General features: G+C 46.2%; 14 protein-coding genes and 3 long non-coding RNA genes across 30 annotated transcripts; 7 read left to right on the top strand and 10 right to left on the bottom strand.

The window, feature by feature from the left end:
- Window positions 1–3,330: 3,330 nt before the first annotated feature.
- Window positions 3,331–9,474, bottom strand: LOC120687987 (BTB/POZ domain-containing protein NPY4-like). Of its 3 annotated transcripts, none has more exons than XM_039970102.1 (5): window positions 9,113–9,474; window positions 7,399–7,909; window positions 5,850–5,919; window positions 4,126–5,316; window positions 3,331–4,049 (listed from the first exon to the last, which is right to left on the bottom strand). In XM_039970102.1, exons 2-5 carry the CDS (start codon window positions 7,458–7,460, stop codon window positions 3,471–3,473), a joined length of 1,902 nt encoding a protein of 633 aa, XP_039826036.1. In that variant the 5' UTR covers window positions 7,461–7,909; window positions 9,113–9,474; the 3' UTR covers window positions 3,331–3,470. The 3 variants fall into 3 exon arrangements, with proteins under 3 accessions (XP_039826036.1, XP_039826037.1, XP_039826038.1); XM_039970103.1 differs by having other exon boundaries at window positions 9,108–9,362; XM_039970104.1 differs by having other exon boundaries at window positions 8,670–9,359.
- A 6,807-nt stretch (window positions 9,475–16,281) lies between these two features.
- On the bottom strand, window positions 16,282–17,543 carry LOC120691634. 2 transcript variants are annotated; one of them, XM_039974776.1, is made up of 3 exons: window positions 16,927–17,543; window positions 16,745–16,804; window positions 16,282–16,556 (listed from the first exon to the last, which is right to left on the bottom strand). In XM_039974776.1, the coding sequence occupies exons 1-3, from the start codon at window positions 17,300–17,302 to the stop codon at window positions 16,534–16,536; spliced, it is 459 nt and encodes a 152-aa protein (XP_039830710.1). In that variant the 5' UTR covers window positions 17,303–17,543; the 3' UTR covers window positions 16,282–16,533. The 2 variants fall into 2 exon arrangements, with proteins under 2 accessions (XP_039830710.1, XP_039830711.1); XM_039974777.1 differs by having other exon boundaries at window positions 16,745–16,786.
- A 2,793-nt stretch (window positions 17,544–20,336) lies between these two features.
- LOC120691512 (zinc finger protein 1-like) lies at window positions 20,337–21,738 on the bottom strand. Its single transcript, XM_039974587.1, has one exon. The coding sequence runs from the start codon at window positions 21,366–21,368 to the stop codon at window positions 20,652–20,654; it is 717 nt and encodes a 238-aa protein (XP_039830521.1). The 5' UTR covers window positions 21,369–21,738; the 3' UTR covers window positions 20,337–20,651.
- A 9,254-nt stretch (window positions 21,739–30,992) lies between these two features.
- LOC120693361 (protein SNOWY COTYLEDON 3-like) lies at window positions 30,993–34,753 on the bottom strand. The gene is made up of 6 exons (XM_039976776.1): window positions 33,753–34,753; window positions 33,205–33,324; window positions 32,215–32,331; window positions 31,984–32,073; window positions 31,298–31,402; window positions 30,993–31,152 (listed from the first exon to the last, which is right to left on the bottom strand). The coding sequence occupies exons 1-6, from the start codon at window positions 33,804–33,806 to the stop codon at window positions 31,087–31,089; spliced, it is 552 nt and encodes a 183-aa protein (XP_039832710.1). The 5' UTR covers window positions 33,807–34,753; the 3' UTR covers window positions 30,993–31,086.
- Window positions 34,139–34,771, bottom strand: LOC120688783 (lysine-rich arabinogalactan protein 19-like). The gene has a single exon (XM_039971157.1). It carries the CDS (start codon window positions 34,769–34,771, stop codon window positions 34,139–34,141), a length of 633 nt encoding a protein of 210 aa, XP_039827091.1.
- Window positions 34,772–37,023: 2,252 nt separating this feature from the next.
- On the top strand, window positions 37,024–38,538 carry LOC120688782. Its single transcript, XM_039971156.1, has 2 exons — window positions 37,024–37,174; window positions 37,262–38,538. The coding sequence occupies exons 1-2, from the start codon at window positions 37,024–37,026 to the stop codon at window positions 38,536–38,538; spliced, it is 1,428 nt and encodes a 475-aa protein (XP_039827090.1).
- Window positions 38,539–40,091: 1,553 nt separating this feature from the next.
- On the bottom strand, window positions 40,092–48,360 carry LOC120691403. 4 transcript variants are annotated; one of them, XR_005682218.1, is made up of 7 exons: window positions 48,201–48,360; window positions 43,217–43,362; window positions 43,014–43,068; window positions 42,052–42,599; window positions 41,841–41,919; window positions 41,515–41,543; window positions 40,092–40,841 (listed from the first exon to the last, which is right to left on the bottom strand). It is a non-coding gene; the product is annotated as an uncharacterized LOC120691403 (long non-coding RNA). The 4 variants fall into 4 exon arrangements; XR_005682216.1 differs by lacking the exon at window positions 43,014–43,068 and having other exon boundaries at window positions 48,201–48,355; XR_005682217.1 differs by lacking the exon at window positions 48,201–48,360 and having other exon boundaries at window positions 43,217–43,922.
- Window positions 44,454–46,972, top strand: LOC120691400 (serpin-ZXA-like). The gene is made up of 2 exons (XM_039974455.1): window positions 44,454–44,971; window positions 45,964–46,972. Exons 1-2 carry the CDS (start codon window positions 44,552–44,554, stop codon window positions 46,741–46,743), a joined length of 1,200 nt encoding a protein of 399 aa, XP_039830389.1. The 5' UTR covers window positions 44,454–44,551; the 3' UTR covers window positions 46,744–46,972.
- A 350-nt stretch (window positions 48,361–48,710) lies between the features above and the next one.
- LOC120691401 (serpin-ZXA-like) lies at window positions 48,711–50,968 on the top strand. The gene is made up of 2 exons (XM_039974456.1): window positions 48,711–49,301; window positions 49,951–50,968. The coding sequence occupies exons 1-2, from the start codon at window positions 48,894–48,896 to the stop codon at window positions 50,728–50,730; spliced, it is 1,188 nt and encodes a 395-aa protein (XP_039830390.1). The 5' UTR covers window positions 48,711–48,893; the 3' UTR covers window positions 50,731–50,968.
- A 547-nt stretch (window positions 50,969–51,515) lies between these two features.
- On the bottom strand, window positions 51,516–54,947 carry LOC120691402 (serine/threonine-protein kinase SAPK10). The gene is made up of 9 exons (XM_039974457.1): window positions 54,845–54,947; window positions 54,064–54,600; window positions 53,814–53,990; window positions 53,657–53,710; window positions 53,414–53,506; window positions 52,769–52,861; window positions 52,474–52,578; window positions 52,291–52,389; window positions 51,516–52,207 (listed from the first exon to the last, which is right to left on the bottom strand). The coding sequence occupies exons 2-9, from the start codon at window positions 54,238–54,240 to the stop codon at window positions 51,917–51,919; spliced, it is 1,089 nt and encodes a 362-aa protein (XP_039830391.1). The 5' UTR covers window positions 54,241–54,600; window positions 54,845–54,947; the 3' UTR covers window positions 51,516–51,916.
- Window positions 54,948–65,077: 10,130 nt separating this feature from the next.
- LOC120687626 (protein tas-like) lies at window positions 65,078–69,187 on the top strand. 2 transcript variants are annotated; one of them, XM_039969653.1, is made up of 10 exons: window positions 65,078–65,363; window positions 65,590–65,800; window positions 65,883–65,978; window positions 66,093–66,176; window positions 66,528–66,688; window positions 67,256–67,373; window positions 67,656–67,791; window positions 68,293–68,468; window positions 68,567–68,806; window positions 68,947–69,162. In XM_039969653.1, exons 2-9 carry the CDS (start codon window positions 65,600–65,602, stop codon window positions 68,804–68,806), a joined length of 1,212 nt encoding a protein of 403 aa, XP_039825587.1. In that variant the 5' UTR covers window positions 65,078–65,363; window positions 65,590–65,599; the 3' UTR covers window positions 68,947–69,162. The 2 variants fall into 2 exon arrangements, with proteins under 2 accessions (XP_039825587.1, XP_039825586.1); XM_039969652.1 differs by having other exon boundaries at window positions 68,567–69,187.
- A 610-nt stretch (window positions 69,188–69,797) lies between these two features.
- LOC120687627 (protein OSB1, mitochondrial-like) lies at window positions 69,798–72,758 on the bottom strand. Of its 3 annotated transcripts, none has more exons than XR_005680790.1 (4): window positions 72,297–72,528; window positions 71,113–71,238; window positions 70,514–70,610; window positions 69,798–70,414 (listed from the first exon to the last, which is right to left on the bottom strand). XR_005680790.1 is itself a non-coding variant. In XM_039969656.1 (4 exons), exons 1-4 carry the CDS (start codon window positions 72,629–72,631, stop codon window positions 69,984–69,986), a joined length of 993 nt encoding a protein of 330 aa, XP_039825590.1. In that variant the 5' UTR covers window positions 72,632–72,758; the 3' UTR covers window positions 69,798–69,983. The 3 variants fall into 3 exon arrangements, 2 of the variants coding, with proteins under 2 accessions (XP_039825590.1, XP_039825589.1); XM_039969656.1 differs by having other exon boundaries at window positions 70,523–70,610; window positions 71,113–71,251; window positions 72,297–72,758; XM_039969655.1 differs by having other exon boundaries at window positions 71,113–71,251; window positions 72,297–72,755.
- An 8,969-nt stretch (window positions 72,759–81,727) lies between these two features.
- LOC120688781 (probable leucine-rich repeat receptor-like protein kinase At1g35710) lies at window positions 81,728–85,259 on the top strand. The gene is made up of 3 exons (XM_039971155.1): window positions 81,728–82,979; window positions 84,584–84,654; window positions 85,194–85,259. Exons 1-3 carry the CDS (start codon window positions 81,728–81,730, stop codon window positions 85,257–85,259), a joined length of 1,389 nt encoding a protein of 462 aa, XP_039827089.1.
- A 5,970-nt stretch (window positions 85,260–91,229) lies between these two features.
- On the top strand, window positions 91,230–94,724 carry LOC120693419 (protein ASYMMETRIC LEAVES 2-like). The gene is made up of 3 exons (XM_039976842.1): window positions 91,230–91,489; window positions 91,659–92,754; window positions 94,154–94,724. Exon 2 carries the CDS (start codon window positions 91,709–91,711, stop codon window positions 92,579–92,581), a length of 873 nt encoding a protein of 290 aa, XP_039832776.1. The 5' UTR covers window positions 91,230–91,489; window positions 91,659–91,708; the 3' UTR covers window positions 92,582–92,754; window positions 94,154–94,724.
- A 4,127-nt stretch (window positions 94,725–98,851) lies between these two features.
- LOC120691609 (50S ribosomal protein L25-like) lies at window positions 98,852–119,269 on the bottom strand. Its single transcript, XM_039974746.1, has 3 exons — window positions 118,873–119,269; window positions 118,326–118,455; window positions 98,852–99,392 (listed from the first exon to the last, which is right to left on the bottom strand). Exons 1-3 carry the CDS (start codon window positions 119,230–119,232, stop codon window positions 99,157–99,159), a joined length of 726 nt encoding a protein of 241 aa, XP_039830680.1. The 5' UTR covers window positions 119,233–119,269; the 3' UTR covers window positions 98,852–99,156.
- LOC120691610 lies at window positions 102,983–104,186 on the top strand. The gene is made up of 3 exons (XR_005682313.1): window positions 102,983–103,217; window positions 103,450–103,822; window positions 104,100–104,186. It is a non-coding gene; the product is annotated as an uncharacterized LOC120691610 (long non-coding RNA).
- A 4,870-nt stretch (window positions 119,270–124,139) lies between the features above and the next one.
- Window positions 124,140–127,248, bottom strand: LOC120692200. 5 transcript variants are annotated; one of them, XR_005682516.1, is made up of 5 exons: window positions 126,263–127,248; window positions 125,662–125,745; window positions 124,837–125,243; window positions 124,489–124,733; window positions 124,140–124,378 (listed from the first exon to the last, which is right to left on the bottom strand). It is a non-coding gene; the product is annotated as an uncharacterized LOC120692200 (long non-coding RNA). The 5 variants fall into 5 exon arrangements; XR_005682514.1 differs by having other exon boundaries at window positions 124,837–125,251; window positions 126,263–127,246; XR_005682515.1 differs by having other exon boundaries at window positions 125,077–125,251; window positions 126,263–127,238.
- Between the last annotated feature and the right edge of the window lie 10,691 nt (window positions 127,249–137,939).

Raw genomic sequence — 137,939 nt, 5'->3', positions numbered from 1 at the left:
AAATGATTTAATGGATTATAAATTCTATAAATAAATAAAAAGATCAAATTTGGCTCAAATTTGACCCTTCCTAAGAAACTTAAAATTCTACAATGGAACTTAAAATTCTACAATGGAATCTATACTCACAAAAATTCCTTAATAATGCACCTCTAATATGTATTGTATTTTAAATTTTATCAATGATGGTGTTTATCTTAATACTTTAAAAATTCAATGAAGTTTGAATTCTTTCTTTCTTCAAAATTTCAAATTTTAATTTTGTTTAAGTTTCAACTTTAAAAAGTTGCAAAATTGAGTTCTCTATACTATCCTCTACCACTATGCTAATTTTTATGATTTTTTATCCATGTTTGCTATCTCAATTGAGTGATAAAAGAGGGAAGGAAGAAAAATCTATGAAAAAATGTAAAAATTGCTTGTAAAACTGCCGAGAGAGATAATGCAAATGGTTTTGATAGTTGGGGAAGTTGTATACCCGGTTTTATAGTCGAGGGACGGAATCAGGCTTTTGCAATATTTGAGGGAGGAAAAGTAAAACTTTTTCCATAAAAAAATGTTTGACTCCTGGGTCGTTGCTTTTGGTGCCCATTTGCAGCCCATTGCACACCCGCAAATTGGGCCGGGCAAGATAAAGGCCCTCATGGATTCCAGCTATGAAGACTGAAAAGGCCAGCATATCACTGACTCTTTAAGAGTGCGAACTAATTGACCCAGCGACGGCTACCTGGGATCAGCAGAAGCTTGAAGCTTTCTTTGTTCCTTTGGACAGAGAGGTAATTAACAACATTCCTCTGAGCACTAGGAGGCAACATGATTTTTGGGCCTGGCACTATCCCAGGTTGGATTCCTCCTCCAGAAGGTGTGACAAAAATCAATGTTGCCGCTGCAGCCTCCAAAGTCTCTGGCAGAGGGGCAGTGGCGGCCGTGGGACAAGATGTGGCAGGGAAGTTCATAGGGGCTTCTGCACTTGTCACAGATTCACAGTAGGCATCTCAGAGCCAGAGACGCTAGAAAGCGCTCGCATGTAGGGAAGGACTGTTCCTGGCCAGCGATCTTCTGCCACGCCACACAGGGTCAGAAGTGGCGAGCGACTGTGCATGTCGTTCGGAGCACCCGAGAGAAAGCAATGGGATCCTACGGCCGTGTGGTTCGGGAGATCAGAGCACGAATGACCGATTTCCAGGAGGTCGAGATCGTCCATGAAGGTCGGAGGGCATGTCGATGCACAGGGTGGCGAGAGGCGCCCTCGGGAAAGAGACTGGTAGGCATGTTTGGTTCCTAAATCCGCCTGATGGCGTTTGTAATCTTGTATAAGGTTCGGTCCGGCTTACTCTAATCCGGCAATCTAAAAAAACTCTCAAAATTGTATTTTCCTTTTTTTAAAAAAAAGATGTTGCTCTTTCGGAATCAACAAATAGAAAGGTCGTTATATGCTTTTAGCCTTGAATTATTGATATAAAACCCTCAAATATTTTAATAATAAAGAACATATCAACTCTTTCGGTCATTCTGTGTATAAGCAGTACTGTTCGTATTAAAACCACCACCAGCTTATGTTCTGCTTTACGTCAAACCTTTTCCGCTAAAGTGTGATGCTACGAGTGTAACGGATGTTATAGCAATAAGCAAACTATTTATAAACTCTCTGATCCCACCTTCAAAAACAAGTTATAAAGAGCTGTACTTTCTTCGTGTTCCTACTGGGGAAAAGATCACATGAATACCCCCTGAAACTTTGCTGAAAACATCGCCCGTGATCAAACCTACTCCAATTACAATGTAAGGAACATGGCACTATTTATACCATTTCGAGTGATTTTGGTGATCGAATGACAACACAACACTTGGACTAATATGATTGTTAAGATGACCATTCTCAAGCTTTTAGGTTCAAGTGATGACAAAGAGAAAGAAAAGATAGGCGTAGCAAGGCCCGAGGGGGAGCCGCCCCTCGCGGGTCTCAGGGCAGCGCCCTAAAAACTCTTCAGTCTGAAGCACCGGAAGAACCGACGCATGAAGCATCGGTGCATCCGATGGTTGTCGGAAGAACCGACGCCATGCCAGAAGGGAATCAAAGCCAAGTCAGCTTATGGGCACCGGATGAACCGACGGGTCAAAAAGGAGCATCGGTGCATTGGGCGTCCTATGTTCCAGAGACGATGTCAAGAGCCCAGGAGAAGATTCTTCAGCACCGGTTCAACAGACGGAGCATCGGAGTATTACGTCGGTGCAATGACGTCAGCGCGCAGGAGAAGATTCTGAAGCACCGGTTCAACCGACGGAGCATCGGAGTATTGCGTCGGTGCAATGACGTCAGCGCCCAGGAGAAGATTCTTCAGCACCGGATGAACCGGTGATGCATCGGTACAAAGCATCGGTTCAACCGGTGATCACTGCATCAGCTGTCAGGAGTTCAACGGCTATTTCGGGTTATGAGTGACCGGAAGAACCGACGCTACCTCAGCCAGAGGCATCGGTTCTTCCGGTGATACGCAGATTTTTAGCTGACCGTTGGAGCAATGGCTACAAGACTTGGTGGCCTATATATACGCCTCACCCCGGCCATTTGAAGATTACTGGAGTTGCTGGACATCCCACACACACCCAAGAACATCTCCAAGCCATACAAAAGCATCAAGATCATATCCTTAGCTCTCAGCACACTTTGAGAGTGTTGTGTAAAGGATTAGCTCTTAGTGAGTGAGATTGCAAGGCTTCAAGCCTTTGTGCTGTGGTTCATTAGCAAACCAAAATAAGAGCTTGATGCGCCGGCATCTTGGAGCGTGAAGCTCGCCGGCAACGTCATCGACCCTCCGACTTGGTGTGGAGCGGCGACGACATCTTTGTGCGGGGGACGTGGAGACCCCATCCTTTGTGGAGAAGCTCCTTAGTGGAATCCGGGGCCAAGGTGACCGTGATTGTGTTCACGGAAGAGACTTGGTGGCCGAGTAGCAATACTCTTAGTGAGTGCTACAACAACGTGGATGTAGGTGTGCCTTTGTGGCTAACCGAGCCACGGGATAAACACCCGCGTCAAGTGTTTGCTATCTCCTATCCCGCTCTTTAAGCTTCCGCATTTCATACTAGCATTTTGGGTGCCTTTACTTTCATAGAATAGTTTCTTGATAGGAAAGGCTATAGGTTGCTAAATTCTTTTGGGATAGGAGTTTCACACTAGAACAACCTAGTTGCACTTCTAGATAGCATGTTTTAGTTTAAGTTTTGTGCAAACTAGTTGTTGCCATAGGTCTAAGTTTTTATTAGTGCCTAATTCACCCTCTCCCCTCTTAGACTAGAGCACCCGATCACTTTCATACAAGCATTCCATACTAAAAGAAAAATCATTGGCGATATCACGTGAGGCCAGTAGTAGTACTCCACATTTTGAGATTGCTACTACTCTTAAGTGAAGGCAAATCAAGAGCAAGAACAAAACTATGGCTGTGACCCCCCCTTAACCCTGGCGACTAGGACACCGAGTGCCTTGTGATCCGCGACTGGGAGGACTTCGCCTCCTCCGGGTTCACCGACCCAGGGCTCTCCGACGTGTCTGAGCTGCTGTTCTCACCGGCGTTCGTTTTGCCGGACCAGAGCTTGCTCAGTATCTTCTTCGGCATCAGCATCCCCTTTGCCTTTCCTACTCCGCTCTTGTCATGGCCATTCTTGTTCGTGTCACTGCTGCCACTGCTCCTCTCACTGCCCCCGCTGGCCAGCCTCATCGACCTTAAAGAGTTGATGTCACTCGATGTCGGGACCCCACACTCCTCCTCTGTTGTCGTTGTGGCCGCTGACCTGGAGCTGCCATTGGAGTTGCCATTCTCTCTGGGAAGAAGCGAGCGAACAGCAGATGGTAGCTCAGCTGAAGGGTCGCTCCTTGCAGAAGCAACTGATGCCCTGACTTGCTCAAAGAAGAGAACTTGCACAACCACACGCAGGGGGAGGCGCTCATTCTGCACAGCATGCATGCATGCATCCTGTGACAGCTGCTTGCAGTCCATCAGTCCGCATAATTTCTTCTTTTCACTCTTCGATAGGCTTGGGTGCTCCTGTAAGCATGCAAAGCAGTGTTAAGTTTTCTGACTCCCAGCAATGCAAATAATCAGTTGAAACAGAAAGAGGTACCTTCAGATACATGTCAATGGCACGATAGAGCCCGTCATGTGTTGGTCGGGGTAGAGAAGACGCCATTTCAGCAAGCGCCATCAACTTTGGAAGAGGAAGGTTGGGATCTTTGGCGATCTCAGCAAGATACCCATCGATCAGCTTCGCAACTACCAGTTTTGACGTGCTGGAAACAGTCGTCACACTCACATTCTCAGCCTCTACAATTTCTTCATCATCTTGAAGTTTCGCCTTACCATTATCACTATTCTGCGACATGAACTCCTCCAGTATTGCCATGACCAAATCTATGTTATATACACTGTTTTCATCTGTATTTACCGGTATAAGAAGGTCCACAACTGAAGCGCCATCCAATTGTGCCCCTATTCTCTTGATCAAGTTATTGCGACGGGACTCCCCAGATTCCAACAAGCATGCAGCTTTTAGCAGCTTAAGAAGAAAACCACATGACACTGAACCTTCCTCAGTGGGCAAGAGAAATACAATAGCATCAAGAGCTGCACGACGCTTCGTGCAGTCAACTCCATTACTCACAGCATCTTCAAGGGAACCAAGAAGTCGTCGGTATGCATAGGCCCTCAGTGCTTCTCCAATTACAACAGGCGGTGTTCTTCCCTTTGCCTTGATGGCCATGATCACCCGTTTGTACAAATCCACCTCGAGCTCACAAAGGTCCTCAACCCACCAGTCGTTAGGGACCATTGGTTGCTTCCTGACACCATTCCAATGAGAATCAAGACCATTCTCAGATGGAAGTTTCTTTCTGTTGTAAGTGTATGACCACTCAACCTCTGATGGATCAATTGAAGCCTTCGATCCAATAGAGTCAACGCAGTGGTTGATTACCTTCAAATCCTCACACCAAGGTAGCAGTGACTTCGTGCTCTGTAAAACTATGATTGAGTCCTTCCAGGTGCGAAACACGCTTGATGTCAGGAACACATCAATTTTGTATATGAGGTTTCCTTTATCAATTGTCTCAAACATCTCTAGATACTCAGCCGCACAACGGGCAGCAAGGACATTGTATGCATTGAGTGTTACAATCATGCCATAGCAAAACTTGGCACAAATTTCGAATGCTGAATGTCCACCCGGGATGTCAGAGATATCCAATTCATCATTTTTTTCCTCGTTGCCTGAAGCCACTAATCTTTGCAATCGCGAACTCTTTGATAGAAGAGGGAACTGAAAATAATTTGCAGAAACTGTGATTTTTTTCCTTGCTACATTAAAAAAAATTAAACTAGTTTTTTGACATATAAGAAAGCTGCATTATGAACCAGCTGCTAATCAAATGAACATAGCCAGAAATAAAGCACAGTTGGCAGAAGGTGTACATCCACCACCTGGGTCTAGTCTCTTTGGCTGAAACTTTTCCTTATTTGTAAGAAAGATAACTAGTTATTCCAAGGTACAATTTAAGGAAGAGGCATATGTTGTAAAACACATGTATAACATTTCCTTCTGTTGTAATGCAAGACTACATGTTAAACAAAGATGACAGAAACTATGAAAGCTTATGTGCATCTGAAGATGGATATCCAAACAAAAGGAGTAGGATGTGATGCACTAGCAGATAAGAAACAAAAAAGGTATCATTATCTACACATTCACACAGCTAAGATTTCAGGTGGCACAAAATATGATTCTTTCACAATAAGGGCTACTTTCAATGCAATCTGAAGCTAATAATGTGTGAAGCATTTAGAAATTGATACCTTGTGAAGATAAAACTTGACGTCCCCAATGGAGATAACAATGTCAGTAGCCAGCTCTGTTGCAACAAACCTGAAAAGCATGATTGCAGTTAACATCAGCATGGAAACAAAGTAACGGAAGTGATGGAAAGGCACATTCTTACAAAAGCGAATAGCAATAGGGCAAATATGTCAAAAATATTGCATGATAAACAGAATTACGCAATGTGTCAAAGCAGCATAGTTCATAAAGTGTGTGTGTATTATTTATTATATAAAGGTATGGTTAGATACATTAGAGGACAAAAAACTTTTCACATGGATGCAAAGATGGTTAGGTGCATCCTGATATTCTAAATGGTGCAATAATGCAGAGCTGAAATGACATGATGTAACAGAATCACCACTGGAATCAGCTAAGGTGAGATAACAGTGACAGAGCATTTGTGATTTGCCCCCAAGTACATGAAGCAAAATTAGAAAAAGGAAAAGGCAACATTACATATAGCAGTGTGCATGAAAGATATAACTAATTGAACTGATATGTGGTCCAACAAAAATGAATAAACAATAAATAGGTTTATCAAAGCAAAGAGAACTTATTGAGCTCCGGGATCTAAATTTACATGATGGACCACAATGTCACCAACCAAGCCACTAGTAATAAAAAAGGTCAAGAATAAGCAATGCAGAGAAAGGAATTATTGAGTAAATCGTCATGAGCAACAAAAGTACAGAAGAACTTTAAGAACATATGCCACTGAAAAGAATCAAGGACAGCTTAGCCCGTAAACAAGCTCAGTAAGACAGTTAGCCATCTGCATGCAATCATAAGATCTGTTACTTAACATGACAGGCCATTAGTTTCATGCCGATTGTTAAATGAGGGCAATGCACAGTCCCATAACTGGCACACATGCCACATAATATAGTGCATGCTATGAAACACAGAGTAGTTATATAGCATCAAGAAGATGAAACTGATCCAATGAATGCTTGTTTAAGGAGTAAACTTAAAACCTTACTTGGCTTAGTGGCGTTCTAATATCATAACACTAGTTTTCCATACGTCAAAATTGATGGATGCTCCATGCTGAATTCTAAACTCAGCAAGTATAAAAGTAATAGCACTAGCATCTATGGGTACCATGCTTCCTCTTCTTTTTGTTTAAGACACAGAGCACAGAAAACTACAGAATTAGGCCCCCTTTAGAGCTGATCTTACATTTGACCAGTCACATGTATGATTAGCCCATTGAGGAACTGCATTAGTACAAATTTTCTTTTTTGAAAAATAGTCCAAAGTAAATCCACTAAAACTTGGCCAATTAGCAGATTCAAGATGCATACTAAGCCACGCATTCATCAGGAAAATGGAGCCAATTCCGCTGAGGCTTCTTTCCACAAAGAGAAATGGATCCCAAAGTTCATGCCATAAGATCCCTAAAACAATTCATTGGACTAACACTCAGGGCAACATGGCCGGTAGTGGTGAAGCAGACTAAAACAATGAGACTAAAGTTATAATCTGAAAGAACTGTGGAGCCAAGATAGGAAGAAATCAACTAACCTGATATTACTGCCCTCTGTCTGAAAGGCATCGGGCTTTGATCCAAGCTTCATATACTTCATTGTGCCACGCCGAGAAATGACCCGAAAACAAGAGAGAAAATCTTCCTCTTTCCTTTTGTTCTCCCAAGCTCTTCTCCTTCCCCCCACCAATCACCACCAAATGAGAAGCAAGGTGGAGGAGCACAACAACCCCACAGACAGCACTTAACCAATCCGTCAAGAAAGTACCAAACCGGTGGCCACCGGCATGTGAATGCTTCCCAGGCCAACGGAAAGGACAGGACCAACAACTGGTGATAAAGATCCAGCAGGCCTAACTGTCCCCCTATCCCAGTGGCAAAGCCCCCACCAAATCGGGTCAAAAACCCAACTTCTCCTCTAGATCAGTAAACTACCACCAGCAGATGCATCAAGATCTGGGTCGCAACGCCTAGAAGCCAAGACCTCTTCCTCCTCCTCCAAGCTGGATGGATCTCACACCACACGGGCGGCAGAGGGAGCAGCAGCACCTGCAGAGCACAAGGGCAGCATCTCGTGGTGAGGGGACAGTGGGAATAATCGGCGACTCGATGTTGGGAGACCATGGGAACAAGCACCAGTGGGGGGAGGAATCTTATCTCGTTAATTTTGCAAGCAAGCACATGAATGAATGGCAAAACGGGTTGCAACAGGGAAATTTTTTTAAGGATCTAGCACATGTAGGCAGTCAAAACGGTGACTAAAGAATTGCAATCCACAGACCACAGGTTTTGGAATTTATTTCCCCCGTAGACAATAGGATTGGAATGCGCACAAGGAAATTGACATCCTGTGGGTTGATCCCCATTAATCATCCCGACACCACACAAACACACGCTGATCTCCTGCCTCCTCAACCGTGGAAGAAAAGGAAGAACACGCGTGGCTCCCAGAAAAATTTGTGAATTTCTTTCATTAACCTGAAGCGCAAGTTTCAGCGAGAAATTTGCAAAAATGAGACTGCAAACATTGGCCTTTGCAGTTTTGCCATTGACCCCACATTTCATAGGCACAGATGTCCCACCGTGTCATTCACTGGGAGTGGCAAATTCACGAGTGGTCAGTGTTTGCAGTCCTAATATTGCAATTTTTTCAGTTTCAGCAATGCAAAGCCGGAGAAACCTTTTCTCAACTAGAAGAATTAGTGACAATTAGTGCAAAAAAAACCCATCGTGGTGCACGAGACCGAAGTGATCCCCAAGAACATGAACATGAGGAGCGGATGGGGGCGACGGCAATGGCGCGACCTACCTGCGCCGGGAACGCGACGAGCCCCCCAGCGGCGCCAAGGAGGCAGCTTGTGGGAGGATTTGCGGCGAGAAACGGGGGGTTTTCTTGGCACGGAGCTTTTGCCCCCACAAAGATGACACCAGAAAAACTGCGGTACTCTTTTTTCAGAGGGGGGAAGTGGACAGAGCAAAAGAAGAGGCAGCTTTTCAGGACGAGGAAATGACCGAACCAACATCATCAAGAAACATTCCTAACCAACTCCAGTACTACCAGAAAACAGCGGCTGATCCCAGACAATTTTTTTCTTTTAAAAAATAAAGCTTTCTATAGAGAAAAAAATGTGCTGCAGATTTGAGAGAAGTCTTGCTGGACGCCCGAAATAAATGAATCCCAATTTGTTCTCTTCAAAACTGTACCGGGAAAAAGAGAGGGAGGGCAAATCAACAGAAGCACCGGTACCTCACCTCCCTCGTCCGCCTCCGGCAGTGCCGCCGCCCTACGCGAGCTGCTCCGGCGAAGAGCGCAGTGGCAGCGGAGCCGCCGGGAGGCCAGGGCGCGGCGCGGCGGCGGGCGGGCGGCCGACGCCGAGGAGGCGGGGAGGCTAGTGGAGGCGGAAGCGATCAAATCGCGCTTTCTCTTTTGGCCGCTGCTCATCAGCCGCGTCTTCCTTCCAGAGCAAGTTGCAGCTGCTCTGCTCCGGCGACGCGGCGGGGGCCATGGATTTGGTTTATCTTTAAAAGCTGGTGCGGTGGGGGTTGTGGTGGGGCGGGGTGGCGATGCATGGCCATGGTCCATGGCCCATGTGGGGTGGGCTTGTGAATGGACGGCTTTGCCCCTCCCGCCAAACTGTTTCATGCTGGTCTTTTTTTTCCTCCCTCCCCTCTACACTTCGGGTGTGTTTAGTTCGCGAAAAGTTTGCGAAAAAGTTGCTGTAGCACGTTTCGGTTTTATTTGGCAACTATTGTTCAACCATGGAGTAATTAGTATCAAAAGATTCGTCTTGTCATTTACAACAAAAATGTGCAATTAGTTATATTTTTTAACTACATTTAATTCTCCATGCATGTATCGTAAGATTTGATGTGATGTGCGTCAGTGAAAAATTTTGGAAACTTTTCGCGGAACTAAACACAACCTTCATAGATCATGTAGCCCAATTTATATGTTCCTGCTTTTCCTCACGCTTTCCCATGCTTAACTAGTTTTTTTTTTATGATTTTTCTTACTGGAGGATTTAATTTGTGTAGGAGAAGAAAGTAGGCACACTTTTGGTATATATTCAGCTTCCTTTTCTCTCCCTTGCAAAAAAAAATAATTAGCTTCAAATGGGACCTGATGAGGCCCAGGTGAATATAATTGAGTTGTTGGACAAAAGTACTAATGTTCCTTTGGAATTTTATCAGCATTGGCTGAACAGTGGTTAGAGTTTATCCTTTTGATGAAGTGTACAGTGATTAGACTTGAAATCAGTCCTATGGAGCCCTGCTTAGGGGACCAAGGAAAAATATCAGCATGAAAATGGCCACAATTCATTAAGCTGCCGCAAAGGCAATCAATTGCATGCAACAAAAGCGCCCATCAGAAGATCGTCCCCTATGGGATTTTTCGGTGCAACGGTAGTGTGGTTCGTGTGTGAAATGCCCCAACTAGCAGCTTGTTAACAATAACCACACAGTAGCAAGCGGATTTTCCAGCAATATATATGTGCTGTGGCTAGGCTTACATACTGCAGCACCAATTCAAACAAAATATGTATTCGATCCAAATACGTACATACAGAACAGTATTTGTGCCTCGTATTGGATTTTTTCCCCTTTGTCGAAGGAACTGAATTGAATACAGTTCCGAGCGTACACTCCAACACCTCTAGGTGATACAATTTTGTGTAGAGCTGCTCTCAGCACATAAATGTTGGCCTTCTTGTTTTTCTTCTTTTTTTTTGAAAAAGGAAGGTAGGATGTACTCTGTACTCATGCACTCATGACAACACCCAATAACACCACAGGTCTGACAAGATTGAAGCCTTGCCTCAGTTAGCATTCGGCATCCACATAGATCACTTCTAACCGGCTAATAGCGGAGCAAAAAAAGACTACAGCGAAATTATAAGTAGAGAAAGAAATAGATGTACCATGCCTAGCTGTAGCTGGAGATATAGATCCTGTTATGAAAGTGCTAAACTTTAGCAATAGCGATCCAAACAAAAGTGCTAATGGAGTGGGCTAAACTTTAGTCAAGACTAAAAAACTTTAGCATGTGTATCTTACTTTTACGTACTAATTGGAGTCTTTTTTGGAGCCTCCATCACATGAAGCCACTTAGGATTCTAGGTGGACACTCTAAAAATAAAGAAATCCTATAAATTCTCACAAAAAACAGAAACATCTAGCCATCAATCGAACAACTCTAATTACAATAATCATCAGATCTATTATCTTTTCTAATAAATTACTCACCTCTGTCATTATGAAAATAGACTAAAGTAACCCCCTAAAAATTTATATAAATTACCCACTTCTGTCATCATAAGTGCTAATATGTGCTAAAATTTAGCACTCAACTTTAACTCCTCTAATCTAAAATTAAATCTCTATTTTCTTTTCTGCATGCTCCCTTTCATTCAGGTACATCTGTCAATCCCAGCACATCCATATCTATCTAGATCTAGTGGCTCACATTGGTTCCGTGTGCTACCTTTGTTCAGCAACTAGTAATAGTAACATCGATATCGCTATATTATATACATATATATCTCTACCACTCATCATCAGTACTTCACTCCAATATTCATAACTAACCCTAATTCCACGACCAATCAATCAGTCCTCCTTGAGATAATCCCCATCACGCACGCTGATCGTTTCCACCAATTGCTTTCGACGAAAGCCACACTGCCATGGATGGCGTGCACACGCTGTCCACCGATCGATGGTGTCGTCTTGACGTTTTCCCCGCGCCCATCCCGTGTGCGTCGGCGCAGTACAGCATACACGCCACAAAAAAAAATAACTATAGTTATCCGCGTATGCTAAAATGAAACCTGGATTTTTTTTTTCTTCTCCTCTCCCGTGCAAGATGACAAGAGGGCGCACGTAGCCTTCAGGGGGCAGACACGATCCTCCCCGTCGCTGCCAGCAGGGGACACAGGGTTTCCTTGACAATTGACGCTGCTGGTCAAAAATTGTCCCTACTAGACTACTGGAGGAATTTTTTTCATTTTCATTTTTTATTTTTGTCCCGGAGAGATTTTTAGAATGGGTATCTATGGACATAATAATATTCGAGCTATGTTTTTATGTTTCATTTCTTTTTTGCGAGTTTTTATATTTCATTTCTAGCGGTGTTTATTTGGCTAAATTAAAATTCGAAGCCACAGCAGTTGTCATGGATCATTGCCCTACTAGTACTCTTTTCATAATCCAACTTGACCCTTATATGTTTTTAGCTCCGGATTATATAAGATGAGAGCCTGTCTATTTTTAAGGCAAGTTTTTAGATTATCTAGCTTAAAATTTGAGGCACTTCGTGTACCACCTCTGGCCACAGCTGGATCGACAAGGGTGTCAGAGATAGATCTCCGAGTAGCTACAAAAAGGCTACCCGTAAGGACAGAAGAAGTTGGCAAGAAGAGCATAGATTTATAGTAGGCGATATGGATGAAAGATTGTTGTCGTGTCCGATAGATATATGTGTGGCAGACAAGGTATATATCTCGATCGATCACCTCCGAGTGGCATGGAAGGCATGGGTGACGGCGACGTCTGAGGGCCAGCGCCGCCGCACCGGATTTCTACTAACGTCGTCGTGCAGCTATAGCTGGGGTGCCACCGGCCTTTCTTAGCTGTCTGACCGTTTTTGTTACCGGTCTCTGCTCTCCGGCTCAAGTGACCGGTAATCGATCAGGACAAGTGGCAGGAAGCAACATAACCTAGTGGAAGGCATATCAGACACGAGAGTGACCCGGCCCCAGGTAACTTGGTGACATGACTCTGCTGTGTGGTTCACTTATTTAGTGCTGCCTGCACCGGCTATTGGTGTTAAAATATGCGAAGTCAATTTACTATTTACTGCTTACTGTATGCATCATTTGTTAAGTGCATCTTTACGGGCCAGCATTTCCAGGATTTGAAACGAATTAAACATCTCGTTCCTACCAGGGTATTGTATATATATGTATATATTTTGACGGACTCACAACATAGAACACATTAGTTCAAAGCCAGAGGTTCTTTTGAAGGACCATTAGCTAAAAGATGCTACCGTGACCCTTCAAAAAAAAACAGACCCTTCAAAAAAAAACAGACCCTTCAAAAAAAATGCTACCACAGTTCTATATGCTATCTTCAAAAAATGACACATCAACAACAAAAACAGTGTGTACTTGTTGTAACAACTTTGATGGATGCTAAACTATAGATCTCCTATATTCGTATGTCGAACGGAGGTGATTATCAATGTAGGTTGCCCCCTAAGCCTAACTAGCTACTCCCTCAGTTTTTATTTACATATCGTATTAGATTTATCCTAAGTTAAACTTGCAAATATTGACCAAATTTCTAGAAATAAATAGTAACATTTACACAACCAAATGTGTTCAATGAATCCACCATAAAGTATATATGTGTTGATAGTGCTTATGTTGGATAGTATAGTTGTTGCTATATTTCTATAAGAATTGGTCAAAGTCAGATAAATTTAATTTAGGATAAATCTCATACGACATGTGAATAAAAATGGATGGAGTATCAGATAATACAGGAGACGAGTTCGAGCGCACACTAGCAGCACTAAAATTGTGCAGTAGTGACCTGACTAGTACTGAAGATCGAACACGTCTCGTTAGTTGGTTCTTAGTTTTTTTTTTGTTAGGGAACCACCAGTTGGTTCCTAATTTAATCGTAGGTAAACAAACTAGGCATAGCGATACCACGCCGATCATCCGTCATTGCAAGATCCGACAGTGAGACTCATAATATCACTACCGGCTATACATGTAGTACATCTAGATTTCAAATTTCAAAATAAATTAATTTTCATTTGCAAAACTAACACTATTAAAAATAAAAAAATGCCGGTGTCCCATCTCAAAGTTGGCGCAGGACGCATGCCAATATATACGCCATGCATACAGACAACTCGACAAGCATTATTTTAATCATTGGAATAACATAATATGGATAAAATGACACATGTATCCTAATGCATGAAGAACTGAAGAGGGCTGGGGCCACAGTTCAGTCTTTTGTAGGGCATGCTTGCCCCCCTTTTTTTTTTCTGAAACAGGGCTTGTATGCATGCATGCAAGATTGATCCTGAAGAAACGCCACCTGTTTTGGGAGGGAAGGATACCAACAGCATACGGCCTGCACGTGTACAGTGCCTCCAGCTCCGGCATTGACAAGTACTCTCAGCATGCGTGTGGGGTTCCACTTGCTTCAAGATATTGCATTATTGCCACTTCTATCACACGGACGAATTATATTCTTCATTTCCTTACATTTTAACTTGTCAAGATCTATCGATGTCGCTCGCCTTGTAATAACAAGCTACATATGGTTCAACGAAGAGAAGACAACGTGCATGTGTTCATCGATCATGTCCTCATCCTCATCAGTTCATTGACAAATTAAATCGGAAAAGATCAATCACTTTAATTTGACTCCATCTACGCACAGCATGTATGAAACTAAATGATCCATTTAGCTAGATGATGTGCATAATAAAGCATTAGGCCCTGTTTAGTTCTTTACATGTAAACGCAAAAACGCCGTAAACGCATTATTTTGTAATGAAATCTTACTAATTTGAAGTACTAAATGAAGTCTATTTACAAATTTTTTTGCATGGATGGGCTGTAAATCGCGAGACGAATCTAATGAACCTACTTAATCCATGATTTGCAACAGTGATGCTACAGTAACCATCCGCTAATTATTAATTAAACATAGATTAATTAGCATCATTAGATTCGTCTCGCGATTTACAACTCATCTATACAAAAAATTTTACAAATAGACTTCATTTAGTACTTCAAATGACCAAAATTCCTTTGCAAATTTTTTTTACAAAATGAACTAAACAGACCCTTAGTTTTGTGCTGGAATAATTGAGGCGCATCGGATTTTGAATTCCATCATCATATTGGCATCACTTGCATGCCGTGGTTTGGTAGGGTGGCTCATGTGTATTGAAGTAACATTGATGGATGCAAGCAGGGCTGACACTAACAGGCCCGGTCGGCCGGATGCATTGCATTCGACATTCGTGCGTGTGCAGCGCATATAGCAGCTTGACGGCTAGGGATGGCAATGTGAATATATATCTGAAATATCTGATATTCGTATCCACTTAAACATCAATATGGATATTTGTATCCATATTCGAATTTAATAGGTAGTAAAATCGATACATTTGAATCCGATTTTCATTGATTTTCTTTATCCGATTCCATATTCGTATTCGACAACATCCATATCCTTTTTACTAAAACTATTTAAAAAATTATATTAATTTCCCATAACCCATGTTATTATTTTTTATAATAAATATATAATAAGATAAATTTATTTTTAAATATCTTTTATCTATTTATCGGTGAAATTAATTTTATAATCATTATTTGTATACAAAAATTGTCTATATATTTATAAAAATATATTATTTCTATTTATATAATTTTTTTATTTATTAAAATATTTTTTGATAAATATACTTTAGTTTGTACATGTACTTTTTGATAACTAAAATATTTATTATATTGTTATACTTTAGTTTGTACATCTATAACGTTTTTGTATTCTAAAACTACTACAAAATAGCTAAATATTATCTTATGTATCGACTAAATATACAAATTCGAATCCGAGGTATCCATTTTGCATTCGTATTCGATAACATCCGAATTCATATCTATATTCGATTTAAAATATGATAACAGTTACTATCCATTCCAAATAGTACTTACGAATCCGTTCCATTTCCTGCTCGTTGACGGCCGAGCGGCGAGTGCCATCTAAGATCCTATCACATCGAACCTTTGGACACATATATGCAGCATTAAATGTCGTAGTTCAAAAAATAACTAAATACACAGTTTAACTATTTCATACGAGACGATTCTTTTAAGCCTAATTAGTCCATGATTATATATTAATTGTCAAATAATAACAAAATATGCTACAATATTAAAATTTAAACTTTTTTGCGAACTAAACACAGTCTAACTTTGGACCTGTTTAGATTCAAAAACCCAAAATGCAAAAATTTTGTAAATCGTCTGCATGGTGTATTAAATATAGTCAAAATATAAATCGCATTACACAAATGGACTGTAAATCGCGAGACGAATCTAATGAGTCTAATTAGGGAGTGATTAGACATTAAATTGTTACAGTAAATCTACAGTAAACATGTGCTAATGATGGATTAATTAGGTCATTAGATTCGTCTCGTAGTTTACAGACGAGATCAATAATTAATTTTGTGATTAGTCTACATTTAATACTTCAAATGTTAAAGATTCTATTCCAAAAATTCCAAAATCCAAAATTCAAAGTGATAAACAGACCCTTTGCGTACAGGGTCGGCCAGGCTGGGTTTCTTGTCGGTCTAAAAACTGTTAAAAATCACATACTCAACAAAATGAGGTGGCTTAGAATTCTACAATAGCCTATACAAAATGAAGATTTTGTTTTAATTTACATCAACTAAGGCTCCAATTCGCATCAGCTAAGAAATTAGTTATAAGTAACATAGCACTAGTCACTAGAGAATAGTACTCGCTATCTCCATGGCAAAATTAAATTGGCAGCTAGCAGGGATATCATTATTCTCACGAAAGAACAACAGTTAGAAATACACATGGATCCATCCAGCAACATGGCATCTAGGCAGCATACACATGGAACTCTGAAAATGACAGAAGGCAGATCAAATTATATACATGGACAACCAGATCAATATACTCTGAGCTACCCGTCCATTCCAGTGAATAGATTTTTGCAGTTATATGACAAGAGGCCAATGCTACTGCAAACTGTGCAGAGGGCCTTCAGGTCCTTCAATACTGCATCAATCAATTCAGTAAAGAGAACTACCTGAATCTTCAGATCCTTGCCCAAAGTCTTCGCTTCCGTCACCTATGCACAGTGGAGTACCTAAATATTCAAGAACAGATAACCACCTATGCATCAATCAAATCAGTAAAGCTTGGGCACATGCCATGTGGAAGGATGGCATCGAGCTTGGGCCGCTAGAGACGTTCATGCCACAGGCGGACCTTGGGGTGGTGGCCGAGAAGTTTGGACCGCTGATGGACCTTGGGGCGGCAGCGAAGCTAGGGCCGCCGGTGGATTTTGGGGGCGCGGATAAGCTTGGTGGCCGGTGAAGAAGGAAGGCGTGGCGCTCATAGGGAGGTCTTCACCATCTGCAGCTCCGCTCACCTCCTGCACCGTCGCGGCCTTCCTACCCCGCGCCGCTGTCGTGGTCGCTGTTGCGAGCTTCCGCACCCGCAGCCGCATTTTTTCGGCTGATGCGCCGCCGACGCAGCAAGGAACTCCCGCGCCGCCACCGCCGCCGACTGCTGCTCCATCCCCATCCCCATCTGTTCTGCTCTGCCGCCGCTGCAGTGTGGGATTTGGTGGTGAGGAGGGCATGGAAAGAGGGGAGAGAAGAACGCGCGAGCAGAAATATTTTCGCCAAGGATGGATTTTGGTGCGCGCGGCTAGGGAACCGGAGGCTGGAGCATGGGATCGCAAGCACCGTCGGCAAGTGGAGGCGGCGCCGTACAACGCGAGACGAGCGGACGGCAAGCCATCGGAGCACGAGCCGGGGCCGTCGTCTCGCGAGGCGACGGGAGCGCCGTCGCCTCGCTGCGCCGGGGAGTTTTCTGCAAAATTTCCCTCTTGCAGACGGCATACAGACCCGTGCTGTACATGCCTAATAATTTAACTCGCGGCCCATTTTTGTGTATCGGAGGAGGACCGTACCTGTCCCAATTTATTGATGACACATCAACGTTTGTTTATTCTCGTCTCCAAGTACCGTCTCTCAGTAATAACTCAGTTTAGCCCTTTTGACAACATTGATTATGATTTCTGCTACAGTAGTGGGGCACTAACCCTAAGAGAGAGAAAAAATACCAAATCACACTGATAATAACGCCCCCGTAACTGAAGACAACTACCCAATCTTTTTCTTGCATAGCATAGCAAATGAAAAGGAATACCACTACTCTACTAGTTGACATTTTATTTCCCGAGACAGTTACAATTAGGCCCGCCCAACGAACTAACCGTACCTACCCACTCCGGCCATCGCACAGTACAACACACTAAAGAATTCAGATAAAGAACGTCTAAAAAACATCCAAAGAAACAGTACATCAGGAAGCACGAGCATCCAAAAGGAGGAGAAAGAGATAGATGCGTTCACATGCATGCACGCAGGGGACGATTCCACATAGGATGCCACTGGCTAACCTTGCTAATAAGCTAAACAATTTCTCGAGGAACAGAAAAGAAATAAAGCATTTGGTACCATGCATTATATTAGCAGCATCGAATAATCATCACTTGACTTGTGGTTCGGTCGATCATCGGTTCCTGGATTAATTCTAAACAAAACCCAGATCGATCGATCGGTTGACATCACGTGGCGGGAGCCGGGGGGGGGGGGGGGGGGGGGGTTAAACTAGCAGAGCCTTGTCCCCCGCGGCGGGCGACCTGGCCGGAAATGGCGCCTCGCCGAACGTGGCTGCCGGCTGGAGAGGAGGGCCGCCGTCCCTGTTACCAATAGGAGTACAGGTACAGGACTGACTTCACTGAATACGCTTCTGTCCATGCATACAAGGGCGAGCGGGGCTTCTACTCCCTCCTTCGTGAAATGTGTAGGGTATTTTAGAGTTCAAATTTTGTACTCAAATATACTCCCTCCGTATTGGTAAAGAAATTCGTTTAGGACAGCGACACGGTCTTCAAAACACAACTTTGATCTCTTACTTTTTTTAAAAAATATTTATAGAAGAGTGATGTATGTAAACTTTTATGAAAGTATTTTTCAAGACAAATCTATTCATATAATTTTCACATTTGTAAACTCAACAACTTAAAAGTTATTGATGATTTATATTCCCAATGTTTGACCCAAAGCTTGTCCAAAACTACTTTCTTTACTAATACGGAGGGAGTAAGTCATTCTATATTGAGAGTGGATCAAACACCTTAATTGTACATCGTTTTTCGATTTTTTCCAATAGAAAGACGTGCATGCAGCCATATAGGGGGAGATGCACATGTGGAGAAGGTGTATAGGAAAGAGCATGGTACTTTAATTAACACATATTTAATTACTCAAATAGAGTCCCAATGCTTAATAATTAGAGGTAGAGAGTTTTTTTTCCATCTCCATAATCTGTTGAAAAAATCCTAGAATGACCTACATTTCAGAACGGAGGGAGTAAGTTCTAAGGCCTCCTCCAAAGGAGTGATGACGTGGATGGCGGACGTGGAGGAGAGAGGACGGAGAAAAGTGACGAGGAACTGACATGGAGAGCTTCGTGAAGGCCTGTGAGAGGGGAAGGCATATGAGATAGACGACTGATTCATCGCTAGCGAGATCCTTTTTACACGGTTCATCGAATAAAAAAATATTTCACCGGGCGATGTCGCCCCTTGTTGGATGTTGGAGGGGCCTAAAGGATTGACCCACAAGCTAGTGATTTTATATAGCTAGGAAACGTCGAAAATCTTGTGATGTTGCACTGTACTAAATTGCCTCCAGCTTCATGCAGACAATGCATGGAACCACTCCGTATATAAACGTAGCTGGAAGAAGTATGCATGGCTTGTATACACATGACATGAAACGGTGGAAGTAGCCTTTTTTGCTGTCTATACCTGTTGTTAAACTCACGTGATCAATAATTGTGTTTGCTTGAACTTGTCAGTCAACCAGCCAGCACTATTGTTCTCTCATACTAAATCAGCACTAGACACCAGGTACTAGCCAGTCAGTTCTCTCATAACAAATCAGTCCTAGCCATCAGCCACAGCCAAACGAATCCAGCGCAGCGCATGTATATGCCAGGCTTGGATTGAAAAATATAGAAGCCACGATTCTTAATCATCCTTGGGCTAAGGCTAATATTTCAAACCCAGACCAGATGCAGCGCCAAACCTGGCCTGCGATGCTGCAATGTGTACGTGGGCAGGCCTGCTACTTGTGATTGGGCCCATAATGCCAGTTCGGCCCATATATAGGAAGAAAACAAACGAAAAGATCGACCACTTCACTTGGGCTCCAGCAGCGAGAAAGCTCGCCATGGCCCATCATGTGAATGGTTTTTCGGCCTGAAACACATCAAAGCTTTTGTTCGTTTAGCCCGTTCGGTCTGTGCAGATTCTGGGAAACAAGGAAAGATTTAGATTTCCCATTCGAGGTCCATGTCCTCCCATAAAAAAAAAACGGTCCATGTCCTCATGTCAAAACTTTCTAGAATTTTGCATTGCCTTGACATATATTTACTCCGGTCAGCAGAAACTGTCATTGAAAAGGCGAGCTATGAGAGTCTCCGATTGGTTGGATGCCAATTTCTGCCAAACCACAATCTTGACATGCCAATAAACCGTCAAAACTTTCAAGGATTTTCTACTGCCCTGACATGTTCTCTGGTCGGCAAAAACCGTCAACTTGAAATGGCGAGCAATATGCAAGCCAATTTGTCTTCTTCAGTTCTTCAATATGAAACACTAACTAAACGATTCAGTAAAAGATAGTATCACATGCCCCATCTAATTCTTTTCCACATACACATAAGCTTACGGGCTTACAGCAATCAATGAAAAGAATCATTCTACGGAATTAGAATTTAAATACATAAGTTTACAGCAATCAGAGACCTACAACTGACCCGTGCAAGAGTACAGCTGCTGCTCACCCAAACGTCCCAACCCAACACAGCAGAGCCAATCGAGGAGGAGATCGCGACTTGCAGTAACCAACTACCTATGCCGGGATCATTAGCCTCGGCTTCTTGAAGGCCAAGGGGCTGAGCACCTCCTCCTCTTCCTCGGCCGCCGGCACGCACCGATCGCCGGTGGCGATGATGTCCGGCAGGGCGGGTACGTTGAGGTCGAACCCGCGGCAGCTCATCAAGCCTGCGCTGGTGGACGCGACGTTGGTGGTGGTGGCACCGGCGGCGCCCGCGTAGTGGCAGCGCTTGTGGCCGCCCAGCGCCTGCCCCGTCGGGAACGTCTTCCTGCACACGGAGCACTCGTGCACCCTGCCGCCGCTGCCGCTGCTGCCAGCCGCGCCGGACGTGGACGAGGACGCGGCGGGCGAGGCCGAGGGCGCCGCCGCGGCCGGCTCCTCGGCGGCCGGGGTCGGGGCTGCCGCCGGCGGCCTGGCGCGGTGGCTGGACTTGTGGCCGCCGAGGGCCTGGTGGGACGGGAACGCCTTGCCGCAGACGGAGCACCTGTGCTCCTGCTGCGGAGCGGGAGCGCGGGCGTCGCGCTGGCCGCGCGCCAGCATGAGGAGGCAGAGCGCGAGGTGCTCCTCCTCGGTGGGCGCCGCGCCCACGCGGCGGAGGTGGCGCCTGGAGCGCGAGCGCTTCCGCCTGGCCCACCCGTCGGCGGCCCCCTCCCGCGCCGAGACCGCACCCTCCTCCGGCAGCGTCCACGGCGTCGCCGGCGCGTCGAGAGCCACCCCCACCATGGCCGCCATTCCTAAGCACACGATGTGTCGATCGTAGTGGTCTAGCGGGCCGCAAAGGTGTGGTTATTAGGAAGGGGGATCGAAGAGCTTCCTTTATGCTACTTGCCGATGGAGAGAGGGCAGAGCGAGTGGCTCGTCTTATAGTAGACGAAGGCTAGAAGGTTGGAGAGGGAGGTGAGTGGCAGCAGGGAAGTTGGTGGCTTGCTGGTGTGAGCTGCGACTGGAGTGCTGGACTGATCCACTACTGGTGGTTGGTTGATTGGTTCCAGTTCCAAAGGATGTGGTCATATGCATGGTTGGAAGAGTAGTGGATGGAGTACTTGCAGTGTCCGGTCAACCAGGGAGGAGAGGAATGGAAAGAGACGGAGGGCTTGGCCATTTGGAGGCCCAGTCAAGAGGGAGCTAGTGTAATGTAATCTGGACAGGACAGCCAATGCAAGACCCGTGGTGAGTGAAAGGGAGTGACCTTTTTTGGCTTAGCTTCGAGAGAACTGTGGACTGATTCTCTAGTCCAAGTTGGAGCACGTCTCAGTGGGCCAGGGCATGCATTGACATGGCCGGGGTTGCGCTGGTACCTGCCAAATGGGCATGCGCGATGCGAGCACAGGCGCCCTGCTCCGTGTGGCGTGTGTGAGGAGTAGTTGAGGTCGGCTGCGATCGAGCAAAGGCACGCTTGTCCTGTCCCCGGGCGGCAGGCTGTTGTGCGACGCCGCGTGGAATCGACGAGCGCGCCCCGGCCGGCACCGCTAGGGACGACGGACCCGCGCCAGACTCGGCGGCGCTGGCTCCCTTGCCTTGCCCTTTCCACTCGGGAGCTGGACTTGGACAGGTGTGGCTGATGATGGCGAGCGTAGGATAGGAGGCCGGGGCTTTCTGGAACCTCCAGGCCAGCAAGCAGGTGCTGCTACTGTAGCCCTGCTAATGGGTTGGAACCCGCACCATACCCAACCCCACCCAAAATTAACATATTTAGATACTCAACCCCACTCAACCCAATTAGTTAATTTCTCAACTCTAACCAACCCGCCCCATTATAAGCGGGTAACCCATAAAAACCCATGGGTTCTACTATACAGAGGAATTTAGTGGTTCTACACTTAATATGGAGACCACATATATGTCTAGCAACACTACTTTGCACAGAGTATCTGTCAGTCATATTGACTCATCTCTAAAAATTTCAGTCAATTTCGATAAAATTTTATAGTGTGAACGCGAGGTTTTAATTCTAGGGTCCGAGTCTTGATGTGGAGCCCACGTGTAGTTCTAGCCACGCTACTTTGCACAGAGTAGCTGCCAGTCGTACTGAGTCATCTCCAACAAATTTCAGTCAATTTCGATAAAATTTTATAGTGTGAACGCGAGATTTTAATTCTAGGGTCCGGCACTTGATGTGGAGCCCACGTGTAGTTCTAGCCACGCAGCTTTGCACAGAGTAGCTGCCAGTCGTACTGAGTCATCTCCAACAAATTTCAGTCAATTTCGATAAAATTTTATAGTGTGAACGCGAGGTTTTAATTACAGGGTCCGGCTCTTCATGTGGGGCCCACAGGTAGTTCTAGCCACACTGCTTTGCATAAAATAGCTGCCAGTCGTACTGAGTCATTTCCAACAAAATTCAGTAAATTTCGATAAAATTTTCTGATATAAACACGTGGTTTTAATTTCAGAGTCCAGCTCTCACGTGGGACCCACATTTATATATAGTTATACTATTTTGTAAAAAGTATCCATTTCAACACACCCCAACCCGTCTCAACCCGCATTTATATAGAACCCGCCCCGACCCACCCTATTAACTAATACAACCCATTTTAAATCATCCAAACACACTCCATTTCAAAACCCACCCCATAAAATCTATTTCAACCCAACTCATTAGCAGGCCTATCCTACTGGGTGGCTGGGTCACGGATTAACACATAGGCTGGCGTCTGGCGAGACCAACGCGTCGGTGGTTGGCACAAGCAAAGCAAACCAAACCAAGCTGGCGCCGAGATCGCGGCCGCCGTCGCCGACAGCCCGGCCGCGCGCGCGCGCGTCAACGACGACGCGCCCAACCCAATCACCTCCGGGTTTGCAGCGAAGTGCAGGGTTACGCGGCGGGATGGCGTAGCCTAGCTCTAGCTGGGGAGTGGGGAGGCACATGCGCGAGCGATCCCTCCACCGAATCCCGCCGTGGAACTCCACCGCCGAATCCTGCACGCCGCGCCGGGCGGTGGCAACGTGCACCGAACTCGACGCCGCGTCTGGGGCCGGGGTCCCTGTATAACTTGCTGAAGATGGATAACCTATGCATCTATAAAGTTTATTAGGTCCAAATTAGATTTAACATTTTTTGAAAATTAGTTTAACATTTTAACATAACAAATTCAACATATTTTACAGATTATTTCAACTTTTTGATATAATACATTCAACATTTATCAAACCTACATTAACATTTTTTGAGCGGGCGCCTCCTTCCTCTTCGGTGCTGGCGGGTGGAGGCGGCGCTAGCAGACCACGGCGGCCAGCAGCGGGCGCGCGGAGCAGCGGGCCGCAGCACCAGGGGCGCGCACAGACATGACGGCAGCGCAGGGGCAGGCGCGGCGGTGGGGCAGTGGAAGGCCGGCGGCGGCGCAGCCCCGCGTGGGGTGGCGGCAGGGGCTTTGAGAGCTCGCGCGAGTGAGAGAGATGTGAGCAACCCAGTATCTCCCCAATCGTTTGCGGACGCCTGCATTATCGTCTGACTACTAACGTTTCAAGATTCCTGCTGGTCAAACTTGTCCCCTGCGCCATTTCTTTCCCGAGTCTCCAGTTGTAGCCCTCCAGTCAGAATGAAGCAATGATAGGAATGGAGAAGTAGAGAACCAGAATGGTCTTTCTCTCTCCTCCCTTCTATTCCTCCGAACCATCCTCTCTCTCTGCTATCTCTCCCCACCTCTCTTCCTACATCCTGCTCGCCTACTCCGCCGCCGCTCTTGCCCTGCTCCTCGATATAATACAAATTATATCGAAAAATAGTTTAACTTTTGACATAACAGATTCAACATCTTTTACAAACTATTTTCAACATTTTGATATAATACATTCAACATTTATCAAACCTACATCAACATTTTTTGAGCGGGCGCCTCCTTCCTCTCTAGCAAGCGTGTCGGAGTGGCGGCCGCGTGGCATCGGCAGACCACGGCGGCCGACGACGATGCAGGGACCGGTGCCAGGCGCGCGAAGCAGCAGTTGCACAGGGCCGCGGCACCAGGGGCGCGCGTAGGCTCGACGGCAATGCAGGGGCGGCGGCGCGCGCGAGCAGCAGTGGCGGGCACGACGGCGGGGCAGGAAAGGCCAGTGGTGGTGCGTGCGCGGTGGCGGCACAACCCTGCATGGGTTGGTGGCGGGCAGGGAGGACGCGCACGAATGAGAGAGGCGTGAGAGTTAGAGTGTGTTGATCCAATGGTACTGGATGATTGCACGAATCTCAAATACTGAATGATGAGAAAGGAAAAATCTTCGAAAAATATATAGGATGGGCACCAGGGCTGGCGCAAGAGAGAAGGGAGCGAACGAGTGTAATTTATGGGCCTCAGGCCCGCGAGCTACGAACGCGTCGCGGTCCGCTTTAGATTTTTCAGTTTTCTCAACCCATATACTTAGAACGCAGGCCTGTTGGGCCGACAAACGGTTCAGACCTTCAGGCCATGCCATTCCGTCAGTCCAGAGAAAGGCGAACCACCACCCTACAACCGCGCGCCCCGCGCCGCGGGGTAGCAACGGAACAGAGGAGGAAACCAAACCACCCACGCCGGCGTCTTTTTTATTTTTGTATTTTTCAAAAAAAAATTTATAGAAATATATTTTTGGTTTTAGATTTTACAGTTCTATACCCCTACGGGCGGCAGGGGGCCTACCGCCCGGCAGGGGGGCGGTAGGGACCTATATGTAAATAAAAATATTTTTTTGCGCAGGGGTCCTTGGCGGGAGCCTGCCGCCCCCCTGCTGGGCGGCATGCCCCATGCCGCCCCACCAGTTGGCAGCAGGGGGCCTGCCACCCGGCAGGGGGGCGGCAGGCTCCCAGCCCAAATATAAAACTCCGTCCCTTCCCTCTGCGTCCTCATTTTCTGCCCACGAGATCCAAGAGAGGGGAGAGGGGGAGAGGAGGGGTGAGGGAGGTAGTTCCATCGGCGAAGCCCTGCCGGATTTTGAATCCAAACAGCAGGTAACCAATATTTCTCAACTTTGTCATTCCAGATTTTTTGTATGTTTAATTTTATGATTAGTATTTTTTATTATTGTAAGCACTTAGGGTTCGGATTACTGGTTATAATTGAAGCCATAGTATATTTGTAGATAATAGATTAATTAAAATGAAGTCTTTGCATGGCCAGATATGTCGAGCAAAGTGGCATTTCAAGTTCATTACGGTGACTTCTATAAAATTACTCATGATTCCTATGGAGTAAATCTATCAGCATTGGAAAGAAGACAGTGCAGTCTAGATAAACCCCTAGAGAGGAGTTTTGAGTCCAAACGGAAATGTCTTCACAGGATGTTCAATGTGAATCCAAAGACTCATTTGCTTACGGTTCATACCTCGGCTTTCTGGGAAACTAATGGGGATTTCTGGGAGTTGACGCATATAAATAGTACGGAAAATGGCAACATTACATGCACGCAGCTCTTGAAAGTGGGTGGCCTCTCGCAATGGTAATTCAGATTCACCAGAAGACCGGTGATTTAGGTGAAGGGTCAACACACATAACATCTGACTGCAATGAAAAGATGGAAGAGGATAAAGAAGAAGAGAACATGCAAGCTCCAGAACCAGAACCAGAACCACAAGGTTTAGCAGATGAAGGCGAGCGGATACCTAGAATTGTGGAGGACATGGAGAAAAAAGACCATAATGCACAAATAATAGAGCAATGTGGGGACTCATCGGACGATGAGGACGATGAGCGCTTCCCAGTGCTAGGTGAATGGCGTAAAGAGGGTTTTGGTAATCCAGTGGGTTGTTCTGTATCTGGATTAGATGCTGCGTCCTATATTTTTCAATATTTCACAAAAGAAGCCGCAGCACAGACTTGATGTCATGAGATATACTGCATCGGCATTCTAGGCCCATTCACTCAAAAAAATCCCCATCCAATTCTCATCCCTGATGCAGCTACGAAGCGGGGCATAGGCCGACAGCAGACACGTCGGATCCGGAACGGAATGGACGAGTCCGAGGCTGGAAAGAAGAAAAAACGTTGCAATTTGTGTGGAACGGACGGTCACACTTACAAGAAGTGCCCACAGTTTTCAGTACCCACTGCTGCTGCCGAGGCTGGACCTTCCGGGAATCCGACGGATGGATCGTCTCCACCTACAAGAATTCGCTGCATCTAGTTGTGCACGTAACAGCTTGCAATGTATTTGTGTGTACGAAACTAAATATATTATGTATTTGTCTCGAATTTGGTTGTAACGAATGAAACCTTCAATGTAATATGTTATGTGGTATTTTGTTTAATGTTCTATTTATATTTCGTTCATTGTATCTTATGTGGTATTGTATCATAAATATAATCATTACAATCAAACATAGCAAACATATAAGTATTGCAATTAAAGGTACAGGCGTCCCGTCACAATTTACATCACAATCTAAAACTGATGTCCATCATATGTTACATATCATGTCATGAAATCATCTAAATCGTCATCCCAGTTGACAGATGGTGGTGCTGTAGGTGGTGCAGCATTACTTGACGAACCTCTCGACTTTCCTTTTCTCTCTTTTCTGGTTCTAGGTTCATGTACAGGTGGAGGAACATCAGGTGTTCGAGGCCATGATTTGGGGGGCATGAAGTCATCCATATCGTCATCCCAGTTAACACAACTAGGTGCTCGAGGTGATGCAGCATGACTTGACGAACCTTCGGTCATCTGTTCTTGCGGAGGCCGAGAACTATCACCCGAAGATCTTTTCCGCCTCCTTCGTCTAGTTTGCGGCATAACTCCACCGAAGATACATACCAATTTACGAAAATTTGGTATCGATTTGTTAATCAACTCCGTGTCCTCGGGGTAATCCTAGCATATAATTACACAAAAATTTTACTATTTCATAAATATAGATTACAAATAACGGACGTGATTAGAACTGAATAAGAGTTACCTTAATGTGCATCTCATACACCTGTGGCCGCATCCATATCTTACGAGTAGTTTGTAAGAATCCAATAACATAAGGATGATTCGCTAGTTCACATACCCTCATGTATATCTTCCGACGTTCTAGCAGGTGTTCCTTTAAATCTTGCATTGTAATACCTCGAAACAATGTCAAATCTTTAAATTCAACTAATTTGGACAACACCATCTCTATCGTACCATCCGCTAATGGATCCAACTTCTTACTGATTACAAGACGTGTCATGATCTCAAGAAATATACTAGATTTTTCTTCGGTCCATGAAAATCCAAAAGAATTGGAGGCAGCCATTGCCTTATGCTGCAATAACAATAAGATACTGTCATTCTAAGTTTACTATTCTATATTTCACTATCCAAAAACTAAATCTATTCTAATTCATAATTATTTTAGAAACAAGTCTATAATAGTTGAGAAATATTGGTTACTTGCGGTTTGGATCCAAAATCCGGCAGGGCTTCGCCGGTGGAATGACCTCCCTCACCCCTCCTCTCTCCCTCTCCTCTCTCTGGATCTTGTGGGTAGAAAATGAGGGCGCAGCAGGAAGGGGCGGAGTTTTATATTTGGGCCGGGAGCCTGCCGCCCCCCTGCCGGGCGGCAGGCCCCCTGCCACCAACTGGTGGGGCGGCAGGCTCCCGCCAAGGACCTCTGCGCAAAAAAAAATTCCCCTTGTCGCCCCCCGGCTGGGCGGTAGGGGTATAGAACTGTAAAATCTAAAACCAAAAATATATTTCTGTAATTTTTTTGAAAAATACAAAAATAAAAAGAGTAAAATGCACCGTGGGTCCTTAAACTAGTGAGGGTGTGTCAAGTAGGTCCACGAACTTCGAAAGTGCAGATTTGGCCCCATAATCTAATTAAGTGTGTCACTGGAGGTCCAAAACCCCTTTGACCGGGTCTGACCGCCTACATGGCATGCTGACTGGGCAATGACATGGACCTGACATGTGGGACCTGTCAGCAGGGTCAACGACCCCACCTGTCATAAGGACAGAAGGGGGCGGCGCTTTGACTGGAGAGAAGCTCGCCGTCGCCGTCGGCGCGGCGCTTGGCGGCGCAGCCTCCTGGACCTCGCCTGCGCGCGGCGGCCCTGCTCGAGGGCGGCGCTCGCTAGCCGCGCCGCTGGAACGAGCGAGGCAGGGCCTCGGCGCGGCCGTCCCGGCTGGCCCGTCGCGACGCCGCAGCCCCTCACCCATGTGCGTGTAGTCGCAGCCTCGCCGGCCTTGCGCGCCGCCGCTTTCGCTGCCCCTGCACACCGTCAATCCGGGGAGGCGCGGACATCACCTTCGACGTCGGCGGGCGAGCGTTCCATCATTGGCTGGGCGCTTCCTTGTCGTCCTCGGCGCCCCTGCTCGCCGCCGCGGCGCGAACCCGAGCACCGCTACTGCCGGCGCAGGCGCGGAAAAAGGCGCTGCTTCGCTCCTGCTCCGGCTCGTGCGGCGGGAAGGAGCATCGTCGTGTGGCGGCCACAGCGGAATAGGGCTACGGCCAGGTGCGACGACGCCCCGCATCGGCTGTAGTGGCGCTCGGCGGTCCAATCGGTCCGGCGATGATTTCCATGGGGAAAGGGGCGAAAACGCAAGAGGGGGTCACCTGGATTCAATCCCGCGTGTTGGTTGGGGCGGAGGGTGGCTGGAGCGGGCTGGCCACGTGAGCTCGAGCTCGAGCTCGGCTCGGTGGCGGCAACAATGGCGGGAGGTGGGCGGCACGATTCCGGTCGGGTGGTAGCCGGAGCTCGGTGAGGAGAGGTTGGGGAGGGAGTTGGGGCAGTGAGGGAGGCCTGGGCGCGGCGGATTTGGAAGGAGGTGGTGCGAGGCGGTGTGGAACGCCCGGCGGAGCAGTGACTGCGCTCGGCTCTGTTCTTGCCTAGCGCAAGGAAGAAGGGGGCAGCAGAGAAATAGCGGGCCCCACATGTCAGGTCCATGTCATTGCCCAGTCAGCATGCCACGTAGGCGGTCAGACCTAGTTAAAGGGGTTTTGGACCTCCAATGACACACTTAATTAGATTAGGGGTCAAATCTGCACTTTCGGAGTTCGTGGACCTACTTGACACACCCTCGCTAGTTTAAGGACTCACAGTATATTTTACTCAAATAAAAAAGATGCCGCGCCGGCGGTAGCCTCCATGCCGAGGCCGTGCGCAACCGGGGTCCACCCTATTTTTTCCCCCATGTACAAGAAATCCAACTAATCCGATCGACACGGGAGGGCAACAAACCCAAGTCCGAAACGAAGCTGGCGGCTGCGTCACGCGCACCCGCATTCACGCGGCGGCCTACCATCTTCCACGCCCATAAATGCAGGCGCGGCCTGCGCCGACGCCGATCCCGCGCCGCACAAGGGCAAGGACACGGCCATGGCGGCGGCCGCCGACCGCACCCCCAGCGACCACGACCTCATCACATTCGTCCTGCGACCGATGGCGGCCGCCGGGACCGCGCAGCAGGGCAGCGGCTTCGTCCACATGGCTGACGTCTACTCCGTCGCGCCCGAGAAGCTCGCCGAGCGGTACGCGCCCGCGCCGGGCGCCGGCGGGATCTGGTACTTCGTCTGCCCCGCGCGCTGCCGGGACCGGGCCGCCAAGGCCGGCGCGCTAGGCGAAATGGGTGCTGGACCTCGGAGGCCGGCGGCGCGGCCGGGCCCGTCAGGGGGCCGGACGGCCGCCGCGTCGGGCAGTCGCGCGCGCTGTCCTACGGGACAGCGGCGCCGTGGGCCGCGGTCACCAGGCACGGCTGGTGCATGGTGGAGCTCGCGCTCGACGACCAAGACGGCGGCGGTGGGGGAGGGGGAGATCTCGTCCTGTGCAAGATGTTCAGATCGCCTCGCAACGTGGAGGCGGCGTCCGCGGCCGTGCCGGCGCTCGTGTCCAGCTGCAAGAGGAAGGCGGCTGGCGACAGTCACCCGGAGGCTCCACCATGCGTGCGGCAGCAACTGATGCAGGGTTCATTCTGATGATCCATGTGTGCTTAGCACCAAGTAGTGTTGTCCCTGTTGGGAGAGGATTGACTATAGTGGTAATAACAGGCACGAAAAGCTTTGATCCATGTACGGAGCTCGGCAAACTCTGCAAGCCACAGCAACTGGAAGCCGAATCAAAACACACAATCTGATGCTCCACCAGCTGCTCCAGCATCCAATTTTGTACTTGAAGATTTTTTTTATTCACATACGCTTCAAAGAGTGTTTTGGTTTCTAACACAAACATCTCTGAGCTCTTTATACTTCTATACTTCTATATATAGATATAGCAGACTTGCTAGGACAAAAGCTGTACTACAATCAAATCGATATTTCTTAATCGGTATCCTTTCCTGAATCTTCTATCAATATGATTTGCGCCCCTGTATATATATATCATCTAAACCTGACTATAATAACTACAATCAACGACAATTTTGTTCATTATGTACTACGATTGCCCAGAACAGCTATACAAGATTGTGTTAGCAACATATAGTCTGCTAACACAATCTTGTATAGCTGTTCGACATTAACAGCGGCCAAAATTTGCTCCACTAACCAATCTACAAGATTATCGGTTTATCGCCTTCATGTTTTTTTTTTGGCTTGACTTCTCAGGTGTAAAAGTTGTACCCTCAGGCTGTCTTCCATCACCTACACAATTGGGAATGTCTAATACCGTCAGTACAGCGTAGCATCATGTAAAAAGCCTAAGCATATTGCCACATACGAATGATTGAATAGAACTGAGTTTATGCTGATCAAGCAGGTATTCATTTTGTTTTTGATGAAACCGCACCTGCGTATTGAGTGCTTGATGTAAGAGGTCAGCACACTCTTCAAGCAACATCTGCTCGCTTCCCACTTCTAACAGGCTGGGGGCCACATCCTCAACTTCTTGAACCTTAATTGCAAGATTGTCAATTAGTTCCAGTAAAGAACTCGAAAGGAAAATGATCAGAGACGACAGTTTTTTAGTAGGAGTGGGAGGAAATCAGGAATCCATGTGCCAGGACGTGACATAGGTTATCGATTCCCATTTACTAATAACATTAGTATCTATCATCAATAACTTTTTTAAAAGCTTTTATATCCTCTTTGTTGGTGGTTCTTGTTTGTTTCATCTCTACCCTACCCTAACTTGGTTGGTACCAAAAGGCTTCTTTGTCGTTGCATATAGTCATAGACCACATTAATCATTACGATCTGGTGGATTACTTCTAGCAAAGAACTCCTAAAAGAAAACAACTATAGTCATAGACCACGTCAGTTTGCTCCACAAGGTATATTCTAGATATTTCTATTGCAATGTATGAAGCAGCAGCGATACTGGCAACAATTTTAGCTCATGTTGATTTATGGTTAGATTATCCACAAAAGCTGCATTGAGGGTATTCACTTTTATAAAAAGGAATGGTGTATGAGGTCGCCCATCCAAATGCAAGATGTGAATCATGGCTACATCAAAGTTTTACATTCTCTTACCTTTTCATATAGTTTTTCAACAGAAGGAAGCAGTTCTTCCAGAATTTTCGTTGCAGATTCAAGAGTTTCATCGATGCCTCCAATATTGATCTGAAAGATTATCAAAAGCATAAGTGTATAAACCATGTACACAGTATACCATAAGAAATTAAAGAAATTGATGTGTAGCAAAATGAATAAACTGGATCAAATTTAAATAGCATGTGCTTACTTTAAACATTTAAAGCTTACCGTAATGTTTCCTCTAGTCGGTACACATGATGAAGCAGCACGGAGGGCTGCTGTTCCTCTTCCAAGGCAACTATAATGTTCTGTCTCAAGTTCACTCCATTGTTCCAAGAAAGGCACCTGATGTTCACAAATAATGATGTCCGTAAGTCAAGAATTTGGTACAGACGTCTTCAATCCATAACCTTTCAGCAGGCATTGGATGTCAGTTTTTAAATTTAAGTTGCGAGAATCCAATATGCTTCACTGATGAGTGCATAAAGATTTATGAAATGGCTCTATTTTGAGCACTGTTATGATGAGGCAAGTGAGAGAAGCAGAGGATTGTGACAGAAAACACAGGTAAAAAAATTTCCACAAAACTGTCAGATGTCTTTTAAACAGTGAAGGAAACATCATGCTAAACAATAATTTGTTTTGAAATGGTGAACTTATGCATTGTGCATGCATAGTTAGAAGAACAGCCGAGAGCTCATATCAACCAATATTCTAAGGTTGGTTGGAGACTAAGCAAACTACTTCAACATGAAACTCAAGTAAACCAGAACTTATCCAACTAACGAGAAATTATTGGCATATATCCTAGGCAAACCTTCTAGCTACCTTCCTAGTGCGCAAGGCACCACAGTGCTGCCTCATGCACAACTACTGCCCTCGGACCCTAGCCATAAAAGTATTCTGTGCTATACCTATACTTGAGGAAGCTGTGATTAACTAGGGATGAGTGCATGCTCTCCCACAAGAACTGTGCAAAATTTTTCAAGAAAAATGCACCCAATTGTTGTGTCGTTTCTAAGATTAGTGTTTTGTGATCAGTTAAGCTAAGTATGGATAAAACCATTTGGGCAAGCCCATAACATGTGTGTAACTAATTCCATATTCTGAAAACCAAAAGGCAATCTCATAGTATTCAGCTATTTTCTTCTCCACGATGAGGTACCTAAAACTAGGTGTACATTTTTTTAGAAACAGCATAATACTACTTTGCCGTACCTGAGCACCAACAACACAATGCACCCTCTCCCCCATCTTGAGAAACTCCAATTCTGCCTTCTTTTCTGCAACAGATACCTGCAGAGCAGCCATCCTCACCGAGAGCCCATAGAATGATGTCTGTAGACCCAACAGACAAATAACAACATGATCACCACAATCAAGATTCAATCATAAAATAGTGGTGACACAAGGGCTACAACTTAGGCCTTCTTTAGATCACTTTGCATTTTAGTTTTTTGGATTTTTGGAAAGGAATCTTTAACATTTGAAGTATTAAATGTAGACTAATTACAGATCTCGTATGTAAACTACGAGACGAATCTAATGAGCCTAATTAATCCATCATTGGAGCATGTTTACTGTAACATTACTGTAGTAATTTAGTGTCTAGTCACGTCCTAATTAGGCTCATTAAATTCGTCTCGCGATTTACGGTCCATTTGTGTAATGCGATTTATTTTTCGACTACATTTAGTACACCATGCAAGCGATTTACAAAAATTTTGCATTTTGGAATCTAAACAGAGCCTTATATTATTCATCACCTCAGCTGCTGGCTGCTGCATTCTTGGCCATCGCCACCGCCTCCGCTCGGGCATTCAAAACCTGTACTGCATGCAGCTATTTTCCAGAATCCGCAGCTGGTGCATCCTCCTACTTCCCCGCACCCTTGTTGCCTCCGATTACTGCGCCCTTCTTGACCACTACTACCATACGTGCAGGTGGCTGCGGCGGCTTCACCGGAGGTTTTGGAAGTGTTGGTTTGCATTCTGATAGCGCCGCGTCGAGTGGGCGGAAGCAGAATGGGTTTTGTGGCCGTCGGGACCCCTCTGTCATTTGCAGTGATGACCCAACCTCAGAGCTCGGGGCGCGGCGAGGGCAGGACACTGGTGCGCAGAAGTCGACGGCCGCCGCCGGTACGTGCGAGGGCTCAGGCGAGGCGCCGCGGAAGCTGAAGTTGGCGCGCTGGCATCGACGGCCGTGCGCAGCCCCTGCGGTCCTGGAGCGCCGCCGCGGCCACGTTAGCAGAGGTTTTCGACGGGCGGAGGATCCTCCTTGTGCTGGGAGTGACGGTGGCGCGGGAGGCACCAGCGGCGAGACGATAGGGCGTGTTCAGGCCCTCCGGCCCCGGGAGCGGGCGGTGCATTGCGTTGAACAGGTCCGGGGCCGCGCCGCGCTTGCGCTTGCGCTTGCGCGAGCCCAGCGTGGGCGGCGGGCGGTTCTCGTCGACAAGGCCGAATACGAAGGGGGAGGGGGCGGGGCCGTGTGCATCGTGGTGGTGGTGCTGCGCGCCGTGCGCGGGAGGCGGCACGAACGCGGAGTGGGGCGACGAGGTGGAGAGGCGACGGGCCTGGGCGGGAAGCGGCGAGGTGGAGAGGCGACGAGGCGGAGTGGGGCGACGAGGTGGACGAGGTAGCGCGAGCTCACCTCGCGGACGCGGCAGCGCGGGCGGGGGCGCGCCGCGGACGGGAGCGGGTCCGGAGGCGGCTTGCCGGGGGGCGGACGAGGTCGGGGCGGGCGTATCGCCCGGCGGCAGCGCGGTGGAGGCCGAGGCCGCGGCCATTGATTGTTATAGGATCCCAAACAACTAAAACAAAGGCTGAAAGCCGAGAACGAACATGTAATCTATGAACTTCTTTCACAAACACATCGTAGTTATCTCATAGAAATTCAACCTATCGTTTTGCTTACATGAAAAAAAAAGAGAGAAAAGAGAATATATCTCCTCCTCAAAAGCTCATAGAGAAAAAAATGAACAACCCACTTTATTAACTAGTAAGGTGCCTGCTAACGCCACGGATAACTTATAGATTAAAAAAAACACAGGTTTCAAATATCCAACTGTCACAACCCAAGAGTTCACGACTGACAGAAATGTGTTGAAAGCTATACGACAAACAAAACTGCAATGTAAGTCAATTAGTCTAGTCCCTTTCTATAAGTGAAACACACATACCATGATCAACGTCACCTATCCATAACTGGAGTTTTTACAAGAATTATCAAACCAGATCATACAGGGGAGTTTAGGATATGATAGGCATGTTGGACATGTTGAAACTATTCAACATTTGAATCAAGGAACTGAAGAGCAAATTAAATGGCCTACACCAAAAATGAAAAAAAGAGAACACTATTGCATTCCTGACCATGCCACATATGCATTTTCATTTTCATAGCCTTCATGCCATCTACTTTTCATCTAAAATATTACATCTCTTGTTTCTCCAACAAAAGAAATGCAGACTGTAAATTGAAAGAAAATTTGTTCATATAGATACATCTATATTTTTTTTCCATTTAAGCATTCAAGCATCATGTTCATGGCAGTACCAATATATAAATAAAGCACATGTGTAATAAACTGCCCTTCAAATTGTAGGGCACAATTTCAGCAGTATTTGTTTGTCTTCAACTCATGTATGCATAAGCTTCAGGTCTATTTAGATACCACATTGTTTCTTGTAAACTAAAATCAACTAAATTATTTTTCCAACTCCATTACAGATAATAAAATCCATTGGTACCTGCTTCACTGGCAGCCATAGCAAACCATATACAAGAAAATACCAGCATGTGAGTTCTGAAGATTCCTTCAATCTCTAAGCTGCATGCTTCTCCTTCTTAAATGACATAGCGGTGCTCCCGCAAACCCTTCAAAAAAAAGATTAAACAAATCCTCAAGAAATGCAATCACCTGACTTCCCCTTTTCCCATATGTACTCATCCACCAATCCATGTTATCCTAAACAGGATTAAACGCCTGTCTAAACGCGTTTAGACGGTAGACGGCACCCTGCTGTGGAGTTTAGGCCCTAGGCGGGCAACTAGACGGGTTTCCTATCTAGACGGTCAAACACGACAGTACACGTTGAAAACGGGAGAAACGGGACGGCGGGGAAACGTTCCTGAATGCCGACTTGCCCGTTTCGCGGCGCGTTTAGGTGATGGCCGCCTCCAAATTGATGAGGCGGGAGCAGCCGGCGGGAAGGGAATGGAGGAGCAGGACATTTGGCGGGTGATTGAGAGGGATTTGGGCTGCAGTATAAGTACCGGAGGCGGCTAGGGTTCCAGTTACTGGTCCAGTTGCGCTCAGCCTCTTCGCATGCCGCCGCTAGCACCTGCAGTGCGCCGGCGTCGACCTGCAGCGCGCCGGCGACCTGGCCCAGATCCAGCTTCTACGCTCGTGTGTTGCCGTCATCGAGGCGTCGCGACCGTCCAGGCAAGTGCGCGGACGTCGAGCTCCCCTGCTCCTGCGTTCGTCCCCTGCTCCCGTGCGCCTCCAGCTCTCCTGCACCCGTGCGTGCGTCCAGGTACTGCTCTCCCATATAAATTCGCTCTGTTCTGCTGTACGCCTTCACCTTCACCCTTACGCCTCTAGCTCTCCTGCACCCGTGCGCTTGCAGGATGTCATCTGCTGCATCTCGTCCATCCGTGGACCAGCTAGAGCCAGCTCGTGCCCTTACCCTTTAGAGAAATTCTGATGATGTGGGGTGGGAGTATGGAGTTTTAATTGATCCAAATGATCTGAATGTAATCAAGTGCAAGCTGTGCCCAAAGGTTGTGAAGGCAGGAATCTATAGGCTCAAATTGCATATTGCCGGCAAGAAAGGAGAAGTTCGTGCATGCCCCAATGCCACCAAAGAGGACAAAGCAAAATGCAGGAAAGCTATTGAAGAGTCTGGGAGAGCTAAAAGGGCTAGAAGGGAGAAAGAACAAGAGGTCAGAGATGCTGTTACGATTGATGTTGAGTCAGACGTGGAACCGGAAGAAAATACTAGGCTTGATGAGATTGGAGGCTCAGGATCACGCGTGATGGGTCCTATGGACAACTTCACACAGCCTATGGACTCTAATTCGTTGGCCAAGGGGAAGAAGCTCCATCAGCAAAAAATCAGTGAGCATGTCATGAAAGAAAGACTTCATATGTTTAAGAGATATGTGGCAAAATGGTTGTACGTTCGCAGTAAGTTTGTTTCAGGATTTGCAGCAAGTATTTGATTTTTGTTGCCTAACTTCCAAGTTTATAACCATAAATTGCACTAATGTTCAGGAGTACCTTTCAATGCAATCAATAATATAGAGTTTGATCAATTGATTGAAGCTGCTGGTCGCTTTGGGCCGGGTGCAAAGAAGCCTTATCAGCATGGGTTGAGAGAGAAGCTGCTGCAAGAGGAAGTTCAAGATACAAATGAGATGTTGAAGGCACATGAGAAAGAATGGCACAAGAATGGCTGCTCCATTATGACAGATGCCTGGACAGATCAGAAACAAAGAAGCATTATGAATATGTGTGTCAATTGTAGCATTGGTACTAGCTTTCTTGAGTCAAAAGAAGTTTCAACCGAGTCCCACACTAGAGAACTCATTTTTCAGTATGTGAACAGCTGCATTGACAAAGTTGGGGCTAATAATGTAGTTCAAGTAGTCACAGATAATGCTTCAAACAACATGGCAGCAAAGGATTTGTTGTCTGTAGAGAGGCCTAAAATAATTTGGACTTCATGTGCAACTCACACGATCAATTTGATGCTTGAAGGAATGGGAAAGATGAAGAAGTTCAAGACCACAATTGATCAAGCAAAGTCATTGACAATCTTCATTTATGCACACCATAGGACCTTGGCATTGATGAGGAAGTTTACAAAGAAAAGAGAGATTGTTCGGCCAGGCGTGACCAGATTTGCATCCAACTTTCTCACCTTGCAGAGTTTGTATGAGAAGAAGGAGCAGCTAAGGAAGATGTCTCAAAGTAATGAGTGGGAGAAGATAAGCCATGTCAAGAGTGCAAAAGGAGTGCAAGCCACAGCCACCTTGGTGAGACCAAATTTTTGGAGTTCTGTTGTACTTTGCTTGAGGGTATTTGAGCCATTGGTGAAAGTACTTCGGATGGTTGATGGGGATGTGAAGCCATCAATGGCATTTCTTTATGGAGAAATCCTTAAGGCCAAGAAAGACATCAAGGTGGCTATTGGAAACATTCCTGGGGTAGTAGGGTTGTATAGTTCTATCATGGAAATCATTGATGTGAAGATGAAAAATAGGATGGACTGTCCTCTTCACAAGGCTGCTTACTTCTTGAACCCCTATTACAGCTACAATAATGACTCCATCTTTGAATCTGAGGAAATCATGGATGGGTTCTTAACAGCTGTAGAAACATTCTACCATGGTGATTATGATAACCAAGCCCAAGTACTGAATGAGGAGGTGCACAAGTTCAAAGACCGTGTTGGTCATTTTGCAAAACAAGTGGCTGCTGCTAGCTGTAAGGACTTTGACATGAATCCTGATATGCAAGTTAAAATTTTTATCAGTTCTGCAAGTTAGTATTTCAGTTATCTAAGTTTCAGAAATTTTTTTGTTTCTATTTTTTGCAGCCAAATGGTGGGGAAACTATGGAACACAAGTACCAGTACTACAAAAGATGGCTATCAGAATTCTATCCTTGACTTCAAGTGCATCAGGTTGTGAAAGAAATTAGAGTTGCCATGAAGGGGTAAGCATCCTAAAGAAAGAGCTTGAAATTCTCAAATTCTGTGTTGTATACACTCCTTTCACAATCTAATTTTTGTAGATTCATACTAAAAGAAGGAACAAGCTCACTTGTGAGAGGCTTGAGCAACTTGTGTTCGTTCAATTCAATGCTCTTCATGGACATTAGAAAGATAGGGCTAAGAAGAATAAAAAGGTGGATCCCTTTCTAGCTACTGAAGCAACATGTGCTCAAGGATGGATTGTGGAAGGTGGAGAAAAGGATGAAATCAGTGATGTTGATCTTGTTACGGGGCTGACATGACAGCTAATTGTAACAGAACAGCCCACAGGCTAAGATGGGCCGGGCCAGGTTGGGGTTACTGTAGCAAAAATTCTGTAGCTCGGCGAGTACTGTAACTCTGTCACAGTGTTCCCAGAGATAGTCCCATACTGCCGATCGGTAGCGAATCAGACCAGCTTAAAAGAGCCTGGTCGTGGGAAGCTGGTAACTCCGGCTGCAGCTATTTGCGCGAAGCGAGGACGAAAGCACAAGAGAGTTATTTAGCAGGTGTGGTTTACTCAATGTGCAGAGTAAATCTTAGCCATTATCCCGGGCCGGGTCGTTACAGTGGTATCAGAGCCGACTCTCGCGGTTTCACGAGTAGGTGTGGGTCACGGGCGCGTGGCGGGTTAGTGCGCGGGCATCTGGGATGCGCTGTTGGCACTGAACGCACAGACGTGTACATGTGTTGATTGGCACTAGGACATACAGTCGTAGCCAAAAGAGGAGATCCTGGTCCTTTGTCCCTAATGGGTAAGCTGGTTCGATGATTCGACGAGGACGTCGAATCCTAAAGGGTGGGTGATTGTAACAGAACAGCCCACAGGCTAAGATGGGCCGGGCCAGTTTCGGGGTTACTGTAGCAAAATACTATAGCTCGGGTACTGTAGCTCGGCACAGTGTTCCCAGAGATAGTCCCATACTTCCGATCGGTAGTGAATCAGACCAGCTTAAAAAGCCTGGTCGTGGGAAGCTGGTAACTCTGGCTGCAGCTTTTTGCGCGAAGCGAGGACGAAAGCGCAAGAGAGTTATTTAGCAGGTGTGGTTTACTCAACGTGCAGAGTAAATCTTAGCCATTATACCGGACCGGGTCGTTACACTAATTGCTGAAATTTGTGGTGCTGAGGAAGTCACTAGACTTCGGAGAAGTGCAAGACTGAATCAGCCAAGAGAGATTGAAGAAGACATGTACTCTGAACCTGAGGATGATCCTCTTGACGAGGAAGAAATTGAGTTTGAATCTGACCAAGAAGATGTGGTCACAGCAAGCTATGAGGCAGAGGAGGGGGTTGGGACTAGTGATGATTGAGCTGCTCCAAGTCATATGATATGATCAGAGCCTTGGTTTTTTATTATGTGTGTGAACTATTTGTGTAATGTTGTCCTATTTGTGCCTTGTGAGAATTATGTTGTGTGTTGGTTGTTTGTGAACCATTTGTGATTTGCCTAATGTTTGCCACTTCTTCTAATTCTGAACTGATTTGTGAACTTTCATATTACTGCATGTGGCTTTAATTTGCAAACAGCCAAATACTTATAGCTTTGTCTAATAGTATTTATTTTCTCCTATATGTGCATAGATTATATGGAGTCAAAGGAGTGGACATGGAGTTATGCAAGTTTAGAAACTCAAATTATGCAAGGTATATGCAGTTCTGTGACTCATGTTCTGTGACTCATGGAATTATGCAAGGTATCTTACATGTAAAATTGACATCTATATATAATTATATAAACAAAACTGTTGAAACCTTGCTACAGTAACAAAACCGCTTAATCCGTTTAGACGTCGTCTAAACTGCGTCTACACACTCTAACGCTAAACGGAGGGTCTGTGTACCGTTTAGAGTTTAGGAAAACATTGCCACCAATAGAGTAAGGGGACTGAGCCTCTTGCAGTATGATACAGGAAGAAGTTTCTTTGTGGTGGTCAAGCTGAAACCTTTTCTTTCTACACACTCCCATTAGTACACACGCTGACATACGCTCCGAACTTGGACAATCTGCTCATCAAGTGCTTGTGCTTCCTAGCTAGTAGGACACAACTTGAATCATCATCATACAGCAGGCCGGCTGATTAAGTTGATCTCGAAACCTGCAAAGGAAAATAAATTTTAATCAGGTAGTGTTACAAATGTCATAACTGACAGCAGAATTCTCATCTGAACGTTGGGCAATAACCTTCACTAAAAATGTCTTATACAAGGAAACAGACAAGGACATGCAATCCTCAAACTCAACTGGAAGTAAATATTCACGCAGCAGTTAATGGAAAGCTCAGAGGAATATAAATAGGCAAGCAACAACAACATAGCCTTTTTTTCCCAAGCAAGTTGGGGTAGGCTAGAGATGAAACCCGAAAGAAATAAGTTCAAGGTTCAGGCACATTGATAGCTAGTCTCCAAGCGCTCCTATCCAAAGCTATCTTTTTAGAGATATTCCAATCCTTAAGGTCTCTCTTAACCGACTCACCCCACGTCAGTTTAGGTCATAAATAGCCGGTCCCAAGCCCGGATAAAGGAGGAGGGTTGCGTTAGGTTTTGGCAAACCAGCATAAAAAAATAGCCACTCTAATGGATTTGAATAAATAGGCAAGTATATGGAACAAAAAATGCATATGGCCAAGCAATCGATATAACCCGATTAGAATATCCTGAGTTCCTTGACATGACCACACCCCAGCGATTTCCAGCGGTGCCCATAGATGTTACATGAAAACCTTCTTTACACTTTTTAATGATCCACTTGTAAGGGAATGATTCACTAACCTTGTATGATTGCTGAGTGTAAGGAGTTCCTGCAATAGTGTAAGTAGTGCAGATCTTGAGAGCCCCATCAATTCTAATTGGTCTCGAGGCATAGGATTCAATCAAACCATAAAAAAGTGAAATAAGCTTGGCATAATTTGGCTCTTCGTCAAATTTCATAGTTGTGACAATCTCAAGAAACTGTTTGAATGGAGCTGGATAGAAACAGCAAAGAATCTCTGGAGAAGTAGAATTTTTTTTTCTTGCAAACATTGTTACTTCGTTACATGCTGAAGTATGCCCCAGAAGAATACCAATATGTTGAATTAAAATTATAAAAAGCATACCTGATAACCCTGCCAAGGCCATCTTCCTTTTATTAGGAAAATAAGGGTGTACGCCAGTGACTCCAAATCGTCTCTCCTACTAAGAAACACCCATATATTAATGCAATTTAAATTCATATTCTCAAACACATATACGTGAAAGATAATTTACACATGACAAGCATTTGAATTCACCAAACAAGAAAGATAATTTGTACGGTTATCACTTTACCATGAATTGCATGACATCTTCCCAAATGCATCATTAAGAAATGCAACCTAACCTAACACGACGCCTTCATGTTATACAATCACACCCGCGACCGGTGCCCACTGCAAATCAAATAAACAGCAAAAAGAACTTAGATTGTATGCCATCAACAGTAATAAGAGAGAAAAGTAGAAATGAAGAGAGGCAAAACTGAAACTTCTGCCATGTACTTTGTGCTAGTAATTGTACAGAGCAGTTCACCGCAAAGCAAAATAAAAGGACATACATGGCAAGCAGGAAACCAGCTTGAATTTGAGAACTCCAATTTATAAACAAAGTATGAGAAAGCTAGCAATTGAATGATTAATAGGGTGTCATACACAGAAAAAAGAACTTACCTGGCACTATCAGTAAAAAAAATGGACATATATATTTACCCCACTACTACCGGTGCAACCTCAAGCACCTGCATTTAGTGGTGGCCTCTCAGGGCAAGCGGTAGACTTGATCATTTGAATGTTTATTTGCTGAGAAGCACATAGCCAAACTTTGTGGACCATCATACATCCCTGGTACTTGAAATAGTTAGATATCTAACTGTTGCAATACTGCATTGCCAGCACAAATGTTAGATTAAAATCAAATCAATGCTTGATTAAATACACAACATTAGCTAAACTACAATGTTGTTTGCCATGCCTACTACTCAGTTAACATATCAGAAATATTTTCTTTTCATGGATTCCTAAAAGGTTCATGATCTGGCATATAGGTGAATAAAATAAGTTATTACTCTAGCAAGTAGTAGCAGAAGTTTTCGTCCAAAAGCAAAGAGTAGCAGAAGTTATTACATGATGAAGGAAGAAGTATGCTACTATCTAGACTTTTTTTTTGAACGACATGGCAAACAATTATTAAGAAATCTAAGCCAGCCATCAAAGATAAATTAACTAAACATGCTGTCACTTAAGCTGATAAAATACCTTATAAGAAGACCACAACTTGCTGTTGGCCTCTCCCTCAAACACAAGTTTATCCCTAGGTAACAATCAAGTTGTTCAGATAGACAAATACATGACTATCTAAATCCTATCGAATTTGTTCACAGAAGTTGTAAAATAGCTGCTTCATTGTTTTCCCATTCTTTTTAAGTAAAATGTTCGGTACTAACACATAGGTAGCATACCTTGCCACACTGAGCAAAAAACGATTATTCAACATCTCCCTGCCTTACATTGTAAGGAAGAGGTGATGCAGCAACTGTCGTAGAGTCAACTTGCTCTAGAATCTCATCTGGCTTCAGCAACTCCTTAGCTCTACCAACTTTTTTCCCTGCGTTAAAAATAAGGTTGAACGCTAGTACAAGATGCAAGCACCAAATAATTGGTGTCATACTATAACTCATGTTAAAGTGAGCCACTTCAATTTTGTTTCATTTGAACCATGCAAAAATGTCAGTATAACGATTTGAAGTTTGGTCTAACATCAATCAGATTCGATAAAATCATACAAATGATAAATGCATTTCTTTTTGGTGAAATGCCACAATGCAATGCTGTGACTACGAGTACTAACAAAGTGGATTGAATTTCCGACCCACTCTGTTCGGCTGGCTGTGGCTAGTTTCCGGTATTGATTTGTTGTGAGAGAAAAATATCACTGGCTGGTTGGTAGGTGGTACTGATTTGGTGTGAGAGAAAAATATTGCTGGCTAATCGGCTGACAAACCAGCTGAACATAGTAAGTATTTATGGCGGAACTTCGATTATAGGAGGAGAGATGCAGAAAATTCAAATTATATGAATTTGTTGTCAACTCATTTAGTTGAAGTACTTTGTTAGTAAGTACTCGTAGTCACTAATTAGTTATCTGATCCAACACCTTAACGAGCAAGGGTTAAGGTTACTTACGTCCTATGAACTACTCCTTCTAAGATATTTTGGTTTGTATAAAATACATTTTTATAATTTACTTATTTGATGTGTTAGGTGCTAATATTTCTCTATAAATTTAGTTAAACTTAAACTATTTTAACTTAGAATAAAATAAAATGCTTTATGATTCAAGACGGAGGGATTACTAGATTAGAGGGAGGATCTAAGTAATTGCTACGTATATCTCGTACTGGAAAGACACTGCTTCGGCCTATCATAAATAGTTTATCCATAAATTTTAACTTAAAATATCTTTTAAATACTTAGATTAGATACATTAAGAATTTGAAGATAACACATAGTTTCCGGAGCATTATCTTCAAAAGTACTTTCATAGTATCTTAGATTTGTTTAGTATATTCTATTATGTGCAGGATCAAACGCCTTGAAGACCATCGGTTTTCAAAACAGTGCTAGAAACGTATGGGCCCTGTTGCATTTGCATTCTCCGAGCGTCGCGCTGTCCAACAAAAATAACCCGAAACACCCTGCAAGACTTGGAAATCGCACGACCCCGATCAGTCCTCCACTTTCCTCTCCGGCGAGCCGCGAGTGTCAACCAAGTGGACCCAACCGACCGACCGACCATGGCCACCGCCGACGTCCGCCTCTCCATCGCGCACCAGACCCGCTTCGCGCTCCGCCTCGCCGCCGCGCTCTCCTCCCCCTCCGCCGCCGCCGCACCACCCGCCGCCAACGCCGCCTTCTCCCCGCTCTCCCTCCACGTCGCGCTCAGCCTCCTCGCCGCCGGCGCCGGGGGCGCCACCCGAGACCAGCTCGCCGCCACCCTGGGAGGCGACGGGCCCGGCGCCGCCGAGGGCCTCCACGCGCTCGCCGAGCAGGTGGTGCAGCTCGTGCTCGCCGACGGGTCCGCCGCCGGCGGCCCGCGCGTCGCCTTCGCCGACGGCGTCTTCGTCGACGCCTCGCTGAAGCTCAAGCCGGCCTTCGGGGAGGTCGCCGTGGGCAAGTACAGGGCCGAGACCCACTCCGTCGACTTCCAGACAAAGGTTTGATCCCCGTCCCGGCGTGCTGCTTTTAGACCTGCGAACTGCTACCGTAGTTACTAAAGAAGTACAGATTGTTTGGCTGTGAAGTGAACAAATCTTGCTATGTCCGCAATGGGGCAGATTTGCTAGATTTGCTGATTTCTGCTTAACTGATTATGAAATGAGACTGTACAGGTTACTTAATTGGCATTGGGAACAATATTTGAAGGTTCCCTCATTAGCATTGGCAAAAATATTTGAAGGTTACTTAAGTGGCATTGGGAGCAACATTTGAAGTATCATGATACTCAGCTCTGTGTTATACTGAGGTTATATGCTTCATAGATCTAGATGTTTTTAGAGCTTTACTTCCCTAATCTTTGTAGCCTTGAATCTTGCACTGAAATTTGATAAATTCTGTTCGATTTTTGATGGGTGCTGGCCTGTGAATGAGTAGAATATATGGATGTTATTTTTGCAGTCTAATTGGCAAATTCAGGATTTAGGACCCTTCTTTAGGATTCGTGGTACGCGCTGGGTGCATCCTTGAGATTTTGAAGGCTCTAGAGCTAAAATGTAATTTAGACCATTAGGAATGTTTATAAGTTGAAACTTTTAGAAAATGTGGATATGCAGTTGAATGTATCACCATTTTCTCCAGTAGGGTTCTGCCGTGGTTTATTTTACTATGCATGTGCTGTTGTATCTTGACCAATTATTAGATAGTAATGTGAACTGTTTCATGTTGCATATCCTTGTCATAAGACTGCCCTGTGATGATGGTATTACATTGATGTTCGGATCACTTCCCACTTTCTAAAGTCTGTTTGATTAGAAATGGTTTCTGTTTTGTCTATCTTGGTGGCACATTTAATATATAATGGCTACCTCGGTTTATTCTATGTACTTGTATTGTTGCACTGTTTCAATTGTTTTGGGAACTTCAGGATGATTTTTTTTTTATGCTTTTCACATCATTATGAAACACTGATATATTCATTCTTGTTGCTCAGGCTGCTGAAGCTGCTGGTCAAGTGAACACATGGGTGGAAAAAATCACATCTGGTCTGATCAAAGAGATCCTCCCCCCAGGTTCAGTTGACCACACCACCAGGCTTGTTCTTGGTAATGCGCTCTATTTCAAAGGAGCTTGGACTCAGAAGTTTGATGCATCTAAAACAAAAGATAGCGAGTTCCACCTTCTTGATGGGAGCTCAGTTCAAGCACCATTCATGTCCAGCACAGACAAGCAATATATTGCGTCTTACAATAACTTGAAGGTGCTTAAGCTTCCATACCAGCAAGGTGGGGACAAGAGGCAGTTCTCCATGTACATTCTTCTTCCAGAAGCACAAGATGGCATCTGGAGCTTGGCTGAAAAGTTGAGCTCTGAACCAGAGTTCCTGGAGAAGCATATACCAATGCAGAAGGTTCCAGTGACGCAGTTCAAGGTTCCCAAGTTCAAGATATCCTTTGGATTTGAAGCATCCAAATTGCTCAAAGGTCTAGGCCTCCAGCTGCCTTTCAGCCCAGAAGCAGATTTAGCAGAGCTTGTTGATTCACCTGAGGGACGGAACTTGTGTGTTTCGTCCATTTTCCACAAATCATTTGTCGAAGTGAATGAGGAAGGAACGGAGGCTGCCGCTGCATCTGCTGCAACAGTTGTGCTCAGGTCATTCACGATGCCCATGGATTTCGTCGCAGATCACCCTTTCCTGTTCCTGATCCGAGAAGACATGACTGGTGTGGTGCTGTTTGTCGGTCACGTGGTGAATCCCTTACTTGCTCCATAGTGCATCTGTGTGTGTGTTCAAAGTCACCGCCCTGGTGCGATTCCATCCTGTCGTGTGTGCAGGGTCGTGACAATTGATCATGCCTCCTGTGCAATCTGACTTTTGTTTTGTTTCTGAATAAATAGATGGCATGATCAATGTATGTAAGGTTGTGGGATGATGTAGTTCAGAATTGCTATACATGTCCGGCCTCCATGGTCTTCCTGTTTTCTGCTTCCGCTTTTTCTTAGTTTAGTGATCTTTTCCAGTGATATGCCCTTTTATCTACTCAGCCACAACAGTGTTTTCTGAAAGCAACTGTCAGTTTTGATTGGCACTCCGAGACAACATGCTTGGATATCAATCTTGGTCCCATCATCGAGCTATAACTGCTTTTAGTATATTTGTTTTATTGTGATGCTTACATCAAGTGCTAGTTTACTCGGGCAACCAAATCAGAGAGTGCAATGGACATGTGTCATGGGTTGTTCTTGTTTCCAATTCTTTTTTGGGCGTTCCATGTTTTTTTTTGGCTTGATTTCAACACATTAATAGAGTGACTAGTCACTTAGTTTAAATTTTTAATTTTGTAGGCAGAGCCGAAGGGAGATAGACCGTCACGACCACTCCACCTCACTACTTATATCCTTATAAATAATTGTTGTGAATTTGCGATACAATTATATAGAGCATCTCTAGCAGATTTGTTATAATGGATATTTATTCCTAAAAACTGTCAGGATACCTAAAATCCACCAAAAAAACTCTAGTAAATTTGGTATATGGATATTTATCCCTAAATTTTTTAGTAAATTACTTAAATTTCTCTTTCCTTGACCCAAATATACCAAACCAAAAAATGGATTGCTAAAACTTCTTTGCACGCGCGGGAGAAGGAAACTGCCAGGCCGGGGGACATTTCTCGTCACTCTGCCCATCCTTCGCCGTCGCATCCCCCCCCCCCCCACCCCGCCGCCGACGCCGCCACTGGCCGCCGTCTGGGTGCCGCCGTGCCTCACCGGCCGCCATTTGGGCGCCGCCGTGCCTCACTGGCCGCCGCCGTCCTCCGCCCACACCTGCCCGCCTCGACCCGCCCTGTGCCTCGCCATAGCTCATGCGCCCCAGCTCCGCTCCCACGACGCAGGCGCCGCCCTCCCCATCTCTGACGGGCGCCAAGGTGGAGCCAGGCCTCGGAGGCGGCGCGGGACAATGGAGGCGGCCCAGGACGCCGAAGAAGAGGGGAGGAGGGTGGTGCTAAATGCGGATTCCTATTTAATTTCTCGAGCAAGGCCCACGGCCGACTGTCGTCTCCGCCGCACAGTACAGCTCGATATTAAGGTTATTAATTAATGATACAAGTCTCACACTTACAGCGTACATGAGTGTGAGCCCACACGGACACAACAAGGTAAGGTGATTTAACCTAAAAACATAAGTTTAAGAATTAGATTGGTCGCTATAAAAGTTGAGGGATGAACCTTAATCCTCGGGGCAAAGTATTTTGCTCCCTGCTCTGGCGGACGGGAGCTGGGGGTCCCTGCTCTGGCTGCCGCTTTGGCTCTCCCTTGCCATCTTTGGCAATAGTATTTTGTGCAGGTCTAGCTTTTTTGGTGGCTTTTGTTTGGGTGGTTTGTTTGGAGAGTCCTTCCTCTCCGTGTTTCTTCTCTTGTCCTTCTGTTGTGTTAGTAGCTACGGTTGTTTCTGTGTTTGTATGTACTTTTTTCGATATTTCTTTATCTTTAGTCATTTGTTTTTTTGTGTTGGCCAAGTCATATTTATTTTGTGCAGACCACCCAGACCATTCGTCGTTTAGTTTTCTTTTCCCAAAGAACGTTATATCTTTCAACATTTCCTAATGAAAAGGATCGTGGCTCATTTTATTTTACTAGTAACTTGTTGATGGTGTGGCTTGTTTTCTTTTTGATAAGCACTGATCGTGAACCGAAGGGCGAGACTGAGATGAATTATTCTTCTCTTTGTGTGATTCCTATCAACACAGCCAATTGGACGCTTGCATCTCTCCTCTCCGCCGAGTGCAAGGAAGTGAGGAAACCCCGTGTACAAAGCGGAGAGAACACCCCTGGGGCAGTCCGAAATTTCCCCATTTCCATCTCTCCTCTCCGCCGAGTGCAAGGAAGTGAGGAAACCACCACCCCGGAGCCGCACCGACCATGGCCACCGGCGACATGCGCCTCTCCGTCGCGCATCAGACCCGCTTCGCGCTCCGCCTCGCCTCTGCACTCTCCTCCCCTTCCTCTTCCAGCAACACCGTCTTCTCTCCGCTCTCCCTCCACGTCGCGCTCAGCCTCCTCGCCGCCGGCGCGGGCGGCGCCACGCGCGACCAGCTGCTCGCCGCACTCGGCGGAGGAGGTGGGATGGGCGCGGCCGATAGTCTGCACGCGCTCGCCGAGAAGGTAGCGAAGCTCGTGCTTGCCGACGGGTCCGAGGCGGGCGGCCCGCGTGTCGCCTTCGGCAACGCCGTCTTTGTTGACGCGTCGTTGAAGCTGAAGCCGGCCTTTGAGAAGGCCGCCGTGGGAAAATATAGGGCTGAGGCCCAGTCCGTCGACTTCCAGAAAAAGGTTCGTCCCCTTGCTTGCAAATAACTAGCATGGTTAGTAACGATTGCTATATATACTTTTGCTGAAATATTAAGCAGCTGCTGCTAATTCTAAAATTTTGACATCGACGGTAGTACCACTATAGTTTATACTCGTGATCCTGTTTTCGCGTGTATTTATACACCAGTAACAATCATAGCATGAACTGTTTGATTTTCTGCTTAACTGATGCAATCTAGGCTGCAGAAATTTCGTAGTTTACATTTGGAGTACTATTTTCATGTCTTTGTAGTTTGTATCGAAGAATTTATGTTTGTCCCCTCGAACAGTCCTTGAGCTTGTGACATACCATTTGATTTTTCATTTAAGAAATTATTTAAGTTTGTACCTTTTGTCATTTTTTTTGGTGGGGGAGGGGGGGGGATCTGCTGTTTTTGTGAGCACATCTGGCAAATTATGATTTTGGCCTTATTTAAGATTTGAGATTGTCATGGTGCGCAAGCTTCAAATTTTTAGGACTAGTGGTTCAAGCATTGCTCTATGCTCTTTTAGAAAAATGATTTTTTATTCCAGCCTCAATTATGCAGTTTGTTAGTATTGAGTTCAATTAGATTTGTATTATGACTATTGCACAGGAGGAGCCAGATATATTATTCTTTTTTTTGGTCAGGCTGCACAAGTTGCTGGTCAAGTGAACTCATGGGTAGAGAAGGTCACCTCAGGTCTAATCAAAGAGCTTCTGCCACCAGGCTCTGTTGATGGAACCACCAGGCTGGTTCTTGGCAATGCACTCTATTTCAAAGGAGCTTGGACTGAGAAGTTCGATGCATCCAAAACGACAGATAGTGAGTTCCACCTTCTTGATGGGAGCTCAGTTCAAGCACCATTCATGTCCAGCACAGACGACCAATATATTGCATCTTACGGCGACTTTAAGGTGCTTAAGCTTCCATACCAGCAAGGTGGGGACACGAGGCAGTTCTCCATGTACATAATTCTTCCAGAATTACAAGATGGTCTCTGGAGCTTGGCTGAAAAGTTGAGCTCTGAACCTGAGTTCCTGGAGAAGCATATCCCAATGAGAGCAATTCCTGTTAGGCAGTTCAAAGTCCCCAAGTTCAAGATATCCTTTGGATTTGAAGCATCCGATTTGCTAAGAGGTTTGGGACTCCATCTGCCACTGAGTGCAGAAGCAGATCTGTCAGAGTTGGTTGATTTGCCAGTGGGACAGAACTTGTGTGTTTCATCCATTTTTCACAAGTCGTTTGTGGAAGTTAACGAGGAAGGAACAGAGGCTGCAGCCGCATCTGCTGTACGGATTATGTTCTGTTCGTATAGAATGCCTGTGGATTTTGTCGCAGATCACCCATTCCTGTTCTTGATCCGAGAAGATACCGCTGGTGTCATGCTGTTTGTTGGCCATGTGGTCAATCCCCTATTTGCTCCGTAGTGTGTTTGTTCTGAAGTCTGAGGCGCTGCCTTGCGGTGATTCCTTCCATCGCCTCGTGTGTGATCTACTATATATTTTGTATCTGAATAAATAAGCGGCTTGATCGATGTATGTAAGGTTGTGGGATGATATATTCGATAATTTCTAGTATATATCTGGTGCTTGGTCATGAGATGTGACATGCTGCACCGTGCTTCTGGATGCAGAGAAAATGCTGATATGCAATCTTGATGATGAATCATTTTTGGGAACTGGTTGACGAACCATTTCACTTTATTTGTTTCGATCTTGATGGCTTAGTTAACGAGGTGCTGAGCGCAGATTTGTCACTTTCTCTTGAAATATCTTTAACATATTTGAAGTTCCAGGTAAGTTGAAGCTCGCTTCAAAAAAGAAAAGATATATTGAAGCCAGATACTAATGTGCACTGTAAATTTCTGAAACATCGTAGTGTGAGCCTGTTGAAATTGTGAACATTTTAACAATATGATCATCTGGTGCAATTATCATCTGTTTCCTTTTATGTTTCATATGCAAATGTTCTTTTAGTGGCAGTTACAGATGTTGCTCAGCAAAATCTCTCCTGTTCAGATGTGGAGGTTTTTTCAAACCCAACAGAGGGGTAATGGTTACTGACGGCATAAGTTTATTCTTTTTTCAGAACTCATGTCTTCACTTTTTTTTTTAACGCTGTGCCTTCTATAACTGAACACTTAAGGCAGCTCCGGCCTGATATCCCGCGGGTTCTCAAAAACTTGCAAGATGGATATGACACCAAGACGCCATAGAGAACGGCAAATTGTAGCATCTCTTTATTTGCCTACAGCAAAATACATACTATGATACAAACACAATCGAATAACACAAGTACATCACCGTCCCTTAGTTGGGGTGTGTAGAGACCAGGGTTCTTCTCAGATGGATGAGACTCAGAACAGCAGCAGCAACACAGGCACATCCAAAAGGCTAAACTGTTGTACAACACTGGAGGTGCACAAAACAACAGCCAAAACAACAGGATGGTGAAAGGGGCATCACCGGATCAGGCATGAGCAGCACCGGTAACAGAACCTGCACTGTAATACTACCCTCAGTTCACATCCCCTCTCAATAATCTACAAAGCAACATGCCAATCTGAGCCCAGGGGATGATACGCATTGCTTAGTTGAAGAGTATTTGGTGACATCACATAGCATAAACGATCTCCCCACTGCTTTCTAGGTCGAGATCGGCGTCTGAGTCAAGGTCCTCCATGTCATCATCGAGGTCAAGACCGTCATTCAAGAACTGGTTGATTCCACTAGAACCAGCTGCTGGTATAGTCGCCTCAGCCAGTATCTGCATGATCTCATCCATGCTCTGCATTGGCTGCTCTGGCTCCTCGTACTGGTTGCTCATCGTGCTGTCATCCATTAGGTCGGCTGGGAGGTTCTTCAAGAACCATGGATGGTTTCTTATCTCAGGGATGGTGATTCTCTATATGTACAATGTCAGTGATTGGCTCAAAGGAAACATTGTGCAAAACCTAGGGATCCCATAACAAAGCTGAAAGTACTCACAGTGGCTGGGTTGGCAACAAAAATCCTAGAAATAAGATCTTGGCACTCTGGAGATATATGGACATAATCTGGAATTGAGTACTGCACACCCAATATTCTCTGCCAAATAAATCACATTAGTATCTGAATTCAAAATATTCAGCTGATTCAGAAACACTGATGGAAATATGGCTGCAATAAGACCTGAATTGTCTTTCTGAAATTCTTGGGCTCATCTGGGTCCTCAAATGGATATGCACCAACCAGCATCACATAAAGGGTTACTCCGCAAGACCACACGTCAGCAACCTTGGTTTAGTAACAAAATGTTATTGACTGGACTAATACTCCAATGTAGTTCCCTATCACACATAGCTACACTCTATGCATGCAAAAAATTGTAAATGCTTTGTAAGGAAAATATCTTGCTCAAGTGGAGAGCAAACACATGTGCATTGCTAAAAACAGTATGGATAATCAATAGAAACACAAACAATACCTTTCCATCGTACTCTTTCTTCAGAAGAACCTCAGGAGCAATGTATGCAGGAGTTCCCACTGTAGATTTTGGCTGAGAATGTAGAACTGAGGACTGCAAGGAAAAAGAAGTTATAACAGAGCAACAGTTCAGGGAAACATTCCCTCATGGTAACAATAATGTTTAAAGGCACACGATAGCAGGTTTTTTTAAAAGGAACACAATAACAGCAGTTAGTAATAGAGTTCAAACTAAAAGTCTACAACTGCCTTCATCTTCGCATCATATAAGCAGATGATTACAGTTATTTTTTTTTGTCCATTATATCAAATCTTGCTAATTGCAGTTACCATTCAATCCTTTTTTTTCTCGAACGTGCAGGAGAACTGCGCATCAATATATTAAGAAGAAAAGGGGAGAAGATCCCCAAAGTGTTATAGATATGAAGGGTCTGCAACCCACCCTAAAAACAAGTTAAAAGACTCTTACAAAAAGGGACACTCATGACCGGAAAACACCAGAAAAACAGTTACCATTCAATCCTACTCCTCATTTGGTATAGTAGCAGAGTAAAGGTGTGCCCTGTTAACTGCAACTACAGTTCATTTTCACCAAATTTTGTATGTAAACAACGTAATTTTGTACATCTGGTGCGTATGGCAGTACCTTTGAGTAGCCAAAGTCGCATATCTTGAGGCGAGGAGCCGTACTCCCATCCAGCAAGGTGTTCTCCAGCTTCAAGTCTCGATGACATACTTGCTTGACGAAAAAGGTAGGCACAAAACAGAGCATTTTTAGCCAAACAGACTAGACCAGAACAGCACAGAACTAAACATGGATGATCAACATGCCATATCTGGTAATAATACAGGAATAATAACGCAACAAGAAAAAAGGTTAGAACAGTACCATGGAATGGCAGTAGCTGACCCCTGATATGAGTTGCTGGAAAAAGAAACGCGCCTAAAAGGTGGAAAAACTTTGACAGGTGATTAGTCAACCATGTACAGGAACGGCAACAGGAGACAGAAAGCAGGGGTGATCAGAACGGAATAAAGCAATGGACCTCGTCCTCGCTGAATCTGCCGGCGTTGCAGATGCGCTCGAAGAGCTCCCCGCCGGAGGCGTACTCCATGACGATGGCGAGGTGCGTCGGGGTGAGGATGACCTCCTTGAAGCGGATGATGTTGGGGTGGCGCAGCGAGCGGTGGTTGATGATCTCGCGCTGCACGTTCTCGTCAATCTGCAGGGGAGCAAGAAGCCTCTGAAACATGGCCTAAAAGGCAGGCGAGCAGCAACCAAGCAAGCGGCGGCACCTTCTCGCCTCGCTCGATGTACTTGACGGCGACGAGCTGGCCGTCGGCGCGGTTGCGCATGAGGCGCGCGACGCCGAAGTTGCCGGAGCCGATGTCGCGGACGAGCTCGTAGCGGTCGCCGTCGTGCATTATGGGCATGTCCATCCCGGGCCCCACGGTCACCGCCGCCCGGTCCATTATCGGTTGGCCTCCCTCCCTCCCTGCGCGGCTCCGCCTCTAGTCTCCCCCGCCGGCGCCACCCAGAGGTTTTATCGATCAGTCCTCCCACCAGCAGCCCCAGCACCCGGCCGCGGCGCGCGTCTCGTGACCCCGCGATCCAGGAACCGAGCCTGACACTCCCTTTTAGCTCCGGGGCAGAGGTAAAGGCTGCGGCGCTGGCGGGGATTTGGTTGGGGTCCGGATTGGGCGGAGGAGGAAGCACGCTGCACGCCTCGTGATCCCTCTCCCTTCTCTCTCTATCACCTCGCCCTTTCCCCCACCTCGCTAGCTGCCTTTTTATTTATTATTTATTATCGCCCTCTTGCGCTCTCTCTCTCCCTCCCTCCCCCACCAGGGTTAACCATTTCGTTTTCCGGTCAAATCCCGGTGTTTACCGGAAACGAAATTTCGTTCCGAAATTTCGGTAAATTTCGGCGAATTTCGGTGAATTTCGGTCGAAATTTGTTGAATTTTGAATTTGAAAACGAAATTTTTCGAAAAATACCGAAATTTCGAATCCCGGTAACTAGCGGAAACGGAAAATTTTCCGAAATTTCGGCGAAATTTCGCCGAAATTGTTAACCCTCTCCCCCACTGGTCTCTGCTGTTTCGCTAAGCATGAAAAAATGGTTTTTTTTCTCTGTCCTCTCGCTCTGTCTGTCGCGGGTCGCGGCGAGCCGAACTCTCCAGTGGGGAAGAAGACGATGGGCTGGGATCCTCCTCGCCTTCCGCGCTCGAACCTAACTCACGCCGCCATGTGGGTCCGGATACCCCTCTTGTCCCACCTGTCACTCACCCATCAATGAAGGCATTGGGGGCTATGGCCAGCGCGTCGGTGCCGGAGGTGGGACCAGGTCGTCAGTCAGAGTACAGGGAGGCGGAGAAATATCTTGGAGGCAGTCAAAAAGTGCACGTGCGGAGTTACCGGGGCCGTGTTTGATTTTCCATAGCATAGCACAGCACACAATTTTCGAGAAAGAAATCTCATATGTGCATGGAGTATTAAATGAAGTTTATTTTTAAAATTTTTTCACGGATGAGTGTAATTTTTCACGATGAATCTAATGACAGTAATTAATTGATGATTGGCTACAGTGATGCTACAGTAACCATCCTCTAATCGTGCGGTCAAAGACCTCATTAAATTGTCTCGCGAAGTAGAACAAGGTTGTGGAGTTAGTTTTATAAATTGACTTTATTTAGTATCCTAATTGTTGGTCAAAATTTTTATGCTACTTGTGCTAGTGCTAGACGCAACCAAACAGGACCCGGAATGGGCTCACGATGGGATCGGACGGCTGTCGCGTGGTCCGTGTTGGCCCTGTACGGCTGAGAACGGATTGCCGGCTGACCGCGCACAGGGCGGTCTCGTCATTTCGCGATGCCGACGAGCTGGGCCGGTAAGCCTCTCTCGTGATGATTAATTAGGTCGGTTGGGTTTGCTTAGAGGAGTTCCAACCCTTCAAGTTATCTAGTTACCATAGCATTAAACAGACTGTCATCTATACTATAAAGAATGAAAGAGTTGAGAACATTTCTCACCTGTATTAACCCAGTCATCCCTCTCACAAATTCCCTATTGAAGGCCCACATGGAAAGGCTAGGTGCTTAACAGGATTTGGTGGGAGACAAAAACTACATCAAAGAAATTGTTTCTACCAAAAATCAAATAGTTTTGACATCGCGCCTGCGTTTACCCGCACTCCTGTACCCGCCCGCGGATTGGTTTGGTTGGATGGCAATCACCGTCGTCTTCTATTTTTCCGGTGCCTGAGATCACGCACACCGGTCGCCTCCGCACCCGCCGCGTTCGTCCTGGCCTGCACCCGTGTCAAGCTGTCAATCTCGAGTCCAGTGGCGGAGCTGGGATTCAAATTGAGGGGGGCTCATTTCCCTTTCTTCTTCCCCCTCCTTCCTTTTTTTTTCTTCTTCCTCCTCCTTTCTTCTTCCTCTTCTTCACTCATGCTTGAAAAATGTGGGGGGGGGGGGGGCTCCATGGGTTCCATGGGAGTAGGGGGGCTGGAGCACCCCCTGGCTCCGCCGCTGCTCGGATCCTATCTCTCCCCACCTTTCCTTCTTTGCGCCCCTCGCCTACTCTACCGACGCCATCTCCATCTGCCTCCCCGCATGGCCACGGCCACAACTTCCATTCCCCCTGCAACAACGCACCTTCCACCCCCTGCCGAATCCCCCTTGCGAGGCCTCTCCGCGGCGCGCGGCTCCCCGCGGGGCACCACGAGCATGCGGCCGAGCGCCGCACCCTCGCGCGGCCTCTCGGCGGTGGCGGACCTTGGCGCGGCGCGGCCCTCTGAGCCGGCGGCGGCGGCCCCTCAAGGGGCGCCACGAGCATGCGGCCGAGCGCCGATGCAGGGCACGGCGCTGAGCGCGCAAGGCCGAGGTAGGAGCGCTTCCCGACGGTGGGTCTCCTCCGACATGGAAGTAGGGAACGCTGAGCGCCCACGCGGCCACGCCGGCGGTGCCTTTCCTATTTTCTTGGTGGCGTAGGCGCTGGCCGCCACTGCCGGCACTTGCTCTAGGGAGGGGGAGGATGCAAGCTGCGGGATTTAGTGTCTGGTGGCATGCTCGTGGAGTTAAGATCGTGCTCCAAGCTCGGGTTTAAAAAAGCTGCGGGACGTAGGTGAGAAAGTTTCTCAATTCTTTCATCCTTTATAGTATAGATATGTAAAACAGATATTTTGTTTGTAGCAGTAGTGTATCTTCGATTTGGAGGAACGGTGGAGGGTCTCTTATGTTCATCCTACGAAATCTAACTGGATGTTTTAGTTATCCACATTAATCTACATCATCAATTTAGTTTATTAATGTCTGCTTCAGAGATACACAAATTGATGGTAGGGTAATTTGGTTCAAGGCATTCTGATTAATAATTAGTTCCGTCAGGTTTCATATGGTTGGGTAATAAGTAGCAACGTACGAGCAGGGATTAAATTGTTTAATACGTTCTGGTATGGGTTTCATCGGCGTCGGTGTCGCCGCCGCCGCCGCCGGTGTCGGGTGCTTCTATCTTGGGCACTTCGCACCAGGACGCCAAGGGGAATAGGAGATTTGTGCTCTGGGCTCGGCTCATGGCATCTATGGCGCATGTCGAGGTAAAGATCTCCTTTTCCTTTGTTTCCCCACTTGATTCTTGCGTATCGGTGTTGAAGACTTCGCCCGTGTATAGATTTTTCCCATGCCCATCGAGTATCAGATTTCTTTTGTAAATGTTTCCATGTAGATTGTTGGTCAACATTAGCATGCGTATATGGAGAGTTCTAAAACGAGGTGGGCAATACTAGCTGTATGGATTGATTTGGGAATTTGGGGGAGGGCGGCACATTGGAGGCTTCTCCGGACTCGGTGTTGAAAACGAGATCATCAAGATTGTCACATTGGAGGGTTTCGCCCGGGCGCAATGCGGAGGGCAGCGACACTGTCATGCCATAGGACGCCACTGTTGGAGTCACAGGCAGGCTATCCACTACCTCCTCCAGGAGGATCTTAACACCATCCCCAAGGTCAGGTGTGTGTTCCTCTCTCAGTTGACGTTAATAGTGCTAAAATTTGTATCTGTTGAATATTGATTGATGATAGGTTTGCAGCATAGATTTATCTCTCCAAATGGCTAAATTGGATTCTGATTAGCAGCATTTTTTGTGCTTGATGAAATTTTACCTGTGAATACCACCACATGTTTTTTTTGCCAAACTTCCATGAATGCTCTTGCAGTCCTGCAGTTCTCCCGTTTGTTCAAGATGGGAAACACCAGGGTAATTGTTGCTGCCTATAGTCTTCGAGAAGTGGATTCCCCTCTGATTGGTGTGGTTTTGTATATATGTCTGATACATCATTGGTAGACTGGTCATGGGCGACAATCTGTTTGAGGAAATCCTTTTGAGAGAGGATTTATCATTTGCAGTAGGATGTGTTGTCTATACCTGACTTCTATAAATTGACCTTATTTAGATTTAATCTTCAGCACCCCTATTAAATAAATTGGGAATTATATGAGAAAACTGGTTTGCTTTTCCTATATGCACGAAACATGTTTGAACATCATTAGGATCAATAATGGATGGACAGTAGGATAATGTTTGTCTATGGCGAGATATACTGTACAACTTAGATCTATGGGAAATTTTGAATTGCTTGCATTTTGTTGCTCTGGAGAATCATATTTCTTCACCCCTTCCATTGTTGTCGTACCTCCCTAATTTTCCTTTTTCTGCTTCCAGAAAGAGTTGTTGCACTTTTCAGTGAAATTGAATGTTGTCTAAAAATTCATGCAAAGTTCTTGCTAATGAAAGAAAATTAGTATGATGAATAGATTTGTAAAATAATATGAGAATTTAAAAAGGTCGACAATTGCTCACTATTAAATCTACATGTTAGCATTAGAGAACTTGTACAGGTTAGTGTCTGCGATTTGAGCAGTTTCACATGATGCAATCATATTATATCTGCCTTCTGATTCTTATGTTGATTCAATGATGCCCTATTTTTCTCATTATGTGGAGCAAGGTATATCTTAGCATACCAACAAGCTAAAGCTAATTTCCTAATATTGTGACTGAGTAAAGATGTCTGAGAAATTGGTATTCAATGGTCAGTACTCTTTTTAACATCATTGCTGAGCTGTGTGGCACCAGCAACAATAGTTAGATTGGTGGGCAATCAAGAACAGTGACATAGTGGTATATTGAGGTTAATGGCGAGCAGATCTGCAAGCTAAGGTGAGGACCACCCCATCCATCTCAAATTGGCCCACTATAGTAGTGTAGAAGTTTTGCTTCTGTATCAATCTAGAAACTTTCCTTCTTTTACAACTCCAGTCATTGTTCTCCTTTGCCTAATTATTATGATGTGACCATGTAGTAGGGGAAGGGATGCCTTCTGCAAGTTAAAATCAGAAGGCATCACAAGTGGCAGACTGCAAAGGTGCGTAAGCTATCAAAACTTCTTTTATTTTCAGCTAAAATCATGTTGCGTCAGCAACGTCATGTATCATGTAAAATGAAGAGCAAGCTCAGCTAACTCACAAGGTAATATTTGTTAATCACTCCAGTCAATATTTAATTATAAAAAATAGATGATGCATGCCTTGCAAGAATAGTTTAATCACTCAAGAAAATTTTAACTTCCAATTGTGACTGAGAAAACAAAGTGCAAAATTTCTGCACTTCTGTTATCATCAGTATTTCACTATAGATAGCACATTGTTCCTTTTGAATTTCTGGAACTCCTGTTATTTATAATATGCCAACTATAACGGTGACATTCCCACACATCAGGTGAAATGCTATCTACATATTTGATGAAAGGCTTCAATTACTTACCTGGTGCTCATTGTTGACTCTGGTGTCTCTATGCTACCATGAGTGATGAGTTTGTAATTTTTTTAAGTACATGGCACATTTGAATCTTGGTGGCGCGTAGAAATATATACACAAGTAAATTGAATGGATAACAATATTTTTTTTCTTTTCCAAGTATTATATTAGAATTTATACTTGTTTCTTCTCCATCTAACACTTGGTGAACTATAATTTTCCATATTCAGTGCATGAAAGCATGTAAAGTTCATCACACAATTATCCTCCAAATGTTTTCAGGAAGACTTTGCAGAATGGTAAAAGAACTGAAACTTCTTGCATTTGGATTGGAAAGGCATGCATCGTTACTTTCTTGTACATTATTTTTTTTGATGAACTTTCTTATACATTATTATTACTATTGTATATCTTTGCAACCAATTATCTCAATACCAGTTTGCTGCACTTCCTTCTTTGCTCATAGAATGATCATATCCCACTATTCTTTTAATATTTGATGAGTTTTCTTCATTTCAAAACATTCATGTATGAATGAATTTGATTTGTTTATTACCCGTAGCAACGCAGGGGCATACAATATATTAATTTTATTCTGTTGGTCTATCTGTTGGGTCCTGACGAATACATGATATATATTCTTGGTCTGTCCACTTGGCAGAACTCTTACGCCATGGAGTATATTATGTACCTCCATAGAATTGATATAGAATTAGTTTCAAACACGTGCCTGGGCATGTGCATAACCACTAGTGTAAATAAAAAACTGATGTGGCAAGAGAGTTGATGAGGAGAGAAGGAAAAATTTGAAGAAACCATATCTCATGCAAGAAACTATATCTACACAAAAATTAAAGACAAATGAAGAAACAATTAGAGGGAGAAAAGAGAGAGAAGAGATATAATTAGATAGCAATTTATTATGAAGAAATCATGCATTAGGAATTGTAACATCCCGAAAATTTACTAAATCAAATCGCGCGCTAAATAATTTCAAAATCTCTTTTCAATCGTTGAGCTCAGTCCATTCAAAATCGTTCCCCACCCGATCTCCCGAAAATCTGGTCCCGACATCCGAATCCATCGCCGTCCCGTCTCCTTGTTCGCCCTTGTTCCACGCGTCACGCCCGACCGGCGCGCGTGCGCGTCCGGCCGCGGTCGCCGCCGTGAATCTCGCTCTCTCTTTTTTCTTTTTCCATTTTATTTTTCCTTTTTTCTCTTTTCTTTTTCCTCCCTCTCCCTCTCTCTCCTTCCTCCCTCTCCCCTGCCGCGCGCCCCCGAGCGCCGCTCGGATCGCCGCCTACCCCCGTGCGCGCCTCCCTCTGGCTGTGCATCTCGCCGCGTCGAGCACACCTCCCCCTCGGGCCGTGCGCACGCGCGCGCACCGCCGCTGCCCCCCTCCGTTCGCGCCGCGCGAGCCGCTGCTGCGCGCGCACGCGCTCGCCGCGCTCGGCACGCCGAGCTGCGCAGACCGCGCCGACCCTGCTCCCCGCACGCGCGCGCGCGCCCGCTCCCAGCTGCCTCCACGCGCGCGCCCACGCGCACCACGCGTCTGCGCCGCTCGCCGAGCCGCACAGCACGCACAGCACCTCGCCTTGACGCTCGCGCCTGCACAGCTCGACGCCGAGCTCCACAGCCTGCCACCCCACGTGCCCGCTGCCCGAGACGTCGCGTCGCCGCCGCGAATCGCGCCGCCGACACCCGCAAGCGGCCGAGCGCCATTAATGGCACCCCGTCGAGCTCCCCGGATGCCACCACCGCCTCGCTCCTCCTCCACCGCCTCTCTCGACCTATAAGTAGCACCTCCGCGCCGCTCATTCCCCCCACAACTGCACTCGCCGCCCCTAGCCCTCCTTCCAAGCTCCCAGCGCCGCCGCCGCACACAACCTTGCCCGCCGCTTGCCGGCCACCGTGGGCGCACCTCCTCGCTCCACCCCAGCCCAAGGTGAGAAGAGCAGCAGGCTGCCCTCGCTCCCCTCACCGTTTTCCCCTACCCCTAGCCGCCGCCGGGGCCCAGCAGCGCCGCCGCCGCACCGGCCAGGGCCGACCGCCGCCCGCCGCCGTGGCGCCGCCTCTACGGGCCGCCACCCCTCGAATCGAGGAGGGGAATCAATCCCCCACGCCGCCGTCCTCCTTTCCCCCTCGTTCCCGGCTGCCGCAAGCCCCCAGGGCCGCCGGCCCAAGGCCGCCGGTGCCCTGCGCCCTTCCTCCTCTGTTTCCCGTGGAGGGAGGAGGAAGAAGAGGGCATTTTGCCCAAAAACCCCCTAGCCTTCCCTCTATTTCCTAAAGCACCCTTCCACTCTCTAGTTCTTTTACAAAAGAAACCCTGCCTACTTTCCTATTCACAAATAAACCCTCCACCATATAAACATATTTATAAATAAAACCCTACTCTTTTCCAGAATGACCCAAACATTCCCCAGAATTCTAATCAGGTCCTTTCACTAATTACAAACAAGTCCCTGGACCCTTGTTTAGACCCTAAACACCCCGTTAACTTATCATTTCGTGTGCCAAACAATCCCTGATCGACCTAAAACTTTACCACGCTAATCCTAACATAGTTTTGGCCATGCCACTTGGAAACGGCCCAAAAATATTACTTCTATCTCCATATCTTAATTGTTTCCGAATCGAGCTCAGCGATAAATCTTTTATTTCTTTTTCTTGATTGTGTGTTTGTTTGTATGCGTCGTAGATCACGGTCTGAACGAGGGAGAACCCATCGACGAGCAGTACTGCGAGCAAGCGAATGAGGAACAGTTCTGCGACCCCGAACCCGAAGGACAGTACCTCGATCAGGACTTCCCGGAAGGCTTTGAAGACGGCAAGTTCAATCCCGCCCTTTAATGCATGTTTTGTCCTAGTTTTTATAAATACAACCTATTGGCCTGTTTTATAAAACTGCATATGTTTTGCCTGCTGAAAACATGGTTGGATAGCCACCCCTTGATTTGTTATAACCATTCCTTGACCACCTAGATTAATGTCTGAATGTGTTTGGACGTTAATCGCCGCTAGAACGCTTAGGACCTTAAACACAATACAACTTGTTTTATAAAAGGAAAATGTGTGAGTGTGTGGGAAGGGAAAAATATGGGATTTCGAAAGATGAGATTAGACGAGATGGATGGCACTTCTATGTGAATTGCCGAATGGTGTGCTCGTGCCTGTGTGGCAGAGCAAGGAAGGGAGATATCCATCTTGTCACAACTAAGGACCGAGTTGGTGTGTCATCTCACATAACTCCACTATCGTGCAAACCACTCGACCGTTGTATGGGCAACGGCTTAGCATAAACCCCACTAGTTAGTCTGATAGCCATCAGGAGAGCTGAGAGCAACAGGTGATCAAGGAGAAGGGATTAGCTCTGTGTGACTTATGCCCCGGTTACAACCTCTGTGATAGGTCAATGACCCCTTGGTGGATCCCGTGATGGCTAGTCAGGTCTAGCTAAGGTGGGTAATGGCTTTGTTGGGATCTGCACCTACACTACGGTGATCGAGCTGTGGTACCCCGCTTGTGGGTAAAGTTGCACACCTCTGCAGAGTTAAAATCTATTCGAATAGCCGTGCCCACGGTACTGGACGAGTTACGGTGTGGTCACATAACTAGTGTTTCTTCTGGGATTGGATGGGTTGGCATGAGTTGTTTTAAGAAAGTGTCCGGCAGTTGTGCCGTGTGCTACGACGGATGAGGAGTCCGGTAGCAACCTAAAATTTGAATACTGTGTTACTCGAAAAACTTGCTTTGAAAATTCTTTCTTTCAAATGAACCCTTGCATAAAAATCAGCTTTCCGCAAATTAAACCCTAGCCTTATCCTTGATTTATCCTGTGCATTATATTCTGTTTATACCCCCTCCGTGGGTGTGGTTGGACTTGGTGAGTACGTTTGTACTCACCCCATTCTTAATTTTTACAGAGGAAGATCCAGACTTCGTTCCCGAAGACGTTGAGTAGAGGTTCCGTCCTGCACCCAACCTTGCCTATGGATAGAGTCACCCGCAGGAAGTTCCGTATAGCGCAAGACTCTGATGACCCTATTTTCGTAGTTAATATCGTTGTGTGGGTGTTAGTTGTCATCCTCGCGATAGTGGCGCTTCACTGCCCACTTCCGCGTAGAGTTGTACGGTGATGTACCATCTGATGTAATAAAAGTGTTATCAGCCTCCTGGGACTGATATTGTAGTCTTCTCTCATGAGGGGACGCTTCAGGAATGTAGTTTCTATAGTGCCTATACAGTGGCGGATCCAGGATAGTTATTAGGATGGCCTCTCTTCTACCTCCAAATAATTTTAGCCTCTTCTCGCAGTGTATTCATGTCAAAAAATTGCAGGGGAGGTTTAGGAGGGGCTCCATGGATCCAGCGGTGGTAAGAGGGGCTCGAGCCCCTCCAGACCCACCGCTGAATCCGCCCCTGTATTTATATGACATGACAAGTATAGAAACTATTAGTAGTAACTGGCCGGCCTTAGGCTCACTCTTCGGCTGGCCTCTGTTGGTGGGCCCATGGACAGTGACGGGTTGTATGCTTGCGCATCTAGGAGACGGGGGTAAGACAACTGCGTCAAATACACTTCCAACAGATTACTCATATACTATATTCAAAATATATTCTATTTCTATTACCAATAATTACTTTGTGTGTTAGATAATAGTTGTTGCAGCAGACGACTAAAATACAATCACTAAGAATAGAATAGAGAAAAACCTCCTACATTTAAAGAAAAGGGAGGTATGTTTTGGTGATTAATTACTAAAAAATTATAGGTAATGAAGATTGAATTGATAATCTGTTAGAACATCTCCATCATTAAAATATTAATTTTTTAGTATTACAAAAGTTATGAGTAATCTGTTGGAGGTGAAACAATGCTGCTCCTACGTACTGCGAATTGAACATCTCGAATTAAGACTTCACCTTTTTTAGAAAAAAAAAAGATTAAAACTTCACTACTTGTAGTCGTGTGTGTTAGATACTAAATTCATGACAAAAGGACCCCTGGAGTAATAGTGTTTTTCAGTTCTGTGAGGTCCTATCACTATCACAATTTTTTATTTTCAAATATATGATGTTCATGATAAATTATTTATTTATTTTAAAGTAGACTAATTAGCTTGTCAATGATGAAGACTACGAGTACTCTTCTCCGTGTGGCAATGGTAATTGGTAAAATAAGGCGAGAGAGCTGCAGCTGCAGATGCATAAACACAACTCCACCTACCTATCACAGATTTTAACGATTTTGAACAACTTGTTGTTTCTGTTAAATGCGCACCATGTTTAATTATTTTTCCTTTTTCCGCATTTGCAGCTGACGTGTGCGCCTCGGCAAAGCAGATGGGCCCTGCCGCAAGCAATTTTTGGGCTGGGCCTAAACGGCATATGGACTTGTAGAGAAGTCAAGCAGCCTGGGCCTGTGCCGGCCGCTCGCCGGCGGGGGGCACGGCACTGACGAGTCTTCGCTTCCGCCACCCATCTGCGTCATCGCGGCGGGTTGGCCTTGGCCACCTCATCCGCCTCGTCGGCTTCACCACCACCCCACCAGGAAAGAACACCGCCGCACCACTGCACCAGTCCTCTGGCTTCGGGTCTCCCCATTCCCTTCCTCTCCTGAAGCAGGGGTTTCTCTGGCCTTCGGTGCAGGGGACTCTACTCTATTCTTGGACTAGGTAACCGCTGCTCTGCTCCTCTGTTCGCCGGTGCGCTTCGGATTGGCCTGGCCAAGTGGCCAGGGAGGCCACAGAATCACCCAGACCAGGGATATAGGTAGCATTCCTCCTCTTCTTTCTACGGGGCCTTCTGCCCCCCCCCCCACCCCCCACCCCTAAAGATAGGCGTAACCAAAAGGTTTCTTCTAGCCTGCAAGTTAACCCAATGTAGAATCTTCTTTATGCTTCTATTTTCTCTGTAGGCATACTGAATTTATGGCCACCTGACTACCTGAGTACCTGACCTGATCATATTATACTTGTTGCTCCGACTTGCGATGCAGGAATTTCAGTATGCAACAAATGGCCATGTCAGCTTTCGCAGTGACCTCTCCTTCATCGCATGGCTGTGCCTTGTCTGCCCTCCATGCTCGACATTCTCAAAGATTGCACACGAGACGCCGCAGCCAAGTCCGGGCACTGGCACAAACACAGTTGCAGTACAACAAGCTGGGAGATTCAGACCTCCTTATCAGCGAGGTCACTCTTGGAACAGTATGTACAAAACTGGAAATAGTTGTTCTACTTACTGCCAAATACTGTTTTCTGCATCTCAAGATTAATCCTTTTATTTCAGATGACCTTCGGAGAGCAAAACACAGAGAAGGAAGCACATGATATACTCTCTTATTCTTTCGATCAAGGTGTCAATGTCCTAGATACAGCAGAAATTGTCAGTACAGATTACTTCCTTACTTTTATTAACTATCCTTTTCTCTGTTTTGAAGTTAAGCGATTGATCTACCTTCTCATATTCAACTTCCACTTTTTCCCTTTTGGCGTTTAGTACCCAGTTCCAATGAACAAGGAAACTCAAGGGAGGACTGATCTTTATATTGGCAGGTGGATGCAATCGAAGCCACGAGACAAGGTAACCTAAATAGATGTTATAACCTATAATATAATTTCGATTATTTGCAACTAAATCTGGCTAACAATAGTGTATGCATAAAACTCAATACTGTTAACATTAACCTAATATTTCTGTATGAGTAATCATTCTTATACAATATGATTGCTTCCATCCTTGAAATTGATGCCATGGTTTAGAAAAATAACTTTTACTAATAATACTATGCTGACAAGTAAACACTAAACAGTCCACACCACTCAGTCTTTACAATGCACAACCCCTAAGGTGAACTTTTCCCACCATGTGATGACATGTTTAAAAGGTCTGACTGAAAGATGGGTCTTGCCCATTCTTTTCTGTGCATTTTAGATAATTTTGGCCACCAAAGTTGCCGGTTATTCAGAGCGGTCTACTTTTCTCCGGGACAATGCAGAAGTGGTGCGTGTTGATGCTGCCAATATCAAAGAGAGTGTTGAAAAGAGCCTTAAACGCTTGTCTACAGATTATATTGATTTGCTTCAGATACACTGGTCAGTGTTAGCTTGATTCACTTGTATACTGTATGCCCATCAAAAACAATAATTAGGTTCACTTGGTGTTGTCAGTATTTTACCAATATACATTCAATTAAACATGGCTATGCGTTTTTTTCTCATATTAACTGAATTATGCCAAATTTTTATTAAAGAAACTGGTGAATGTGTTGATAGGAGAAGTCAGTTGGCCTTGTAACATGTAAAACCAGATCTGAGGACACAGGCCTGGAAGCTGAAGGTGCCCTTTGCTGGGCACTATAGAGAAAAAACTAACGAATATATATTTACTGAATTCTTCTTGAACTTCCATCTAAGTTCCTTGTAAAACATGTCAAAACATATGTGATACCTAACCAAGTACATTTCAGTTTATTTCGTTGTGCATTTATTTTGTCAGCCTGAAGTAGTTGTTTCTTTTGTTTTTACCCCAGCTTTCTTTGAGGTCAGTTTCCTGAGTTCTTCAACTGCTCATGTGAACTTGTTTGGATAGGACCTGTTTCTGTTAGATTGATATATCTGATTTCCAGGATATGTGGCTATGAAGTTTTTGTTTGTCTTCAGGCCAGATAGATATGTGGCACTATTTGGTGAATTTAGTTATAATTCAAGCAAATGGAGGCCAAGCATCCCTTTTGAGGATCAACTGAAAGCTTTCCAGGAACTAATTGACGAAGGAAAGGTAATATTTCTGTAATTGATATTCTTATACGAGTAAATTAGTAACAAATAACAAATAAACATTTCTCAAATTATGGGAAATTATGACAATTACTGAATTACTGTTGCGTATCTCATATTGATGTGGATGCGACTTATGACATGTGCTGGTACTTATCAGAATGCAACTATTGTGTAAGTGGAGGAACATTTAATAGTTTCTAGCTTGTTGCTGACAGCTAATTCAGAAGACAATCAAGAATATCAAATTATTGTTCATTGTTGAATTTTATCTCTGTTTTAGGTTCGCTACATTGGTGTTTCCAATGAGACCTCATATGGAGTAATGGAGTTTGTTCATGCTGCTAAGGCACAAGGCCTTCCAAAGATTGTGAGCATCCAGAACAGTTATAGTCTACTTGTGAGATGTCGCTTTGAAGGTGAAAAGATTCCTTCAGTCCATTCATTTCATTCATTACAACTCTCTTATATCCTGATTTCTGACATCGTAGAAGAATTACTGAAAATTCTCTTTGATTTCTGATACAATTTGAAAGGCCAGTCGCCTCTTGATAAACAAATATTAAGCTGCCAATAGACATTTTTGCTAGCTAATGTATTCATGAGGTTATCTAGTTTTTTCATTCGAGGCATCGATAAAAGGGAAATGAAGTTTTGTGTTAATGAGTGACAATGTATTTAATATAAACTGGAGTATAAACTGCCAACAAAAATATGCTGCTAGCTAGGTAGTGTTATATTTCTTATTATGAGGTATTACTGAAAAATGGGAATAAGGATGTTATGCTATTGGGTAGCGATTTATTTGGCAAAATATCTCTGCTTTATGCTTTTTGTGTAATGTGATTTGCACCCCAACTGTCCTGTGTATACCAATGCGGTCAACATGTTGGCTTTTAACCACATTTGTTCGCTCACAGTTGATCTTGTTGAAGTTTGCCACCCGAATAACTGCAATGTTGGGCTACTTGCCTACTCCCCATTGGCTGGTGGGGTCCTCACTGGAAAGTATCTCGATGCTAATGCTGACATATCAAGGAGCAGGCTGAATCTCTTCCCTGGATACATGGCCCGCTATAATGCCTCTTTGGCTAAAGTATGATAATAGTACAACCAATTTGTTTGTGTCCCATCTTTATGGAACTTTGGTGTTGGTATGCATTCTAGTTTACTTTGGTTAACTTTACATGGCAGGAAGCGACAGACAAATATGTAAAGCTTGCCAAGAAGCATGGGCTAACTCCAGTCCAGCTTGCCCTTGGCTTTGTGCGGGATCGTCCATTTACTGCTAGCTCCATCATTGGAGCAACCACCATGGATCAGTTAAAGGAGAACATCAATGCGTTTACCAGTGCTCCACGGCCTCTGCCACAAGAAGTTCTTGATGGCATTGAGGATCTTTTCAAGAGATACAAAGACCCAGCAATACTATAGGTGCTTATTCACCATTTTGATGAAAAGAACCAGCAATTCTCGAACAATACAAAAACCCAGCAATCATATTAGAACTTTTGATCATACCATTTCTTTCGTGCTGGTATAACCATTTCTTTAATCTTCCATTGTCTGTACAGATAATACCATCAGAATGTAGGCTTCCATACTTCATACAAGTATAGAGTGAGTCCAAAGGGGAGGCATTCTTTTATACTCTGACACTCTGTTACTGAATGTTTTATGTCTTGGACACTGACAGGTTTCCAATGCATAAGTTTAACCACCACATGTTGTATGAAAATAATAGTAAACGATTGTGAAATTATTAAATTATGCAATTTTTTAATGATAAATCCAATGAGGAAGTTACGTGTTTAAGAGTGGTACTTGTTTTTTCTTCGTATCGTGGTTTGGAAAGTCTGAATTTCTTGAAATGCTGCCATTGTAAATATGGTTGGCTGAGTAGCCTTACCTCACACCCTGAGTTGCTAGGCGCAGGAGCTGCACCGGCAGTTCATGACCAGTTGCCAGACGCTGGAGCTGCACTGGTATTTTATGACCATGCTCCAGCATGTCGGCTTAAGAAGTAGGGGAGCTTGCACACGCCTGCAGTTTTGCAACAGAATCAAGTTGCAGCGAAAAAGGTTTGCACTACTGTGTATGTCTGAATTTTTCTTTAGCTTTGTTGCATTGTAAAGTCGTCACCTCGTTGGGCTTCTTTGCTAAAAATAAGGTAACATCCTGAGTACAAATCGCGATCACAGATTAATGACACTGTATGTCACAGGTAAAGTAGATCCCAGAGAAGCTCATAATTCATCCTTCAATTTCACCCTGACATGCCAAAACCTGCCGATTACAGATGTCGCACTGGATGATATCTCATCTAGAATATCTTGTTTAGGCGATTGGATGGGGATATTTAGTGCTTCAAAACACACTCATAAGAGGACAAATTGAGAGCAATACTAAGAGTATACGCCTTGTGTAAGATATGACAATATCGCTTAACAAACTTTGAGGCATGTTAATAGATAGGGCCTTGCTATAATGTTGACGTTCCATCATATTTGCACCTTGCCATACATGTAAACCAAATTACAGACAACCCACTAATCCTGCAAGCCAATAACTAGCTAAGTTCAATAAAAATCCATATCCTAATTCCTACCTATTAAGCATACCCTCTATACAATTCAGTAAGATCATCGGACAAAGAAACGTGTGGCCCCTCAAAGGCCTGGTGAATTTCTTCATTTTTGACGAACGATATTGGGCTTCCTGTTCGTGCTTCCACAGAGTGCTGTACTTCATCATTAGAGTAGTCAAAATCTTGGGCTTTCCAGTTATGATTTTTTAGCAGCCAACCCTCACCCTTGCGACCATTCTCAGCTACTTCCAGGTCATGTAATTCAAGCTGCTTTCGTACCCAGGGAGGGTCGTCTGGGTGGAGCCATATTTTCTCACGAGTGTCCTTGTGCTTGAAATCAGGATAGCTGGCCCACGGTTTGGATTGTCTATTGTCCCACCATTCATAAGGGTTGGCAAAGAAAACTTGCCACAAGTGAAGTCGGTCGGTGTACCTTTTCTCTTTTAGCATTTCAGCTGATGAGGTAAAGAAAAGAGGTTTGCAAACTTGATAAGACTATAAGAGATTGCTAGCATACAGTGCAGAATTGAACAAGAACAATGGAAAAAACTTACGGGTGGCACCTAGCATTGGTGATGAATGGACTGAGTCTTCATCATCCTTAGGTTTCTTATTTTGATCAAGAACATAATTCAGCTCTTTGACATGAAGCTGTAAAATGATGGGTTTCAAACTATGAAAGAATGAAAGCGATAATGAATTGGAAAAGTATATTAAATCATTTGTATAACAAAGCAACATGGAATAAGTAAACATTCCGGACACATTTCTGTTTATCAATATTTGTCTTGCAAAATTTACCCGTCTACAACAATGAGGTACTGGCACATTAAATAAATTTATATTATCAAAGTTGAAAGGTTGGGCAAGTAATAGGAACTATGTGCTGTGAATTCTGATCAAAGGTTGCACAAGCAATAGACCACATCTGACCTTAGGCTACATAAGCAAAAGACATATATTATAAGATACAAAGTCTACTGATATGCAAAACACTAGTAGGTGGTACTAATATGGAACCACAAATTGTATTTTTTTAAAAAAAAACTGTACAGCGGGGGAAGCCCCCTGCTGTGAAGCACTAATTGTATTGAACAGAAAAGTGTATATTCAGAATGGCTAAACATCAAGAAAAAAGTTACAGCAGTCGGACCTGATAGACAATGTTCCGATCACCACTTGGACTGACTTTATGATAAGATTTCAGCAAACCAGATACATAGACAAGGTCATTGTACTTCAGATACTTTAGGCCAACATTTGCCAGCTCACCCTTCAACTGCAATGCCACACTGTACAAGTTCTTCATCCCGTTAAGCATAATGACATAATCCCATTTCATTTTAGCCCAAATCACAATAACAATTAGTTGAACAATAACATAATGCTGTTAACCCATAGGAAACATGAACTGGAAAAAACTATCATTAAATCAGGTAACATTGACGAAATCCTGTTTGGTTCCTGGTTCTTATGAAAACGAGTCTCTTTTAAGATTGTTTCCTGTAACTTCTACTTCCTTTGTTTGGTACATACAACTTTATTTCAATGGTAGATTGGCTTTCTCATTTCCACAAATGCACAACACAATGTTTGTCAAAATGTAATCACTGTAAACAAACTAAAAACATTTTTGTTCAAATACCTTTTGAATTATCATTCCCTCAAAGCCAATTTCTTAAATAAACAATCCAAGTGGATTCTTGAACTCTGAGCATGAGAAGAAAGATATAGTCAAACAAGTGACACCCAATGTACAATTTTGGAAACACGACTTTATCTTTGGTTGGTACGAAATGTTTTGTTGCTATTTTATGACATACCAAATTATTTATTTATTTTATGGAACATATAGACCTTCAGTTAAAATGTTTGTTCCACTCAAAAGCATGGCAAATTGATTATTACCAGGACAGAGCAAATGGCATCATAGAAAGTTCCTACTTCCTAATAATTTGGGCAGAACAGTTTCCAGTTGTGAGCCTCTTGAGCCCTTTGTTTGTTAAAGGTCTTACGACCCGAAATTTTACACAATATAAAACAAATCCTTTCTTCTATCGGGACAAACAAAATAGTCCCATCATTCAAAGCACATTGACTCTAGCAGCGATTAAACCATAGCTGAATCTTCCTAGTTTCGACAGACCACACAATCCAACCACTAACGGTTTCTATCAAGCTACAGAAACCCCAATAAACCTTGAGGGGCAGGCATACTGCAAAACAAAATCCACGCTAGTATAGAAAGGGAAGACAATCCACCCAATTTCTAGGTTCGCAAAACAAATTTCTGCAGCAAGTGAAGTTTGGAAGTGCTCAAGGAGAGAGGGACTCAACGTGAACTTGGAAGAGCTCGAGGGGGATGCGGGCGACGAGGGGGAGACGGAGAGGAAGGTGTACGCGCCGGGTTTTCGGTCGGAGCTGTCGTCGTACGGCCGCACGGGCGCGTCGAGGCGGCCGATGAGACTGCACGAGTTCCAGGTGAGCCCCTTCTTCCCGACGGAAGGCGGGCGCCGCAGCATGGACATGCGGTACGCCACGCTCTCCGGCTCCCCGGCGCCGCATCCGCCTCCGCCACCGATGTGGAGCAGCCGCCGGAGCTCCGCCGCCACCGTGGCCGACGGCGACGGCGAACGCACGGCGGCGGCTCCGCCGGCGAGGCGCCGCAGCATCTGCCGGCGAGGCGTGGCGACGGCGGCGGCCGCTGAGGGGGCGGAGAGGCTGTGGCGGCAGCGGAGATGGTGGTGCGTAGCGCTGCGGCCCTGCCCCGGCCGCGCCCTGGAGCCGCGCGCCCCGCCCACACAGTGGCGGAGCCACCCGTCACGCAGGGTGGGGCATATGCCCCACCTAGCGGCCGGGAACTCGCCTGCCGCGCCCCGCCGGCGGCCCCTTGCCGGCCTGCCCCACCTAGATTTTTTTTGCTAGCTCCGCCTCTGCGCCCACACCTTGGCAGCGTGTGCTCCGACCGCGCCCCGGCTGCGCCCTGGGATGCGGCGGCTGGAGGCGCGGGCTGGCCCTACCACGCGCGGTAGAGGGGCGAGACACGGGCGGAGGGAGGGAGTGCGACGGCGGCCTTTCGATGGGGGAGCCCTATCGATAGGGAGGAGTGCACGGGGGAGAACAGGGAAAGTCAAATGGAATTAGGGGCATAAGGGCAACTTCAATAGGTTCATTTTTTCCTTTTCTGTTTTCACCTTTTCTCAATATAGAGAATTGATGGTGAAAAAAATCTATTCCAACGTATTGATTTTTCATCTCTCTTTTTTTTTCTTAATCTTAATATTATCTATCCAATCCACGTCTCCCTTTCCTATTCCGCCTCTCGCCGTCGCCTTGAGGCTGTGCCGCCAGGACCGCGCCCTCCGACCGCCGCCGCGGCTTCCCCGCACCCCTCGGAGTCCGCGCCCTTGCAGGCATGGCCCGGTGGCGATCCGCCGGCTAGCTGGTGCCGCGACGCGTGGGTTCCGCTCGCGCACCCCACAGTGGAGGCCCGCGCCGGCTCGGCCGCTTGGGTGGCGCGGGGCGTGTTGGCCCTGGACGGTTTTTTTGCTCCCGGCTGGCGTTATCTGCGTGCCAATGTCCCGCAGCAAGAGGCACCTCGGCTGCTGCCTGTACGCCAGCATGGAGTCCACCCTCTTCGTCTGCGTGTCAACCTCCGCCTCTGCTTCCCTGTCTTCCCGCGCGTCGGGCGCCGTCGCGGCGGGCACGGCGGCGTCCGCGGCGCTCCACGACTGCAACCCCTTCTGCGACGCCGACGGCAGCAGTAGCCGGTAGTCCGCGCTGGGAGGGCTTCCGGCAGGGCACGCCCGCGCAGCTGTTTACTCGGCCGGCCGTAGATACGTGGTGGCGGCCGCGACAAGGGAGCAGACGAGGGCGCCGGCGGCGGCTCACCCTGCTCGCCGATGGACGGGGAAAGGAACACGAGGGGAAGGGAGGAGAGGGGAGGGAAAAGGAAGTGAAGAAGATGTGAAATGACAAGTTGACCCCATGTGACAGGAGGGGAAAGGGGAAAGAGAAAAATCTAGCTGCTGGAGCATTTCTCCCTTATAAGTTGAAATTTGGAAAAAAGATTCCCATATATGGTGAAAAATGGGATTGAGGAAAATCAAAGATGTTGGAGTTGCTCTAATAGATAATTCCATACGTGGGTTCTGCCTATAAGAGTTGTAAATCTGTTAAGTTCTAATGGATGGTGAACGGAATAGTACAGAAGTAAAAAAAAAGTTTAGACGATGGTACACAGATGTCTCCAAACTTTTTAGTAGTATATGTAGGTATCCAATAACTTCCATACTAGCAAACGACCGCGAAGCCGAACTGGCTAGCTGGCTCAATAGCGCCCCCTGCCTGCCTGCCGGCCGGGGTTCGACCCCCTTCGGGGGCGGACTTTCCGGTGGGTAGTGCAGGGGTAAAAAAATATCCTCGTCTGTCTCCATGTCCAAAGTATAGTCTGGGTCCGGCCTAACTCAGAAGACGACGGGCCACTATGTATATGTGGAGGGTGGGGCACTGGGGCAGGGGTTCAGAGATTTTTTTTGACCTGTGTGAGACGGTCTTCTTCTTAATACATTGCCGTGGGGCGGTCTTTCCCCGCAGGTTAAGTTTTTTTAACTTCCATAATATACACGTAAAAAAATATTTCCTATATTTCTCGGTCCGGACCTCCCGGGTGTCTGTCTGCCAAACACAGGGTTTTTCTGACAATCACTTTGGGCTGTGCTTTGGTTGTTGGGCTGTGCATGTTTGGGCCTTGGCGCTGGGCTGAAATGGCAATGGCCTTATAAATTGCAGCTCTGGTTGCCTCCGGACGTATCACTCGAGTGATTTTTTTCCAGTTTCAATCGATTTTTATACCAATCCCATCATGCCACGTATGGCAGCGTTGAGAGGGAAAATCGAGTGATAAAACAAGTAAGATCCAATCTATTTTAATCATTATTGAGACTAGGAAAAAGTGAGTGAAAACCCAATCCAGAATCAACCAAAAAGTGACAAAAAAAACACTGAAACAACGGCAGCTACTCAATCGTAGACAGTACCTTATCATGGGCCCGTCGAAATCCGATTGTCTGTTCAGAATCAACCGGTGGCCCGTGCTGTATGCATCAAGAAAAACAACAATACATATATCCACAAACAATGACTGCAAGAGCAGAAAGTAATTAGACACGAGCCTAACTCAACAATCACAAAACAATATCAGCTATCTATTTGAAACATCGAGTGATGACAAAACACACACACACACACACAATTGAGCACTCATCCCCACGAAATAGCAGTGCTCACCACTCAGGATGCAGATTTTACTTGATCGACCCAATGACCCAGCACCCAAAACTGAAATTTTGGTGTAATTACCCATTGGACCGGCTCATGAAATTGTAGTGTCGTTTGGTGCCGAGAAGGCTGGGTCAACCACTGGACCCAATCTCATCGTTGCCTTCATCCTCCACCCATCGCGACGAGAGACAGCCGCGCCGCCCTCGTCTCGATGCCGCGCCGCCCCTCGACCTCAATGCCGCACTGCCCTCATCTCGACGCCGCGCCGGCCCCTTCGTCTCGACATCGCCCCCCTCATCTCGACACCACGACTCATCCCCGACGCCGCTTCTTGCCCCCGATGCCGCCCCTCCCGACACCCCCCCTCGTCCCCGCGCCGCCTCTCCTATACATGGCCAGACGGGCCGCACGGCACGGCACTGGCACGAACACGGTCAAGCACGACACTAGGCGGCACGGCACTATGCCACGCTCGTGCCTCGCCGTGCCGTGCCGCCTCGGGCCACCGTGCCGAGAGCTAGGCACTAGCACGACCCTACGGGCGCCTGGCCGTGCCGTGTCGTGCCCTTAGGCATGGCGGCCCCGTCGTGCCCATGCCGGCTTGCCATGGCGCCGCGCCGAGGCTCCGCCGCACCGTCGCGCCGCCGCTTCATCATGCCACACCACAGCTCCGACGCGCCGTCGAGCCGCGGCTTCGTCTTGCCGCCGCGCCACCACTCCGACTCGCAACGCCTCTCGCGCGAGGTCGTGGTGCCGCTGCAGCGCCCCGCTGCGCGCCTGCGCCACACAAATAGAACGGGGAGTGGCATGGAGATCCGGAGATGGAGGAGGGGAGGTCGTCGGGGCACTGCAGCAGGAGCAGGAGCGACGATTTTGGGTGGAGGGAGCGGAATCGGGCAAGCGGCGGCGTCGGGAGGGAGAGACGGAACGGAGGGGGCGGCGCTGGGTTATTGCGTGAGGGATGGAGGCTGTGGGAAAATAATGTTGAGTTTTATACCTAAGTTTTGCAAATTGGAATGCAAGATGGGCCATTAAAATGCCATGTCTTTTGGTATTATCGGGCCGGTATCGTGCCAGCCCATTAGTCGTGCCGTGCCCGTGCTAGTGCCACGGGCCGGACCTGCGGCTCAGGCACTATATAGACCGTGCTTCGTGCCGGCACTGGCACTATGGTGTCGTGCCCGTGCCGTGCTAAGACCGTGCTTTTTTGGATCGTGCCCTTGCTGGCCCATCGGGTCTGGCCCATTTAGCCAACTATAGCCCCTCCCGACGCAGAGGCGGATCCGGATGCGGCAGATGCGGATACGGCCGCCGGCCGCGGCGCTGCGCCCGTGAGCAAGCCGGAGGAACATAGCGCAGCGGCCGGGGATCCCAGGTTGGTGGCGGCGCAAAGGAGGAGGAGCACATCGGCCATTCACACCTTGCCGGCCATGTCCGACCCATCCTCGCCATCCCCGACCGCGACGACCGCATGCACGTTGATGGAGCGGTAACTAAAATTCACATCGAAACAGTAGCACCAGATTTGGTGTTACAAAAATCGACTGAGGCACCGTTTAGTTCCCACCCCATAAACTCCGTAAACACAAAAAAACCGTCATATCGAATATTTCGACACATGCATGGAGTACTAAATGAAGTCTATTTACAAAACTTTTTGCATAGATGGACTGTAAATCGCGAGACGAATCTAATGAGCCTACTTAATCCATGATTTGCAACAGTGATGCTACAATAACCATCCGCTAATTATTGATTAATCATGGATTAATTAGCATCATTAGATTCGTCTCGCGATTTACAACCCATCTGTGCAAAATGTTTTGTACATAGAATTCATTTAGTACTTCAAATTAGTAAGATTCCAACGCAAAAAATTTTTTGCGTTGGAACTAAACAGGGCTTGAGATGCAAAGACGAAAATTACTCGAGTGGTAGTTAGTAATTTCACTCAAAAAACTAGGACCGTAAGTATCAAAAAATAAAAGTCACTAGGACAGCAGTAATTATCTAGTAGGAAAAAGTTTTAATTAGTCCCGGTAATTATAGCCAAACTTTGGATAACCTCCTAAACTATGATTTGGTTCATTTTACCTTCAAACTATGCTCATCTGTTCAAAATACCCTTTAATATAATTTGTACTTTTCATTTCTTCATACGTATATAGGTGGAGTTTAAAGTTGAAATTTTACAAGATGCTAGTGTACATCATAACACATGTTAAAAATATACATCATAATTTTTATCATTATTTTAATAGATTAGGATTTTTAATAATAAATTAATCATTGGAGTTTAAAATTATATGAAAACTAATGATGTAAAAATTATAAGAATTTTAGTATGCATTGTGATGTCCACTATACTAAAAAAAATTCAACTTGTGTATGAAGAAAACAAAATATAAATTATATTATGGGATAAATAAACTAAATGGTAGAGTTTAAGAGGTAAACTAAACCAAGTTATACTCCCTCCATCCACTTTTGATAGCTATATTTCAAAAATTCGAATGTTAAAAAATGATAGCTATATTTGCTATTGGCATGGACTGTGGTAATAAATAGCACTAGAAACGAGGATCTCTCAGTTAAATATTGGAGGACCAACAAAAAGTCTATGTCGCATTTATTAGATTGATAAGAACACTTAGTGCCTTTGATCATTGTACCATATGGAAATATATCAATCAAAACTGGATGGAGGGAATAGTTTAGAGAGTTATTCAAACTTTAGCTATACTTGAAGGGGGTAATAACTAGCCATGTTTCATTGAGAATCTTTAGGTCAGTCATCTCGAAAGATAATTAAGGCCTATTCCACTTAACAGGATCAATTGCTATTATCATTTACCTGAAACTTCGATAGTTGGATGATCTTCATTATCTGGTTTTATAGTTAAAAGTTGAAAATTGGACTTTTATAATAGTTAAAGAATGTAGACTAGATTTTTTCCTATTAATTTAGGGCAACAAGATCATTTCATTGGATGAACAATATGTCTGAAATTTTCTAAAAGAGCAATTTTTTTGTAATGGAGTGAGTAGCACCAGGGAGTTAAAGACCTGACCGATCGTAGTGTTCAGACATAGTCCTTGGTCTAAAATAAGTGGGCTAAAGTTTAGCCCCTTAGATCCGAACAGCTCCTAAAATGATAGCCAGCAATGTTGCATGTGCAAAATGTACACTTGGGGTCTTGGGGAACTGGAGGCTATTTAATTTCTCTATTAACTATTGGTCTGTTTAGATGGACTAAAATTATTGTACATGTGCAAAATGTACATCTAGGCATTGGAGGTGATTTAATTTCTTCGTTAACTAAGAGTCTATTTGATCATGCTAAATTTAAGTGCTAAACTTTAGCATCTACTATCATTTTTTAGTTTCAGCTAAAATTTAGTCCACTCTGCTAGCACTGCCCTTTGAATAGTATAGTAATAAACTTTAGCATTTTAAAACATCAGCGCATGGATCCAAACACCCCAAAGTCCCGGTGCGTACGTTTGCCTCTTGAGCGAGTCGGTGTGAAAGTTGTCCCTGCCGGCCTAGTTGTTTGTAACGCTGTTAGGTTTGTGGGGTTTCATTCATAGAGTTGGACTTTTCTGAAAAAAAAATATATTCTTCTAATAAAAATCACGGAAAAGCTTATGAAAAGGTCCCTGTCGATGTGTACGCTGTATCAGTTAAACACCAGCTGCTTCAGAACGCCGCTGCACATTCTTGAAATTTTTGAAACGTCGCTATCGTAAAATGCCCCCAAATTAAAGCACATCCGCAGGGCAAACAACATAGGTTGAGACCTGTATAGTTCACCAACATTTTTTTTGGCAATTCGATTGGACCCCAAAATAATCTTTCGAGGCTGCAAATTAAATGACGTCACAAACAGCATCTCCTGGAATTGCAACGCAACACTATCCTTGTGATAATCTTCAGCCTCAAATCTGGTTTCAGTAAGAATTCGAAACCTCTCTCTGGAGTTCTGCCGTCAGAAAGCACCGGATGCTGTTCATGCGTGGCTTGAGAAACTTGAAGGTCTCGTGCTATGTATATGCTTGCCAGACTGCCAGTCAAGGTTTAATTTTTCGGACGGAAAACACCGGTTTCTGGTAAAATTTTCCGTTTCCGGTCGGTTCCGGAAAACATTTTCCGGTCAAATTTCGGATTTCCGTTTTTAAAATTTGAAATTTCAAAAAAAAATCTAAAAAATAGGTAAAAAATATGATAAAAACTAGAGATTTTTATGAGTTATTTGCACCAGTTGTCATTGAAATATAACATCAAATACCTCACGAAAAAAATTAATAAACGACTGACCCATTAGTTAATGAGTAAACCTGTTAAGCCTGTTAAGATTGTGGGTCACCCGTTAAGAGTTTTTAACCCCCCACCCCATTCCCCCACCGGTCTGGACACGCCGTCGCCGTCTTATCCACTCACACCGAGCACTCTCAGCTCCTCCCCCCACGCAGCTCACCTTGGAAGGTCTCCGCGCAGGAGATTTCGGCCTGTTTGCGCCGGAATCCGGTCAGCACGCGCCGAGTTCCGACCGGGAGGAGCGGATTCCGCCTCCCCACGCGCGCCGAGTCAGATATTGACTGACCTTGCACGTAGTTTGGGTGAGCAAGTAAATGTTGTTCATTGGGCCGAAGAAAATATTGGTGACACCCACCTTGGAAAAAGGAAGACCAAAATTCCTCCAAGTCGGTCTAAAGGAAAAAAACAAAGAAGGGGTGATGATGAGGAGGAAATTCTTGGGAGTGAGGATAGCACACCAGAGCCTAGTGATGATACACATGGTGGTGGTGATGATGACGATGACGACGACGATGATGGCAATGATGGTGGTGATGACAATGATGATGACGATGATGGTGGTGGAGGTGCTGTTGGGGGTGGGGGTGCTTCTAGTAGTGGTGCTGCTACTGGTGGTATGAGATTTACGGGAGAGACTGACTTCACTCATGCCACACAAGATCGAGATCATGGAGCACCCTCCTCACAACGACGTCCATTAGGTCCGTACGATGCTGAGGATGATGGTAGCTCTACCTCTGTCAGCTCCACCTACAGCTACCCGTCGGCACCATCGTATGTGTGGCCACTACAACCACATCCGAAGGCTGTCCCTCCGCGTCCTCTATATGGATATCCCCATATGTACTATGAAGGATATCTCCCATATGGATCTCCTCAAATGTACTATCAGCAATATCCCCCAGGACAAGATCACATCGATGAGGAATGACTACTCATGTATGTGAAATAGAAATGTAAACCCTTAATAAGCCTTTTATTTTATCCAATGTTTATGCTAAAGGGTTCATGCTACTTAGATTTAATTAGTTGTATTCATGTTGGGTTTATTTAGCAACAGATGTCCTATATATGATCAGTTTGTGCATGCCAATATTGTTGATATCAATATTTGAATATTAATTTTAGAGTATAGTTTGTGTTAACGATTTGAGACTTGTATTATTTACATTGAACCTATAGTTTATTGCATTTGGATTGTGTTTTGTATTGACATACATATGTTTTATGTCAATTCTATTAATATTTGGTGTGTAAAATATTCATTATGCATTGTGAACTATTATATATAGAGAATTAGATAAAATGTTCTCAAAATATTCAACTATCCTTAACATAATTTGTATTTTCCAAATGTTATCATTATTTCCCGGTTGCTTTTCATCATTTTCCGGTCGGAAAGCACCGGTTTCCGGTCAGAAAACACCGAAATCCGGTCGGAAAACGTTGAAAAATCGAAATTTGAAATTGAAATCATTTTCCGGTCAGAAAATCCGGAAAAAACGGGAAAACCGGAATTTTTCCGTTTCCGGGAAGGTCCGGAAAACCAGTTTCCGTCGGAAATGTAAACCCTGCTGCCAGTCCTCCAATTCAACAATCTACAGTTAACAGTTGGAACTTCCTCACCAAAAAAGAAAAAAAAAGGTTGGAACTCCAACTCCGGCAACTTGTCCATACTCTGTGGCGCGGCTTGGACAGTGGACAGATTATTGTCTGACCTGTTCCTGTAGTGCCGTGAGGTTACTGTAAAACCCAGGTATTTCAGCACACCGACGACTCAAGCCATTAGGTGACTCGTCTTTCCAAGACAAAATGCCTACTACGCGTATCATGAGCCACCTGTACGTCTACGATGCCAGCTCTTGCTTCATTGCTTTTAAAAAATAACTGCAGTATATACAATACTGTCAGTTTTTTCAGTCAAAGATCACAAAATCTTGTGTCCTCTGCCAGTGGCAGAAGGAAAACTAACCTTGGACAGCTTGAATTCTTCCTGCAAGTCTTCAGCCCTCTGCATACCAAGTCTTCTGCCTATCCTATTCCTACAAGTCACTGCAACTGCTTGAACTCCCCCTCTATTTAATCCACTACCATGTAGCAGAGGTGGCATGGCACTAGAAACTAATCTCTTCCAAGATCTGTGTCTTTACAGTCTTGTCTTGGAGAAATGGTACAGCCCAAGATCCTCTTCTGTGCCACCATTGTTCTTCTGGTTTGCATGTCAAATGCCACCAACACACCACAAGAGTTGGCCCTCCTGCAATGGAAAGCCTCTTTAGCTGATGCCAACTCTCTGTCTTCATGGTCACCAGCAGGGAACTCCACCTGCTGCTCATGGTTGGGCATCACATGTGACGCTGCAGGCCATGTCGTTGAACTTAGCCTTCCCAGTGCTGGGCTCAGCGGCAAGCTTGATGCCTTCGACTTTGCTGCATTTCCAAACCTCACTAAGCTCAACCTCATGAACAACAGCCTTGTAGGTGTCATTCCCTATCGCCTCTGCGAGCTTCCTAGCATTGCCTGGTTGGATCTGGGATCCAATTACCTGACCAACCCAGACTACAGTAGGCTCTCTCCGATGCCAGCCTTGGAGTATCTGTCGGTGTCCAGAAATAAGCTCAATGGAGCATTTCCACAGTTCATCCTCAACTGCACCAACTTGATATTTCTTGACCTGTCAAAAAATGCTTTCAATGGTCCTATACCAGACTTGCTGGCCAAGATGACTCCGAATTTAGTGCACCTGAACTTGTCTTCGAATGAATTTTCAGGTACAATACCAAGATCACTTGCGCAGCTGCCAAAGCTCCAAGAGCTACGACTCAGATCAAATATTTTCAGTGGAGGGTTCCCGGAGATGCTCACCACAATGTCCACGTTGCAGGTCCTTACACTGGGGAATAACACCCTCAGTGGATCAATACCTATGGGCATTGGTAACTTAACAAGCTTGCAGGTCCTAGGCCTGACAAATAACAACTTTACTGGACCACTTCCCATGTCGATTGGAAAGATGAAGCATCTTCGAGCATTTCATCTTTTCAACAACGACCTCAACGGGGCAATACCACCGGCGATTGGAAACATGACTGCACTGCAACAACTCTTCCTTGGGAACAACTACTTCAATGGCACCATACCACCGGAGATCGGAAACATGACTGCATTGCAACAACTTGATCTTAGAAACAACCAGCTGGAAGGTGAAGTACCTGCAGCCATCTCATTGCTCCGAAATCTCAACTATCTAGCCCTGGGCACCAACAGATTAACGGGTACAATACCTTTAGATCTTGGCTGCAGGCAGCCACTCAATCTCATTGGTTTAGCCAACAATAGCTTCTATGGAGAGTTACCACAAGGCCTATGCAGATCTTTTGCATTAGAAGTGCTGGCTCTGAACAACAATAATTTGTCAGGTACGTTGCCATCATGCATAAGAAACTGTTCAAATTTACAATCTCTTAGGCTGGGGGGAAACCACCTTTCTGGGAACATATCACAGGTACTTGGAGTCCATTCCAACCTTTCTGTTCTTGATGTCTCCAAAAATCAATTTAGTGGAGCACTTCCTTCAACTTTCTGTTCGTATGCTTCTCTTCTGATCCTTGATCTATCAAATAATAATCTCTCCGGAGAACTCCCCAGCTGCTGGTGGAACTTGCAAAACCTGCAATTTATGGATTTGTCAATGAATGCCTTTATTGGCAAACTTCCATCAGCAAGGAACCATATCTCTTCTCTAAAATTGCTGAACGTGGCAAACAACTATTTTCATGGAGAGTTTCCATCTGTGATACAGAAATGTAAGAACCTAACCGTGCTCAACCTTGGGAGAAATAGGTATTACAGCATAATTCCTTCATGGTTAGGTGTGACAAACTCTAGGCTAAGGATTCTACAACTACGGTCAAATATGTTTCATGGAAATATTCCGAGAAAGTTATCAGAACTCGCTTATCTCCAGCTCCTGGATTTAGCGGACAATAACCTCACAGGTTCTATACCAACTGAGTTTGCCAACTTGACATCCATGAGGCAACAAAATAAAGAACAGTTAGTGATATTGGTCGAATACTCTACTCAATATCCATATTTTGGACGAGTTGATATAAACTGGAAAGGTCATGACGAGATATTTCAAAGAACAGTGTCTCTAGTTACAGGCATGGACCTATCAAGCAACTTCCTCACTGGTGAAATACCTACAGGGTTGTCAAATCTACAAGGCCTCAAGTACCTAAATCTGTCAAGGAATCATTTATCTGGCAGTATTCCAAAAGATATTGGTGACTTGAAGTTTCTTGAATCTCTCGACATTTCATGGAATCAACTAACAGGCACTATTCCATCAAGCATCTCAAACTTGATGTCTCTTAGTTCTTTGAATCTATCCAGCAACCAGCTATCAGGCAGGATTCCCAAAGGCAATCAACTCCAAACACTCGATGACCCTTCTATTTATGCCAACAATTCTGGGCTCTGTGGTTTTCCTTTGAGCATAGCATGTCCAGGTGATTCAAACTCAGTACCAGCATCTGATGAGCAGAAGGAATATCATAAAGACCGTGAAGAATTATGGTTATGCTATTGGGTAATTGCTGGGTTTATCTTTGGAATATGGCTGTGGCTTGGAGTTCTAGTTTTCTTGAAACCTTGGCGGGTGGCAATCTTCGAATTTGTGGACAAGATGTAAAATATAGTTATGATTGTATTATGTTGTTAGTTGCTCAGCTCAGTATTTTATAGTACAAAATATTGTTTTATGAAGTGCTCAACTAAGATTGTAGATGCCCTATTATCTAGTTTACACTACACTCTGCAGTTCCTCGCACCTTTTGAAATGCAAGTTTCTGTGATTGTACCAATGAATATCTTTCTAATTATAAAGGAAATATGGACTGTAATATATAGGATATATTCAAATGGAAGTATGTATTACAGTGGAAGGGAATATTTGGGTATTTCTAAAATTCTGAAAATTGAACGAATGAGAGTAGTTAACTGCCCTTTGGATATACAGATCTTTTGAGTGTTTACAGAATACCATGGTGTCGGAAACTGAGGGACTTCGGGGTTACCAAAATTATTGTGGTATGCTGTAATTTCACCATGTTTATTTTTTGAGTTTCTACAAACCCAGCGAACCATTATTTGCTTTCAAAATGTGAGAAGTAAAGCAGAAGTTCCCACTGAGACATTTTTTTTATGAAGCATTTGTAGAAGATCTGCTAGATATCAATAAAATCCAAGACACAAATAAAGGATATAGACCCTTCCTCATTTTCTGTATGTAATGAGTATGTGACAACTTGACCCTTCGCTAGATCATATTGCTTATCTGGTATTCTGACCAGGGTTACTATGCTGTGTTGAACTAAAGTAGTTGCTTTGGTTCCTGGGCCTTAGAGCGATATTGTTAGACAAGAATGTTATCCTATTTGAAGTATTGATGTGCAGAGGAATACTTACTGATCCGAAATAATTCACTTCCTGACTGCTATATCTAGCCTCAGGCAGCACCATGATGTCCATGAATATTAGCCTGCCAAACTTGCAGGTACCATGGAACACGCTAGCAAAGGGAGTGATTCATTCCTGTGAGACTGAACTTTGCATCAAAATTTTCCCAGGGATTGCCAGCTTGCCACCACAAGCGAGCAACCAAGCTGATCATGCCTGCAAGTCATCTTGTGTAGCTAGTCCATTTTGTATTGACATCATCAGCTGCTAATGAATGGCTGTGCCCCTTCACTTGCAGCGCACCGTGGCCCACTCGTACAACACTCTTATTATTCATTAGTTGAATTGTCACCACATTTCTGTCGACCTACACAGGCTTGGTGAATAAGGCCCTGTTTAGTTCCTTTTTGCAAAAACGCAAAAAGGTGTAAACTCTCAATTTGAAGTACTAAATGAAGTCTATTTACAAAACTTTTTGCACAGATGGGTTGTAAATCGCGAGACGAATCTAATGATGCTAATTAATCCATGATTAGTCAATAATTAGTGGATGGTTACTGTAGCATCACTGTTGCAAATCATGGATTAAGTAGGCTCATTAGATGCGTCTCGCGATTTACAGCCCAACCATGCAAAAAGTTTTGTAAATAGACTTCGTTTAGTACTTCAAATTAGCAAGATTCCTTTTCACTTTAATGTGTTTACGGCTTTTTTGCGTTTACGGGGTGGGATCTAAACACACCCTAAGTTGTCTCTTCCATTCCTATACACAAGGAGAGCATACATGAATGCTACAAGTATACTGGAAGTCTGTAAAGTGAACTTCACTATGAGGTTGACAAACCTGAAGTCTTGAGTCATCTGGTGATGTCATGGTTACATACTTACATGGTGAGGCCAATCAGTAAGCATGTCAAAAAAGATAATATCTATATGGCCCCAAACTGCCTCGATAAAATGCTAAGAAGGTGGGGGTGAAAAACTGATCGGGACTCCAAGTTGTTTTTTGGTCAAGTCCAGTGTGTACCTTGTTTAAGTGAAACGTATCCACAGAACACTGCACATTCACACACGTTAATTCAGTGGTTAGGTGCAGAGTCTCAGTCCTCTGCTCAAACCATTCAGAAGGAACAACTGCTCATACCATTCTGATTTTTGAAGGCAAAGAAATATGTGCAGAACTTGTATATTTCAGCAACAGTGTTGACAAAACCCATTTAAGGGTCCAGAGTGGCCAATATACAACGATTCGTTCAAATGCAAACAACTTGCCCAAAACTGTGCAAGCAGAAGCAGGAGAGCATACAAAACGGACCAGGATGGTGAGAGTGACTCGAACCTGAAGTTGGGACATCCGTTAGGATGCCGACGAGAAGGATTCGACTGAAGTAGTCGTCGGAGTCACCGATGCACGGCCTCAGCGGCGGAGCGGGGCGCGCCGCGGCTAAGCGGCCGATAAGCTGCACGAGTCCAAGGTAATCCCCCATCTCTGCACCGACTTGAGATGCCGCAGCAGGGACCATGCGGGAACGCCACCCTCTCTGCCTCCGTGGAGCAGTTCGACGGCGACAGCATGGTGGCGGCTCCGCCGATGACGCGCAGAGGATGGGAGTTCTGAAGAATCGCTGGGCCTGGGCCACAAGAAGCTCGGTCCTACAAATCGGTTTTTCTGCGTTCTCTTTCTGTGGGCTGCGCTCTGGTTAGCTAGGCCCAAAGGTTTCCGAAAAGAAAAACTAGGCCCAATTCTGTCGTCCACATATGTATTTTTTTTAATTATTGTTATATGATGTATACGTTCATGGTAAAATTCTCATGAATTTATATGTTCTATAGACAAACTAATCCCTAAGACGAATGTCAAATTGATTTTTAGATATTTTTTCCTTCTCCATACATTTTCCTACGGGGTTTTTTTGGTAACTTTAGTAAATACACTATATTTTTCTTGATTTTTTTTCTATTTCTTTCTTAACCGCCAAGGTTTTGTAAACCTAGAGTAGAGTTTTTCAAGCAGAAGATTGGGTCAGGTAACGGGAAAAAACTATTCGAGCACTAAAAAAAGATGGTAAAATAAATTGAATTTTGATTGGTGCAAAAGAAATTTATTTTTATATATAGCACTCTGTTGAGGGAAACTTGGGACTTATTTGACAAAGCTGATGTAGCAGCTCCCAGGGTGATTTCAGCAAAGGTCTGTCAAAATCACTCACAAAATTATTACTTAAGTGATTCTCGAATGAATTATACTATGAACCAGAAAAGTACATCCCACGAATCATTTTCTGCATAGAATCACTTCCTTCATAAAATTCATCAAAGAAAATCAAAAAATTACTTTTCATATAAAATCGGTTGGAGAAGCTCAGTCAAAAACGTCTTGATAGGGGACAAGTTGGTATAGTCGCATAGGCTACGAGCCCGTGGAGAACAGGCTTGAAGGATAATCTTGGGGACAGATAAAGTTGTAGAACGTGACCTCTCTACTCCCTTTATTCTAACACGTGTTGTATTTGGTAAATCTTTGGACGTAAAATGCTTTTAGACGTGCTATTACACGGAGTAACTTGACCCAATGGTTAGTGCTGGTAAGTAGAGTAGTGATGGATCAGTATACAGAATGAAAAGATAAGTTTATGTGGAATCTGAGTAAGGGATCCTTCTCAGTTAGTTCACTTTACAAATATATGATGAAGGAAGTGAATGTCCTGGACAATTGTGCCTCTTGGAACTTAAAACTTGATTTGAAAATTAAAACTTTCTTGTGGTATTTAAAAAGGGGGTCATATTGACTAAGGATAATCTGATCAAACGAAATTGGAAGGGAAGTACTAAATGTTGTTTTTATAGTTTAGAAGAGTCTATCCAGCACTTGTTTTTTGAGTGCCATGTGGCTAGGTTTGTTTGGAACACTCAGGGCCATCCCGGCACAAACGGTGCCTATACGAAAGTTGAAAATGTGCAGCGGCGGATCTTAGGGGGTGGGGGTGGGGGGGGGGGGGGGGGGGGGGGGGGGGCTCCTAATCACACCTAAATTACTATAGCAAAAGCCTCAAATTACTATTAAATCTTCACGCAAATCAACATCTCCATTGTTTCAGCCCCCCTTATCCCCCATCCTGCATCCGCCACTGAAAATGAGATATATTAAACTAGCAAAATAAAAAAGGAAATAACACATATAGATAATATATTATGTAGCAATATAAATCATCAAGAGCCAGACCTATTAATCTTGGTTGCATAATCTTTACTTGAATAACATCATTCTTTTCGTGTTTCTTGAAATGGAAGTTTCGATGACAGGGTCGTTCAATCTTCTCCAATATAGCACTCTCTCAAGTGCTGTCACAGCTAAATTCTTTTATAATAAACCTATTCATAGTTCCTTTCTAAGATTGTGTTAACTTTTCTATTCTTTACTTTTTTTCTCTACACTTTTGAGAACCTGAGTGATATTTGTTATAGATTGATTTGCGAAAGACATGACTTGGATCTTGAAACAATAGACGCCTAGCTAGATCAATTGATGCACGCATAAAAAATCAATTCCCATCATCCATCAAATGAGTAAAAAGAAACAATACCTTGACTTAGGTACGGCTCGAAGTTCAGCTTGAGCACGTGCACATCCAAACTTCCAGCCGACCAGAAAAATTAAAAGGATTAGTGGATTAGACGACACGATCACTCGATTAGCAAGCCGCAGGCGTCCCTTTAACTCTTGAAGCAACAAGCAGCGGATGACGGTGCGGAGCTGTCCAGAGGGCCTCTCCCGACGCAGCCACGGTAGGCAATCAGCCGGTCCCAGATGGTACGCCGACGCCCTGCACCCCTGCCCTAGTCGCGTGATCGATTGTGCGAGGCAAGAAGATGGACGCTCGCGCCGTTGCGGCTGCGGAAAAGGAGCGATGGAACCAGTTCTCGTAATGCAACAGGCAACCAAGAGCAAATGACATGGGCCAAATATTGACAGGCCAGCCTTATGAGCTGCTGATCTTGAATCTAATTTGGGGGCCTCTGCAAATTGGGGGTCCTGTTCAGCTGAACCGGCTGCACGTGAGCACGTCCATAAGATGCGATTATTGGTTTTCTCGAAATTTTTGCACCGCGTGATCTCCATTCTTTTGGCATTCATACTCCTTGTAAGAGCAACTCCAAAAGCTCCCTTAAAATTACCCCAAAACCTTATTTAGAGAAAAAGGCCAAAAAATTAACCTCCGACAGCTCCCTTATCATTGCCGCAAAAATTCGTGCTACCGTATCCGTCCTTCGCAGCCGCGCTTATTTGCGCGTGCCTGCTCTTTCCCCAATCGGCCTCTCCACCAGCCCCTTTCCCGTGCGATGCAACGCACGACTGCATATGGTGGCATGGTGCCCTCCATCTAACGAGCACGCCGCTGGCCCGCCTGCTTCCTACTCCAGCAGATGACACCACGGAGGCCGAGGTGGAGCCGTCGACGGTGTCCGCACTCCCGTCGGCCGCGGTGAACGGGTCATCGTCCCGAGATGGGTACGCTGCTGTTGCGGCAGGCAGTGGCGGATCTAGCGGTGGGGCGGGAGGGGCTCGAGCCCCTACTGTCGTGATCGATTCCCATGGAGTCCCTCCTAAACCCCCTACAAATTTGAGGAAGAAGAAGAAAAGAAAGGGCGAGAGGAGGAAGAAAAAAAAGCAACCCCGCCTGCCAGTCATTTCTATGTTCACCACTGGCGGCGGGCAACCGCCTGTCCTGGGCGGCGCTGATGAGCTTGAGCATCCTGAAGCATATGTTAGAGAGAACGTGAGAGAGAAGACAGGAGAGAGACGAAGGGAGAAGAGAACTTAAGGAGTGAAAGCCAGAGAAAGCCGATCTGGTGATCAGATGGACCCTGTGTGGGCAAGTGGGGCCCAACAAGGGGGCCACGTGATGATGTGGTGAATTTTGAAATATTGGGGAGATTATTATTAGGGATCTGCTGTGGGATGACATAATTTTGGAGGAATGAATTTTTAGTAGAATCCCAAATAAATGTTTTTGGGGAGAATTTGTTTGGAAGACTCTTGAAGTTGCTCTAATACGCTTGAAATGTTTTGATCCTGGAGAAGAAGTTTTCCATGTAAACAGAGGAAAACTATTCTATTTGGAGTGACTGCACTTTGCTGGGCTATATTCTGATTGGAGTGATTGGCATTCATGCTGTGCTGGTCACTACTCCTATCTAAAGAGGAAGAGAGGTTCATCTAATGATCTAATGGAAATCTTCAATAATTTCGGTTGGAACTTTGTATGCAGGCTGTTTTTAGTCTTTGGTTTCGATCTTGCCGTTCCTTACTTTGCCCGGAACTTTAGCGTGTAAGACGTTTTGCAGTTTCAAAACTGCCTTTTGTACTCAAAGGCTACGAGCGAGCATTGATCGACGGTGTGAATGCTGAGGCTAGAATTATTTATCCTTAATTTAAATTTGGGAAAAATCTAGTTTGCACTTTTGAACTATCGCAAAAGTCTGATTTTCAACTTTAAACTACAAAACCGGACAAGATAGACCATCCAACTATCGAAACCGAGCAAATTTGACCCATTAGGTGGTTTTCCATTTCATAAAAATTAAAATATTCAAATTTAAACTAAAATATTCATAAGTAATTCATTTTAAATAAAAAAATATGAAATGGTTATCAGTTTTTTTCTAAAAATGTAACCTATCTATTGGCAATGTACTTGTCATTTATTTGAATCCATTTTTTATGTTTATAGTATTTGGTTGCTTGTAGTTATGTCTATTGTTTTTGAATAAATAAAATTCAAATAGAGCAATAATAGGTAGATTATATTTTTAGAAAAAAATGGATACTAGTTTCATTTTTTTATTTTAAAATAAATTAGTTTTGATTTTGCAAATCTTATTAGAATTTTTAAGTTGTTTTAAAAAATACAAAATCACCTTCAAAACCACCCTAAGGTCAAATTTTCTCGGTTTCGATAGTTGAATGACCTATCTTATTTGATTTTATAGTTTATTAAGATTGAAAATCAGATTTTTACGACGTAAACTGGACTTTTACTAATCCATCCGGTGACAAAAGATTTGTAAACGTGTGGTGTGGTACGGCCAGCATTTTGAATGGTTAGTTCCGTAAACCCCAACTACCCCGGGCCCATCCTCGTGAGCGCGGTCGATCTATTCCAGCGGTCGGTGCAACCCGGGCCCGACCCGACCATTCCCGGCTTCCCCACGACCACGAAACCATCCCAACTCCTGGAGCGCTCTCGACCGCCCTCCCCATCGATAGATCGCGCATCCGCACCCAGCCCTCTCTCTCTCTCTCTCTCTCTCTCTCTCTCTCTCTCTCTTCCACCTGCGCTGCGCTGCGCTGCGTCCACCTCGTCGCGCCCGGCGGCACCCTCCTGGCTTCTGCACCGCCGCGCGTCGTGCAGCGGAGATCCGGCTGTCGTCGGGTCATGAATTGACCCCCTTGTCCAAATCCCTGGTAAGGATCGTGCCCTAGCTCCTCCTCGATCCCCTTGGTGGATCCATCCATCCTTCCACACGGTCTTCCGCGGCGCGCGTATCTGATCCGCTGCAGCAGCGGTTAGGATTCGATCCCCACCCCGCCGCTGCACTGACATGACCCTCCTCTCTTATATGTACAACGTCAGGCATCGAGGAGGAGGAGGAGCGGCGCGCCGCCGCCGTCGTCGTCGGCGGGATGTCGTCGTCCAGCTCGCCGTGCGCGGCGTGCAAGCTGCTGCGGCGCAAGTGCACGCAGGGGTGCGTCTTCGCGCCCTACTTCCCGCCCGACAACCCTGCCAAGTTCGCCAACGTGCACCGCGTCTTCGGCGCCAGCAACGTCTCCAAGCTCCTCAACGAGCTCCCGCAGGCGCAGCGGGAGGACGCCGTCAACTCGCTCGCCTACGAGGCCGAGGCGCGCCTCCGCGACCCCGTCTACGGCTGCGTCTCCTACATCTCGGTCCTGCAGCTCAGGATCAAGCAGGCCCGCGAGGACCTCGCCGCCGCGCGCAAGGAGCTCGCCGGGTACATCGGCCCCGCCGCCTTCGCGCCCTTCGTCGCGCCGCCGCAGTACCACCACCACCACCACCAGTACGCCGGCGTGCCCCTCGCCGCAGGAGGGATGGGGCTCGGCGTTGGCTTCGCGCCGCCGCAGCACGGCCACGGTCACCCGCACCACCAGCAGATCATGGTGCAGCACCAGCACCAGCACCTCCACCACCACCAGCAGATGGCCGAGGCGCAGCAGCTGGCCGCCGCCGTCGAGGTCGCCAGGGAGCAGGACCTCATGATGAGGCAGGCCGCCGCCTACGCGCACGCCGTGCCTGGGAGCAGCGCCGGCGCCACGGTCGCCGCCGTGCCGCCCGACGCCGTGCCGTACGAGGGCGGTTTCCTCTTCCAGCAGCAGCAATCGCCGCCGTCGCAGGCGCAGACGGCCGTCGCGCTCACGTACCAGATGGAGCAGTCCCCGCCGCCGTCGTCGTCGGGCCAGTCGCACCCGGAAGTGTCGCACCAGCAGAATACGGATGGAAGCGACGAGGGCAGCGGTGGCGGCGCCGTGCCGCCGGCCTGATCTGACGGCCGGCCGCATGCCTCTGATTTGTCCTTTCATTAGCCTTTTCTTTTCTTTGGTGTTCCTTTGTTCATTATGATTTTTTTCCCGTCTTCTTCATCATATGGCGTCGTCGGCATGGATCTAAGGATCCGTGCATCCGACGAAGGCAGGCGAGATGGATCCTTCTCAAGGTATTCTTCTTTTCACTTTTATCCGCCTTTCCCCTATTCTTGATTCTGGCCTTCTGTCGTTTGATTCTCCTTTGACTTTCTTGACGATATGTCGATATATACTCTTTGTTCATAAAAGTTCGACTGTTTTAAACCAAAAAGAGCACATGAACATATAATTTTTACTAATCTCATGATTCTCATCCTTAAAGCATGAAAGTAAATTAAAGAACAATATATTTTCAATTGTTAATGATTTGTGACTAAATTTTGTGGTTTGGAACTGCAAGTTGTTTGCAAGTGCTAACTCCAATAAAGCAACGTCACTTGTATTTTCTTAGTGCATGTAGAATGAACACTGGAGATTTAGAGAGGGTGAGATCTTTAATTAAGTAGGTAAATTGCTCACCCATAGTAGTATAATGATGTGTTGTGGCTTCATGAAATGACTATCCTGGTGGATGGCATATTGGCATGTTAATAAAGAAGTGCTAGGACTAGCTATTATAAGTGCTTCTTGGCTCTTGCTTATGGGAAAACGAACTGCTTGAGCTCATGGGTCCATATAGTTATTTTGTTACTTGCGGATCTAAAGGGCAATTTAACATGTGTAACACACAAGTAATACACTATCAGAATGTAACGTGTCTAGCTAGCTAATAAGTGCCCAAGCCAGCATACCACTTGATTACAAGAAATGCTAGCTGAGCATGGGCGATGGCTTTTGTGCACAGATGCATTGTACGTATTCGTCATGTTTAAAAATGTGCAAGATCTAAAATCACGTTATTTCGTCAATTAATTCCTTTTGTACCCTTTTGCTATAAACTCAGTTCGATCTTCTACAGTGTTTCCCTGCTAGAAGATATAGCTTAACTATATGAAAAAGGATTGTTATGTGCTTTTGAAGTGCTGAAAAAGTAAACAATACTATTGGGTTTATGGTGATCCCCCAAAAAGATTCTGGCCTTGTAGAGTGTCTGACGATCCCCAAAAGATAATGTACTGATGCTAATGAGATGCAGTGAACCTGACTTGTTCAGTCGTAATCTCAATTTGCTGCTTAAGCAGTTATTGATTTTACTGTTAGTTAGGTACTTCCAATATGCATCAGTCTGATGGTTAATAATTATTCAAAAAAAAAAGTCTGATGGTTAATAAGAAACACAAGTGACCAATGCACAATGCTCTTCTAGGTTATCAATAATCTGTACAGCTAGCATGCCTGCTATATGATATCCTTGTGTGTGTTCCGATCCCATGCGTATATACCCTCTTTCTATCTCCAGCTAGCTGGCTAGAAATAGGCAAACATCTCACTATAGGCATCATGCATATGATGATATTTATGAAACACTGTTTATCACCCATTCAATTTCATTCACTGACATATCATTCACCTGGAATTATGCCTTGTCAGGTTCCTCATGATCAGTTGCCTTTCTTCCTCAAGAGTTAGAGCCAAATAAATGCAAGACAGAAGGAGTGGTAGGAAAAGGGGACAGATACTCATCTCGGATCAGTGTAACACAGGGAAATTAATGGTGGGAAGGTGGAGAGATGGCCAGATGGGGTAGTAAGGTAGACAGACACAGCAGAGATAGAAGCATAGCATGCATGGTATGCTGCAGTGCAGGAGGGGAGCAGCAAATGGTGAAGTGAGATAGTGGAGAAACAAAATATGCATGCGAACTAAAGGTGTATGCACTGTGCAGGAGGGAGCAGCAAGCAAGAATAAAGAAGTTGACAAGAACAGTAGGAGCAAACATATATCTTCGTTCGCATGCGCATTTCTTCTTCTTTTCACCTTTTCAGCGCGGTTATTATTAGTAATCTTTCGACTTTATTTCCCCTTTTTTCCTTTTTTTGTTTCTCGTAAAAATTCGTTCTGCCATCTTGTGTATAAGTGAATATAATAGTGAAGCCTTTATCTGGACATAAATAGACGGAGCTAGTCAGTTTTTTGGGTGACATTATCATTTTTTCCTGGACTATTCGGTGTAGCCTTCATGCCTGTGGATAGGGGGCAAAAAACTAAGGTTCGCTTCTCGTATAAATATAATATGTTAATTTCCTACAAACTGTCCCATTAATAGCATAATAACAGTTTTAAAGCTGTGCTCAATTTTTTTTGAAGAATACGAAACAAGCAGTAGCGATTATATTGCCTAGCTCTTGGACTCTTGGTAGTATATATAACTCTAGTCCTAATTAAATCATGCTTTAATTTTTTTGTTTCAAATGGATCAGAAGAGTGCTACACTTTCAGGAGCTTCACAATCTCTCATGCATGTGCGCGTACCGTCACACCACTGTCCAACTTGCCAATAGTACAGTACATATGCTATCCATTAATTTCATTCAATACACATGGCAGCTACTCCCAGTGCAGTGTGCACTCACCTGTAGCCATCACATGCTAAGAGAATTTAATTTTAGCTAAAAATATTTTAGTTCTGAATTGCACACCAAAACTCACAATAGACGATGGGCGATAACCAGAAACCTTGATCTTTTTATCATTCAAAGATTTCAAAATCCAATCTTTACCCGAAACTTCAATAATCGATCGATCGAGATTTCAAAACCTAGTGGTAGCAAACCTTTTGTCTATATAAAAAAATTGGGCCAATATTTGTTGAAATAATCAATTTCTCACATGGTACGAGAAGAATTCAATTTGATAAGGGATAATGGAATGCATATCCATTCAGAAAATATTCCCACCGTTCCAACAAATAATGCAATTCTGGCAATGTATTTGGACAAATAATGACATCCACGTGCATATACCTAGAATTGCATTTTTTTTTGCGGGACAAAGTAGTATGCAAGTTTTTGTGACAAGTTTATTTGTTGTGATTTACGAAAAAAATTAACTTGCATTAGGTCTTTAATTACCACATAGGGGAACGTCTCTCTTACTAATAGTAGTGTTAGGTGTATTTATAGTTAATTAATGGCCTTGTTTGCTTTCCTAGAATTCTAGGAACAGTGCATCTTCTAGACTCCGTGTGAAGGCCTATATTAAGTCTATATGCAAAACCTCTTTAGGGATGGGTGTAACTTTTCGCGATGAATCTAATGACGGTAATTAATCGATGATTAGCTACAGTAACCATTCTCTAATCACGTGGTCAAAGACCTCATTAGATTCGTCTCATGAGTAACCTAGTTCTGGAGTTGGTTTTGTAAACTGATTTTGTTTGACACCGTAATTAATGGTCAAATTGTTACTATTCCTGGAATTCCAGGAAACCAAACACGGCCAATGTGAAGTAGAAAATTCTTCTCTAGGAAACTACCCCATCCATTCTCTTATGATAGTCATATTTCACTTTGACACAATGACCAAGCAAAACAACCTTACTTATCATATATATAATAAATGCAACCAGTGGCGGAGCCTCGTGGAGGCGAAACTGGGCTCCGGCCCCCCTTGGTCCGAAAGGATTTCTGAAGCGGAGGTGTTGGAGGCAGAGCCGAGCTCTGCGCAGAGGTGCTGGAGGCAGGACCGAGCTCGCGCGCCGGTGTTGGAGGACCATTTGGCGGCGGAATCGCACGATTCGCTAGCAGGAGAGCTCGATTCGGCGTCGCCGCCGCCCTCCTCCTTCTCCGGCTAGGGCCGTTACCCCTTGCCTTGTCTGCCACCGCCGCCGTCGCCCATGGCTGCCTGCGCTGCCTCCCCGCCCTGCTCGGCCCTAGCGTGCATCCTCCGGTCGGCCTCGCCGCCGCCGTCCATCAGCTCCAGACCTTCTGGGCCACCTGCGCCATGCCGACCAGCTCCAGCTGCGCGTTGGCCTCGGCCTTCACCCCGCACGGATGTCGGCGCCGAGGATGTTGGCCCCCCTTGACTTTACCTCACGCTCCGCCACTGAATGCAACACAGACTTTTCAGTTGGTCCTCCAATATTTGAACTGAAAACTCCTCGTTACTAGTGCTATTTATTGCCATAGCCCATGGCAATAGCAAATAGGACTATCATTTGTGAATATTTGAGTTTTTGAAATAGGACTATCAAATAAGAATGGAGGGAGTACTGTCCTTGTCGTACTCTTTATGTAGAAATATTTCAGCAGTGTCCTGCGGCAAAAGATCATGACATAACAGTGCCACACAACAAATTTTCACTGGAGGCATATTGCGTCAAAACTTGAAGCATCGATTTTCCCTCGTTCTGTGTACATGCATGGAGCTAGAGTGAGAAAATGTTTGGACAGCAGGGACGATAGTCTTTAGCAAACGCCTTTATGGACTGCACTGAAATCAATGGATCTCGCGGACAACTAGGGCTGACTTCCCATCTCCCCAACCTGGCTCGCATGATGTTTCGTTGTTTAACCGATCCCATAGCTAGACTAGAAAACCATTAGCTGGCCAAGTAGGTCTACTCCACCCATGCACATTTCTTAATCCTCACAAGTGTAGTGCAAACCAAGGTTTTGGTGTACGTGCAATCTAGAGTCTAAATTAAGCTCCTTGTCCCCATGTCAAGCTATTGACCCACATTCCAAATTCGGGGATCAGAACTCGATCTAGCCTTGTGCTAGAAGACAGTGGTGGCACCAATCAGTGCCATGGCCATGTTGTGGTGGTAGGGCTCCCTTGCATTGCATGGGAGAGAAAACAAAGTGCTGTGCGCCATCCCCATCGCTTCTTGGGCCCTGTTTAGATCCAAAATCTCGAAACGCAAAATTTTTGTAAATCGTCTGCATGGTGTATTAAATATAGTCAAAAAATAAATCGCATTACACAAGTGGACTGTAAATCGCGAGACGAATTTAATGAGCCTAATTAGGATGTGATTAGACACTAAATTGCTACAATAAATCTACAGTAACATGCTCTCATGATGAATTAATTAGGCTCATTGGATTCATCTCGTAGTTTATAGACGAGATCTATAATTAGTATTGTAATTTCTCTACATTTAATACTTCAAACATGAAAGATTTCCTTCCAAAAATGCAAAATGAAAAGTAAACTAAACATAGCCTACTCCATGCCAAAATGTAAGGAGAGCAAAGCCTTGAATTTACGCAACTGTCTATACTAACTATACGTCTATACGAAAAAAAAAAGAGCGCTCTGCTACAGGTACAAGCAGACCTCGACACACAGTGGCTGACCACCCGGCACCTGGGCACCTGGCCGGTCCAGTAACCCGTTGCGGCGACCGGGTGGCCCTCCTTGTCAGCCACCGCGCACAATGGTTTACCGTGGAAAACCTTTTGTGCGCGCAGCAATTTTCTCCATGAAATTCTATGGCTTTGAATGCAGAAACAGACGGGAGTCGCTTTGGTGTATCTAACTCTGGGGACCTCTGGATTTAGTCCCTAGTTGTTGTTGCTGTTGTTGTGCGGTTTTGGAGTTATTGCCACGACTATCTGCCGGCGCTATGCAGTTACCAACGCTACCAGTAGGAGTTGTCGCCATTTCCTCAGTCCTCTGCGCTCTCTTTGCAATTTGTGAGACCTGTGCAAAAGATTAGTGGTATCTTTCAATCATTGGACTCGTCCTAAAGGACAAGTGTTCTTTTGCTCATCCTGTCTTTTAACACAGCAGTGCATTGTTGTCTGGGCCAAAAAAGGACATACACGTACATAAATGTGAAGCTGCAACTGAGTCTATGAGCACAAAAATACTGAGAAAACAACCACCAAGAAACGGGCTTAGCTGAGTACTTCCTTTCAGACATCTTGGTTACACGCCTGGGAAACATGAACACAAAGATCAACATTGCAGCTGTTTACCATCCAGATGGAGAAAACTGTAGAGATTGCATGCAGATGCCATAATCTAGACAAGATCATGCATGCAAGCAATGGTCCATCTGCCAGGCCAGAAAAGATCTGATGGTCGGTGACTGGAGTCCAGTCTGGTGTCTGGAGACTGATCCACAAACATGAAGCCTGCAATAAGGGTTAAATATGAAAAGGTCGCCCGTACAGGCAACAACAACCCACATCCATTATTCGCCGAGAATGGAGCTTGCAGCAGTCATCTAACCGCTTCCAGTGCATGAATTCAGCATTCAATGTGTAAGCTAAGACAGAACCACGTAGTCTGGACTATGAACAATAAGAATCACGAGACATTGCAAGAGAAACTCACAGCTCAAAGAAACATCATGCACAGGTCCTCAATTCAACCAAGCCACAGCAAACAACAATCCAGAATGTCTACATGTATATGTCCCTGAACTCGGAACTCAGATAAAGGATGTTATTTTGCAGTCATCGATGCACACAAGGTTTCTCTTGTGATTGTTCTGTGCTTGGCTCATTCATTTGTATTTTGAAGATGATAACTCGTTTCAATCTACTACCACATTGAAATAGAGCAAACAAGTAACAAAAAGGGCAAGCTGAGAGCAAGAGGTGGAACTGCTGGATGGTTGTACCACATCAGGTATAATGTTATCAACTCTTGAGATCATGCATTGTTTCCGACTCGACTGGCTTTGAGGCCAAGATCTTGCATACCGGCATCGTCTCATTTTTACTCAGCAACTTGAGCGATGGATGGACGGGAATGTCATGCATTAATACCCTATCTCCGACATCGAGATATGTCAGGTCCACCTCAATTTTTGGAGGGATGTGCTCAGCCGGGCAGAGATACACCAGGCTGGTCCTTATTTTCTGCAAAAAGCCTCCTGCATTGTCAATCGAATTTGGTAATCAGGTCAAGCACAGAAAGCAAGTAATTTAACAACCAGCAAATTGCATAAAAAACACCAAAGTATGAGCTAGGTGATGCACATAAGAAGGTGATAAAGTGGCCAAAGATATTGAACATGCTGGAATACTACGACTTAACCAGCTATTTTTGTGTACCTCAGGTTCGTGTTATGTGGTTTGTAGCTAAGAAAGAAGAGCTGATAAAATGAACATCACTTATCCTAGGTGCCCATACACAGAAACATCATGAATCCATATTGCAATCAGATAATCTGTAACTCTCACCAAACTGCAGCTCACAGTCTAATCAACTGGCCACGGAAAATTGTTGATGGAATGTGTAAAATCGAACAGAGAAACTTTGAATAATAATAAGTTTGTATATTCAGATATATTCAAATTGATATAAGTATATTCTCATAGAAATACTTTCACAACATTTTACAGTTCCACAGATTGTACAAAGTACAAACCAACACTCAAGTTATATCATGATGGCTACGGAAAAGTCAAAAGCAACACTTTAGTTTGATAGAAGGAAGTAAACATCGTGCATGTCAGTTAATGAGCCAATAGAGCATTAAACAAAACTAAGAAAGACTTGAAACCGTACATGTACAAGCAAATCCATTAACTCAGGAAACTGACAAATGCTAAAGGCAAGGAGACACCAACTTGTAATATTTTGAAGAGATGTGCCAAACAGCACATCCTAGTCTGCTCAGAGCGTCGACTGACTGTGCATATCAACTATGAAGCAGTATGCTTCCTGACATTTTCTTTATTATTGTGTCAGTTTGGACTAACCTGAATACTGCTAAAACAATCAGGACAAGTTTAGGAGTTTTGAGAATAAACAATAATGACTTATGGTATCATAAACATGTAGTTATGATGATGGCTTCCCAAATGAGTAAACAACACTGTATAAAAAAGTGAAAGTAAGCACATTGAAATTTTCTCTCTCACAATCAACCTGCTTTCACAATCAGAAACACATTTGGGACCTATTGATTGCAATTTATCATTGCAGGAATACCAAAGTCATGGTTGATTCCTTATACCAGAGGTTTCGATACAAACAATGACAAGGGACAGGCCAGGACCACAGTTGATGCTGGAGTAAATAATAGAGGATACAGGTGTCGCTTGCAGAAAACAAGCATAAACCTTGTCTATAGAACTACTAAAATATCTTCTTCAAAATTCAAATGTTTTAGTTAATTAGGATAAAGTTATTGGAATGCCCACAGGGTAGTAAAATCTTACTGTAGAGCTTGCCTCGGATTAAGAGGCTTTGTTGTTTTTGTGGTTTCGCAGTCATGAGTCTTACTGATAACGAAGCAAAGGTTATACTTTTGGTTATCCTGAGAAGGATAATGGGTGATAACTTAATAAAAAAAATGAGTAGGAGATACCACATACTGTTTACTTACCTACACTTGAGCAATGTTGCAGTGGAAAAGTTATTTACATATGCACGTGTTCAGATAATCAAAAGAAGTCTATAGCCTACAATAAATTGCGTTCTGCCTGCCTTATGGCAGAAATGGAAAGTAGGTCTACTCATGATTCATAAATATCTCGCAAAGCATACCAACACAGGTTTCAATTTATTCCATGACTTAGGAAAAGAGGTTATTCTGGTGCACCATGCATGCAAGGCATCAGTACAGTTCTTTCTTTAAGGGACCTAACTAATTAAGTTTAAGGTTTAGGCATCAGGAATTTTTTGAAGTCAACCCTCACATGCATGACAACATTTTGGGCAAGCTTAGCCTTTTTTTTCATACACGACCATGTAGACAAGTTCACACCAAATTCGCAGAAAAACTCATGCTTCCCCACTCCTAGTTATGGGGGCTCGAGACATGATTGCTGCGAGAAGTCCTGCTTTAAATTTCTTCAGCTCTCCATCCAACACCCATTTTTCCCAGCATAACATGCAAACAGGCTCAAGATTCACATAATCGATGTGGGCTGCAAGATGAGCAAAGCTGCCTTCAAACTACCAAACCTGTTTCTCATTTTTATTTTTATGTTTTGGCAGATAAGATGATATACTTTGTCTTTCAATTGTGGATACGTTCTGCAGTCTGCACTATAATCATAAATGCCATATTGCACTTTGAAATTGCTAGCAACACAGCAACGATCTATTTTTTCCAGATGAAAATGGCAACAACCTAAGCTTAGAATTCCATGCAACTGCAGAGTTTGATCCTTAAATTCTGAAAAACTCCAGGAAGGTAGAGAAATAATATGATCAGAAACTTTCTTATCAGCTCTGCATGATTTGTGAGGGGATTCTCAAGCACTAAAGCTTTAGATATCTGCTAGTTCAACAAATGATATCCACTGACAAAAGCTCCTTTTCTGAAACAGACAATTTCAAGTGCTTTGATAAACGCAATAGATGAGAGAACATATCCAAGCCCTCTAATCTTCACTGCACATTGGCATTAGCAATGAAACGTGAGAAATTCAGAGAGTAAATCTATACTATAAAGGATGAAAGAATTGAGAACAATTGTTACCAACTCTAACCCACACACTCCTCTCATAAAATACCTCTTTTAGGCCCACATGGAAGAGTTTAATGCTTGACCAAATTAGATGAGAGGCAAAAAACAGCATGAAGGAAAATGTTTCTGCCCAAAACCAAAATATTTTGTCACCGCGCCCTCTTCCATACCCGCCTGCCTGTACCCGCCCGCTGCTTCCGCGGCTCACCCCGCCATTCACGGATTCGATTCCTTTCTCTCCATGCGCCGGTCATCGTTTCCATTCCGATCGTCGATCTTCTTCTCCCCCACATCCGGCTCAAGACCCGCATCACTCCTCCCTCTGCCCCGTGGCCCCCGTCGCCGCGCCACTCCTCCTCTGCCCCTGCGGCCCCCGTCGCCGCGCCCCTCCTCCGCTCCAGTCCCACATCGTCGCCCAGGTGCTCGGCCAGCGGCCCGACCACGAGCTTGTCGACTCCTCCCGCGCCATCGTGGCGGCCGCCTAGGCCAGGGACTCGCGGATCCCCGAGGGCGCCATCGTGGCGGCCGCCGAGGCCGGGGACTCGCGGATCCGGCGACCTCCTGCCGGGATGCTGCCACTCTCCGCGCACGGATCTCCGAGCTCTCTCTATCCCGGCCGGCCGCCCATCGCGCCGCACACCCGGATCCGGCGACCTCCAGTCGCGCGGGTCGATGGGCCACCGTGCAGCTGCTCACCTCGGATCTCCGACCTCACTCCGCCCCGGCCGGCCGCTCGTGGAACCGTCGCCCTCCGGTCACGCAGAGCTGACGGCGGCAGGAAGAAACTGCGCCATGCCCGGTTAGTGCTGGCCCCCTCCCATGTCGTCGTTGCCGCATAGCTGTCATCCCTCCTTGTGCCCCACCGGCCACCATGCCTCCTCCCCTAATCCCGTTGCACCAAGCCGCCGCCGCATCTGGGTGAGTCGGGCATCGTCAGCACCGCCCACACATCCGCGCACCTCCTCCACAGCGCTCCAATGACGATTACCAGACGAGCCACTCCGCCGAAGCGCTCCCTGCCAGTGCCTCCGCGATGCCCCTCCATCCGCCAGCTCACGGGCCCCCTGCACGCGAATTCCAAGGGAACCGCCAGACCTTCAACATCCAGCTCAGCTGACGATGATGCGTTGGGGCAGAGTTGGGGTGGAGCGAACCTAACCCAGCAACAGGGATGTACACAAGGCCTACTAGCTGCTCGACAAAATGTGGAAGAAGGGCATTTCCCTTATGTGATCTCTTACGCGAGCCAGATTGGATGCAGCTCGACAAGTTCAGGTGAGTGCTAAGCAACTGATATGCATTTACTCATCTCCTGATTTTTCTAGGCACTGCAGAAATACATGTGCTTGCCTGCTGACGAGGACAACTCTACATGTGTGAATTGCATTGCATGTTTGCTTTGGTGCATTTTTTAAGAATCTGATTGGTGTACGTGTCCATTCTTCACAACATGAGTTCTTAACTTGTGCAGGTGCTAAGCGAAGTTACTATTATGTGTTTTTTGCAGGGAAGGATCCTGATTTATTCAGGACATTTTGGAGATGAAAGATGAACCAATTTTCTTGTTCTACACGGAAGTGTAGCACATAAGTGGAATAAGCAATAACTTCATCCTGGAAAATGTTTCTTGGGCTGTTTTCACATCAGTTATGCTACTACTAATTTCTTGTAGGGATTTTAATGTTTACTGATCTCTTTCATTTCACCCATGTTCTTGCTGCAGAGTTCTGTTATGTGAAGCACTTGCAGCTGAATCTCGGCTATCTGCTGCTTGCTGTAATCACCAGTCACCAGATGGCATGCTAGCTGAACAACAACTATTTATCACACAATTAGGGATCCAGGCAGAACACATCGGCCTCCAAAACCTAGAGCTCAAGGTCAGTGAACTGATAGAATGATTCCCTAATGGACATGATGAAATCCATGTGAAGCCATAATGGGTTATTTGCTTGTCTTGTTAGCATTATAATTCAATGCATTTTGTTGTCTTTGCAACAGAAACAGAGTCTGGGAGAAAGAAAAAGTTTGTATAGTTGTCAGTTCTTCATTAGTTCAGGAATAAAGTGATAAATAGTTCTTTTTCTGATTTGAAATACATATATATATTTTTCATGAAGGAGCCACCATTGCTAACAATTTTTTATTTACTTTCAGTTTGGCAATAACGATTTAGACTATGGTACTAGACACCAACACAAAATTTGAGAAGGAAAGGTGAACGATTCAATCCATATCTCTAGCCCCGGTCCGCTCCGTCCCGACCCGCGCCGGCCCGGTCCGCGACGTCCCCTGCATCGACGTCCCCTCCTTCCCCTGCATCAATTTCAGGTCTGGAATTGTTCATCGTTCAGTAATCCATGCCTGTGTGAACTCTAGATTCAGATCGGCATCCTAATCCATGCCTGTGTGAATGAGTTTGATTGGTTAACGTTAGTGTTCCTAACAGTTAGAGCGCCCCACCTAGCCGACCCGACCATAAAACCCAGGTGTTATAGTGGGAGGGGTGGGGGCCTTTATCCTTGGTCCAACATTCCCCCTACGGCGTGCGAGCCCGGCGTAGCCCGCTGCAGGTTCTAGTGCCCGGCGTAGCCCGCAGCAGGTCTCAGCACACGAGAGACGCAAGGGAAATCGAGCAGCGGAAATGCTTGGCCGGGAGGGATCGAACCCAGGATAGGGTTAGGGTTAGCCTCTCCTCTCCTCTCCCTCCCGTCCATCCCGCAGCAGCCGCTGCCGCCGGCGCCGCCGGCCCCCTCCCTTTCCCACTCCTCTTTCCCTCCCCTCCCTTCCTCCTCCTCTGCTCAGGTTGCAGGCGCCGTGGACGCGTGGCCCCTGCTTCCCTATGGTGCTGCAGCCGCCGCCGCTGCCTGGGCCCAGCCCTCTGCTCCGGCCGCAGGCGCTCCGGCCGCCGCCGCCGCCTGGACTCCGGCCACAGGTACCTCAGCCGCCGCCGCCTGGCCCGGCACCTCCCCTGCTCGTGCGCTGCCGGTCGCGTGGCCCAGAGCCACCGCCGCCGCCCTGGCAGCGCTCGCCCCCCTGCCCGATCCGGCCGCTGCTGCCGCCGCCGGCCCGGAGGTGGAGGGGGCAGTGGGGGACGAGGAGCCGCAGATCCAGGCGCCGCCGGGGCCGCCTGGACCACAGGCACCGCCGCCAGAGCCGCCTGGGCCGCCCGAGCTGCAGCCGCCGCCCCAGTCTGGGCCGCACGCGCCCCTGCTGCTGCCCGAGGCTGCTGCTGCCGCAGCTGCCGCCGCGCAGGCCGCCCACCGCGCCGCCGGGAAGCTGCCCGCCACCGACGCCGCGCCAGATCCCGCATGGCCTGGGCTCGGGATGTCGCCCGCGGACGTGCCGATCTCCGCCGCCGCCTTCCGCGGGCATCAGGCCGACGCCGCTCTCGCCGCGGCCCTCCTCGCCGCCAAGTCCGAGGCTTCGGCGGCCCAGGAGCGGGTCCGCGTGGCTGCCCTCGCCTGGGAGCGCGAGCGCGCTGCGGCCGACGCCTCCGCTCGTCGGGTCGCCGAGGCGGAGCACTTCCTCCGCGTCTCCTCCGGCCAGCTACTCGTCGACCTCGAGCCCGGCGCCTCTTCCTCCCGCCGTGCCCCGCCCGCTGGATCTGGAGCCCGGTACGACCCGACCGACCTCATGGTCGCCCAGCTCCACCTCCAGGCCGCCGGCGTCCAGAACATCAGGGCCCTGGTCTCCGTCCTCCTCGACCCCGCGTCCTCCTCCTACGGCCGCTGGCCGAACCAGGTCCTCCTCACCCTCCGCCGCTACGCCCTCGACGACCACGTCCTCGTCGACTCGCCGATCGAGGCGCGTGACGTGACGTGGCTGCGCCTCGACAGCGTCGCCCTGTCCTGGATCTTCGGGACCATCTCCCTGGATCTTCAGGACCTCATCAGGACCCACGGCGACACCGCGCGGCAGGCCTGGGTGGCGCTCGAGGGGCAGTTCCTCGGCAACGCCGAGTACCCGCGCCCTCCAGCTCGACGCCACCTTCCGCACCTTCGTGCAGGGGGACCTCTCCGTCGGTGAGTACTGCCGGCGGATGAAGAGCATGGCCGATGCTCTTCACGACCTCGGGGATCCGGTGTCCGATCGGGTCTTGGTGCTACGGGGACCAAGCAGCACCTACGACGGCCTGAAGGGCTGGATCGCCCACCAGAGGCCTTTCCCCACCTTCCCGCAGGCCCGGGACGACCTCGCCCTCGAGATCACCAGGGGTCTCGCGCCCGGATCGTCCTCGCCCATCCCCGCCGCGCTCGTTGCTACTCCACCGGCCTCCTCCGCTCCTGCCACCTCACTCCTTGGTGCTGCTCCCGCCGGGCAGACCGGAGGAGGGGGGGCCGTGGACGTCGCCAGTGACGGGGTGGTGGTGGTGGCACTGGTGGCCTTGCTTCTGGTAGCACCGGTACAGGTGGGGGCCGTCGGGGCGCGCCGACACCGGCTCCGGCTCCTGCCCCTGCCGCTGGAGGTACGCCCTGGCCATCCTTCAGCAACCCATGGTGAGGGCACATCTCGATGTGGCCGTTCCAGGGTCCAGGAGGGGGCCCGTCCTCAGCTCCAGCCGGCGGCCATGTTCACTGGCGCTGCTCCACTCTTCGCGCCGTCCTGGACCCCGCCCGCTCAGCCCAGCCAGCAGCCGACCTGGGCTGGGGGGGTGGGACCAGGCCGCTCTGGCGCAGTCCTTCAGCACCATGGGACTGACGCCGCCGACCAGCACCGAGTGGATCGCCGACTCGGGCGCCTCGTTCCACACCACTCCCGATGCTGGTATCCTCTTTTCTGTTCGACCCCCACACCCCTTTTGTCCTTCTTCTATCATGGTTGGTGATGGGTCTTGCCTTCCTGTCACCGCCGTGGGTTCTGCTCCTCGTCTTCCTAATGTTCTTGTTGCTCCTCAAATGGTTCACAACCTTCTTTCTATTCGCCAGTTTACTGCTGACAACTCATGTTCTATCGAATTTGACTCCTCTGGTCTTACTGTGAAGGATTCGGCTTCCCGGCGTTCGCTCCTCCGATGTGACAGCCCGGGCCCCTTTACACTCTTCGGCTTCCTGCTTCCGCTGCATCACCTTCGGCTTCTTCTTTTGCCGTGACGCCTTCTTCCACCACCTGGCACCGCCGGCTTGGTCACCCCGGCCACGACGTTTTGGCTCAGCTCCGCCGTAGTACCGATGTTCCATGTACTAGGGCTCCTGCTGAGCACCTCTGTCATGCGTGCCAGTTAGATCGTCATGTTAGACTTTCGTTTTCTTTTTCTTCTTCGCATGCTGCGCATGCTTTTGATCTCATTCACTGTGACCTGTGGACATCTCCTGTACTCAGCATGTCTGGCTATCGATATTATCTGGTCATTGTTGATGATTTTTCTCATTACTCTTGGACTTTCCCTTTGCGCGCCAAGTCTGAGACCTTCTCCACCCTCCTCCACTTCTTTGCCTGGGTGTCCACTCAGTTCGGCCTCACCGTTAAGGCCGTCCAGTGTGACAACGGGCGGGAGTTCGATAACTCCACCTCCCGGTCTTTCTTCCTGTCTCGGGGTGTTCAGCTGCGTATGTCTTGTCCGTATACCTCTCCTCAGAACGGCAAGGCTGAGCGGATGATTCGCACGACGAACGACGTCGTGCGCACCCTTCTGATCCAGGCTTCTCTCCCCCCGCGCTTTTGGGCTGAGAGCCTCCACACCGCCACCTACCTGCTCAACCGCCTTCCGTCCACTGCTTCTCCTGCTCCCACACCACACCACGCTCTTTTCGGTACCCCTCCTCGCTACGACCACCTTCGGGTCTTCGGGTGTGGCTGTTACCCAAACACCTCCGCCACCGCTTCTCACAAGCTGGCGCCCCGCTCGACTCGTTGTGTGTTCCTTGGGTACTCCCCTGACCACAAGGGGTACCGATGCTTTGACCTCACCTCTCGCCGCGTTCTGATCTCCCGACACGTCGTCTTCGATGAGTCGGATTTCCCCTACTCCACACCTTCTTCTGATCCCGAGCTGGCGTCTCTGTTTCCGACTGACCCGGTGGTTCAGCCACCATTACCTGTCTGTCCTTTTCCTGCAGGTTTTCCCGGCGCACTGGAACCGCTTCCGGTGATCCCTGCTGCGCCGAGCGCGGCCCCGGTGCCCGCGGTCGCGCCATGCGCGGCCCCCGGACCTCCGGTCGTGCCGCGCACGGACCCGGTGTCTTCTGCTGCGCCACGCGCGGCCCCGGTGCCTTCCCCTGCACCTGAGCGGTACGCTCAGCCGGTGCAGGTGTACCGGCGTCGTTCGGCGCCGAACCCGGCACCGCAGCGGTACGCTGAGCCGGTGCAGGTGTACGGGCGTCGTTCCGCGTCGACACCGGCGCCGCCTCCTGCTCCAGAGGCTCCTGCGACACCGGAGCCGTCGCCGCCACCGCCTCCTCCGGCTCCCTCTCGAGCCAAGCCGGAGGTGTACCACCCGACGGTCATCCATCGGGATACTCGGCGGATGGCGTCCCAGGCCACGACTCTCTCCGCCACCGAGGGAGAGCCGCGAGTCTCTCCGGTACGCTCATCTGTCCGCGAAGCCTTGGCGGATCCTCACTGGCTTCGCGCGATAGAAGAGGAGTACGCGGTTCTTCTTGCCAACCAGACGTGGGACCTCGTGCCGCGTCCGTCTGGTTGCAATGTGGTGACTGGCAAGTGGATCTGGACGCATAAGCGTCGGGCTGACGGCACACTGGAGCGCTACAAGGCTCGCTGGGTTCTTCGGGGGTTCACTTAGCGGCCTGGTGTGGACTATGATGAGACCTTCAGCCCGGTCGTGAAGCCCGCTACGGTGCGCACGGTCCTCTCGCTTGCGCTCTCGCGCACTTGGCCTGTGCAACAGCTGGACGTGAAGAATGCATTTTTTCACGGCACCTTGTCAGAGACTGTCTACTGCTCTCAGCCAGCGAGATTTGTGGACTCGAGTCGTCCAGATATGGTCTGCCGGCTCAACAAGTCTCTATGGACTGAAGCAGGCTCCTCGGGCTTGATACTCACGGTTCGCCACGTTCATGATGACACTGGGGTTCACCGAGGCCAAGTCTGACACGTCTCTCTTCATCTATCGCCGTGGGGATGAGACTGACTATCTGCTGCTATATGTCGACGACATTGTGCTCACAGCTTCCAGTCAGCAGTTACTTCAGAGTGTCATCTCCTCTCTGCAGCAGGAGTTCACTATGAAGGATCTCGGTCAGCTCCACCACTTCTTGGGCGTCACTGTTGAGTGTAACACCCTAATTTAAATTTCGGCATTTATTAATAAATTTAATTGGCTTTATTTAATTTTCTAAGGATTATTGTGTTTAGTATGGCATTTAATTCAATTTTTGTTCTATAAGTAATTAAAATTTTATCATAGGTTTAAAAATTTGTGTTGCATTCATGCTGGTGCATACTTTTATTTGAGTGTGGTTTGAATTCAAATTCATATTTGAATTCAAACTTTGTTTGAATTAGAAATAGAAAAGGATTAGAAATAGAAAAAGAAATGCAAACACAAACCCCACACTAACCCGGCCCAAGAACCCAACAACCGGGCCCAAACCAACTCCATCTCCCTTTCCCGCGCTTGGGCCGACCCAGCCTTTCCTCCTGGCCCAGCCTCTCCCCACCCCGGCCCATACGCGCGCGCCAGCACCCAGCCCGCTCGCCCAGCGCAGGCCGCCCGTCTCACACCGGCCAGCACCCCGCGCAGCGGCCCGTCCCGCGCTCAGCATTAGCGCCCAAACCGCAGGCCCACCTGCCAGCGCCCACTCTCACGCGCGCCTACTCCCTGCCATCCGGGCCCGAGGCGTCAGCGCCCGCGCCGCTCGCCCCGTTCCTCTCTCTGACCGGCCGGGCCCGCGCGTCAGAGCCACCCCCTTCCTCCCGCAGCGCCCGCCCGCGTCGAGTTCGCCGGAAATCTCGCGGCGGTTTCCCTGGGCACGCACGCCTAGGTGCCCCGCCGCCTTATAAATAGCGCCCCGCGACCCCCCTGCACTCTCACCCCACGCCAAAGGCCGCCGCAAACCCTAGCGCCGCCGCCTTGCCCAGAACAGAGCCCCCGCCACCGGTGAGAGACTCCGCCCGGTCGATTCCGCGCCGCCAGTCTTCCTCGGGTCTCGCTGACCCCTCCCCTTGTTTCGCAGCACAAATCTGAAGCTGCCCGTGGGGATCCAGGAGTCCCGGGGACCCCTACGGCGCCACCTCCCCGAGAACCGCCGGTGTGCCGCCGCTCGTCACCGACGCCGTCGTCTCTGCACGCCTTCACAGCTCAATTCGAGCCTAGGTGAGCACCACACCGACCTGCTTTCTCTTTTTGCACCCATGGTTTGGCACAAACACGGCCCGAACGCACACGCCGGCGAAGCCTCGCCGCGCCGAGCCGCCACCACCCTTGACCTCCCCGCTCTAGGCCTCTCAGAACCCCAACAACCCCATAGGAAGTTTACGCGTGCCACTAGCTTCCTCCCAGGCCAAGCGGCACCCCGTTTCGAGCCCTGGAACGCCAGTTTCGCCTTCTCCGGCGCTGCGCCGCCGCGGAAGCACGCCGCCGGCGACCTACCGCCGCTGCTCGCGCGCCCAACCCCCCTGCGCCGTCCGATCCGGATTCAACGCGCGCGATTAGATCTTGGATCCATTAGATCTAAGCCACCAGATTTCAATCCAACGGCTGAGATCCAAAGATACCGGTTCGGCTTGGTACTTTTGCTAAAGAGACCCTCGGTTTATTAGAAATCAACCCGCAGTACATCTCTGGTGAAAAGTAATTCCAGATCTGCCCTTACTTTTACGTTTTAGACCCTGAGCTCTTTAAAAATTAGAACCCGCAGTCCACCCTTGATGTTTTTGCACGTTAGACCCCAGGAATAAGGTTTAATTACGTCTAGTCCCTCGGTTTTAGCAGAAAACCCCCTGGAACTTCAGTTTTCTTACAAATAAGCCCCTAGAACTTGTTTTTAGCCCAGAAAATGCGTTTTAGCTCCGTTTTTAGCGTTCTTTATGTCCACGCGATCGTTGTAACGAGTAGAACAGTTTAGACTTAGTTTTTCTTGCTGTTTTAATTGTATCGATGTACTGTTTCTTAGCTTTTGTTAGTGTTTGCTCGTATGCTTATTTTCGTGCATTGTTTTGGCCATGTGTTCGTGAGTAGACGTTGATCCATCTGAGGAGCCCCAGTACCAGTACCAGGAGCAGCCGTCTTCCGAGCACTTTGAGCAGCAGCAGGAGCAGTACGAGGAAGGCAAGTATAACATGAACAACCTATCACTTTAATTACAATTTCATACTGCATTTTAATACTGTATGCCTTTAAGGATTTCCTAGCCAGTTTATATCCTTTAAATATACCTTTGGGTTGCATTTCGGTTAGTTGTGCTAGGTTGCTGCGCTATAACACACTTTGGTCCTTTTTAATTAATTTGATTAATGGTTTATTTGAATTTAATTCTGAGAGTGGCACTCTGTGTGGCTTGAGTGGCTCACGTCTCGTTAAAATTGGCTTTTGTTAGAAACATGGTTTAGGGGGCCAGCACGGTGCTTAGTGCTTGGTTGGCCACTCTCCATAAGGACCGGTTCATAGAGCGACAACCTGGGACAACAGCGCTACCACAAGGCTAGAATGGGATAGACTTGGCTTACTAATTAGGTCTTTTTGGTTTGGAGTAACTTACCTGCGGGGCAAGAGTAGTAAGCTTCAATGGTCCCTGCTCCTCCGGCTTGGTCTGTGCTTGGATTGCGCTCCTGTGCTTGTACCCCCGGAGGTGGGCCCCATCGTCGCCGACCTATCTCTCGCGGTTACGCCTTACCAACGAGATTCTTTGTAACGGCCTCGTAGTGAGTCGCTAGTCATCTCACCTAAGGAAGTGTGATGAACCTCTAGCGTAGCTCACGACTTGTGGGTAAAGATGTGCAACCTCTGCAGAGTGTAAAACTGGTATACTAGCCGTGCTCACGGTTATGAGCGGCCCAGATCCTCCTTTTGATTAGTGGAGTTATCTCCTTCCGACGAGGGAGGTGCTTCTCGGGGTTTACCTTGGTGGCTTGGTTTCGGTTTGGTTCTCAGTAGTTTCTTAATTAATTCTGATTAATTACTATGTAACTGGGTTAACGGTAATTCATCAACTCGTAGTAAATAGCTTAAATAAAATCTTGCCAACACTTAAAAGCTAATGCAGTTGAGTCAGCCAGCCTAGAGCCTCATAGTTTGTGTTATACTTGTTGAGTACAAGTTGTGTACTCACCCTTGCCTCTTCTCTATTTTTTCCTCTTGGCTACGCTACTGCTGCTCAGTTCCTGCCGACACGAGGGAGTTCGTCCAGCGCTACCAGGACTACGAGGACTTCTAGGTGTTCGTCTCCCAGTCGACGTCCCTGTGGCGCCCTGCTTCAGCTTCGGAGAGCTTTTATCGTATTTTGTACTTCGCTTCCGCTGTATCAGACATTTTGTCATTATTGTAATAATTAACATTCGTATTCGTTTTATTATGTCTTATTCGTGATATGTGCTATGATATACTGTTCATTCTGTTGTATATACGTGTGACTTGATCCTGGCACGTATATGATTGCTCGGTTTATGCTCTTTTATAAACCGGGTGTTACATTGAGCCTCGCCCGTCTGGTCTTCTCCTTCACCAGCGATAGTACGCCCTCGATATTCTGGAGCGGGCTGGGATGACTGATTGCAAGCCCTGCTCCACTCCAGTCGACACTCAGGCGAAGCTGTCTGCTGATCTGGGTGATCCGGTGGATGATCCTACTGTCTATCGGAGTCTGGCTGGCGCTTTGCAGTACCTCATCTTCACCAGGCCGGATCTCACCTACGCTGTTCAGCAGGTCTGTCTCCATATGCATGATCCCCGGGAGTCACACCTTGCTACGCTGAAGCGTCTCCTCCGGTCCGTCCGTGGCACTGTGGACCTCGGCCTGGTACTTCACCGCTCGTCCTCTGCTGAGCTGGTGGTCTACACCGACGCTGACTGGGCCGGCTGCCCGGACACTCGTCGCTCCACCTCCGGCTACGCCGTCTTCCTGGGCGGCAACCTGGTCTCCTGGTCGTCCAAGCGGCAGCCAGTTGTCTCCCGCTCCAGCGCCGAGGCGGAGTACCGGGCTATCGCTAACGGCGTGGCGGAGGCGTCCTGGCTACGACGGCTCTTGGTGGAGCTCCACAGCCCGCTCGCCAAGAGCACACTTGTCTACTGTGACAACGTCAGCGTCGTGTATCTCTCCACCAACCCCGTCCAGCATCAGCGGACGAAGCACGGGGAGATCGACCTACACTTCGTGCGCGACAGAGTCGCCATCGGCGATGTTCGGGTACTCCATGTCCCGACTACCTCCCAGTTTGCTGACATCTTCACCAAGGGGCTGCCCTCGTCGACTTTCTCGGAGTTTCGATCCAGCCTCAACGTAGCCGGTGGCTAGTTGTGGCTGCGGGGGGGGGTATTAGCCCTTTTGTGCTCTTCTTGTACTCTCATCTTGTCCAGTCTTGAACACCGTTGCGTCGGTTGTTCAGTCTGCGGGGGGGTGTTGGAGTATATTGAGCCCATGTGTATAGAGGCTCATCTAGAGGCCCATGTGTAGTTATTATATATACCCACCCTTCTAGGGTTGGAGGAATAGAGCAATTATTCTCTCCATCACTAACCCATGCCTGCAGGCATTAGTTACTCATGGATCACATTAACTTATCATGGATCATAGTAACAAGTTAAAGTTGCAGAGGATCTATTTTTGTTACTTGCCTCAAGGGCTACTTTGCCTGCATAAATTGGTTATTTATGACCTGCTATTAACTCTTTGCTTCTTCTGTTTGCAACCAAGCTTTGGGTGAAACAGGTCATGTTTCTTACTCAAGGTTTGGATTAGGATGTCACGTTTTTCAGGCTTTTGTTTACCTATCATCTATGAGATAATTAGCATGGTTTGATTTTTTTGTATGCTGTAATTTCCTTGCTTATGTTTAACTGTAATGCAATCAAGACTGAATAGTCAGCATGGTTTGATTTTTTTGTATGCTGTAATTTCCTTGCTTATGTTTAACTGTCATGCAATCAAGACTGAATAGTCAGTATGGTTTGCCGGATGCAGAACATGGATCCCTCTGGTAGGAAGTGGGGTAGGGCACCGCTAGGCGATGTTTCAAACTGCCAGGACCAAGGTTTCCCCGACACCATGTCACTTTGAGTACAATGACTCTGACATCTACACGTTCTTACTTCATGCTTCCTAAAATTGTAGGCTCCAGAAATTTGAAACTGCAGAAGGAGAGAGTTAGAAATGCCGCCATGTCTGACGAGCAGAAAAATGAACGTAATAAAAAGAGACGGGAGGCCTATCTGTGTTTGCACATTTACAAATATTAGGGCATGCATCTAAACACTTCTGTTAAGTTTATGTATATGCATAAGATAGTTATGGCATCGATTAACGAGTTTTTCCGCAATTGATAGGCGAGGAAGGAGGCTTTGGTTATCAAGAACCTGAATATGATGATACTTCTGAAATCGTCATTTTATCTGATTTTATCTCTCTTCCATTCCCCTCAGTTGACTTGCCATAGAAGGTAGTTTTTACCCTTTATGCAACAAATTAAAAGCTAAATCTACTGTATGCATTTTAATTTAATACATACTGCACTATGCAGGTTAGGCTTGCAGTTGATAAGATTATCCTTGCTGAAAGTGCTGACAGAAAACAGCAACTAGCTGCTTGGGCACTGACAAGAATAAAACTGGTGCATATGCTATGGATCTGCAGCAGCTAGAAAATGGTGTTTGTGCCTCCTACTGGATGGAAGTGCGGCAAATGCAATAAAACTGAACCTCTGGTTGAATTTAACTGATGGTATGAATGTATGATCCTTTGCGGGAGGAAGCTTTGGGATGGAAGTGGTGGGAATAATCATGCAGTTGAGCACTACGAACAGACTAAGTATCCTCTTGCAGTAAAGCTTGGAATAATTACTGCTGATTTGGAAGCAGCAGGTAATTGTACACCTAAACCTTTACACTTTAGACTTTGTCGTTTTCGTATGGAAATTTTAGAAAATGGCGTCTTAATGATATCTAGAAGAAGTGCATTGGGATGGTTTTACCTTTTCTATATATATAACTAGCCTTCCTATTTCTATTTATTTAATGAAGCATACATGTTGCTATCAGTCACCTATTGGATGTGCTGTTTATCCCATTAGGATTCAATAATGGGTTACCAGTAAATGGTTGCTTAGAATTCACAGGTTACTGGTACCTCCTCTCCGGCATCCTAATCCTGTTTGTGACCCCTTCGTTATGAAATAAATTTCTAATTTCCTTGCGTTTTGTGACCCCTTTTCCTGTGCGTGCCCGTTACGGTGTGGATCAGAGTTCCGTCAGCTTTCTCTGTACTCATCGATCTGCTTTTCGACCAGTGCCTCGCCTACATCGAGGAGCTCATGATCAAAGATGGCACCTTTGATGGACTGATGGGTTTCTCCCAGGTATGCTTCTCCTTAGAAAAAGAACTATGCTGATTAACCATATTGTTTTTTTTAGCTTGATGGTCAGTTAACCATATTGTTTTACTGAGGATTGGGTTGTTCATTGCACAATTTTAGCCATTTACATGATGCTTCACTGATTCTTTCCTAGCGTGATGCCTGGATCATCCCATAGATTGCTCAAATGCAGCAACTTATTGTGAATGATTATTTTCTAAATGAAGCTCCATTACTACATGAAGGGTCAATTCCTGCAGTAGCATTATATTACTTTTTTGGAGGATATTCTAACAAAGTTTGTTGATGATGCACAAAAGTGGTGGAGTTTTGTGAATGTATTTGGCCCCATCCTCCTTGAGTGGTGCTTGTGCTGGTCAGGTTCGTGTTCGGCCTCACATCTTCAGCATCTATTCTTTACCAAACTCTTATTTGGTGTCAGCATTAGCATCAGTTTTTTAACCGATAACCTGCATACCTTTGACTCAGTGAGTGATGCAAACACACAAGGTTCTGATGAGTTAGTCGCTTTTGCATCATCAATATTGCACTTGCATTAAAAAGCTTTTGATTTGTAGTGTATGCCTTGGTGCGTTAAATCATTTTAGACACAAAGTGGCATCAGGGGAACAAGCAGTAAGATATAGAAATTAGTACTTGGTTCCTAAGTTTGGTAGTGTTAGCATCAGAAATTCAGTTCCTGGGGACCTGCCTCTGCCTGCCTGTTTTGTTTTCTGACCCCATGGTGGCTCTATCGCAGGTGGTGTGACATGCAAGTGCTGGAAACTGATTGTGAGAGCTGAGAAGCAATGCAATGTGGCAGCAAGGAGGCTATCGCTGGCAGCACGCCAACGCAAAAGCTTTGCAACCTACTGCCTACTGGTAGTGGAAGCAGGCCAGTCGTTGAGCTGTAGGAAGATGATGACGTTGCACCACCCATTACTTGATCCAGTGGTAGAAAAAAAAATTTGCTCTACTTTCATATTGTTAACTTATTGTTGAGAACAATAATTTGTACAGTTTAAGTTAGAGTATATGCATCTATTGTTACATGTTGCGATAAATATTCATACGATGAAAATTGGTGGTTATGAAGAGAATTTATTTGACCCGTAGCAACGCACGAGCAAGGAGCTATATTTTATATTATTGAAAATAGAAGTTCAATGCCTATGGAGATTCTTTATTTCAATGAAGATTAACTAGGAAACTGATTAGCAATATTAAGTAGGAGAAGCATTTTTCTGCTGCTCCTTGAGATTGAATTGCTATATTATTACTAATAGATTTAATTTTTGTGGTTTGATGCAAACTAATTATTTTTAAATGCCTTTTCTTTAAACACGCCTGGGGCACGTGAATGACCACTATATTATTAACAGAAAATAATTTAGATCAAATGAACCCAGAGGACTATGGACCAAGAAGATGATGAAGCACGTGTATCTCATCACTAGAGTTAGCTGCTAATCCGTTTGAACTTACTAACAACAATAACTTTTGCTTCATAAATAATTAATTATTTTCAGTATGAATATACTGGAGATCCAGATATTGGCTCCAAACCTTCAGATCAATATGGTGCAGTGTAGAAGGATCCCACTGGTACGGTGGACATGAACACATGCAGTGCGTGGTGTGAGCCAGACCTATATATGGGCCATATTTGCTAGAGTGCTGTTGTGTTCATAGGCCGGTGAATGAACAACATAATTTTTTTCTTTTTATTTACTTGTATTTTATAATTGTTTTCTTAGTGGAGTTCAGTGATGTAGCATGTTTGGATTCTAAAGGAGCCAAAACCGGTGAATGAACAGCCTAATTTTCTCTTTTTATTTAATTGCATTTTATAAATTTTTTCTTAGTGGAGTTCAGTGATGTTACATGTTTGGATTCTAAAGGACCCAAATCTACAATGAAGTACTTGTATGACTATATGATGGGCGGCTCGAGTCATTATGAAATACCGTCTGCGGATTCTTACAAGTCACTCAATTAGATTGTATTCATATTGCATTGCTAGAAAGTTGTAGATCTCGTCGAGGGCTACAATTTTCATATAAAAATCATCTTCATCTGATGTTGTATCGAAGAGTTATGATTTTTCAAAGATTCAACCGAAATAAATTAGAAAAGAAAAAATAAAACCGCGGTAACTGTAGCAAATCCGGGTTTACTGTAGCAAATCGCGGGCGCACAGTGCCATGCAAGCCATGCAAAACCGGACTGGACCTGGGGTGAACGGATTCGCAAGTTCGAGGGGCTAGATGTCCGGTTTCTAAGTTTATGGACCTATTTGACACAGCACTACAAGTTCATGTACCCACAGTGCATTTTACTCTAAATTAAATGTTAGTAGTTCTGATGCAATCCAATCATTTTTAAATAATTGTTCTTTTAAACACGTACCTGCGGTACGTGCATCTCCACTAGTCCATTTAATTGCACAATAATAAGTCAATGAGTGCCAGTTAGGCAGTTACAACATCTACTATGACTTACTGTTCTACACAGTCATGGTACTTGTGGAAGAAAACAATTCTTTGTGTGTTTTAGACTTTCATTAATTAATGGAAAATTAATTTTACTAGGTAGGCATGTCATACTACCACCAATCAGGAAAATTTGATGTTCATACAAGAAGAAGAAAGCAAGTTGTACAACCTGTCTGAAATGCCATGCATACATGACTGCAGGAAGTACTAAAGAGAGTTCCGGTGGGTGTTAGTTACACCAAGAGCTTGTTTATGACTAATATTTTTCACACAGCCACAGCCATGTACTTAGGCAATGCAAGACATCAATTCTAATAACGTGTTTCAGTATTGAAAAAGAACATTTCTGGATTGGCATGCCAAAAACTTATATGCTGAGCATAACAAGAAACGTTGTCGGAAAATGAAACGATAGAAGCGGTACCTTTCTTCAAACCAGGGCAAGCAGCCTCCCCCTTGAACTCAACAGGCAAATTCACCTTCAACATTGTTCCCTCGTCTGCCTGCACCATTACCAAGTTCAATATATTCCCGGTTGTTTCATCTCTATGCACCTGCACACAAAGAGCATACACATCACATACAATTCACTGTATTCCAGATTATATAGACTTCTGATATTCAAAACATGTATTTCTGCAAGGAACCATACGCCTAAAACCAGATCGCATCAGTGTCTCCCCATCAGGTAGCATTTGGTTATTTGTTGCCCAACCGATAAACAAGGAAACAAGTCGAGGAGGGGAGTAGGTCCAAAATTATATTTAAATGTACCACGAAAACAAGAGGTACCATTTAGCAAACGGCATTTAGGAGCAACAGTTTCCCTTACGAGCATTTCGTCGAACAGAATGTGAGCAGACAAATAGCCCGGACCGCTACCCGACAGATCACAAAGATGCCACTTCGTTCCAAATGCCACAAACAATGGAAGCAATCTCCGGTCAGTAATACGGGGAAATCTCGGTTACCTTGATGGGGAGCACGGTGCCGGAGTGCACGACGGCGTTGGACCGCTCGCCCGCGCGGACCTGGAGGCGGACGGGGGTGGAGAGGAAGTAGGGTGACTGCTTTAGCATCTCCGCGACCTGCCTCCTGTCGGCGGTGAGGAGCTTCCGGTGCGCGACCCCGTTCCCGGGCGCGGCGCCCGCGAGCGCGAGCAGGACCGCGGGGACGCGGCCGTGGCGGCGCTCCCGCGCCGCGGCGCGCGGCCCCGACGTCTCCCGCGGCACGGCCTGGATCGTGTGGTGGTACGACGCCGAGGCCGCTCGCCGCCACGGCGCCGGCATCCCGGCGGCGGCGGCGGCCCTGCCGCGGAGACACTGCTCCATTGTCGGGTTCTGGGTTTACGATGGGCTTGGCTGGGTGGACTTGCAGGCGGTGGTTTTGATGTAGGAATTTTTTTAATTTTTATATTATTTTTTTCGATTTGTCAAAAATATATGCCGAATTTTTTTTTAAATGTCATCCTGCCGCCAATTCAACCGGCGGAATGAAGGTACCGCCGGATCATCCGGCGGCAGGTGCCCTGTAGAAAACATACCGCCGGTTCATCCGGCGAAAAGTTACTGTAGGGATTTTCACTGGAGCTGTAGTGAAGTACCGCCGAATCAGCCGGATGTACTGTAGCACATTTTCAAAAATTTATAACAAATTCATATGGATTCGAATGGTGATAAAAATTTATACGAAAATTATAGACCTCGACGAGATCTACCACTTTGTAATTCAAACTTTTTTCATTTGGAATCATTCTGGTGTTTAAATAATCGACACAACATTTAGATCTAAAAAAATCAGATTTAAACAAGTCGTGCTGCTCATCGGGAGTGCACCGGGAATTTTTCATCTAAACAACGCTAGACTTATTGTAATTACAAAGTTGTTTAGATCTGATTCCCGGTGCACCCCGTTGAGCAGCACGACTTATTTAGATCTTATTCGGCGGACGTACCTCCGGTTGATTCGGCGGTAAGTTGCTACAGTGGCAGTGAAAACGCTACAGTAACTTTTCGCCGGATGAACCAGCGGTATGCTTTCTACAGTGCACCTGCCGCCGGTTCATCCGGCGGTACTTACCTTCCGCCGGATGAACTGGCGGCAGGATGATTTTTTTGCAAAAAAAAATTCGACATATATTTTTGATAAATCGGAAAAAAAAATATAAAAATTAAAAAAATTCTTGATGTAGCGAGCTCTCGCTTTAGTTGTTGGGCCGGCTCGCGCGGTTCGAAGGGTTTGGTGGGCTGCCCGTGAGTGGGCTGCAGTTGGGAGCCCATGGATGGCTAATGGTATTAGTAGTAATCAAAGAGAGAGAGAGAGTAAAGTTAGCTCACTCTTTGTTTTCCTCACGGCTGGCTAGGGTGACAGTACTGACACGGGATGCCAGATTGATGAGGGGATTCATGACGCATAACAAGGTTCACTCCCTGCTCGTATAGAGGCATAACAGATCAAATGACACACTACCACGACCAGATGACCCCGGTCCTATATAATGCATGATCTACCTACTCACACCATGGCGGTGGGTGAGCATAACACATATGCATCAACTACTTCACTCTGCTACTACCACGCACTTCAAATATAATGTTATTACAGGAAACGTACAGCCACGACGCCCACGCATGCAATCATCAACTACTTATTCCCTAGTCGTCGTCCCTAAACCATGCTGTTCACTATCACTTAATTGTATGGTCAGTGTATGCATCATTTTGTTGTTGGGTTCTCACTTGGCATGGACAAGCTATACACGTGACTCTATTTGCTTCAAGTTATCCGGTATCTTCTTCAACAAAGTGCAGATGTGCTTGTTTCCGTTTCTCTAAACGCGAAAAATTAATAAAGGACCTCACGCGACAGCTAGCAACACAAAATACTGCTGGTTACAGTTGATGGAAATATCGCCTTAATTACTGCAAATATTGTGGCACCTAGGCAGCAACTGAAACCTGAAAGCCATTTCCCAAAAATTACTGGGAAACTAATTAATAATTAACTAGATGAAGCCTTTCTCGGCAATCGGGGAGTAGACGTCCATAAAGAAACAATACAGTCATTATAGTCATCTGCACAACTCTTTGTGTCGCGCGTTTAGCGGATCAAAACCTTTCTGGCCACATCGCCCCCCTCCGGCCTCCCCCAGGGCCTCATCATCGTCCATCTGCGTCCATTGGACGACGCTAGTTGCATGACAAACACACTAAAAGCATGGATGACAGTTTTCTCCATGTCACCACGAACCTCACTTGCATGGAGAAAATGAGCTAGTTCTTCTTCAGATCGGAGTGATGATCTGTACAGCTTCACACACCATGACATTATTATTAAGCGTTGCTGATGCTTCTTAACTTCCCATGACATTATTATTTCCAACGCAAGTCCAAATTTTCTTCTTCAATTCACTCTACATACATACAATCCAAATGCATGGCCTGGCAAGATGGTGGATCGAACCTGCAATCAATTACGCTCAATCTTGTGGATGTGTGGAGGTTTAGTGCAAACCACTGTTTTTCCTTATTGGTGAACCAACTAGATTATCGGTATGGAGTGTCACCTATGTTGAACGGAATTCGGCGAGTATGATATGCTCCATCTCCACGCACGGAAGTGAGCGTCCCGGCAACGTCAGCATCAGGGCCATCCTGCCCATAGCGGGGTTGAGCACGTGGTCGAAGTGGAGGAGTAAAATCCACGTAAGGCCTAGTTTGGGATGCCGGGGATTAATCCCCAGGGCTTCGCTCCCCTAGGCCCCCCATCCCTGTGCCCGTCAGAACCCAGGGGTGCGCTCTCCCCGCAGGGTGCCCATCCCGGGCAGCATTTGGCGCCTCCCCTGGTCCTGCGGGATGATTACTCCCTGCTGCTGCTGCCGTTCTGCTGCTGCTGGCTGCTAGGCTGCTCGGCTGCTGCAGCTGCAGCCAAGAACAGCCCACTCCAGCCCTCCGAACACGGGGATGTACACACACATTGGCATGTAACTCAAAATCTACAATGTACAAAATATATTCAATTCATTCTCAACCGATCGCAATGCAAGCCAGAGTAGTTTTCCATCGATCAAATCCCAACATGTCCAATTCATCCATCCCACAACAGGATAAAATTCTTGAGAAATTCATGAAGACAGAAGCAGAGCACGCAGCAGAAACTGCACTTGCATGTCTCGTGGCAGGCTAACAGCAGAAGCAGAAGCACGCGGTGAACAGGCTGCCAAAGGAAGAAAGAAACAATACTAGGCATCATCAGGAGTAAAAATATGATCAGTAGGAATTAAAATTTAATTGTTCAAGCAGCACATATGCAATACACAATGAACTAAAGATCATGAAGCTTCACTAGATATAGCTAGTAGCAACCTTTTACCATCGACTAGATCTTAAATTTCAAAAAAAAAACTAGTCTACTACAACCTAGATAAATTGCTTCAGAAACCAAGTAGCCACTAGTCTACTACTTAGCGGCTGCTCATGTCATACCATACGTTCTTGCAGTTAAACACATGAAGCTTCACACATGAAGTTCAGTGTCATACCATACTAGGACTACTACTTTCTAACTCAGCTACCAGTAGTCCAAAAAAGGTCATGAATGCAACGCCAAGACATGAGTGAAAAGATATCAAATTTAAACAGTATGAGCCACTATCAGTAGCAAAATTGTACCACCCTTCCTGACAACTCCAGCAGGTACTGGCAACAGAAAGAGGCGCCTAGAATTAATGAGATCCTGGACTTGTATAATAGGGGATCGGGACAGTTGGTGAACAAAGGCAAATCAGCAGTGTTTTTCGGTGACAATTGTGATCAAGATGCAAAGCAAATGGTACATGCGAAGCACTGAGGCACTGGAAATCAACAAAATATGGCACATCAGAGTTTGCTTTACCTATTATAAGCGTCGATCTGGGAGGGATCAGGGAGAATGGAGAGGAGTGTGCGTATCAGATCGCCTGCTCCATTGAACCCACGCCAGGATCTCCTCTTGCTCCTGGCTGCGAATTTTCTTCAACAAGATGTACAAGAAAAGATGTGAGGAGAGGAGGAACCCTAGCTTGGGGGCAAGAAGATGCCAGGGAACGGGGAGAGGGGAATCACCTGATGCGAAGGAGGAGACTGCAGGGACACCGGCGGAGGAGAAGCTGTCATCGCAAGGTTGGAAGAGGAGATCAAGCGCCGGCGGCGGCGCCGACGGCGGCGGCACTTCCGCTTCGGCGCCTCGCGGAGTCGAGCGAGAGACGAGGCCACGAGGGACGGTCGGACGGGGGGACTTCTCCCCGATGTTCGTAGGCCGGGCCTGATTCCACGGGGATATCGGGCTCACCCGGGCCGGAAATCCCAATGTAGCAGGCTTCCAAAGTCACATGTCGGGCTCCGCGTGGAAGGATTCAGCGTGGGCTGCCGGCCCAGGGAAATGACGGGGATCCCGGCCGGGAAACGGGCTTCCAAACTAGGCCTAAAGGGGCGGGCAAAAGAGATCCGGCCATTGCAAGTCGTTGTAGCACAGTAGCAGGTGTGGAGACTGGCGAGGGAGCTCGGGAGGAGATCTGCGCACACAAGGCAGCGTTTGAAGCACGCTGCTTAGCTGCAAAAAGATATGGTCGCGTGACCTTTATGCCCCTCTTCCTCCTCCGCTTCCTCATCCCCGGCTTGCTCTCTTCTCCCTCTTTGTCTTCCTCCAACACCTCAACTCTCCTTAATTTCAATGGCGGTTTGAATTGGCAGCCAGTATGTGCGTGGTCGGGCTCAAGCAGCTCCATGTTCCCTTGGTAGATCCGATCCACACTTAGCCTCCTCTTTTTAGTAGTAGAGATAGAGATTATTGTTGCCGGTGCTTTTAGTCGGAGAGTACGAGGTGTTATTTGTCCACTCACCTACGTTGCCTGTTGTGGTACAACAAATATATGGGCCTGTCTTTTCTTCTCATCTCTCACAAATGATAAACTACTAGTGGATTGCGCACGCGTTGCGCGCGCTCATAATTTCTTTGAATTACCGGAGGTAATTATCATGGTAAGAGAAGTTGTTTTTATTCACAGGAGTCGTGCATTTATAGGAATGGTATTTATATTTTTTTCACATTTTACAGTGAAAAGAGAAACAGAAAGATTGGAGTTAAAGATGTAGGAAAATAGCACTCTAGGCGCGCACTCATATTTGCTTTGTATCTATTTTATTATTTAGAATTTCATGAAATAGAAAATCTAGTTAAATATATGTAAGCTCTGTAAGTGTTAATAAAGTTGCAATCTAAATACTGGAACTTGTAACATTATTACATTCATATTATTTATCGGGGAACATAAAAACATCAGGCCAAATTTATGGTTAATACAAGGAAATTTTATTATTTTACATTTTGCCTAGGAAGTAGTAACTATCAACTACATAGTTTAAGCTACTTTGAAATTTAGCATAACCTAATTTGTGGTGGTCCGAGAGGAGTGACCTTCCCAATATAGGCGTAGATGTCCTGCAGGGTTTTGAACTTAAAAACTATTAGTACTATAGTAACCACACAAGATTTAAAAAATATAAACTTTTCTATTTAATGACGTGACAGCTGCTGAGCCAGAATTGCACCTGCAAATTAGGTCCCTGCAACAAATAATTGCTTTCTTGCTCTACTGAGATTCAGTTATTGGATGTTCTTGCTGTGAATAACACTTTGTGATTTGAGACCAAAGATTTTCCGGAACAGGTGCAATGTTGTGCCAGGTTACTTGCATAATGTTGATAAAAAAATACTGCAATTGGCAGTAGAAGCTGTAATAGAAGAGAGTTTTGGACCCTGATAGAGTTAGGAATGTACCTTGAAATCAGGATCCCTGCAAGATTTGTCATTGGGAAAGCATGTGTTATCAGTAGCAAAATGGTTATTAGGAGTATATTATTTAAGTAATCAAATGCTAATGAGTAAATATAACATACCTAAAAATTAGGTGGAAAAATGATGAGTCAATGGAGCTAGTAGGATGCAGGTAGGAACTACACGCTGGTTTAGCAAAAATAAATACAGTTGCAAGTTGCAGTAAACAATCTAGCGGTATAGCCCTTAAGCATCAACATATATAATAATGATTCTTTTAACATGTATGGATACCTAAGTATTTCATCTGAATATGTGTTCAAGTTTAAAAAAGAACTTAAGAGCGCTGGTGCAGCCAATACCTTGAACTAAGCCAACTCCTCTAGCTCTTCAAAAAATTATGAACATACTTCCCACCAGTAGTAAAAATTATAAACATGACCATATATTGTCCAATGCTGGAACATACAGGAAGTCATTGTTGGTTCAGGCCACCATATGTTTTGATCATGAGACAACCATTCAAGGCCTGCAACTCTAAAGAACAGAGCATTAGTCAACTATGTTTTATATTTCCTTTTCACCATAACAATAAATAATTAATATAAAAAAGTATTGGTTCAGGGCATTATTCAACTTTGCTTCACATTTAATGCATCACCTTCAAAATTGTTTCCCCTCAAAGCAAGAAACGTCCATAAATTACAGTTGTTTAAATATACCGTGTAATCTGGTTTAACCCTTTTTATTTTCATTTGAAAGTAACCCCTCTCTGAATGAACAAAGAGGAGAGAAATTAGTAGATCTAGATTTCTAATTGAAATTAGTAGATTTAGATTACCAACTGACCTATGGAAGAAAAAAAAAGAGGCGCAACACATCTGATACGATTAAAACAGAATGAGAAGTAGAGAGGGAAAAGGATTGTCTCTACAGATGTGTAATACCTAGAAGAGCTCGTGTTGAAACTTGAGTGGTGTTGAGGTTGCAACGGATCCGTTTGATCTAGAGATTAGCGTTCTTCACTGGAACTGGAGGAAGAAAGAGAAGTGCAGAGGGAGAGCAATTAGCAGATAGGAAATAGGAAATAGCAATGGCGCTGCTTCTTCACCCCGAAGCACCCAACCCACATACTCTGGAGAAAATCACAAGCTCCAAAGCCACAATAAAGTCAATTGCATACATCAAAGAAAACTAGGGCAAAATCACATAGAGCTACATACATGGCGCACAAAGCTACATCAAATTTATCACTGGGTACTTCAATTTCCAATTACAGCTGGGCTTTCACGGGCACCCTGTCTGAGAAGACACTTTAGGCCCCGAGCCCCCGACTGAAACCTAAGAGCATAAACAAACCCAATGGCATTGGCAAGCAACGAACTCCTGCAAAGTCACCTAAACCGGGTCTTATTCAAGCTAATAACTGCGATTCTGCAAAACACTCTCAAATTCGCCCCCAAAAGGACATTTTTCACGAAAGCAGCAATAGATTTGGCGCTGGGGAACTGATGAACAGGAAGGGTAGCGCCGGACGGGGAGAATTACCGGGACCACGAAGATCATGCAGATGATGAATCGCTGGTAGATTGGCTGGTGGAGGAGGCGGCGGTAGATGTGCACGAGCGCGAGCACGGTGGCCGCCATGGCGCACACCAGCGCCGCGGCCGTGTGCGCCGCCGACGCCCACTCAACCGGGGCCCCGAGGCGCAGCTGCTACCAGCCCTCCCTCCTTCTCCAGGTCCCACCCCGGCGGCGCGGGCGCGGCAGCTAGGCGAGGAGGGGCGGGGCCATTACATCGCCTCCGCCTACTCGGAGCGCGAGGCCGCGGTGGCTGGCGACGACCTCAGAGCGGTGCGCGACCTCCGGCCGCGATCGAGCAGACCTCCCTCCCGGACCAGTCCTCCCTCGAGCAGTACCGGGACAAGAGGCTCCTGAGGAGCTGCAGCACTGAGTTGGCCGCAGGCGAGAAGCAATGGCGTTGGTCTGGCCGTGGGCAGGGAGCGACGGCCGCCGCCTAGCCGGTCGTGGGCGAGGAGCCGGGGCGCATGGCAGGCCGCGGTGGGCGAGGAGCGGCGATTGAAGCCGGGGCGGGCGCACGCGCCGCCTGGCCGTACTGGCCGCGGGCGGAGAGCGACGGCCGTCGCCGTCGCCTGGCCGGCTGCCTGCGAGGAGCCGGAGTGTAGGGTAGGCCACGAGCAGGCAGCGGCGCCGCTAGAACGGCCGCGGGCGAGGAGCGAAGGCAGCCGCTGGACGGTCGCGACGCGAGAGAGGAGCCGAGGCGCAGGGTAGGCTGCCGCGAGCAAGCAGCGGCGGCGCTGGACCGGCCGCACGTTCACCTGGCCGAACCAGTCGTGGTCGGGGAGCAGCGAATCCGGGCGGCCTCACGCGCCACCGGCCATACCGGCTGTGAGCGAGGAGCAGCGCCACCGAGGACAGATGGTGGGTCGGCGAGGACGGCGCCAGAGCGGCGGCGGAAATGGGACGCACTCCTCGCCTACGCGCCAGAGCGGAGGTATAGAAGGCGGAGGAGAGGAGGAACAGTGAGAAATTTCGTGGAAGGAACAGGGACTGCTGACTTTGCCTACCTCTACACGCGAGTACAGTATGGGTGTGTTTGGTTGGCTGCGTGGGCGCCGACCAGGCTCTCCCGATGCAAGCTCCAGCTGATTGGTTGGCTGCTCCAGCGATGGGGCCTGTCTCGCGGGCTGCAAAGAGGTACCTGGAGCTAGGCTCCGGTGATACGCAGAAATCACTCGTTTCTCCAGAGCCTGGCTCTGGTGATGCGAGCACGCATGCTCGGGGTGCGTGCACAGACAGTAAAAGTGGAAGCCTGTGTGTGCAAATCTGCAACCAAACAACATCTCGCTGTGGCCTGGCTGCACTGGCCCAACCAACCAAACACTGACTTGTTGCATGTGCTGGGCTTGGCTCCCACCGGCCTGGCTCTCTGGTGCGATCCTGGCTCATAAGGGAAGAGAACCAATCAGGCCCTATGTGAACTTTGAGACTTCTGATGGCAATGGGATGAGCTGGGCCCTTTGCACGCGAGTACAGTATGTGAACCTTGGAATTTTTTATGGCAGTGGGATGAGCTATTGCACTAGGGCGCTGTTTAGTTCCCACCCCGTAAACGCAAAAAAAATCGTAAACGCAAAAAAGTGCAAAGGAATTTTGCTAATTTGAAGTACTAAATGAAGTCTATTTACAAAACTTTTTGTATGGTTGGGCTGTAAATCGCGAGACGAATCTAATGAGGCTACTTAATCCATGATTTGCAACAGTGATGCTACAGTAACCATCCGCTAATTATTGATTAATCATGGATTAATTAGCATAATTAGATTCGTCTCGCGATTTACAACCCATCTGTGCAAAAAGTTTTATAAATAGACTTCATTTAGTATTTCAAATTGGCAAGATTTCCAAGCAAATTTTTTTTGCAAAAACATGTAAAACGAACTAAACATGGCCTAGGTACAGAATGTGAACCGAAGACTTTATACGTTGGAGCCAATTGAATCGGATAGGAACCGTAGATAAAGAATCGAAGGGGCTACATATTTCAGGACGACGTGGACGCCCCCAGAGCTCACGGAGCCGGGGGGAATGATACATAGAATGGGCCCAATCTAACCAGTGGGCTTCAACATGTCGTTTTTACCAGCACAAAATTTTTTCCATCACCTGATCTGTCCGAGTCTTTCTCTACTGCCAAAAATGAACCCACACACAGACCATACTACAGTATATGCACATCACATACAGGCGCGGCGTTAGCACGCCAATATCCCTAGTTGTATATATAGGGGAACACATCGTAATCAGCCACTCAGGTACCTATCACGTAAACATTGCGAGTGACCACTACCTCTGGACTAGCTATTCTCCAAGTATATATCACAGCAGGCTTCCCAACCTGGCAACAAAGAACACCAAGCGCCGCCGTTCCAGAGTACAGCAGATCCTGATACCGTGATACGCTGCGTACAGTGTTTCTAGCTGCAAATTACTGACCACCGAGTGTTTCTACCCAAACGGCCAAACCTAAAAAGCATCCCAAAAAAAAGAAGGAAAATGGTGATCCAGTTTTCACGTGTGCTCTAAGCCACCTCAGTGCCGCCGTTCTTCAGCTCCATTGCCTCCCTACAAGGTTAAAGCCAATTAGTAGAAACTAAAAAACGGCATAGAGTTGGTGGATTCAAATATACAGCACGTTGTTAATTAGTTGTAGCAGTCCTACAGTTGCTACAATTTAAATGAACGAACATTCCAGTAATACAAGCTATCCAAGAAAGAACATAAATTAAACAAGTTTCCTAGAAGAAATCTAGACGGAGAGCTTGGCAGCTATGCAAATGTGCAAGAACGCTAGCATCTGGCATTTTTGGGGGTGACATAAAAAGAAAAGGGCAAACAAAAGCTACTCTTGGTTTGTTATTTCAGTCCTGACACTTCAATATTACCAAAGCTGCAAGGTGAGAAATTTCAGTCCTGACACTTCAATATTTCAGCCCTGACACTTCAATATTACCAAAACTGTAATACAACTTCTGCTTAATGGTAATATACCTATGTCGCAAGGCAGTACCACCAGAACTACCACAAGTTAAGCAGCTCACAGTAATGGTGTGACAAAGAAGATAGAAAATTCACCAAATCTGGAGTGTTGTGATTCTCGGAACCATCCATCAAGCATTTAATATCCTCAGTAAGAGAATTTGGCGAAGGATCACTAAGGTCATTAAATCCAGTTCCATCCTACAAGTATATGTACAGAAGACAAAATAATGAGACGCTTCCTTCATATATAAATTGATAGTTCATAAATATATAATACAAGAGTCAAAGTAGAGAATCAATAGTTTTAAAACAAAACTTGCAACAACTTATTGCATTGTCAATAGTATGTTATATGCAAACTATCCTAGTCATAGCATTGGGACTGCCCTAAACTGGCAAAACATAAATGTTTTAGAATTGATTATGTATTAGATATCTCACTAACTGAACATTTACAAAGCAATATTGGCTGATGATATACCTCTGTGTAGAATTCTTCATCCAGAATGTCTAAATCATTAATAAGACTTAGAGGATATGAGAGAGAGGTCACATTTGATTCAGTCAATGACTCAATCTGGAATAATGGAGTTAGCTCTTGTCTGTCATTATCAATGCCACCATCTGATACATGATTGTTGAAAGAAGGCAAAATAACCTTCTAGAATGTTCTACACTATGCAATAGTAAGATATTTACCATAGAGTAGTCTAGATTTTATAATAAAATAAATTAGATAATATTGTAATATCTAGAAAATTTCTATAATGGGGGACACTTGTCACAACCTCATGGTTCTCCCTTGTCCTATAAATAGAGTCCCTCTCTCTTTCCATGCCATCCAACCAAGAGCATGATAGATGAGAAGGGTGAGTGCTAGGATAGTCACAAAGAGAGGGTGTGTTGTGTACTCATGTGTAATACTATTGTGTTGTAATAAATCAAGTGATTTGTAAGTGTTAGTCTCCCAATTTCTTAGTATTGTAGGTTGTCTCTGCCACCTGGGATCACAAAGGGTCTTGGCTATTATACACTAAGTAACTAGAAATTGAAAAGGCTAACCGACTCTAGAGTGAGTTGGTGTGTCTTAGGTGTAGATCCTCAGCATAGTTGGTATTAGGGCCACCTCGGTTCCCAACAATAATTTATACAAGAGTGAGTGAGGAATATAGATGTAAGACAAATAGAAAGAAATCCAATTGGTGATTTGCTATTAAGATGTGCTAGTAAGATATACCATATCGGTAAATTCGCACCGAATAAGCAGCTGATATTTCATTTATTTCCACGTCACCATCATTCTGTGTTTCTTCCGAAGCTGCTGCAACGTGAGAAATTTCAGCAGTAAAGCTATTTAGCATACATTTATAATAGAAGGAACAAAACACTAAATTCTGAAATAGAGCAATCCATAGTACCACTTTCTGGGCATAGATGAAGGCGCAAGCACTCCAAAAAGTCTTTCAATTTCTTGAGTAGGAAGCTAAACACAATGATGACATTACGGACTAATGGTTTTGCAAAGGCAATGACAAATGCTAGTAAAATTGATCCAAAAACCACTTCTATCACGTCAGGAAGTCCTGCCGAGATGTTGAGGCCTCTTGACGTTGGTAGAGGGACAGGGAGCCTTTGGCCACTCGAGGGCTTAACAACAGGCTCACCCCTGCAAATAATCGAACGCAATATGTCACACCACAACACACAATCGCCCGCACACCGCGCCGGCGAACCACGAATCCGCTCTCACAAATAGTAGAACGCGAGTACCCACGCGCCCGCGCAACAAAAGCATACTGGCGAAGCCGTGCGCCTGCACACGAACATCATACCGACGAAGCCGCGAGCCCGCGCACGAACACACGCATGCGCGCTCACACCAGTGAACCCACCCATGCGCACCCACACCGGCTAACTACACGTGCTCACGAACATCGCACCGCACGCACGTGCAACCCCTAGTCGTTGTGTTCGCCCACTACTGCGAATTGGCGCGTGCGCGCGGCGCACCCGCAGGTGGCGCGCGTTGCGCCTGCATGTAAGGATCACCGGGGTGTCCGACTCTAGAGGGGGAGGGGGTGAATAGGATCGCTAATTCGCTTTCTAACCTAGGGCTCAAACTACTTGCATAAGATAAACCTAACACGTCCTACACATGCTAGTTATTACCAAGGTTTATCTATGCTACTCCTACTTACCCCAAAAAACTTGCATCCTATAGCCAATCCTAATCAAACTAACTAGGAAAGTAAAGGCACGCAAGATAGAGTAAATGCGGAAACGTAATACGGTAAGTAAAGTGGTAAGGGCAAGAGGGATGCAAACTCTCGAGTAGACACGGTCATGTAATGTGGTTCGGCTCAACCGCCTACATCCACGGGACACCAAGGCTCATCCGATCACCGTCTTGCACTAGACCACCAAGGCGCACCGGCAAGCAAAGGCAAGTGCCCACAAGACACCGAGTCTCGTGCACCTCCACCGTCTCTCTCGGTCACCCGGCCGAAATCCACTACGGAGCTTCTCCACCAAGGAGGGGGTCTCCTCTTCCCCCGTACAAAGTGTCGGCACCGCTCCACACCAAGTCGGAGGGTTGTCGACGGGAATGCTTTGCTTGCCTCGGCAAGACTTCTCAAGAACTAAGCCTATACAAGTGCACAAAGCACTCTCTCAAAGCTTCTCATAAGCTAGATATGACACTAAGCACTTCTAGGATGGTTGGTGATGGATCTTTGCTTGGACAGCACTTTCTTCCACTCTTGAGGCTTCCAACCATGTGTGACAACCGGCCATGGGGGTATATATAGGCAGCACAAGCAAATATAGCCGTTGGAGAAAAACTGTCTGGAAAGTACCTAACGCCGGTTAATCCGACGTTCCCCCAAAAGTCATCGTCGGTTCAACCGGTGAATATAATCTGCCCGACTGAAATACTAGCCGTTACTTGTACGGGCAATTAACCGATGTAGCATCGGTTCAACCGGTGAACGTATTTTCCCAGCAACTAGCCGTTACTGTTCCAACGGCTACTTGATCAATTGCACCGACGCTCTTGAATCAATCGTCGGTTTATCCGGTGTATGTACTCAGAAACCCCCCAAAAACGGAGTCTCTGGACAACTGCACCGACGCTTGTCTTCAGGCATCGTCAGTTCAACCGACGTTAAACCCTAGCCTCAGCTTCTGGGTCCATTGCACCGACGCCATCATTTTCCCCATCATTGGTTCATCCGGTGCACTCTGCTGACTGAGTCTTCTCTGAACTCATTGCACCGGTGTATGTAATTTGCCTCACGTCGGTTTAACCGGTGAGTGCAAATTACCTCTGTCTTGGTCCTTTCGACCTGATTTCTTCGGGGTTTTGTATCTTTTCATCCCTTGGACCTATAAGCCTAATAATGATCATCTTAACACATATATTAGTCCAAGTGTTGTGTGTGTCATCAATTGCCAAAACATTATATCGAAATATGGCATGAGAGGCCATTTTCGCTACAATCTCCCCCTTTTTGGTGATTGATGACAACACAACAAAAGCAAGCAAGATGAATTGCAAGAATATGAAATTGATACCAATTTGAAAAGTTAGAAACTACTTAGCTTGCTCGGATGACATTTCAATGCTCATTTTAAAAGCTACCGGCATTTGATTAGTCCATAGGACGAAATACTTCCGGCTTGATAGCAATTTTGAAACAATGGCTTGTGGCCAATGTAAGACAATTGTGTGATTTGAACCATATGAGCAATGAAAATTTTTTGTACATTAGTCCATGGGATCATCAAATTGCACTTCTCCCCCATATTGACTAAATACCTCCCCCTATCACTATGCATCCTTTTGCATTGCATTTTCCATTCCTCCCCCTTGCTAATGGCATCATTTACTCTAGACTATTTGCTTGCTTTTAGGGTACATTTCTCCCCCTTTGTCATCAAACACCTAAAAGCTTCATAACCACTAGCAACAAGGAGCATTTGTAGCAAAAGAAATTTACTAGTGATAGAGTGTTACACCAACTAGATTTAGCATATCTCTCTTTGTTTGAACAAGTTCCCCCTTTTTCAAAGCTTGTGGCACCTCCTATCTTGACACCAATTGTAATGCCAATTGTGACTTGTAGGGGTAGTGTTCAAAAGAAATTTGAACTCATGGAGATAGCTCTAGGTGACGTGCTGGATTCAATTTTATTCCCCAACCTCAAGCCCCACCGCCTCCAGTGAGCCTGACTTTTCAGAAAATTGGAGAGCTCGGACTTTTCAGAAAAAAGAGCGCTCAATTTTTTTTCCATTTTTCAACATTGGCCAAAGAGGCAAACACCGAAAAAAACACCCAAGGATAATTGGCATAATAGCCAAATACGTCCTTGAAACTTTGCTCCAAGGATAATTTTGATCCCTAAACTATTAAATAGGTCACTTAAGTTCCTCAAATTTCTTTTTTAGATTAAAATGGACCTTAAGTTTACTTCGCATACCATTTGCTCTTCCCATGTCAGCAGGGCATCATTTAAATAAAGAGTAAAGTCCATCACCGGTCCCTAAACTTGTGTCAGTGTGTCATCCCGGTCCATAAACTCACAAATCGACCATTCAGGTCCTCAAACTTGTCCTTCTGTGTCATCTAGGTCCATAAACTTGTTCCATTGTGTCATCCCGGTCCCTAAACTAGAAAATCAAACGTTTACGTTCTCAAATTTGTTCAATCATGTCATTCCGGTCCCTAAACTTGATTTTGAATCTCATATGGGTCAAAACAAGACGATCTAAAATCTATATATCAAAAAGTAATTCATAATTTTTTCATATGAACTTAAATAAAGATAAACTTTATATCAAGATGGTAGCCCTCGACGTAATCTACAATTTTGTAGTTGAAATATTTTTGAATTAAAACTGTTTAGGATCTCAAAATATTGTTGTAAGTTTATAGATTTTGAAATTTAAAAGTTAAAATTAAATTTTGACTCTAAACAATTTTAATTCAAAAACTTTTCAACTGCAAAGTTGTAGATCGCGTCGAGAGATACAATTTTGATACAAAATTTGTCTTCATTCGAGTTCATATGAAAAAGTTATAAATTATTTTTGATATAGAGGTTTTAAATCGTCCTGTTTGGACTTATATGAGACTCAAAACCAAATTTAGGGACTGAGATGATACGACTGGACAAATTTGAGGATCTAAATATATGGTTTATAAGTTTAAGGACCGAAACGACACAGCCAAACAAATTTGAGGACATAAACGATCGATTTACGAGTTCAGGGACCGGGGTGATATAGTCGAACAAGTTTAGAGACCGGTGACGCACTTTACTCTTAAATAAATCAGCATGATAAAGTAGTAGATGTTTCCCTTTTGATTCACCATCCCTATTATAATGGTTGTGTACGAGTAGTATTATTCATTATTAGACATAAGATTTTATATTGACTCATTAACATAGGTTTATTGTAAATGATGGCCCATGCGATAGTGATTTGGACACAGGAGAGAAGAATTGGATATGAAGGGTGAGATTTTGACTAGTGTGTTGGAGTGTAGCCAAATATAGGAATCTTAACCAAATGGATTGCTAAACAGAAATGTAGAGATTGAGATTTGGCTAGACTTTTGGTGATGCTTCTATAAAATCCATTTTTTATCAAATTTATTTTTTTACAGATTCTGTTGGAGTACTCTAGTATATTTTTTATCAAATCTATTTTTAGAGAGTTGCTAAATCATTAAATTTGTTAATATTTTTATCTAATCATCTCCTGGAGATGCTTGAGGGAGGTATGCATCTTTAAATATTAGGACATAACTGAGAAGAAAAAGTAAATTACCGGGTCTTCCAGGTAAACTCTCATATAGGCAAAAGGCTGTGGATGGGTTAAACTCCTGAAACTACGAGGGCTAAAAGAGCATAAATCATTGTAACGGAGGACGAATGTTTTGTTTCCAAGAAAGACAGGGTCTACTGTCAAAAAAAAGAAGAAGGAAAGACAGGGTCTAAAGCTACGTTTTCCACTGACTTTCGCTTTCTGCAAAGGAAAGGCGTCGTGGCCTTGTTGACTTCATTGACCGCTAATTGACTTCAGTCGTTGTTGGTTGTGCATTGGAGCCGTTGGTTTTGCATCAGGCGGTTGGAAATGGATAGGCCGGACTGCCGGAGGGGGGTCGTCGGCTACAGCCGGAGGTGGGTGGTGGTGGCTCCAAAAGTGGACGCGCATCGCTGAATCGCTGCCTCGCTGGGTTCTCATTTCTCACCAGGAGCACGCTGCAGGCAGCACGCACGCTAGGGTTCCTCTACCTCTCTGCATTTAGATCTTGTTTATGATGGTACAAAGGGTAACGGTGGATGGGGCTGTATTGTCCGAGATGATGAGGGTGACGCTGTCGTACCAGGGCGTGGAGTCTCTGATGAGCGCTCTCCATGGCGAGTTGATCGCCGTCATCCAGGGTGCACAAGCTGTGGCGGATGAGGGTGTCCGACATATCACCGTTGAGACGGATGCTGTTGAAGTTGTGCAGGCGGTATACTCGCAGGCATTTGATCTCAGCCCTGTGACTGTTAGCCCGGCAGCTCGGCGATGAGCTCCGGCGAACACTGGATCACGCCGGGGATCACGAGGACACACGCGAGAACTGGAGAATGAACACGGTGGTTTTTTTTGTGCCGCGAATGCTTGCAGCGTTTTCTGTTGTATTGATGCAAATAAGTAGAGAAACAAACTACCTATAACTTGACTGTGACCGCGCCCTGATCGGAAGCAAAACGTGCCATCCCACGTTGCCCGTGATCCGGTCTTGGCGGTGACCACGCCACAACGCACGTCCCTCGTCGCAGCGCGGACGTGCGCATGACCCGGGCAGAACTCGACATGATGAGTCCGCCATCTAACTGAATAACAAAAAGAAAATATCTACAGCTAGCTTATCTAACATTATTCCCCCCTAAGCTAGATGTTCCTTGATGTCGACGATGCCGATCTTCAGGCGAAGCTGCTGGAAGCGAACTCGCCCAAGTGGTTTTGTCGTTATGTCCGCCAGCTGATCGTCGGTGTTGACATGCCGGACGGCGACCTTCCCGTTCTCAACGCTCTCCCTGATGAAGTGGAAACGCGTCTCGATGTGTTTGCTCCGGCCATGGAAGACCGGGTTCTTGCAGAGCTGGATCGCCGACTGGTTGTCGATGAGGAGCTCGGCGACCGTCGCCGCCTTGCTGTAGAGGCTCCCGAGCAGCTGTCCGAGCCAAATTAGCTGGCAAGCTGCCGAGGTTGCCGCGATGTACTCCGCCTCGCAAGAGGATAGAGCCACCACGGGTTGCTTGATGGAGTGCCACGCGACGGGAGATTGCCCGAGGAAGAATGTGCCTCCTGATGTGCTCTTGCGGTCATCCTGATCCCCGGCCAGATCAGCGTCACTGTACCCGGACAGCCTGATGTTGCCGTCGCCCTTCCGGTAGTAGCACCCAAAGTGCAGCGTGCCGGCGATGTAGCGGAGAACATGCTTGACGGCGCCCATGTGCTCCGTGGTCGGGTTCTCCATGAATCGACTGATGTAGCCGACGGCGAACGAGATGTCCGGGCGTGTATGGATGAGGTACCGCAGGCTGCCGACGAGGCTGCGGTAGAGAGTGGAGTCCACGGCCGGCGCTGTGCTTTTCTTGCTCAACTTGAGGCGTGTCTCCATTGGCGCTTGCACTGGATTGCAGTTGCTCATGCCAGCCCTCTCGAGCAGCTTTGCAGCATAAGCCGCCTGTCCAAGTGTGATCATCCCCGGCCTCTGCTGAACCTCGATGCCGAGGTAATAGCTCAGCAGGCCGAGATCACTCATCTTGAAGGTGTTCTTCATCTCCTCCTTGAACTGTGTCAGCTCGTTGGAGTCGGCGCCGGTGAGGATGAGATCGTCCACGTACACGCCAAGGAGAAGGCGACGCTGTCCCTCGCCGCGGACGTACACGCCATGTTCCTCGGAGCACCGGGTGAACCCGAGTGCCACGAGTGTGCTGTCGAGCTTGGAGTTCCATGCACGCGGGGCTTGACGGAGGCCGTACAATGCCTTGTGGAGGCGCAAGACCTGGTGTTCACACCCGGGGATGGAGAAGCCGGGGGGTTGGGCGACGTACACTTCCTCTGCAAGATCGCCATTCAAGAACGCCGATTTGACGTCGAGGTGATGAACCTCCCAGCCTTCATGCGCCGCCACGGCAAGCAGCGCGCGCACCGAGTCCAGCCGCGCCACCGGCGCGAACACTTCGTCAAAGTCCACGCCGGCGCGCTGGACATAGCCCTTTGCCACCAAGCGCGCCTTGTGCCGCACAACGGCACCAGAGGCGTCCTTCTTAAGCTTGAAAACCCACTTGAGGCCGATGGGACGGTGGCCGGCCGGCAGGTCGACCGCCTGCCAGGTCCCGTTGTCGATGATGGAGGACAGCTCCTCCTGCATTGCTACGCGCCAGGCTGGGTCCGCGTTCGCCTGCTCGAACGTCGTTGGCTCCTCGGTCGCCGCTAGGTGAAGCTCGCTTGGATCGAGTTCCCTAGGCTCCGAGGTGTTGATGCAGTCGGTCACCCGCCGGTACCGACGTGGTGCGCCCTCGTCGTCCAGATCGATCTCAGATGGGATGTGGATTGGCGGAGAGACGAAGACCACCGGCTGGGCCGGCGCCCCTGG

The sequence above is a fragment of the Panicum virgatum genome, chromosome 9N (genome assembly GCF_016808335.1).
Source record: "Panicum virgatum strain AP13 chromosome 9N, P.virgatum_v5, whole genome shotgun sequence".
NCBI classification, from domain to species: domain Eukaryota; kingdom Viridiplantae; phylum Streptophyta; class Magnoliopsida; order Poales; family Poaceae; genus Panicum; species Panicum virgatum.
Note: the sequence above shows the minus strand (reverse complement) of the source record. Positions and strands in the feature narration are given on the sequence as shown.

Bases quoted from the DNA above. Each gene is read 5' to 3' on its own strand.
- LOC120688781 (XM_039971155.1), top strand. From the start codon at position 81,728: ATGGTACAGCCCAAGATCCTCTTCTGTGCCACCATTGTTCTTCTGGTT. The intron at 82,980-84,583 runs GTACGTTGCCAT...TTGGATATACAG, and splicing joins GAACAACAATAATTTGTCAG to ATCTTTTGAGTGTTTACAGA. The intron at 84,655-85,193 runs GTATGCTGTAAT...AAATTTTCCCAG, and splicing joins GGGTTACCAAAATTATTGTG to GGATTGCCAGCTTGCCACCA.
- LOC120691609 (XM_039974746.1), bottom strand. From the start codon at position 119,232: ATGGAGCAGTGTCTCCGCGGCAGGGCCGCCGCCGCCGCCGGGATGCCG. The intron at 118,456-118,872 runs GTAACCGAGATT...CTTTGTGTGCAG, and splicing joins GCACCGTGCTCCCCATCAAG to GTGCATAGAGATGAAACAAC. The intron at 99,393-118,325 runs GTACCGCTTCTA...TTGACAATGCAG, and splicing joins TTGCCCTGGTTTGAAGAAAG to GAGGCTTTTTGCAGAAAATA.
- LOC120691400 (XM_039974455.1), top strand. From the start codon at position 44,552: ATGGCCACCGCCGACGTCCGCCTCTCCATCGCGCACCAGACCCGCTTC. The intron at 44,972-45,963 runs GTTTGATCCCCG...CTTGTTGCTCAG, and splicing joins CCGTCGACTTCCAGACAAAG to GCTGCTGAAGCTGCTGGTCA.
- LOC120693419 (XM_039976842.1), top strand. From the start codon at position 91,709: ATGTCGTCGTCCAGCTCGCCGTGCGCGGCGTGCAAGCTGCTGCGGCGC.
- LOC120687627 (XM_039969655.1), bottom strand. From the start codon at position 72,631: ATGCTGCGGCGCCTCGCCGGCGGAGCCGCCGCCGTGCGTTCGCCGTCG. The intron at 70,611-71,112 runs GTCCGACTGCTG...ATCATTTTACAG, and splicing joins ATCGGAACATTGTCTATCAG to CTTCATGTCAAAGAGCTGAA. The intron at 70,415-70,513 runs GTAAGTTTTTTC...TTACCTCATCAG, and splicing joins ACCAATGCTAGGTGCCACCC to CTGAAATGCTAAAAGAGAAA.
- LOC120691512 (XM_039974587.1), bottom strand. From the start codon at position 21,368: ATGGCGGCCATGGTGGGGGTGGCTCTCGACGCGCCGGCGACGCCGTGG.
- LOC120687626 (XM_039969652.1), top strand. From the start codon at position 65,600: ATGCAACAAATGGCCATGTCAGCTTTCGCAGTGACCTCTCCTTCATCG. The intron at 65,801-65,882 runs GTATGTACAAAA...CTTTTATTTCAG, and splicing joins GCGAGGTCACTCTTGGAACA to ATGACCTTCGGAGAGCAAAA. The intron at 66,177-66,527 runs GTAACCTAAATA...TGTGCATTTTAG, and splicing joins AATCGAAGCCACGAGACAAG to ATAATTTTGGCCACCAAAGT.
- LOC120688783 (XM_039971157.1), bottom strand. From the start codon at position 34,771: ATGGCCGCGGCCTCGGCCTCCACCGCGCTGCCGCCGGGCGATACGCCC.
- LOC120693361 (XM_039976776.1), bottom strand. From the start codon at position 33,806: ATGCCCGAGCGGAGGCGGTGGCGATGGCCAAGAATGCAGCAGCCAGCA. The intron at 32,332-33,204 runs GTACGGCAAAGT...TGTGAACATCAG, and splicing joins ATTGTGTTGTTGGTGCTCAG to GTGCCTTTCTTGGAACAATG. The intron at 31,403-31,983 runs GTAAGAGAATGT...CTTGCAATTAAG, and splicing joins TTGAAAAACTATATGAAAAG to GTTCAAGAAGTTGAGGATGT.
- LOC120691402 (XM_039974457.1), bottom strand. From the start codon at position 54,240: ATGGACCGGGCGGCGGTGACCGTGGGGCCCGGGATGGACATGCCCATA. The intron at 52,579-52,768 runs GTATTGTTTGTG...TACTAAACCAAG, and splicing joins AGAAAGAGTACGATGGAAAG to GTTGCTGACGTGTGGTCTTG. The intron at 52,208-52,290 runs GTGAGTACTTTC...TTGTACATATAG, and splicing joins TTGTTGCCAACCCAGCCACT to AGAATCACCATCCCTGAGAT.
- LOC120691634 (XM_039974776.1), bottom strand. From the start codon at position 17,302: ATGCCCTCCTCACCACCAAATCCCACACTGCAGCGGCGGCAGAGCAGA. The intron at 16,805-16,926 runs GTCCGCCTGTGG...TTGAATATTTAG, and splicing joins TTCTCGGCCACCACCCCAAG to GTACTCCACTGTGCATAGGT. The intron at 16,557-16,744 runs GTAGTTCTCTTT...TGTCATTTTCAG, and splicing joins GCAAGGATCTGAAGATTCAG to AGTTCCATGTGTATGCTGCC.
- LOC120688782 (XM_039971156.1), top strand. From the start codon at position 37,024: ATGGGTCCTATGGACAACTTCACACAGCCTATGGACTCTAATTCGTTG. The intron at 37,175-37,261 runs GTAAGTTTGTTT...ACTAATGTTCAG, and splicing joins AAAATGGTTGTACGTTCGCA to GAGTACCTTTCAATGCAATC.
- LOC120691401 (XM_039974456.1), top strand. From the start codon at position 48,894: ATGGCCACCGGCGACATGCGCCTCTCCGTCGCGCATCAGACCCGCTTC. The intron at 49,302-49,950 runs GTTCGTCCCCTT...TTTTTTGGTCAG, and splicing joins CCGTCGACTTCCAGAAAAAG to GCTGCACAAGTTGCTGGTCA.
- LOC120687987 (XM_039970102.1), bottom strand. From the start codon at position 7,460: ATGAAGTATATGAAGCTTGGATCAAAGCCCGATGCCTTTCAGACAGAG. The intron at 5,317-5,849 runs GTATCAATTTCT...AATTATTTTCAG, and splicing joins TCAAGTTTTATCTTCACAAG to TTCCCTCTTCTATCAAAGAG. The intron at 4,050-4,125 runs GTACCTCTTTCT...GCATGCTTACAG, and splicing joins CCATTGACATGTATCTGAAG to GAGCACCCAAGCCTATCGAA.